Source organism: Mus caroli, unplaced genomic scaffold (assembly GCF_978045245.1).
Source record: "Mus caroli unplaced genomic scaffold, Mus_caroli_1 scaffold_14, whole genome shotgun sequence".
In the NCBI taxonomy this organism is placed as follows: Eukaryota; Metazoa; Chordata; class Mammalia; order Rodentia; family Muridae; genus Mus; species Mus caroli.
Window position 1 is genome coordinate 41702619 of NW_028227269.1, and position 144179 is coordinate 41846797.

Here is a 144179-nt window from a genome sequence, read left to right on the forward strand (position 1 = left end):
TCTCCCACTATTATTGTATGAGGTGCAATGTGTGCTTTGAGATTTACTAAAGTTTCTTTAATGAATGAGGCTGCCTTTGTATTTGGAGCATAGATATTCAGGATTGATAGTTCCTCTTGGAGGATTTTACCTTTGATGAGTATGAAGTGCCCCTCCCTGTCTTTTTTGATGACTTTGGGTTGGAAGTCAATCTTATCTGATATTAGAATGGCTACTCCAGCTTGTTTCTTCAGACCATTTGCTTGGAAAATTGTTTTCCAGCCTTTCATTCTGAGGTAGTGTCTATCTTTTTCTCTGAGATGAGTTTCTTGTAAGCAGCAAAATGTTGGGTCTTGTTTGTGTAGCCAGTTTGTTAGTCTATGTCTTTTTATCGGGGAGTTGAGTCCATTGATATTAAGAGATATTAAGGAAAAGTAATTGTTGTTTCCTGTTATTTTTGTTGTTAAAGTTGGCATTCTGTTCTTGTGGCTGTCTTCTTTTAGGTTTGTTGAGGGATTACCTTCTTGTTGTTTCTAGGGCGTGGTTCCTGTCCTTGTATTGGTTTTTTTCTGTTATTATCCTTTGAAGGGCTGGATTCGTGGAGAGATAATGTGTGAATTTGGCTTTGTCGTGGAATACTTTGGTTTCTCCATCTATGTTAATTGAGAGTTTGGCTGGGTATAGTAGCTTGGGCTGGAATTTGTGTTCTTTTAGTGTCTGTATAACATCTGTCCAGGATCTTCTAGCTTTCATAGTCTCTGGTGAAAAATCTGGTGTAATTCTGATAGGCTTGCCTTTATATGTTACTTGGCCTTTTTCTCTTACTGCTTTTAGTATTCTATCTTTATTTAGTGCATTTGTTGTTCTGATTATTATGTGTCGGGAGGTATTTCTTTTCTGGTCCAGCCTATTTGGAGTTCTGTAGGCTTCTTGTATGTTCATGGGCATCTCTTTCTTTAGATTTGGGAAGTTTTCTTCTATAATTTTGTTGAAGATGTTTGCTGGTCCTTTGAGTTGAAAATCTTCATTCTCATCCACTCCTATTATCCGTAGGTTTGGTCTTCTCATTGTGTCCTGTATTTCCTGGATGTTTTGAGTTAGGATCTTTTTGCATTTTCCATTTTCCTTGATTGTTGTGCCCATGTTCTCTATGGAATCTTCTGCACCTGAGATTCTCTCTTCCATCTCTTGTATTCTGTTGCTGATGCTTGCATCTATGGTTCCAGATTTCTTTCCTAGGTTTTCTATCTCCAGTGTTGCCTCATTTTGGGTTTTCTTTATTGTGTCTACTTCCCTTTTTAGGTCTAGTATGGTTTTGTTCATTTCCATCATCTGATTGGATGTGTTTTCCTGTTTCTCTTTAAGGACTTCTACCAGTTTGGTTGTGTTTTCCTGTTTTTCTTTAAGGACTTGTAACTCTTTAGCCATGTTCTCCTGTAGTTCTTTAAAGTCCTTCTTGATGTCCTCTACCATCATCATGAGATATGCTTTTAAATCCAGGTCTAGTTTTTCAGGTGTGTTGGGGTGCCCTGGACTGGGCGAAGTGGGAGTGCTGGGTCCTGATGATGGTGAGTGGTCTTGGTTTCTGTTAGTAAGATTCTTACCTTTACCTCTCGCCATCTGGTACTCTCTGGAGTTGTTATAGTTGTCTCTGTTCAGAGGTTGTTCTTCTGGGGATTCTGAGTATCCTCTGTCAGCAGACCTGTACAGACTAAGTTCGGCGGAGTCCCAGAGCCAAGATGGCGCTCCCTGCAGGGCAGGTCACTGTTCTCCGGCTGGGAGGGTGTCGGATGTCTGCGGCCCCAAAAGGGTGCTGCCTCAGCGGTTCTGTGGCTCCCGCCTGTCCCAGAAGCTGTCTGCCTCTGTGGTCCTCACTCTGACCTGTACAGACTAAGTTCGGCGGAGTCCCGGAGCCAAGATGGCGCTCCCTGCAGGGCAGGTCACTGTCCTCCGTCTGGGAGGGTGCCGGATGTCTGCGGCCCCTAAAGGGTGCTGCCTCAGCAGCTCTGTGGCTCCCGCCTGTCCCAGAAGCCGTCTGCCCCCGTGGTCCCCACTCTGACCTGTAGAGACTAAGCTCGGCGGAGTCCCGGAGCCAAGATGGCGTTCCCTGCAGGGCAGGTCACTGTCCTCCGACTGGGAGGGTGCCGGATGTCTGCGGCCCCAAAAGGGTGCTGCCTCAGCGGCTCTGTGGCTCCCGCCTGTCCCAGAAGCTGTCTGCCTCTGTGGTCCTCACTCTAACCTGTAGACTAAGTTCGGCGGAGTCCCGGAGCCAAGATGGCGCTCTCTGCAGGGCAGGTCTCTGTCCTCCGGCTGGGAGGGTGCCGGAAGTCTGCGGCCCCAAAAGGGTGCTGCCTCAGCGGCTCTGTGGCTCCTGCCTGTCCCAGAAGCCGTCTGCCCCCGTGGTCCCCACTCTGACCTGTAGAGACTAAGCTTGGCGGAGTCCCGGAGCCAAGATGGCGTTCCCTGCAGGGCAGGTCACTGTCCTCCGACTGGGAGGGTGCCGGATGTCTGCGGCCCCAAAAGGGTGCTGCCTCAGAGGCTCTGTGGCTCCCGCCTGTCCCAGAAGCTGTCTGCCTCTGTGGTCCTCACTCTAACCTGTAGACTAAGTTCGGCGGAGTCCCGGAGCCAAGATGGCACTCTCTGCAGGGCAGGTCTCTGTCCTCCGGCTGGGAGGGTGCCGGAAGTCTCAGCTCTTCATTTTAAAATGGAGATTCTTATACTTGATAACCAACACGTAAAAAATTATTTTAAGTAGGGATATTTTGAGAATTTCTTTCAGATGTTTTTGACATTGCTTATTTGTAGGTGTATGGAGTACCAGTAGACTATTTTGATTATAAATTTTAAATTTAAGAGGCAATTAATCATTTTACTATTCAATTGTTCTAGACTTGGAAGAAATTTGCTCAAATTTGTTCCTTTATCATTAACGTAGGTCAGCAGCATTCTTCAATATGTCCTTATTTTCTGATACCAAAACATGAGGCAGGGTCACTTTGCATTTTTGCACCAGAATCAAATATTTCTGCAAGGGATAATTAATTAGTTTTAGGAGAGAGTGAGGTTGACAAACCAAGAATAGGTTCTTAAAATTTGTGTTTGAGATTCCTGGTAAGTGTGCAAGCAAGAATTGAAATGTCAGTAATAATATTATAAATTCTTTTCATTTTTATATGTTCTCTACAATTATCTTTCAATATGATGTCTAATATTTATATCATTAATCCAACAATGTATGTGTATCACTTTTATTTTGGTTGCTGTGATAAAATATCATATCCCAAACAAGAGACAGAAATTTTATTTTGGCTTACAGTTCTAGAGGGTAACAGTGTGCCATGGCTAGAAAAACAGGATAACAGGCAGCTGAAGCAGGAACTGCTTAATCAAATTGTATCTTTCCTCAAGGAGCCAATAGAGAATAGAAAATAAGGTCAGACATGACTCCTTTCAGCAAGTTTCCACCTCTAAAAATTTCATCTCCTTCCCAAACAGTGCTACCAACTAGGAACCAACTCTCTTGCTAAATGACTTACTAATCATAGTATTAAAGACAACAAAGTTGTATAACACTTCTCTGAAAATAACACATTTTTATTTATAAGAGATTTCAAGATGAGGTCATGCAACAAATTAATACCAATACCTAATTTTCAGCTAGAATTGAAGATTTTTACTGTTTGGTATTATAGCCACAGGTCATTTCTAAATATTGATGTCATGTTGGGAAGGAGATGAAAATCCCATGAGAGGAGAAGAATAAAAATATTCCCCTTTGAACTCTGTGATCAGTAACCACTTGATCTCTGCCTTCTTGTCCTTATAGCAGGCTTAGAAAAACTCACAGGTTCTTATAATTCTCATTATTCTATCATCTAAAATTGAACATACACTCCCACTGCTTGATATTTTACCAAATGTAATTGAGGGCATACATTTGAGGGTCTCTTTCACCTAAACAAAGGTTCAGTAATTGTCTAAAATGATTCCCAGTACTCTTTGGTAATTAAACCCACTCATATGTACAGTTTATTATAGAAATTATCAAGAATAAACAAACAAACAAACAATATCTGAAAGAGGAAAATTACTGAACTCTCCAACTCAGAGCCCTCCTACCCCTCCCATCTGGAGATTGTTCCCGGAACCCACCAGAACTCTCACCCCAGAGTACATTCTGAACTCTCACACCAGAGTCAGACCCCCTCTCAAATGAAAACTGTTCCGGGGACATTTCTGAGATAAGGGTCTCCTGGAACGAACCCAGTCCAACCCCTCCCAACTAAGGACTGTGCCAGGGACATTTTTGAGATAAAGGGTGTGAGTAAAAACCTCAGTTTCAATGAATCAAGTACATGGCCAAAGTGTGGGACGCAGTTGCAAAAGCACTTTGGAAAAACCCTTGTTTGAATCACTTAGTGACGTAAAAACTGTATTTTCCCTGCCCTGCTCCCCCCTTTGCCTCCTACCTATAAAAGCCTGTGAAAATTTGGGCTAGGCGCCGGATCTCCTCTGCACCTGCTGCATGAGGTCCGGCCCCAGATATCTGGTATATATGTGCTTTTTGTTTGTTTTGTCTGCTTTCTTGTCGTTGCTGTATTAAATCTTACTATCTATACATCTTAAGTACCGGTCTCAGTGTCTTCTTGGGTGCGCGGCTGACCCGAGGCTTGAGTAAGTGCCTCCCTTTGGGAGTTTTGGAGTCTTTCATTTGGTGCGTTGGCCGGGAATCAGCGCGACTACCCAGAAGTCCTGGACCCACTCAGAAGTAAGATTTACTGTTCTGCTTTGGTCTAGTGTCTGTGTTCTGTTTACTGTGGGCCTGGGAGAGGCCATCTGAATCTGTATCTGGTGCGATCGCTGTTTTGGGTTTGCGTGACGCTCTGTGCTCAGTACGAGCACCAGAGACCGTGCTCCGGGACTGTGGGCCTGGGAGAGGCCATCTGACTGGAGACCAAGCAGGTCTCAATAGAGAGCACGGGGTGGGTAGAGATAGACGTATCTGGTGCCCACCGTCCGATCGCCCTGGGGGACGCCCCAGGAAGACAAGGGGAGGGCCAAGGACGCTTGGCGGACCCCTCTGAAGGCCGAGAGACCATCACTTAGGTGGAAGGTCTAAGCTGGCCGGCCTTGGAAAGGCCATCTGAATCTGTGAGTTGCCTGTGGGCGACGGGAAGTCGCCGCTGTTTTTGGTTTCTTTTGTCTAAGTCTTGTGTCTGCTTTTGTCGTGTCTGCTATTATTCTAGAAAATGGGACAATCTGCTGGGTGTGTAAGTGTGGAACTGCTGCATTTGTGTATTCTGAGATTGTGGGTTTATTCTGGCAGTGGCTGTGAGAGGACGACTGTCTATGGCCTCACAGTCTGCACCCCAAAGAAGTGTTCCAAGGGAGACCCTGGAAGGAGTGCCCAGGGTACAGAACAGTCAAAAAGACCTGGCTGTTGCCTGGCAGAGTGAAAGAGAGAGAGAGTGTTCTGCCAGAGCGGGAGTGAATGTGGAATCCCACCCCTATCAGAAAAAAGAGTCAATGTGAAATCCGACCCCGTCAGAAAAAAGTGTTTGGCTGGTTGTGTAAGTCCAGGCGTGGACGAGTGTGCTTGTTTGTGGCCACATGACAAGACTGTGTGTGTGTGTGTGTGTGTGTTAACCCTTTGTCGACTGTAGACTTGGACTGACGTCAGGACAGAATTTGTCAGAAATGGTTTTAAAAGGGAAAAAAACTCAGTGCTGGTGAGTCCCAGACTGCTCAAAAGAGCTCTGAGATTGCAGAGCTGGGCTAAGAATTTCTGGCTTTGGCAGCGCGGGTAGGGCTTTGATAGCAGCAGTGGTGCTGAGGTTCTGAGTTCTGCAGACACAGCAGCAACGGAGGCTGTCTGTGCCCTGCGAGTGAGTTGTAAAATGCTGATAGTGAGTGCAGCGGCCTGCCGGCCCCCGCCTGCCAGTCCCGGAGTGGCCGTGAAGCCTGCCACAGCTGGGGAGGGGCCAACTACAGCGTCCCTCTTTTGCCCCCCCCCCAGAGTCTACCCGCACTCCCTTGTGCCGGCCTGGCTGCGTGCTCCCTCCCCAAAGACAGTGCAGAGAGCACCAGGAATCTATCAGGTAGTTAAATGGTTAAATAGCTGACTCTGCCGCCTTCCCCCTCCCTGCCAGCGTTTGTTTGCCACTCCCAGAAGCGGAGACTCGGGCGCTGGGCTCTCCGCATCAAAGGATCTGTTTTCAGCCTTTGCTTGCCTCCTGGGTGGGAGAAAGGCTCATTCTCCTGTCCCCTGTATCCTGTCTCTTGTAAACAGAAAAAATTGTGTTCATTTTGAAATATCAGTGGTCTGATGTGAGAACTACACTCCCTTCTCTGCCCCATGTGTTTTCTCTTCTCAGGCACTGCCCTGAGCTGCTGACAGTGAGTCTGTGAGGGAGACATACAAGGTAAGGAGCACCTATGGGTCTAATTGCCAGGCTCTGATGAGGTCTCGTCTCTGTGGGACAAATGTCCCATCAATCTGACCTAGGTTATGAAAAGTTACAAAAGTTAAGAGAAAGATAGAGGTCTGCAAAGAAGAATTGAGAGCAAAGCTTCAGCAGACTCAAAAGAAATAGGTTAACAGTAAAAAGAGGTAAAAATAGAGATAAAGAAAATTAGGTCTGAAATGAGAAAGATACTCTAAATGAGAAATATTTAAAAGAGGAACCAGTAAAATGAGGCTGGCAAGTACAGAGACCAGAGTCAGAATCAGAAATGTGCTGTAAGACAGAAAAATAAACCAGGGTAGTCGAACTATGAAAAAAGTTAAGTGACAGAATATAGATGTAATAATTAGATAACATTCAAAGTAAGCAAAGACAAAAAAGAGGAACAAGAAAGAGATATATATAGATAGAAAGAGAGACATTATATGAGATCTCCATTGCAGTTAAGAAACAGGAGTAAAGAGAGATAAATGACAAAGACTAGAACCTAGCAAAGTGACACTTGCTAATAATACTAGCACTTAGAGATGATCTGTAAAAAATAAGGAGCCAGAAAATTTTCTAAAAAGATAAGAAAAATGAAATGCTGGTCACAAAAGTCAGGGAGACTAGAAAACTTAGTACCCGGCAACAAAAGCAAGCTTTTGGCTAAAGATCAGAGTGTTTGCTGTTGAAAAAGAAGAACACTGGGCGAGAGACTGTCCTAACAAAAAGAAGAGGAGCCCCCCCTCATGACCAAACCCTTCACCTGTTTGTGGCTGAAAGTAAAGAAAAAGCAGAAGGGGTGCTAACACAGAAGCTGAGTCTTTAAAAGAGACCGGTGGCCTACCTGTTAAAAGCAGCTAAAAAGAGACTGTGTTTCATATTCCTCCACTGACCAATGCAAAGCTAGTTTAAAAGGTTCCTGGACACTGCAGGCCTTTGCAGACTGTGGATTCCAGGTTTTGCTGAATTAAAAAGATAAACAGCCTTTCGTATAAGAAATAAAAAGAACAACCTTGGATGGCCTTAGATGCTATTGAGACTGCCCTAATGTTGTCCCTAACTTTGGGACTCCTAGATGTGACTGAGAACAAAAGTATTGCCAAAGAGGTTCTTACTCAGAGATTGGGACCCTGAAAAAGACCGGTGGCATACTTGTGAAAATTGGACCTGGTGACTGTAAGATGACCTGCTTGTCTGCACATAGTGGTTTCTAGTCAAGGACGCAGATAAACTGACTCTGAGACAAAAACTTGGCACATGCCCTAAAAGTGTGGTTCAGCCCCCTGACCGATGGCTGACTAATGCTCTGGAAAACATGAACTCTTGGCACTAACCCAAGCCCTGCGGTTGGCTGGGGGCAAAGAAAAAATTCTGGCCCTCCTAGAAGCTCCTGAATGAACTGGGTGAGTTGGAACACCGGGTATCAGCCAAGAAAGCTCAGTTATGTCGTACCGAGGTGCCGAGACGACGAAAAGCGGTGGCTCACCGAGGCCAGAAAAAAGACTGTGATGCTGATCCCAACCCCCACCACCCCGCGCTAAGTACGTGAGTTTCTGGGAACGGCGGGCTTTTGCAGAAAGAAAAAGTCCCATTCACCTGGACTGAGGAACACCAAAAAGCCTTTGACAGCATAAAGGCAGCCCTGCTTGTTAAAGACGCTGACAAGCTTACTCTGGGTCAGCATGTGACTATACCCACTACCAGAGTTTACTGCTCCTTGGCGGATGACTCCACTCCTGTACATCAATGTGCTGATGTCCTGGCTGAGGAAACTGGAACAAGGAGAGATCTGACTGATCAGCCTTGGCCAGGTGTGCCTGCCTGGTACACAGATGGCAGCAGCTTTGTCACAGGAGCAGCAGTAGTTGATGAAAAGCAGCTCATATTCATGGGGCCATCTACCAACAGAGGGGGCTACTTACCTCGGCAAGTAAAGATCAGATCAGCCTTGGCCTGAGAGTTTGAGCTGGTACACGGACAGCAGTAGCCTCATGATTGAAGGTAAGAAAATTTTTCCAAGGTTCAGAGTGCCAAAAGCAATAGTGTCAGATAATAGCCCTGCTTTGTTGCCCAGGTAAGTCAGGGTGTGGCCAAGTATTTAGAGGTCAAATAAAAATTACATTGTGTGTATAGACCTCAGAGCTCAGGATAGATAAAATAAATTAGTTTAAAACTCTATGACAGACCTTGACTAAATTAATCGTGGAGACTGGCATGGACTTGGTGTTCCTTCCCTATCTCTTGATTCAGTTTTACTCTGTTTAAAATCCTTTATGAAACTCCTATGCCCATCATAGTCTCAAATGATGTGTTTAAACCTATGTTGTTATAATAATGATCTGTATGCTAAGTTAAAAGGCTTGCAGGTGGTCTGGTCACAACTGGGAAAAATCGGACTGAGTACATGGACGACATTGCTCCAGGGATCCCAACAGCTGAGACAGTGAACGAGCTGGGTATCCCAAGGACATCTCACCAGTTCCAGCCAGAGATCTGATCTACGTGCACCTACATCATGCCCAGACCCTCAAGCCTCGCTAAAAGGGCCCCTGCCTAGTTCTGTTTACTAATGCTTCTTATTCTGTTTTTGTTCCCATGTTAAAATAGAGTCTTTCATTTGGTGCATTATGCAGTATCTGAAATTCTAAGATTAGAATTATTTACTAAAAGAAGGGGGGAATGAAAGAGGAAAATTACTGAACTCTCCAACTCAGAGCCCTCCTACCCCTCCCATCTGGAGATTGTTCCCGGAACCCACCAGAACTCTCACCCCAGAGTACATTCTGAACTCTCACACCAGAGTCAGACCCCCTCTCAAATGAAAACTGTTCCGGGGACATTTCTGAGATAAGGGTCTCCTGGAACGAACCCAGTCCAACCCCTCCCAACTAAGGACTGTGCCAGGGACATTTTTGAGATAAAGGGTGTGAGTAAAAACCTCAGTTTCAATGAATCAAGTACATGGCCAAAGTGTGGGACGCAGTTGCAAAAGCACTTTGGAAAAACCCTTGTTTGAATCACTTAGTGACGTAAAAACTGTATTTTCCCTGCCCTGCTCCCCCCTTTGCCTCCTACCTATAAAAGCCTGTGAAAATTTGGGCTAGGCGCCGGATCTCCTCTGCACCTGCTGCATGAGGTCCGGCCCCAGATATCTGGTATATATGTGCTTTTTGTTTGTTTTGTCTGCTTTCTTGTCGTTGCTGTATTAAATCTTACTATCTATACATCTTAAGTACCGGTCTCAGTGTCTTCTTGGGTGCGCGGCTGACCCGAGGCTTGAGTAAGTGCCTCCCTTTGGGAGTTTTGGAGTCTTTCAATCTACTTTTTATTACTCTTTCTTTTCAAGCAATGGTTGGTGTTTCTGCTTACTTTTATCAAAACTAAGAAACAAAGTGTTTTGTTATTGTTTGACCTCTTACATGTTTGTTGTAGGATTTTTCAACCATGTATATTCTGGCTAGGTTATCAGACACTCATTAAAACTGCTGACTCACAGAATAAAAGTTTTCACCCTTAATTCACTCTTTGTATTCATTCTAAATATATCTGAAAATAGAAGCCACAGACATATAGACTTACTGTGAAAACTTTCAAAAGCCAGACCTACTCCATCTGCAGATAAACTCCTCAAGTATTCAATCTTTCTGTGTTAGTTTTTTTTCCCCATTAAGCAAGTATCCGGTTTTTAGAAAAACAGTTCCCATGAGTATTCTATTCCGTTATTAACAGATCTATAGTTTACCCTATATAAAATGACAGTGGAAGCTTTCATCTTCAAATTATTCATATTTTTATAACATTGAACTTTGAGTTGCTTAAGAAAAATCTTTCAAAATTAAATTTCTTATAAGAGCAAGCAAATCAACCCTCCAAAATGGCTTATCCAGCCAACAAGAATTCAGAGATCTGATATGGCTCATGATAGAGCCAGGCAGTATGATCCATACTCCATGAAAGATACTAGATGACACTGCCTTGATTCTTTTAATTAATTCAATATGTTTTTCACAAACCAAATTTGCAATTACCCGTTGTTCTTTTTCTAGCTTATGTACTATCTTCAAATATGGGGACATGATATACTCTTCATGAATAGCTTTGAAGTTAAAAAAAAAGTTTCATTATGACTATGCTTTTTATCTTTTAAAAGAATATCAAGTAATCTTTATGACCATTACTAACTATATCAATCACAAAAGCAGTTCAAGAATATGAATAAAAGCCCATATATGTATCCTTGCATTGTCTTATTTCTTATCCTTATTTCTTCGAATGAGGATTTATAATAGAAAAGGTTATATACAATATATTTTAAAGCATATGGGAAATGTAATTAACAGAAATCATGATATTTTTTTCAGTGATATACATTCTTTCTAAAATATAATTTATCTTATTTTTAATCATCATTTCTAATTTTCAAAATAATTTCTAGAAATTTAGGTTATAATGGTTTAACTGTGTTCAGAGATTAAAATATAAAAAAAATGAATCTGAAGTTTATAATAATGAGTTAAAATACCTTTCAAGAGAAGACAATAAGGAACTTAAGGGATCTGCTCTGTCTTTAGGGAGTAAATTGTCCTTGAATGAAAGAGAGGCAGCATAAAGAGGAATTCATAATGTATCTCCTGGGTTCAACAATATTAATTTGTCTTAACCATCTTTGAAGTCCTGGGCACAGTGAGACATTCCTAGGTGCATTTTAATTAGGGAGATTCTGTCATAGTAACCTGCCCAGCATCAGCAGGGAGCAAGCCATTATCCAAAAATCATATGTCATGGAATCTATTACAGGAAGAAATTAATAAATTGATACCCATATGAGGATAGAAATTGTAGCATTTGATAAAAACTTAGGAAATTATCTTAATACTGGCTCTCAATGTCCACAATAATTGGTGATGTATACCAGACTTGAGGGAGGGGAATTCATTTGTGGCAAGGTAGAGGAGCATTTCATTACTAATGTTACCAGTGCTAATATATAAGTAGAAATTTTGGAGAAACTGAATGTTGTGTCTTTCATAACCCCCCTCCAAAGTCTCATCTTCTTTTATCACTTTAAGTATTGAATCACTCTCACTGTGGATAAGCCATCTGCTAGAAGCAATAATTTTAGGAACAGGGTCCCAAAACTGCTTCCCATAGATAGCTGTTGGCAGCTCTGGCATTTGGGAGCATAATCTTTTAAAATTGAAATCTGCCCTCATAGGTACAGGTTTCTAGACCTTCAGAGCATTGAGAGTTTTCTATTCTTGTGATGAAGGTCAAATTGAAGTTGAGTACATTTTAAGCTGAAATTAGCTTTATTGTGTCATTACATTTCAAAGTCTAAATAATCAAGGATATGTCAAGGATCTTATGAAAACCTAACATTCATCATTTGAAAACTATTACCATTCATTATTCTGAAGAAACCAATGAACAGATTATCCCTCTATAATAGGTTTCTGATAAATCTTTCCAAACATTTTATTCTCTGCCTGATCTGTACATTTCCACCCTTGCCAAATATATGCAAATCATTTGCTCTGTCCCTACACATAGTATCTTTGTCCAGAAACAACTCAGGTATAACTGTTTTAGTTATGGGTCCTATTGATTCGACAAAATGCTATAACCAAAAAACAAGTTGGGGAGAAAGGGTTTATTCAGCCTACACTTTCACATTTCTGTTCATCACCCAAGTAAATTAGGGCAGAAACTCAAGCAGGGCAGGAACCTAGAAGCAGGAGTTGATGCATGGAGGAGTGCTGCTTACTGGCTTATTCCACATGGCTTGCTCACTCTGCTTTCTTATAGAACCCAGGACTACCAGCCCAGGGACGGCACGACCCACAACAGGCTGGTCCCTCCTCCATTATTCATTAATTTAAAATTGCCTTACAGCTGGATCTCCTGGAAACATTTCATCAAGTGAGGCTCCTTTCTCTTTGATGGCACACAGTACCATCCAGTACCTTAGCAATGGTGAAATCTCACACAAACTGCTTTTAAATACTTATTCTTACAGTAAACATCATAAGTTTCACAAAATCAAAGGGAAAATCTATGGTGTTTTTTTAAAATATGTTAAATATTAAAGATATTATGGCTTAATATCTTTTTGTCTTTATATCAACTGAGATAATACAAATATCTAATTCCAACTATTTCCTATCTATATACAAAGTCAATATTTGACTATTAGAATTCAGTATGTTTTGAGTGGAAAGACAAGAAGAATAGCATACTACATATATGTTCTTTAGGCAGGAATTTGAGAGGAGAATGGGAGCCCAATAGTTTCTGATCCAGAAGCAATTGGAGTTCACTCCAAATGAACAAGTAAGACATTTAACCAAAAAATATCTACTAGCAAAGTATGCCTACGGCCAAAATTCCTTACATTACCCTTAATATTACAGTCTTTTTTTAAAAAATCATTAAAAAAGTCTATCCCAAACAAAAATGCTTAAAGATAAAACAATTCTCAAGTCTTCTGCTTCAATCCTTTAGTAGGTATGCTGATTTTTTCTTTTTTTTTTAATTAGGTATTTTCTTCATTTACATTTCAAATGATATCCCCACACCCCCCCCCATAAACTCCCCCCAAGATGCTCCCCAACCCACCCACTCCCACTTCCTGGCCCTGGTATTCCCCTGTAAAGGGGCATATGATTTTTGCAATACCAAGGGCCTCTCCTCCCATTGATTGCCAACTAGACCATCCTCTGCTACATATGCAACTAGAGACACAAGTTCTAGGGATACTGGTTACTTCATATTGTTGTTCCTTCTATATATTATTTATATTAAATGTCATATCAGGTTGAAAATTTTCCATTGCTACAAAATAGTTTTAGGTTTTGTTAATGTTAAAGTTGTAAAATTCTTCTACTAATATTCCCTTTAAGATTATTTGACACCCATAGGGTATGAACAAATTTTACAGATAAGTAATATGACGGTTAATATACAAAAAAACAAAAAACAAACTAACAAACAAAAAAACTTAGGAATCCCACATGTTGCAACTCCAATTGCTATCACTGGACTGTATTATCTAATTTTGGTTTTTCAATTTATAAGTTGAATTGGTATTCCAGAACATTTATTAATTTATTTATACTATAGAAAGAAATAAAATCATTACAGGTTTTATTATTTGAAGTTTTGTAGAATATTTAGTAATAGAATTCTAAACTTAAAAAGTGTTCTTTTGAAAAGATTTTTTTCATTTTTAAATTTGTCTACTCATATATGTCTGTGTGGAGAATTTTGTCTATTCGTATATGCATGTATGAACAGGTGCTGTCAGAGAACAAAGTGGGTCATGGATCCTCTAAAGTTAAAGTTATAATGTGGTTAAGGGCTTGGCCTGGGTGACCAGAACTGACCAAACTTGGATTCACTGGAAGAGTAGTATATGCTTTTACCGTTGAGTAATCTTTCCAGCTGCGTAAGTGCACTTTTTCATCATATTTAACTCAGTATTCCAGATATACAAAATATAATTTTCATTTTTTGTCTTTTCTCTAAGCCTGAATTAGTTGCTAGTAACTGAATTGCCATTATAGTGGAGATAAGAAAGACCATGAGGAATTAGTTAGACTTCTAACCAAGGTTAAAGGAATTTGTGTGTCTATGGTAAAGAAATCTATTTGTTTCTTTCACAGTATTTCTACTTATATCATGTTGTTACAAATATACTGTAGTTTAATTATGAACAGTGTACCCCAAGGTCCACATGTTAGTGTGGTCCCTGGGATGGTACCCTTGAGAAATGTTGTGGTTTTATAGGGACTTTGTGGAGGGTCTTTTGGTCATTGATGAATGACTTTAAAAGGGTTATTGGAACTGCCTACATCTCTCTTTTCTTTATCCAGAGGTAATCACAGTCTCTTGTTTGATAATTTCAGCCATTTGAAATCTGCCATGTACCTTGAGGTGATAAACCAGTGGTGAGTCCTAACTGACCCTTGGCTATATTATTTAAACTTTGAGATGTCAAGTTTCTACACAAAATAAACCGTTTATTTAATAAAGTGTGTAAACTAAATCATTTCATTATAACGACAGAATAGCGATGATCACATCACAAAGAACTTACCTTAAAGTCTCTAATCTCCCACTCCTATGTCTGTTTTGATTTTAGAAAAATAAAGAGATTATATGTGGTTTGACTTTTTTCTCTTTTGGCAAATATTTACTCGAGAACATAGACTTCTCTGCTTACATACAATAATATAAGGTCAAAGCATACAGGTCTAGAAGAGTAATTTTATTTATGTGTGCAGACTGAAGAAACCATATGTCTAATAAAATGGATGTCTTGCTCCACCTACATTACTCTTGAGCCTCATATCTCAGTTAATTTGGAATATATATATATATATATATATATATATATATATATTCAATATATATATATGTGGGGGGAAGGTGATCAAGTAATAAGGTAACTATGTCTGATAAAAGGCTAAATGGAACTAGCTGAAATATTTTCTCCTTCCCTTCCACTACATGAAAGTATTCACCCATTTATAGGGAACTCAGGAAGAGTGTTCCATACTGGAGCAGAGAGAAAAATTCTGATCAGACACTGGAATTGCTGGTGCTTTGACCTTGAGTATAAAGGCCCTAGAAATATAAAAAAGAAACTAATGGGACTAGAAAGATGGCACAGCACTCAAGAACAATTTCTGCTCTTGCAGTGCACCCAGGTTTGGTTCCTAACACCATTATGCAGCTATAAATCACCTGTATTTCCAGTTCTAGGGAAATCTCTGCACATTTATGATCTCACAAGCAGGAGGCATGTACATAGTACATAAATATAAATGTTGACAAAACTTTCATATATATAAAATAAATATTTTTAAAAGATTCATAAGATCAGCAGAGAATAGATTTCAAGAACAGATGATTTACACTAGATTTGCCAATTGGCATCTCTATCAGGGATAATATTGATTATGCTAACTGAGGGGCTAAGACCTGCCCTCTGTGGGTGCTTCCTAAGTAGGGGAGTCTAAGCTATATAAAACTCGGACCAGTGAGCTTAGCAGTAGTGTGAATTCATTGCTCTCTCCTTCTGATTATGGATGTGACATGACCAACTCTTTCAAGTTCACACTGTCATGGCATCCATGCTGTGGTGGCATATAACATGGAACATTATCATCTACATAAATCCTTATCTCCATAAGTTGCTTCTCCCAAGATATAATCAGTGTAACTGGAAAATAAAACAGTATCTTAAAACGCAGCTTCTACAACACTCTCCAAATTTCAGGTCCTAAGCCCAGTTCAGTGGGTTCAAGCATGTGGCCTGTCAGGACCATTTCCTTCCAATCCTGACTGAGCATCTATGAACCCTGATGTTAGGTTAGTCTCTGCACATATAGATTTTAAGATCACTCTTTTGGATTAAAACTTAAGATCTACTCATGATGAAACCACCAGAATAAATGTACGACAATAGATATAGTTCCAAATAAAACTCTGCAGACTGAGACCCCAAGCTTATACATTTGCAAACTCAAACACAGGACAGACACTTGGCGACTTGTGGAGAAAACCAGAAATATTGCCTGGCATCTCGATGATTGGATGGCAGGCTGTCTATTCGCTTTCAACACCTAGCATTCCAACACTAATTCTGTTAATGACCAAAAAATTCTCTTAAGATTTCTTTATTTACATATTTTCTTTTGTTTTCTATCTAGATCTTAACCCATCTTTGAGTTCATGAAGCATTTGTTTCGCTTACTCATTTTGTGTTTTCATTTCCATTAAGTAAAAAGATGATCTATATTATTTCAATTTAAACATTTTTATTTTTCTGATAATACTGAGTTGCTTCTCTATGTATATTTGAAGTTCAATGAGAACCTCTAGAATCATCAAGCTGTTAATATATCTGCAATTCTCTAGTGTCAATCACTGGTCTTTTGCACTGCTTCTGACTTCTGTATACTATGGTTTGGTAATATTCTGTTATTTTGCTTCCCTCTAACCCTTATATGTATTCATTGGTGTCTGTATCTTTGGAGAAGAGACTCACTGGAGTCTTTATAGATTTTTGCTTGCTTTTTGTTTGTTTAGTTGGTTTTTGTTCGCTTTCTTCCTACCTGGGGGCAAAACAACTTCACCTGCTGCCCCATCCAGAGATGTTGATAGTAAAAAGAACTAATAGGAAAAAAAAAAAAAAACCTTTCAAATCTTTCAAAAATACAAATATGCACATTCAGAAATACCCCACTATTTAATCAAAGACAACTCAGAGGCATAAATAATCTACTGTCAAAATTAAAGACAAAGTGATCCTTTTACAGTGACAGTGAAAAATACAAATCACACATGATAAAGTCATATTAAGCAAAACAGGATATTTCTCTACACAACCCTCAGATGCCAGGAGAGAAAATGATGCTATATTGAAAAAAAATACTGATGGCAAAAAACAAGAAAAAGTTGACAAATGTGAGTGTTATGCCAGAAAAGCTGGGCTTTACAAATGAAAAATTGATAAAAGCTGTTCTTGATTAAAAAGAAGCCAAGAAAATTCATTGCTCATCACCACAACTTTTATCTTACAAGAAAACTAAAATGACTTATTTACTAAAGAAATAGATGCCAGTTAGAAATAAAGTGTGAAAGTTCAAAACATACTGATAAAAATCAAACACAGAATCCAGTTTAGCATATACTACTATTGTGATAGTCTTAGATACATTTTGTAATTTTGATAGGTTATAGTACAAAAGTATTCTAATAACAAAAGATATGACTGCTAAAAATAATTTGTTAGGGTTTTACACTATAGTAGTTTATGAATATATAAATTATAAAAATTTAAAAAGCATACATGTCAGATATAAAATACAATGTAAGTTAAATAAATATAAATACATTAAGCATCCCAGCTGGCAGCTTAGTAGAGGAAGAAAAACCTATTGTGACTCACACAGATGACAGGGCTGATCACTGACAATCAGAGCTAGAATTTGATTACAAGGTGGACAGGGTACAAAGGAAACTAAATGTATAGATCCTTCTAAGATCTGTTTTACCAACTGAACTAGCCAGTCTTCTTTTACGAAAGTCAGAACCTTAAGAAGAAAATATGATCACCCTTCTGCCTGGTCCTTTCTGCTGGGACAAACTCCTAGTTGATCTTCCCTTGAGAAGACACCATATCACTACCCCTCCTAGAGGACTCGCTGCACTCAGAGCAGTTAGTAAGAACCCACCACCAATTCCCAGAGCTATCACTGGGAGCCTGGTGGACTCAGGACCCATCACCCACCAAAACCCCCTGCCCTCCCAAACACCACTCCACTTCCCTCCCTTCCAGCCTTTCTTTCCAGTCCTTTCTGCTGGGAAAGAATCCTAGTTGGTCTGTTCCCTTGAAGACACCATATCCAGACACATCCTAGAGGACCCAGTGGACTGAGAGCAATTGAGCATTTGAGGACCCACTGCTTTCAGAGCAGTTGAGGTTCAGATGCACTCAGAGCAGTTGGACAACAGCTTGACTGCTCCACTGAAGGCCCAACATTCCAAAGACCTCCGAGGAGTTCTACAGCAGACAGGACAACAGACCAGCAGCTTCTCTGCCCCTGTGAAGAGCCCCCAGTGGGAAGGCCCCACAGATGGTCTGCTACAGCCAGGGCCCACAGGCCTACCAGGGGACGTAAAGCAACTCAGGGGAAAAAGAGGTAGGCTCCAGATAGTCAGCCAGACCAACAAACACAAGGGATATCCAGATGGCAAAAGGCAAGTGAAGACCATAAGCAGCAGAAGCAGACATACTTGGGCATCATCAGAACCCAGTTCTCCCACCACAGCAGGCGATGAATACACCAACACACCTGAAAATCATGAATTTGTCCTAAAACCCTATCTCATAAATATAATAGTTTGCTTTAAGAAGGATATCAATAACTCACTGAAAGAAATGGAGGAAAATATGGGTAAACAGGTAAAGGAATTGAATAAAGCAACCCAAGACCTAAAAGCAGAAGGAGAAACAATAAAGAAAACACAAATAGATGCAAACCTGGAAATGGAAAACCTAGGAAAGAGGTCAGAAATTACAGATGTAAGTATCACCAACAGAATACAAGAGATAGAAGAGAGAATCTCAGGTGGAGAAGATATGGTAGAAGAGATTGACACAACTGTCAAAGAAAATTCAAAACATAAAATCTCCTAACCCAAAGCATCCAGGAAATTCAGAACACAATGAAAAGACCAAATCTAAGTATAATCAGAATAGAGGAGAACGAAGACTCCCACCTCAAAGGACCTGAAAATGTCTTCAACAAAATCATAGGAGAAAACTTCCCAACCTAAAGAAAGAGATGACCATAAAAGTGAAAAGAAGCCTAGAGAACACCAAATAAGTGGGACAAGAAAAGAAAACCCTCTCATCACATAATTATCAAAACACTAAATGCACAGAACAACAAAAAAAAAAGAATATTAAAAGCCGCAAGGGAAAACACCCAAGTAACATACAAAGGTAGACATCTCAGAATTATACCAGACTTCTCAACATGAAAGCCAGAAGAGCCTGGTCAGAAGTCATGCAGACTCAAAGAGAAAAGAAATGCTAGCCCAGGCTACTATAATCAGCAAAATTCTCAATTAACCTAGATGGAGAAACCAAAATATTCCAAGACAAAACTAAATTCAAACAGTATCTATCTACCAATCCATCCCTACAGAGGATCTTGGAAGGAAAACTCCAATGCAAGGAAGGTACTTGCACCAAAGAAAGGGCAAGATGTTAAGCATCTTATAATAACACCAAAAGCAGAGAACCATGAGCACATAAAGCCATCTATAAAAATAAACATATCAGGAACCAAGAGTTATCTTTTTTTAATATTTCTCAATATTAATGGTCTCAACTCACCTATAAAAAGACATAAGCTAATAGATTGGATAAGCAAACAAGATTAAGAATTTTGCTGCATACCAGAAACACGCCTCAATAACAAAGACTAGCACTATCTTAGAGTAAAAGGACATAGAAAGGTCTTCCAAGCAAATGGTCCCAGAAAACAAGCAGGAGTTGACATCCTAATATCCAATAAAATAGACTTTCGACCAAAAGTTATCAAGTGTGATGAAGAAGGACACTTCATATTCATCAAGGGGAAAATCTACCAGGAGAAAGTCTCAATTCTGAATATCTATGCCAGAAATGCAAGAGCACCCAAATTAATAAAAGAATGTTTACTAAATCTCAAAACACATATTGAACTCCACACAAAAATAGTGGGAATTTTTAACACCCCACTTTCACCAATGCACAGGTCATTTAAAGAAAAACTAAAGAAAGATACAATGAAGCTAAGAGAGTTTATGAACCAAATGGATTTAACAGATATCTACAGAACATTTCACCCTAAAACAAAAGAATATAACTTCTTCTCAGCACTTCAGGGTACCTTCGCCAAAATCGACTATATAATTGGTCATAAAACAACTCCAAACCAATACAAGAAGATTGAAATAATCTCTTGTATCCTATCAGATCACCATGGCCTAAGGTTGGTCATCAATAATAGCAAAAACTACAGAAAGACCACATACCCATGGAAACTGAACAACTCTTTACTCAATCATAACTTGGTCAGGGAAGTAATAGAGAAAAAAAATTAAAGAATTCCTGGAATTTAATGAAAATGTTGACACATCATACCCAACCTTTTGGGACACAATGAAAGCAGTACTAAAAGGAAAGTTCATAGAACTAAGTGCCCTGGTAAAGAAACTGGTAAAGAATCTTACACTAACAACTTAACAGCAAGCCTGGGAGCTCTAGAACAAAAGAATCAAACTCACCTAAGAGGTGTAGAAGGTAAGAAATAGTCAAATCCAGGGTCGAAATCAACCAAATAGAAACAAAGAAAACAATATAAAGAATCAGCAAAACCAAAAACTGGCTCTTTGAAAGAATCAACAATATAGGTAAACCCCTAGTCAAACAAATTATAAGGCAGAGACACAGCATCCAAATTAACAAAATCAGAAAGGAAAAGGGAGAGATAACAACAGAAATGGAGGAAATTCAAAACATCATCAGATCCTACTATAAAAACCTATACTCAACAAAACTGGAAAATCTAGATGAAATGGATGATTTTCTAGACAGATATCACATACCAAAATTAAATCAAAAGCAGATAAACCAGCAAAATAGGCCCATATCACACAAGGAAATAGAAGAAAAACCTCCCAACCAATAAAAGCCCAGGGCCACATGGATTTATTGCAGAATTCTATCACACATTCAAAGAAGACCTGATACCAATTTTCCTCAAACTATTCCATAAAATAGAACACTACCTAAATCATTCTATGAAGCCAAAGTCACTCTAATACCTAAATCACACAAGGATCCAACCAAAAGAGAGAATTTCAGACCAATCTCCCTTATGAATATTGATGCAAATATACTCAATAAAATTCTTGCAAACTGAATCCAAGAATGCATCAAAACCATCATTTATCATGATCGAGTAGGCTTAATCCCAGGGATGCAAGGTTATTTTAATTTAAAAGGATCTACTAATATAACCCATGATATAAAGAAACTCAAATAAAAAAATCACATGATCATCTCCTTAGATGCAGAAAAAGCACTTGACAAAATACAACACCACTTCATGTTAAAAGTATGGAGAAATCAGGAATTCAAGGCTGATAGCTAAACATAATAAAACCAATTTACTGCAAAGCAACAGCCAATATCAAATTAAATGGACACATACTTGAAGCAATTCCACTGAAATCAGGGACAAAACTAGGATGCCTACTTTCCCTATATCTATTCAATATAGTACTAGAAGTGCTATCTCGGACAATAAGATAACAAAAAGAGACCAAGCGGATACAAATTGGAAAAGAAGAAATAACGGTATCACTATTTGCAGAATATAGAATAGTACACATAAGCAACCCCAAAAATTCTACCAGAAGACTTCAACAGCTGATAAATAACTTCAGCAAAGTGGCCAGATATAAAATTAACTCAAATAAATCCATAGCTGTGGGAAGCCACATGTGCCGTTGCAGGGTGGCGCTGGCTTCTGCTGGCCACCACGCATACATAGGCAGTAAAGTTTTTTGGCCAAGATGAGGTTTTGAGAATTAACCAAAATTGACCAATCAGATGAGAGAGAAGTTGACCAATCAGATGAGAGAGAAGTTAACCAATCAGATGGGAGAGAAATTAACCAATCAGATGTAGGCATGCAAATGAGGTGGTAAGCATCAACCAAGCACAACCAATCTGGGTGTGAGACACGCCTCTCCTAGGCCTATATAAAGCAGCACCAGTTCTGGGCTCGGGGTCTATTCGCCTCTACAATCAAGCTCTCCCAATAAACGTGTGCAGAAGGATCCTGTTGCAGCGTCGTTCTTGCTGGTCGAGTCGGACGCGCGCAAGACATAGCCTTGCTTTAAACAAATGATAAACAGGCTAAGAAAGAAATTAGTGAAACAACTGCCTTCACAGTAGCTACAAATAATATAAAATATCTTGGGATAACTCTAACCAAACAAGTAAAGAACCTGTATGACAATAACTTCAAGTCTCTCAAGAAAGAAATCAAAGATCTCTGAAAATAGAGAGATCTCCTGTTTTTATGGATTGTCAGAATTAACATAGCAAATATGGCCATCCTACTAAAGATATTCTATAGATTCAATGCAATCCCACCCACATTCCCAACACAATTCTTCAAAGATATGGAAAGAGCAAATTCATCTGGAAATGAAATAAAAGCAAAGAAAACAAAACAAACAAACAAACAAAAACCCAGAAGTGTCAAAATAATTCTTAACTATAAAAGAACAGCTGGGATTACCATCTCTGACCTCAGGCTTTGAAACAGAGCAATAGAGATTAAAACTGCATGGTATTAGTACAAAGACAGATAGATTCATCAATGGAATAGAATTTAAGACTGAGATATAAAATAACACACTTGCAATCAGTTACTTTGACAAAGGCACCAAAAATTTACCATGGAAAAAGGAAAACATCTTTAAAAATGCTTTTGGTCTAACTGGCTTTCTGTATGTAGAAGAATGAAAATACACCCATATTTGTCACTTTGCACAAAGCTCAAGTCCAAGTGGATTAATAACCCTAACATAAAACCAGATACACTGAAGCTAATAGAAGAGAAAGTGGGAAAGAGCCTTGAACTCACTGGTACAGGGGGAAATTTCATATAAAGCATTCCTGGCTCATGCTCTAAGATTAAGAATTGATAAATGGGACCTCATCAAACTGGAAAGCTTCTGTAAGGCAAATGACATAGTCAATAAGACAAATTGGCAACCTACAGATTGGGGAAAAGTCTTCACTAACCCCACATCAAATAGAGGGCTAATATCCAAAATATGTATATAAAGAACTCAAGAAGTTAATCACCAAAAATCCAAACAACCCAATCAAAAAAAGAATAGGGGTATAAAACAAAACCAAGAATTCACAACTGAGGAATCTCAAATGATGAGAAGCTCCTAAAGAAGTGTTCAATGTCCTTACTGATCCGAGAAATGCAAATCAAAATGACCCTGAGATTCCACCTTATACCAACCAGAATGGCTAAGATCAAAACCTCAGGTGGCAACACAAGTTGGAGAGGAGGTGGAGAAAAAGGAACACTTCTCCATTGCTGGTGGGATTGCAAACTGGTATAACCACTCTAGAAATCAATCTGGAGTTTGCTCAGAAAATTGGAAATAAATCTACCTGAAGATCCAGCTTACCAGTCTTGGGAATATACCCAAAAGATGCCCCATCATACCAGAGGAGCACATGTTCCACTATGTTCACAGTGGCCTTGTTTGTGATAGCCAGAATCTGGAAACAACCTAGATGTCCCAGAACAGAAGAATGGATACAGAAAATGTGGTTCATTTGCACAATGGAATACTACTCAGCTATTAACAATGATGAAATCCTGAATTTTGCAGGCAAACTAATGGAACTAGAAAATATCATCCTGAGTGAGGTAACTCATACTCAAAAGGACATGCATGATATGTACTCACTAATAAGTGGATATTAATCAAAAAAAAAAAGAAAAAGAAAGAAAAAGAAAAAAGAAAAAAAGAAAAATGAAAGTACAGAATATCCAAGATAGAGTCCACCAAACTAAAAAGGTCAACAAGCTGAAGTGTTCAAGTGAGGATACCTCAGTCCCACTTGTTAAGGAGAAGAAAGCAATCACAAGTGGGAAAGGAAGGAGGGACCTGGGAGGGAGTAGTGGGCTGGAGAGGGGAACCTGATGTGGTATTGGGTGAGGGAAAAGGACTGAAGCCTGTAGTGCCAGCAGAAAGAATATAAACAGACAACTTCAGGAAATAGGAAGTTGGGGGAACCCTCCAGAATGCACCAGGGATCTGGAAGGTGAGAGTCTCAGGACTCAAAGGGAGGGACCTTAGATGAAATGCCTGACAGTAGGGAAAGGGAACTTATAGAGCCCAGCAGGAAGACAGGGCATCAAATGAGGAAGGGGGGGACCCCACAGTCACAACTCTGACCCATAATTGTTCCTATATGAAAGGATTACAGGGATGGAATTAGAGAGGAGCCTGAGGAAAAGAAGGTCCAGTAACGGGCACAAAGTGGGATCCAGCTCAAGGGGATGTTCCAAGGCCTGACACTATTACTGAGGCTATGGAGCACTCACAAAATGGGACCTAGCAAGACTGCTATCCAGAAGACCCAAGAGGCAACTGAAAGAGTCAGGTACAGATAGTAGCAGCCAACCAATGTACAGAAGCAACTGACCCCTGTTGTTGAATTAGGGAAGGCTGAAAGAAGCTGAAGAGGAGGGCGACCCTGTAGGAGGACCAGCAGTCTCAATTAATCTGGACCCCAAGTTCTCTCAAAAACTGGACCACCAAACAGACAGAATACACCAGCTGATTTGAGGCCCCCAACACACATACAGTAGAGGACTTCTGGGTCTGTGTTCATTCAGAGATGATACTACCTAAAAACCCTCAAGAGACTGGGGACCCCAGGAAGTTTAGGTTTCAGGTGGCTTGGGGGTTGGGGACATCCTCATGAAGACAGGGAACTGGGGAGTAGGCATGAGATGTGGAGCAGTAAGAGGGTGGATGGGGTGAGGGGGAATAAAATATGGAGTGTAAAATTAATTAATTAGAAAAAGAAAAAGAAAATAAGATTAAACTCGGGCCAGAGCCACAGGTATTTAATGTGTGAATATCTGAATTATGACTCTCTAAACATTTTTCACTGTATTGTACCAGAAATCCCTGTTTGCCTGATGTGTTTGAAGTTCAGTTCCATTCTCTCTCTTGAGCAATCAAGTTGGGTAATACATCTTGTAGACTTGTTTTGGGTATTTTATGGAGCCTATCCCCTACTCTAGTTCCTACAGAAGACTTCCACATAGACATCTGATGTCCTCCCTGCCCAGTCTGTCCATACTTTTTTCTACTTTTCCTCATTCTGTGGATTGTACTTCTCTAGTTGCATGGGATTGTCACAGTACCTGTTTGACAGTTCAGGCTGGCTCTCACCTGCCTGGAACACAGCCTACTACAACAAGGTCAATATACTACACTAGCATGGTACATTTTTCTCCTTTCTAACAGATCATATTTATATATGTTTTTCAAAATGTAAAAATCATAATCTCAAATATTTCAATCAATTTTGTTTTCTTGTATGGAAGTGGCTAATAGTTTAGCATCATAACAAAAGGCTTTAATACTTCTAAATGAACATTATATCTATTTCATGAATGCAAATTATCTAAGTATTTTGCCTGATTTGGGGAATAATAAAGAACTATAATAGATGCATGTTTAATCAGTTCAATTGAACTATTCTTCAATGGATACATATTTCAAGGTTTCAGATTGCACATGATAAATATTTAATTGTTGTCAATTTAAAATGAATAAAATAAGAACTACTTTTTGCTGAGTGGGGCCACAGACCTCTTCCTCTCTGACCAGCACCTGGGTGGCTGGGGCGCGGGGGTCAGCTGACACCCCCAGCAACCCACCACACCCACCACAGGATCTTGAGACTTCTGGTGAGTGGAACACAGCTTCTGTTCCAATCCAATTGCTCGCGGGACCTGAGACTGCATTAGTTAGGGAAGCAGAAATCCGGCCTGAGTAGAGCCACAAGCCTCTTCCGGTCTGACCAGCACCAGGGTAGAAAGGGCGCAGGGTCGGCTGACACCCACCAGCTACCCACGACACCCGCCACAGGATCTTAAGACTTCTGGTGAGTAGAACACAGCATCTGCTCCAATCTTTAAACAGTGACAACGATAACAAATAACCCAAGAGATTACCAGATGGCAAAAGGTAAACGTAATAATCTTACTAACAGAAACCAAGACCACTCACCATCATCAGAACCCAGCACTCCCACTTCGCCCAGTCCAGGGCACCCCAACACACCTGAGAAGCTAGACCCGGATCTAAAAGCATATCTCATGATGATGTTAGAGGACATCAAGAAGGACTTTAATAACACACTTAAAGAAATACAGGAGAACACTGCTAAACAGGTAGAAGACATTAAAGAGGAAGCACAAAAATCCCTTAAAGAATTGCAGGAAAACCAGACCAAAGAGGTGATGGAATTGAATAAAACCATCCAAGACCTAAAAAGGGAAGTAGAGACAATGAAGAAAACCCAAATTGAGGCAATGCTGGAGATAGAAACCCTAGGAAAGAAATCTGGAAACATAGATGCGAGCATCAGCAACAGAATACAAGAGATGGAAGAGAGAATCTCAGGTGCAGAAGACTCCATAGAAAACATCGGCACGACAATCAAAGAAAATTCAAAATCCAAAAAGATTCTAACTCAAAACATCCAGGAAATCCAGGACAAATTGAGAAGACTAAACCTACGGATAATAGGAGTAGATGAGAATAAAGATTTTCAACTCAAAGGACCAGCAAATATCTTCAACAAAATTATAGAAAAAAACTTCCCAAACATAAAGAAAGAAATGCCCATGAACATACAAGAAGCTTACAGAACTCCAAATAGACTGGATCAGAAAAGAAATTCCTTCCAACACATAATACTCAGAACAACAAATGCACTAAATAAAGATAGAATACTAAAAGCAGTAAGGGAAAAAGGTCAAGTAACATATAAAGGCAAGCCTATCAGAATTACACCGGATTTTTCACCAGAGACTATGAAAGCCAGAAGGGCCTGGACAGATGTTATACAGAAACTAAGAGAACACAATTTCCAGCCCAGGCTACTATACCCAGCCAAACTCTCAATTACCATAGATGGAGAAACCAAAGTATTCCACGACAAAACCAAATTCACACATTATCTTTCAACGAATTCAGCCCCTCAAAAGATAATAACAGAAAAAATCCAATACAAGGAAGGAAACCACGCCCTAGAAAAAGCAAGAAGGTAATCCCTCAACAAACCTAAAAGAAGACAGCCACAGGAACAGAACACCAACTATAACAACAAAAATAAAAGGAAGCAACAAATACTTCTCCCTAATATCTCTTAATATCAATGGACTCAACTCCCCAATAAAAAGACATAGACTAACAGACTAGCTACAGAAACAGAACCCAACATTTTGCTGCTTACAGGAAACTCATCTCAGAGAAAAAGATAGACACTACCTCAGAATGAAAGGCTGGAAAACAATTTTCCAAGCAAATGGTAGGAAAAAACAAGCTGGAGTAGTCATTATAATATCTGATAAGATAGACTTCCAACCCAAAGTCATCAAAAAAGACAAGGAAGGGCACTTCATTCTCATCAAAGGTAAAATCCTCCAAGAGGAATTATCAATTCTGAATATCTATGCCCCAAATACAAGGGTAGCCACATTCATTAAAGATACTTTAGTAAAGCTCAAAGCACACATTGCACCTCACACAATAATAGTGGGAGACTTCAACACACCACTTTCACCAATGGACAGATCATGGAAGCAGAAACTAAACAGGGACACAGTGAAATTAACAGAGGTTATGAAACAAATGGATCTGACAGATATCTACAGAACATTTTATCCTAAAACAAAAGGATATACCTTCTTCTCAGTACCTCACGTACCTTCTCCAAAATTGACCACATAATTGGTCACAAAACAAGCCTCAACATATACAAAAATATTGAAATTGTGCCATGCATCCTATCAGATCACCATGGACTAAGACTGATCTTCAATAACAAATAAATAATAGAAAGCCAACACACACGTGGAAACTAAACAAAACTCTTCTCATTGATACCTTGGTCAAGGAAGGAATGAAGAAAGAAATTAAGGACTTTCTGTAGTTTAATGAAAATGAAGCCACAACATACCCAAAATTATGGGACACATTGAAAGCATTTCTAAGAGGAAAACTCATAGCTCTGAGTGCCTCCAAAAAGAAACTAGAGAGAGCACACATTAGCAAATTGACAACACACCTAAAAGCTCTAGAACAAAAGGAAGCAAATTCACCCAAGAGGAGTAGACGGCAAGAAATAATCAAACTCAGGGGTGAAATCAACCAAGTGGAAACAAGAAGAACAATTCAAAGAATCAACCAATCGAGGAGCTGGTTCTTTGAGAAAATCAACAAGATAGATAAACCCTTAGCCAGACTCACTAGAGGGCATAGGGAAAGTATTCTAATTAACAAAATCAGAAATGAAAAGGGAGACATAAAAACAGACCCTGAAGAAATTCAAAACACCATCAGATCCTTCTACAAAAGGCAATACTCAACAAAACTGGAGAACCTGGATGAAATGGACAAGTTTCTAGACAGATACCAGGTAACAAAGTTAAATCAAGATCAGGTTAATGATCTAAACAGTCCCATTTCCCCTAAAGAAATAGAAGCAGTCATTAATAGTCTCCCAACCAAAAAAAGCCCAGGACCAGATGGGTTTAGTGCAGAGTTCTACCAAACCTTCAAAGAAGATCTAATCCCAGTTCTTCACAAACTATTCCACAAAATAGAATCAGAAGGTACTCTACCCAACTCATTCTAAGAAGCCACAATTACTCTGATACCTAAACCACATAAAGACCCAACAAAGATAGAGAACTTCAGACCAATATCCCTCATGAATATTGTTGCAAAAATCCTCACTAAAGTTCTCGCTAACCGAATTCAAGAACACATCAAAACAATCATCCATCCTGACCAAGTAGGTTTTGTCCCAGGGATGCAAGGATGGTTCAGTAAACGAAAATCCATCAATGTAATCCATTATATAAACAAACTCAAAGACAAAAACCACATGATCATCTCGTTAGATGCTGAAAAAGTATTTGACAAAATCCAACACCCATTCATGATAAAAGTCTTGGAAAGATCAGGAATTCAAGGCCCATACCTAACCATGATAAAAGCAATATACAGCAAACCAGTAGCCAACATCAAAGTAAATGGTGAGAAGCTGGAAGCAATCCCACTAAAATCAGGGACTAGACAAGGCTGCCCACTCTCTCCCTACCTATTCAACATTGTACTTGAAATCCTAGCCAGAGCAATTAGACAACAAAAGGAGATCAAGGGGATACAAATCAGAAAAGAAGAAGTCAAAATATCACTTTTTGCAGATGATATGATAGTATACATAAGTGACCCTAAAAATTCCACCAGAGAACTCCTAAGCCTGATAAATAGCTTCGGTGAAGTAGCTGGATATAAAATTAACTCAAGCAAGTTAATGGCCTTTCTGTACACAAAGGATAAACAGGCAGAGAAGGAAATTAGGGAAACAATATCCTTCTCAATAGTCACAAACAATATAAAATACCTTGGCGTGACTCTAACTAAGGAAGTGAAAGATCTGTATGACAAGAACTTCAAGTCCCTGAAGAAAGAAATTAAAGAAGATCTCAGAAGATGGAAAGACCTCCTATGGTCATGGATTGGCAGGATCAACATTGTAAAAATGGCTATCTTACCAAAAGCAATCTACAGATTCAATGCAATCCCCATCAAAATTCCAACTCAATTCTTCAAGGAATTAGAAATGGCAATCTGCAAATTCATCTGGAACAACAAAAAACCTAGGATAGCAAAAACTCTTCTCAAGGATAAGAGAACCTCTGGTGGAATCACCATGCCTGACCTAAAGCTGTACTACAGAGCAATTGTGATAAAAACTGCATGGTACTGGTATAACGACAGACAGGTAGACCAATGGAACAGAATTGAAGACCCTGAGATCAACCCACATACCTATGGTCACTTGATTTTTGACAAGGGAGCAAAAACCATCCAGTGGAAAAAAGACAGCATTTTCAACAAATGGTGCTGGCACAACTGGCGGTTATCATGTAGAAGAATGTGAATTGATCCATTCCTATCTCTTTGTACTAAGGTCAAATCTAAGTGGATTAAAGAACTCCACATAAAACCAGAGACACTGAAACTTATAGAGGAGAAAGTAGGGAAAAGCCTCGAAGATATGGATACAGGGGAAAAATTCCTGAATAGAACAGCAAAGGCTTGTGCTGTAAGATCAAGAATCGATAAACGGGACCTCATAAAGTTGCAAAGCTTCTGCAAGGCAAAAGACACCGTCAATAAGACAAACATACCACCAACAGATTGGGAAAGGATCTTTACCTATCCTAAATCAGATAGGGGACTAATATCCAATATATATAAAGAACTCAAGAAGGTGGTATCCAGAAAATCAAAAAACCCCGTTAAATAATGGGGCTCAGAACTGAACAAAGAATTCTCACCTGAGGAATACCGAATGGCAGAGAAGCACCTGAAAAAATGTTCAACATCCTTAATCATCAGGGAAATGCAAATCAAAACAACCCTGAGATTCCACCTCACACCAGCCAGAATGGCTAGGATCAAAAATTCAGGTGACAGCAGATGCTGGCGAGGATGTGGAGAAAGAGGAACACTCCTTCATTGTTGGTGGGATTGCAAGCTGGTACAACCACTCTGGAAATCAGCTTGGCAGTTCCTCAGAAAATTGGACATAATACTACCAGAGGATCCAGCAATACCTCTCCTGGGCATATATCCAGAAGATGTTCCAACCAGTAACAAGGACACATGCTCCACTATGTTCATAGCAGCCCTATTTATAATAGCCAGAAGCTGGAAAGAACCCAGATGCCCCTCAACAGAGGAATGGATACAGAAAATGTGGTACATTTACACAATGGAGTACTACTCGGCTATTAAAAAGAATGAATTTATGAAATTCCTAGGCAAATGGATGGATCTGGAGGGCATCATACTGAGTTAGGTAACATATTCACAAAGGAACTCACACAATATGTACTCACTTATAACTGGATATTAGCCCAAATACTTAGGATACCCAAGATATAAGATACAATTTGTTAAACGCATGAAACCCAAGGAAAACGAAGACCAAAGTGTGGACACTGTGCCCCTTCTTGGAATTGGGAACAAAACACCCATGGAAAGAGTTACAGAGATAAAGTTTGGAGCTGTGAAGAAAGGATGGACCATCTAAAGACTGCCATATCCAGGGATCCATCCCATAATCAGCTTCCAAACGCTGACACCATTGCATACAGTAGCAAGATTTTGCTGAAAGGACCCAGATATAGCTGTCTCTTGTGAGACAATGCTGGGGCCTAGCAAACACAGAAGTGGATGCTCACAGTCAGCTATTGGATGGATCACAGGGCCCCCAATGGAGGAGCTAGAGAAAGTACCCAAGGAGCTAAAGGGAACTGCAACCCCATAGGTGGATCATTATTATGAACTAACCAGTACCCCAGAGCTCTTGACTCTAGCTGCATTTGTATCAAAAGATGGCCTAGTCGGCCATCACTGGAAAGAGAGGCCCATTGGACTTGCCAACTTTATATGCCCCAGTACAGGGGAATGCCAGGGCCAAAAAGTGGGAGTGGGTGGGTAGGGGACTGGGGGTGGGAGTGTATTGGGGACTTTTTGGATAGCATTGGAAATGTAATTGAGGAAAATACCTAATTAAAAAAAAAGAACTACTTTTTAACATCTTCTTATGGGTAAAGTAGTCTTCTAATATTTAATAAAAATTAAAGTTACTGCAGAGTATATTTGCTATAAATCAGGCAGTAAGTAATATTTATAATCCTTATAACAAATACCAAATTGTAACTAGAAGCCATGAAGTAGGGCTGTTAAACAATCTCAGATAAATGGTAATCTTGATTTAACAAAAAGTACTGACAAGATATTTATAAAGAAAAAACAGCAATATCTGGCTTAAGGGATAGCGGCTTTAAAAAGACGAAAGCACATTACAAATAAGGAGCACATGGTCTAGAGATTTGGCTCAGTCTTGTTGCTCTTTACAAGATACAGGTTTAATTATCAGCACCCACGTGATTGCTCACATCATTTTTAACTCATTTCAGGTGATCTTGTACCATCTTCTGACATCTGCCAGTATTAGACCCACACAAACATACATGCAGGGAAAATATTTGCATATATAAAATAGTCAAATAAGTAAATTAAAGATAAGGGGACAGAAAACACGATTAATATATTGAGGAATGGAATCCATCTCATTGTTTTTCACTGTATTTTCGAAAGTTCAAAATCAAGAAGGGACTAAAACACAGGAACTAGATGAAACTTGAAATGTAACTAGACATAGCATTTTCTTATTATCATGCATTTATATATTCATGGAATATTATTTCCTAAATAAATGCTGTGAACTTAATTGGTACTTATGTTATTACTGGAAGAAATTAAATGACAAGAAGAAACTTATGGAAGGAAGTTGCTTTTACTCACAGTTTAAGATGTGGTATATCATGGTGGGAATCATGGAGGCAAGTAGTTAAGACAGTTGGTTATGTCAGGAAACTGAACAGGATGAAGGCTGGTTCTCAGCTGACTTTCTTCTTTTCATTCAGCCCAGTGACCCCACCTAAGTAGTGCCCAGAGGTAATACAAGTCTTCCCAACTCAAATAATCTAGATAATCTATCATTATCATAGTGTATACAGAAGTTTGTCATAGGTATTATAGATCTTGACATATTGACAAATCTACATTTACCAACACAGCTCTACGTCATGTCAACCTGACACCCAAACACATCACCTTTAAGCCATAATCTTCCCATTAACCTCATAAGTTATGGACATCTCCTAATATAAAATGGGCTCAATACAACATCAAATGTTCCCATAGTTTGTTACAGTTCCAAATAGAAAAAAAAAATTCCAATTATCTTCAGAGAGTCTATACAAACTCTCAACCATGAACTTCTACAAAATCAAAAGCAAGTTACATACTTCCAGAATGTTGCAATGAACCAGAATAAATGTCCCCATTCTAAAAGGAATGGATGTGGTTATAGCCAAGAAAGATCAAATCAAGGAAAGAACAAAACCCAATTAAAAAAAAATTAAATCCTGCAGGTTCTTCTTTAACATTGGGGAAACATGATGGATTCATATGGTCTCCAAATGGCTTATGTAGTCTCTTCTCTTCCAGCTTTTCTACTTTTAGCACAATGTCCTTGCTCCAATTCTTTTATTTTTATTTCTATTTTTATTACCATTTTTTTTACATTTCAAATGATATCCCCCTTCCCAGATACCCTTCCAGAACTCCCCACTCCAATCCCCTCTCCCTACCTTTGCCTCTCTGAGGGTGCTCCTCCATCCAGTCACCCACTCCCATTTCACTACTCTAGCATCACCCTATGATAGCACATCAAGCGTCCCTCCCCTCCCATTAATGTCAGATAAGGCCATCCTTTGCTACATGTGTATCTGGAGTCCTGACTTCCTCCATGTATACTTCCTCCTCCTGGTTGGTGAATTAGTTCCTGGGAACTCCGGGTGGTCCAGCTAGTTGATATTGTTCTTATGGGGTTGCAATCCTTTTAACTCCTTCAGTCATTCTCCTAGTTCTTCTGTTGGGGTCCGAGGCTCAGGCTGATGGTTGGCTGTGAGTATCTGCATACATTTTGTTCAGGAAGAACCTCTCAGACTCCTGTCAGCAAGCACTTCTTGGCATCAGCAATAGTGATGGTGGGTGGGGGTTCTGCAAATGGGATGGGCCCTTAGGTGGGGAGGTCTCTGGATGGCCTTTCCTTCAGTCTCTATTCCATTTTTTGCCCCTATCTTTCCTTTGGACAAGAACATTTCTGGTTAAAATTTTTAAGATATTTGGGTGGCCCCATCCTTCAAATGGGAGCTGTGCCTATATCCTGGAAGTGGTCTCCACAGGTTATATCTACTTTTTTGTTGGAACTTCTGCTAAATTCATCACAATTTGCTCCTGGAACCCTCTAGCTTCCTTGGAGTGTGGGACTTGCTAGTGGCTAGATCAGTTCTCCATCCCCTACTGCTATAAGTTTCTATTCAATTTTCTGACCCTCTGTTCTTCTCTCCTGTCCCTTCCAATACCTGATTCTGCCCCACCTTTTTCCTCCCCCTCCTCTCTCACTCCCTGTTTTCTCCATCCTTCTACCTCCTTAGATTATTTTGTTTCCCATTCTATGTAAGATTTAAGCATCTACACTTTTGTCTCCTTTTTTCTTCTTTTCTTCTTGTTTTATTTAATACTTCTTTATTTACATTTTAAACATTATATGCTTTCTCAGTCCTCCTCCTCCCCAGAGGGTTCTGATGATTTGCATTTTTCTGATGACTAAGGATGTTGAACAGTTCTTTAGGTGCTTCTCTTTCTTTTGACTTCCCTAAGTTGACAATTCTCTGTTTAGCTCTGTTCCCATTTTTTAATAGGGATATTTGGTTCTTTGGAGTCTAACTTCTTGAGTTATTGGTATATTTTGGATATTAGCCCTCTATAGATGTAGAGTTGGTAATGATATTTTCCCAATCTGTTGGCTGTCGTTTGTCCTATCTACAGTGTCTTTTACCTTACAGAAGCTTTGAAATTTTATGAGGTACCATTTGTTGATTCTTGATCTTAAAGCATAACATACTGAATGAGGCAACTCAGTTACAAAAGAACACACATGGTATGTACTCACTGATAAGTGTATATTAGCCCAAAAGTTTGGAATACCCAATATTTAATTCCCAGACCATATGAAGCCTAAAAATGAGGAAGACCACAATATGGATGGGTGCTTCAGTGCTTCTTACAATGGTGAACAAAATACTCACAAGAAGAAATATGGAGGCAAAGTATGGAGCAGAGACTTAAGGAAAGACCATCCAGAGACTGCCCCACCTGGGCACCCTTCCCATATACAGCCACCAAACCTAGATGTTAATGTGAATTCTGGGAAGTGCCTGTTGATGGAAGCCTAATATGACTGACTGTCTCCTAAGAGGCTCTGCCAGAGCCTGACAAATACAGAAGGGAATGCTTGTAGCCAACCAATACTGAGCACAGGGGGCTGTGATGGAGGAGTTGAAGATCAGACTAAAGGAGCTGAGGGGGTTTGTAGCCCCATGGAGGGAGCAACAGTGGCAACAGTGTTAACAGGCCAGCTCCCCCTCCCCCCCACACACACCACCACCACCCCCCCCCCAACACACACACACACATACACAGAGCTCCTGGGGACTGGACAACCAACCAAAGAATACCCATGGTGCTGGCTGCATATGTGGCAGAAGATGGCCTTGTTGAACCACTGTGGGAGGAGAGGTCCTTGGGCCTGAAGATGTTTGATGCCCCAGTATAGCTGAATGCCAGAGCAGGAAGATGGGAGTGGGTGGATGGGTGACTTTGATTATAGAAGGTAACATTTATCGAGACTGTTATTTTTTTATTACCTACTTGTAAATATTCTAACACATAGGCATATTATTACAATTCTTCTGCTAAACAGATGAAGAAATTGATTCTCATGGCATTAGTAATTGATGAAGATCATCACTAAGTTCGAGATGATGAGATCTTTCCTAATTCCCAGTATATCAATTCTAGCATTTTACATAAAGTTTAAGAAATGGAGAGAAAGTCCTTAAAATAACTGTATGCTCTCAACTATTTTCTGCCCTTCTATTATTTTCTATGTAAATGAAGGACACCACTCTCATCCTCCATGAACCTGGACAAATAGGTTGCACAGGTCTCTGGTCAGGCCTGAGATGGCCAAAGTGTTATAACTCTCAGAAGGGAAGCAAAGAGGTTTGAGACACCCATGCAGTGCAGATAGTCTGGGTCACAGGTCTCATCCACTATCATAGCAGTGCCAATGCCAGCAGTATGAATTGCGGCAACAGCAGGCAATCACAGGTGGCTTCAGTGACATGAGCCTGGCCTGCCAGGAGAGCCCAAGGTCCTGTGACAAAGCTTCTGGAGAGAGAACACTTCTAAAAATTGTGTCACAGCTCAGTAGAACAGCCACTGTCAGATGATTCTCAGTGAAATAACTTGACACTTTATTCATGTGGATAGGGACTTTATAAACAGAGGTAGATGCTTCACATTGGCTCAGTTTGAGATGCTAGTGACACTTTATTTGAATGGGGAAGGACTCCAGACATTTTCCTACATGGCTGTATGGTCATCTCAGTGGGCTACCATGGTTAGTTGTTAACAAGTAGAGTTAGGCAGTGATTTGGTTCCACTCCTACCATTCTCAATTCTGAGATTCAGGGGATTTGAGCTCACTCAACTTACCAGTTTCGCTGCCTGGTGACAGAGTCAACTTGCCCAACACACCATTATGGCTCTTACTCTGTCATTTGAGTAAAATATCAGAATTACACATGGTTATTTATTCACAATCCAGCTCCCTAGTTCCTTATGTAGTTTTAATCTTCAAAACATGACAAGTTGTGTCCTCCTTATCTGAACACAGTTTATTCCACCTTAATCAGGAGGCAAGATCCACTGAGAGTCAATTTTAAGCTGCTATCTTAAGTCTGTTGCTACCAAATAATGTAAATCAAATCACGCCACTCATTTGTTCAAAGCACTCCAATGCCTTCCTAATGCATTCATTCTGAAATACATCTCTTGGACTAACAGCCTTCCATGAGATTGCTTTTTTTTTAAACTCCCCAACTACTAGCAGGGGATTCCGTATAACTGTTCTGACTATGTCTTCGTTAAATTGTTCTGTTTCTATTCCTGAAAAATAATGGTTTTGCACCTGTTCCTTTGCTAAACTGCCTTAATTATAACTGTGACATTGCTACTGTTATTCTGAGTAATTTGCATATTTCCTTTAAAGGTTAATTCCACCACTCCAAAGTGAAGTATGTAATATCCATACAGAGTACACACATATTAGTTTCTTCTTCAGGATGAGTAGCTTCCTCCATGACACAGTGATTTCACATTTGTTTCCAGCCCGGCCTTTGTATAATCTTTGTAATGGTGTGAAAGGAGCAGTAACCAGCTCTGTCTGAAAGCACCGAGCCCGATATACTCCTGTGTCTGACAGAAAAAAATAAAACTTGTTCCCAAGTAAATAAAACCTTCAATTGCTTCCTCAGCCCAATCCTCAGAGGGCGTTAACCATTTCTATATTCTTCCTTAAGAATTTTGTTTGTTTGTTTGAGAGTATGTATTGGTGATAACCTAGGTAAATTAACCAATCCACACACTCATCTATGACAATCAGAAATTCATAATCTTTCTTTTCATGAACTCTTGCCTCAGGTGCTGGTACACTGTCTCCCACAGACCTATGTGGTGCCATAGAAAGCCCAAGTGCCAGGCAGACAGGATAAATAGTAGTCACTGAATCTTCTTTTACTATGGAAATAAAGCTCTTATACCACAGTTATGGTAAGATTCAATTTGAACTTGAACATATTTTTAATTAAAACCTTTGAAAATAATTAAATTATTAAATCATAATGATGGACTTAACTAGGAATTTCTTTTGATTTTAATTAATCATTCCAATTTGAATTTTTTTAAAAGAAGAAATAATGTAGCAGAGGAAGGAAATTGGCATATAAATGTTTAAATATACAGAAAGGGAGATTTTTAACAGGATTTTTTTTGTTCTATAATAGTGATAATGTTTTATTGTTTTATATTTGACTTTAAATGATCCTTGAAGTCTCTTAAGTGGCACATTAAGAACTGTGTGCCTTGAGTGGTTGTGAGAATAAATGTAGAAATAAATTTGTAAGATATCTCAGAAACCCCTCTAGCCTGTTCTCTATTATTGTTACTAATATGCTCCTTAGAATAGTTTTATACTCAGCTGGGAGTATGAGGAAATTGAAAACAATATGCATGCCTTATGTGCTAAGTGAACTGCAATAAACCATGCTACAAATCCTTAACACACCAGTAAATCAGATCTTAATAGGTTTTCCTATTTATTAACATTGTAAAATTGTCACTAAATGGACCTTTCAATTTGTGAAATGAAGATAACTTTTGCTGCTTTTTCTATTGTATAAAAATATTGTAGAAAAATACATAGTTTTAAAGTAGAAATTAAATATTTCCAGAGGAACTGAACAGTATTTTTATTACAATATCACTAAGTCTTTCTATCAAATACAACTATATTAATTCCTTTTATGATAAACATAAAACAGGAAATGGTGTGTTGCCTCAGGCCTAATGTGGACGCCTGCAGTTACTAGCTATTCACATTTATACTAAAGCATAAGACATTTATGTGTTTTATTCTAATTTTTGTTAGTTGGTGCTTTTGAGAAAGACCATTTAAAATCATGTGAAGAAAGGAGGCTATAAATAATACAAACTTAAGCCATACCTTTACCTATATAATAGAATAAGCCTGTTGGATAGGAAGATATATATGTCTATCTCCATCACCATCTACACCTCCATACCCATAGCCATAGCCATGGATAAATATAGATATAGATATAAATGTAGATGTACATATATATATATATATATATATATATATATATATATACATATAGATATAGTGAACAGGGTTTTGGAACAACTCAGTTCTGAAGAAAATTAATTTTACACACTAAGATACTATAATCTAAGACCTGCACCATGCATATTTAGTTAAATTAAGAAAATATTTGCTAAAATTGGCTATTGCTTTTATACAGGGGTCATTTTCACTGTTATTTGTTTGGTTCAGACAAGGTTTTCTGAGACAGGATGTTCTCTTCTGACACATCCAAGCTTCATGCAGAACTGCTGACCCCTATGCTTTCTCAAGTACTAGGATTGCAGATATGTGCCATCACATCTGCTTAGAGATAACGTCTGAATACAATTACAATTTGATTAACCAAGTTGTTGTTGGAAAATTCTGAAATACTTGATTTCTTACATATTTTATCCTTTTCTCTTTAGTAAAATTTTGGGTAACTATTAGCATAAATATAAAACTCCACAGTCTGACAGCAACCTTCTCTTCCCTTAGCTCCTTATAGCCCTTTCCTTGCCCAAATTTCTTCTTAAATTTCTACCATGTCTTGATCTTTGACATTTTCCTTAACAGTTGCTTACTGCTTGTTTTACAAATCTCCAATCTGTCCTCTGTATTAACATTTCACTTTTACCTGTTATCATCCCTTTTTTAAAGATGTCTTAATCCTGGAACCTACGAGATAACAAAATGGGTAAAGGTGCCTTTTATCAGTCCTGACAATCTTGTCAGGAGCCACATAGTGATCTTAGAGAACAAACTTTGGCAAGTTAGCCTCTAACAACCATATATACATGCAACACACACAGACATATACATACAAACACACACACACACACACACACACACACACACACACTCATCCACTCACACATGCAACAATGATCACAAAGAGACAGAAATACATACAGGAAGGTGAAAGAAAGAAAGAAAGAAAGAAAGAAAGAAAGAAAGAAAGAAAGAAAGAAAGAAAGAAAGAAAGAAAGGAGAGAGGGAGGGGGGGGAGGGAGGGAGAGAGGGAGGGAGGGAGGGAGGGAGGGAAGGAAGGAAGGAAGGAAGGAAGGAAGGAAGGAAGGAAGGAAGGAAGGAAGGAAGGAAGGAAGGATTAGATTGGTTAGAGAGTTAAAGGTAAAACCAAATCTCCCCAATTCCGTCTTCTCAGGCTGTTCCAACTCTGAATCATTCCCACAATCATTTTCTCTGGTATTAGTAGAGATCTTTTGAAGAAAATCCCATAGATCGTAGGGTTGGTGGTACCACAGATCTAGAGTCTCCACAGTCAGCTAGATGGTCATATTATAGCTAAAGTTACATTTATGCATCCATTTTTTCATGAATCTTCAATTGCTCCTTTGGTAACTTAAGCTATGGCCATAAACTAGACACTATTTAATGGTAGAGAAAATTAAATTCCTGCTCATATAGGCTATTTTTTCTAAAAATATTAATATTAAAAACTTTAAGTTGACAAATTCTACAAAGAAAAGTTTACGTTGAAAAAAGAGAAAGTATCTGGTTTGAGTTTTAGGGAATGGGTGTCTGCTAAGGAAGTGTATGTCAGAAATGTGGAGCTATTGAAGAAGAGTTTCTCACACAAGAAAAATTGTGAATTAATTTACTTTCCTACTTTCAGAATATCACTAATGAAAATAACTACCAGAAAGTATGAATCTTAAGTCATGTGCTCTAACTATATCACTTAAAAATTAGGAACTCTTTAACTGAAATAACTTAATTAGTAGGTGACTGGGGATTGGCTCCAGCATTTTAGGCTTTTATGTTACATAAAGAATGTCCAATGTGAACAATAAAAGAAAGTTTAAAATTTTCAATCAGCAATTGCTAAAGTACCCTCTAACTATATACCTTATGAATAGAAAATAGCCTTTTGTACTCTAAAATCATTTTTCAACTTTTACGCATCAAATGTGCATTCTTTCTCTTCCCTACTTTGAGTGAAAAAGCTCCCTGTACACAGTTGCCCTGAGGTTCTCTTAATGTCTTGTATTTAGGTCTGCTTCATTCATGAGTATTCTATCATTTGACTAAACTCTCAAATGGTATTGTCTAAAATTTTTCTTTTAGCAACAAGAAAAAAACAAATTTCTGTAAAATTTCACTATCAGTTTCTTTCTATCTCTGGGGAGGGAAAGTAATTAAGAAGAAAAAGTTAGAAAATACATGTAAAATAATTTGACACATGAAATATAACACGTATTAAATATATTTTAGTACTTAAACTTATTGAGTACTCCTCCTCACACCTATCAAATTTGATGTTTCTATGGGCTGTATCTTCTTACTTCACTTCTACAGAATAACACTTCTGTATCTTGACTTTCTGGGTTTCTTCCAGTCTCTTTTTATGTCAGTACATAGTTATATTTCCTGTTATTTTTAAATAAACAATCTGTGACTCAAATACCCTCTTGTCCCCCAAATAACTAGCTTGTTATTATATTTGATACGTGCACACAAAACTTGTATATTCCCAGCCTTCTCTTTTCTCTATCCACACAGGAATAGCCACCTGCATACAATCTTGAATTCATAATTATTCTCAGGTTCTGCTCATATTCAAGATGCTCTAAGTTGTCTCTGTAGAAATTTACTTTAACAACAAACACCCATATTCACCTGTTAATTTGACATCTTCATTTTGACCTACATGTAAAAGGAATCCGTACATTTCTTTTCTTTCTTTTTTTTGTGTTCTTTCATTTGTTTTTATTAGATAATTTCTTTATTTACATTTCAAATGTTATTCCCTTTCCCAGTTTTCTCTCCAAAAATCCCCTATCCCCTCCCTCGTCCACCTACTTCCCAACCCACCCACTCCTACTTCCTGGCCCTGACATTCCTCTATATTGGAGTATAGAACCTTCACAGGATCAAGGATCCCTCCTCTGATTGATGACCTACTAGGCCATCCTCTGCTGCATATGCAAGTAGAGCCATGAGTCCCACCATGTGTTTTCTTTGATTGGTGGTATAGTCCCAGGGAGCACTGGTACTGATTAGTTCATATTGTTGTTCCTCCTATGGGGCTGCAAGCCCCTTCAACTCCTTGGGTACTTTCTCTAGTTCCTTCATTGGAGACCCTGTGCTCCATCCAATGCATGGCTATGAAAATCCCCTTCTATATTTGTCAGACACTGGCAGATACTCTCAGGAGACAGCTATATCATGTTCCTATCAGGAGCAAAATACCAGACAAAGCAACTTAATGGATCAAATGCTTAATTTGGTTCACAGTTTGGTTCACAATTTGAGACATCAGAGCCATCAGTGGAGAATTCATGTTGTCATACACCTGAGTCAGCAGGTCAAATTGCAACCACAGTCAGGAAATAGAAAAAAATATGAAAACTGGGATTCAACTAGCAGTTCAGGGACTTGGCCAATGGACTGGCCTCAGTCACATTTAAACAGTATCCTCAGACTTCAATAGTTCAAACAGGAAATTCCTCATGGACATATCCAAATGCTTTCTTTTCTGTGATTTGAAACTCTGTAATGTTGGGCTGGAGAGTTGACTCAGTGTTTGAGAGCTCACTGTTCTTCCAGAGGTTCTGAATTCCATTTCCAGCAACCACATGATGGCTCAGAACCATCTGTAATGGGATCTGAAGGCCTCTTCTGTTGTGTTGAAAGATATCAACAGTGAACTCACATACATAAATAAAATTATAACAAAAAAGAAAGAAAAAAAGAAAGAAGGAAGGAAAAAAGGAAAGAAAGAAAGAGAAAGAGAGAGAAAGAAAGAGAAAGAAAGATTCTAAAATTTTGAGAAGCAATTTCAACCATCAATCCATTATTATCTCCTTGTATAAAGCTAAAGTCCAAGTGGTTCACGAACCTGCACATAAAACCAGACACACTGAATCTAATAGAAGAGAAAATAGGGAAGAGCCGCAAACACATGGGCACAGGGGAAATTTTCCTGAACAGAACACCAATGGTTTATGTTCTACAATCAACAATAGACAAATGGAACCTCATAAAATTGCAAAGATTTTATAAGGCAAAGGACACTGTCAATAGGACAAAATCGCAAACAACAGTTTGAGAAAAGATCTTTACCAATTCCACATCTGATAGAGGTCAATATCTAATACAAAGAAGTCAAGAAGATAGACTCCAAAGAACCTAATAATCCCATAAATAATAAATAAATAAAAACTGTACAGAATACCCAAGATACAGTCCACAGAACTCAAAAAGCTCAACAAGCTGAAGTGCCCAAGTGAGGATGCCTCAATCCCACTTGGGAGAGAGAAGAAAGCAATCACAAGTGGGGAAGTAGGGAGGGACTTGGGAAAGAAAGTTGATAGGGTCAGGGGAAACTGGGGGGATAAGGGGAACCTGATCTGGTATTGGATGAGGGAAAAGGACTGAAACCCTGAGGGCCAGCAGAAAGAATGTAAACAGGCAACCTCAGGAAAAAGGAGTTTGGGGGACCCCCCCCCCAAAATGCACCAGAGACCTGGGAGATCAGAGTCTCCCAGGACACAAAGGGAGGGACCTTAGATGAAATGTCTGATAATAAGGAAAGGGAACTTATAGAACCCACCACCAGCAGGAAGACAGGATATCAAGTGAAGGATGGGGTTCCCATTCCTCAGTCACATCTCTGACCTGTCTGAAAGAATTACAGTGATGGAAATGGAGAGGAGCCTGAAGAAAAAGAAGGTCCAGTGACAGGCCCAAAGTGGAATCTAGATCAAGGGGAGGTCCTAAAGCCTGACACTATTACTGAAGCTATGGAGCACTCACAAAAAGGGATCTATCATGATTTCCCTCCAAAAGACCCAACAAGCACCTGAAAGAGTCAGATGCAGATATTTGCACCCAAGCAATGGACAGAAGCAGCTGACTCCTGTTGTTTAATTAGGAAAGGATGATAGACATTGAAGAGAAGGGAGATCCTACAGGAGGACCATCAATCTCACTTAATCTGGACCCCTGAGATCTCTCAAACACTGGACCAACAAACAGACAGCATGCACTAGCTGATATGAGCTCCCCCCCCCACCTCAAAACACATACAGTAGAGGACTTATGGATCTGTGTTCATTCAGTGATGATTTACTTAACCCTCAAAAGACTGGAGGCCCCAGGGAGTTTAGATGTCGGGTGGGTGGGGGATGGGAGCATCCACGTGTAGATGGGGTGGGGTGGGAATGAGATGTGGGATATGGGGCAGTTGGAGGGTGGGTGGGGGTAAGGGAATGGAATATGGATTGTAAAATAAATAAATAAATAAATAAATAAATAAATAAATGAATAAAGGTTTTTAACCCAGACACTGTTGCACAATGCCAGAAAGATTTTGCTGAAGGGACCCTGTTATAGCTGTCTCATATGAGGCTATGCCAAGTGCCTGGCATATATAGAAGTAGATGCTCACAGTCATCTATAAGATGAAACACAGTGCCCCCAATGGAGAAGCTAGAGAAAGCACCCAAGGAGCTGAAGGGGTCTGCAACCCTATAGGTGGAACAACAATATGAACTAACCAGTACCCCCAGAGCTCGTATCTCTAGCTGCATATGTAGCAGAAGTTGGCCTAATTGGCCATCACTGGGAAGAGAGGCCCCTTGGTATTACAAACTTTATATGCCCCAATACAGGAGAATGCCAGGGCCAAGAATCAGGAGTGGGTGGGTAGGAAAGCAGGGCTGAGGGAGGGTATAGGGAACATTCAGAATAGCATTTGAAATGTATATAAAGAAAATATCTAATAAATAAATAAATAAATAAATAAATAAGATAACGAAAGGGGAAAAACTGGGGTACCAAGCTAAAAAAAAAAAAAAAGAATTCTCAACCAAGAAATCTCAAATGGCAGAGAAGCACCTAAAGAAATGTTCAAAATCCTTAGCCATTAGGGAAATGCAAATCAAAAAGACCCTGAGATTCTACCTCACATGTGTTAGAATGGCTAAGTTCAAAAATTCAGGTGACAACAGATACTGGTGAGGATGTGGAAGAAGAGGGACACTCGCCATTGCTGGCTGGATTGAAAGCTGGTACAACTACTCTGAAAATCAGTCTGATAGTTCCTCAGAAAATTGGACATAGGTATACCATGTCCTGACTATACAACTACTGGGCATTTACCCAAAAGATGCTCCAACATATAACAAGGACACATCCTCCACTACGTTTGTAAGCAGACAGATTTATAATAGACAGGACCTGATATACATATATATAATAAACAACCCAGATATCCCTCAGCAGAGTAATGGATACAGAAAATGTGGTAATTCACACACTGGAGTACTACTAAACTTAAAAACAATGACTTCCTGAAATTCACAGGATGGTCCAGTGTTTGAGAGATCTCAGGGGTCCAAATGGATGGAATTAGAAAATATGATACTGAGTGAAGTAACCCAGTCACAAAAGAACACACATGCTATTTACTCACTGAGAAGTGGATATTAGGCAAATCATTCACAATAGCCATGATACAATTTACAGACCATATGAAGCTTAAGAAGTAGGAAGACCAAAGTGTGGAAGCTTCAGTCCTTAGAAGGTGAAACAAAATACTCACAGGAGAATATATGGGAACAAACTGTGGGGCAAAGACTGAAGGAAAGGCCATCCAGAGACTGTTCCACCTGGGGATCCATCCTATATACAGACATCAAACCCAGATACTATTGCTAATGCCAAGAAGTGCATGTTGAAAGAAGCCTAATATAGCTGTCCCCTGAGAGGCTCTGACAATGCCTGAAAAATACAGAGGCAGATGCTCTCAGCCAACCATTGGGCTGAGCACAGGGTCCTCAATGGAGGAGGTAGAGAAACGACTGACAGAGCTGGAGGGGTTTGCAACCCTATAGGAAGAACAACAATATCAACCAACCAGAGCTCTCAGGAACTAAACCACCAACCAAAGAATACACATGGAGGGACCCATGGCTCCAGCCTTGTATGTAGCAGAGGATGGCTTTGAATGGAATCAATGGGAGGAGAAGGTCTTATGAAGGGTCAATGACCTCAGTGTAGGAGAATGCCAGGACGGTGAGGTAGGAGTGATTGGATGGGTGGGGGAATCACCCTCATAGAAGCAGGCAGAGGAGGGATGGGATAGAGGTCTGTGTAGGGGAAAATGGAAAAGGGGATAACATTTGAAATGTAAATAAATAAGATATCCAATCAATTAAAGAAAAAGTAAACAAGTGTGATTACCTTTTCATCCCATTCTTAAGTTGGTTCAAGTACTCAGATAACTACTTTTATGTAAAATGAATCTCTTGCAATTATTTAAAATCTTTTATTCACATTTCACGTTCAAAAGTTTAATATTTTTGTCTACGACATCTGATAAAAAGTAAATACAAAAGGAATTACACAAATAAATATATGGGAAATAAACTCAGATGTTTATTATTGTATTAAAGACCCTTTTTACTACATTTGCCATTTATTTGCTATTTTAACTCTAAGATCCTAACAAATCAAAACATCTTTACTTGACAACATATTTTTTTCCAAACTGAAAACCTATATCCTGTCATTAAAACTTCAGTTTGCTTTTGTTCTCACCAGTAACACAAATAGCTACCACAATTTCCAAAAACTAAGATAACTGTGTATGAAAAATGATGCTGTGTAGTCATTTCTAGAGGCCTGATTAATTTTTGGTGTGTGTGTGTGTTTAATAAATCTTTTTGGATGTATATAAGGATGATATTTCTTTTTCTTCAATCTCTTAACATTTTCTCTTTGATAAACATCGTAGTTTAGTCTAGTGCTTATTCAATAAGCAAATGTCTTTTTCTTTACCTTTTATAGTCATGTTTTTGAGTTGGCGATATTGTGTATTAACTATTTCCAGCACTAATTAATTGTGACCAATCAAATTAGTTGACAATGTTCATCATTGACTTTATGAACAATTTAGAGAAATCAAACATTTCAAATTTCTTTGTAGATACTCTCAAATTCAGAAACTTCTTAAAGAATAATTTTTAGGCCATAGAAGGTGTTCAACATTTAAATATTATTATTTTTGCAACAGCATAAAACAACTCCTTTTGAGACCAAACATTAGCTTTATTCACTACAATATTCACAAAATTTTCCTTTGCCATGAAAAATCTTTATTTTTCCCTCTCAATGTTTCAAGTACCTATTCTTAAAACAACAACATTTTATAATTTAATAAACTAAAACTACAAAGCTAAACCTTCAAACTTGGCTCTGCTCCTTGAATGTGGCTAGTCCTCTCTGCTCATTCCCCCTTGACTTTTAGGATGAGCTCACTAAGCTCTTTATCAATCAATCAGTCTGTCTACCTCGCTGCCTACTTACCATCTATCCCATATCTTAGAAAACTTTTTTCAGTTTTAAGAGGAAATTGTAATAGATTTTTTAAACTGTTTTTTTTTAAAGAAATTTCATGTTTAAGGGGATATTTTGTTTATTTAGAAGATTCACTTATCAGTTAAAAATCATTTCAAATTTGGACTGAAAGGGTAGGCTTAAGTGTTTTATTTTCACGTTATATGTCATCTATTGTATATAAGCAAACAGAACATACATCTACCTATGCACACAGGAGAAGATGTTTATGTATAAATGCTTTGAGTTTTGAACTCAAGAAATTTAAATGTGAATATATGAAGCAGAATTGAGTTAAAATTCTATTCACATTTTAGTAACATAATCTTTATAGTTTAATGAAAATGCAAATGAGTTAGCAGTTTAGATGAATAGCAAATGCCACTATACACTGTATATATTAAAAAGCCCTTCAGGTAGTTGGGTTATAAATTCCAGCTTAATTTTAGCATTTGATTATACAATATACATGTGTGACATATAATTGGCTACTGTTTCTTATGAGTTAAAATGATTTATTTATAAATAAAATAAATACTAACATAAAAATTATTTTAGCAGCTATTTGAATATGCTTAACAAATCTTTATGTTACCGATCTGAAAATATTGAAGTAGTTGTCACTTGTAGAATATGAAGGCAAGTACAAATAAAATATATCTCTCTTCTGTTAATCATAATTCACAGATTTGTAATTTTGAATTTTTATTTTACCATACAGAAAAAAAAATGTGGAAAGTAGTTAAATACATTTGAAAACTCAACCGCTTAAACAGTATGATTAACCTTTGCCCTCATCTAAACCTGAGAGGATTTCTGCTAGTGACATATAACTGGCACAGAGATGTAGGAATTGTCATTTGTCACTTTTATTTTCTTAATAAGTTGCTTTAATTTGGGATATATCTACAGGATTTGTAAATTGAGAAAACATTAAATCTCCAAACACTTTTCATAAATTTTCAGCTTTTACTCTTAGTTGCATTACTCTTTCTCTTATTGTAAGTGGCTTATTAGTATTCATGGCAACCTGTTATTTGTAATATTTCACTTAAGTCATTGTGTGTTAGTAACTTTAATGTTATCTAAATAACTTTAATGTTATCTACAAGGGCTGTAGCTACTCCAAATGGAAGTAGGCAACACACACACTTAGCTGAAGGCAGTGCCTTAACATAGAAAACTTTATTCTTCCTGCTCCTCCTTTCTCCTCCTTCATCACTTCTTTTTTGCCCTTCTTTCCGCTCCTCATTCCTTTTCTTTATATCCATTTCTCCCTCTTGCTTTCTAGACCTATCTGTAAGTCCTACCATATTAACTGGGTAAAAGTTAGTTTCTTCTAAAAACTTAGTTTAAAGATATGATCTAGACTTATCAGTTACACTATCAATAACATGCAGTAAGAGAAAACAAATTAGATGCCAGATAATAGATTTTTCAGATAATATAATTTCTTAAAAGTTGATGAAAGCCTTGGTAATAATAATAATAATAAACCTGCATCTAGAATGCACACTCAAACAGGTATAGAAAATATTAGGAGGAGCATTGTACTTGGTCCATACTCAAGTCTTATCTATTTTCAGCTCAAATTCCATGAGTAATATGCTATATGTCTCATTCTGTTGGATGAGAGACAGCAAATTAGACACATGCACAACTCACTTAATGTTTCCCAGGTAAAGATGAAATGCCCACAGTTGCCTCCTGCTCCTGGTATCATATCTCTTTTTCTGTGACTGAAAATTCCCATTGATATATATACCAAAATAAACACTTCTTGCCTTAAGTTTTTGGTCAGTTTTTTTTTTGTCACAACAATGGAACACAAATATAATATACCAATGCTGCATAATGCCAAGTAGCTTTGAGTCATATGTCCTTGAGTCTCAAATCTTAGGTCTAAAAGTGACACTAGATATCCTCTACTTTGTATGTTATACTATAAATGGACAAGCAAAATCCTACATATATTTTTTTGGTTTTTCAAATATCATACTGCATTATATATATTTAGAAGAACAGGATGTTAAAGGTTCTGAGACCAGGTAAAAAATAAGGAGAGAAGGATATACAGAGAGAGAGAGAGAGAGAGAGAGAGAGAGAGAGAGAGAACAATACCAGCAAAGTCATTAAAAAAACAAGAACAAAAATGAAAAATTTTAAATATGTTTGAGAAATTGTCTTAATAAATACCTAGAAGTTTGTAATTTTTTTTTATCTCTACTAGGAACGTATGTCAATAGAAAAGCATTTCATTCTGATACAGACATAACTGGGACTTTGAGATCAGGCATCATATAGCATTAGTACTATTGGGTGCCAGCCAGTACCATCAGTACCATCATGTGCGATTTAGTATCATTGTGTGACATATGTGCTTTTGTGTGCGATTGTGTGCCAACACATACCATTATGTGTCATCAGGCATCGTCGTGTAACATCATGTGTCATCCAGGACCATCCAAGACCATCATGGAAACAATAGCTAGCATCAGGGTGTTTCTAAAGAATAATGGTTTTCTTGGATAACCTTGAGAAAAAAAAAAGGTACTAGAAAATAAATTTTTAAGAGTCTTTTCCAAACTCATAAGAATCACAGGTGAAGTTTGAAATTTTAAAATTAATTATCAGCAGTATTGTTTGCTTATATGGGTAGAATTGTTCTTGTTTGTGTTATTATATTATTATAGTCTCTAACTCATAGAAAGATCTGAGTACACGCAAAATTATTTTAAAACAAATGAAATAAAGACAGACAAACACAAAATATGATGATGTAGAAACGTATACTTCAGTGTAGTATAGCACTAAAATGAATGTCCTGTCCCTGTATAGCTTGTTTTTTATTTGCATTTTTTAACTCCTACCTTTTAAATCAAGGTATTTTTTATGGAAGATTTTGTTCTTAAACAAATTTATAATATTTCATTTCTAATAGTTCTGTTGCATATTGTTTTACAAAAGTTGGCCAGTTTAAAAGTTTTCCCAAAGCACTTTAGTGTACAAAATTAAATTTCTTTTTATTTGAAAAAGGATTATATAGAGTTAATGATAAAAGCACAACTAGACACACTCAACATTGTAATCATGCTAAGCCCCAGAATGTTCCTGGCTCCATACTAGTTGTACACAGAACAGCTTGTGCTTACTTCATTTTTTCTATACAGAGATTATATTTCAGGAGCCAAAGGAGCCATACCTTCTGTTCCTTTTAATTTCTGATTGTCAATAGACTATTTTCTTTGCCCATTCTGACTCCTTTGCCAATCAATCTGTATGTTCAGTCTTTCCCCTCTGGAATAATAGGATACTATTGTCAGCTTTCTAATGTGTTCAAATAAAAATTCCAGGACAAAGGTGGGCTAAAAATCTAATTGTGATGAGTGAGATAATGGAGGACAGGAAATACATTTCTTTAAAAAGGAGCAGACAAGGTTCTCCCAAGTAACCTTTTTTCTTGTGGTATGAGCAACTCCTCATTACTGTTAAATTTGTGGACAACTTTAGATTTAGAGTATAAAACAATTGCATCAAAAACAGATAAGCACTTTTGTGTATAAGGTTTATATAAAACATTAATTCATTGATATGCTGACAAGTTCCAATTTATCAATAGAGTAATACATAACTTGAGTTCTAATTTTGATTTAGCTTGCCTTTGTATAGTTTTTATAAATCAAATGTTATAAATGATTTTAAATATATAAGTGAAAATCAATAACTAAGTCTCTGTGAGCATAAATATTTGCCAATGTAGTCACTAAATAAGAAAGAGTTGTTTCTCAATCATCACACCATTTATCTTTTTTGTACTTAAAACATAACATATTGAAAAATGCTTTGATGCAATTAAAAATAGGGAACAGAAAATATTAATCCAGAATTCCTCTTGTCTAAAGGAAATACACAGACAAAGAGTGGAGCAGAGACCAAAGGAAAGGCCATCCAGAGACTGCCCCACCTGGGGATCCATCCCATCTGCTAACACCAAACACAGACACTATTGCAGATGCCAAGAACTACTTGCTGAGAGAAGCTGTCCACTGAGTGGCTCTGCCAGAGCCTGATCATTACAGATGCAGATGCACACAGACAAACAGGACTGAATGCGTGGACCCAAATGGAAAAGTTAGGGTAAGGACTGAAGGAGCTGAAGGGGTTTGCAATCCCATAGGAAGAACAACAATATCATCCAACCACAGATCCCTGGAAGCTCTCAGGGACTAAACCATCAACCAAAGAGTACACATGGAGGGGGGATGGACCCATGGCTCCAGCTAGATATATAGCAGAGAATTGCCTTATCACTGAGAGGGGAGCCCTTTGGTCCTTTAGAGGCTCCATAACCAAGGGTAGGGGAATTCTAGGGCATTCCCCTGAGGCAGGAGTAAGTGGGTGGCTGGGGGAGCACTCTCATAGAGGCAGGGGAGGTGAATAGAATAAGGGGTTTGTGGAGGGAAAACTAGGAAGAGGAACTAGGAAATGTTCAAAAACACTTGAAATGTCAATAAATAGAATAACCAATAAAAAAAAATGGGAAAAAATTGGGACCAGTGCTAAGAGAAATCTCAAGTCTCTGAGAAGCATTAAACAGATGTTCAACATTCTTAGTCATCAGGGAAACGCAAATCCAAAAGACCTTGAGTTCTACCTTAAGCCAGTCAGAATGGCTAAGATCAAAAACTCAAGCAACAGCACATACTGGGAAAAATATGGAGAAAGAGGAACACCCCTCCATTGCTGGTGGAATAGCAAACTCATACCACCACTCTGGAAATCAATGTGGCTGTTCCTCAGAAAATTGGAAGTAGTCCTACCTAAAGACCCAGCTATACCACTCCTGGACATATACTTAAAAGATGCTCCAGCATATCACGAGGATATTTGCTCCACTGTGTTCATATCAGCCTTATTTTTAATAGACAGATGTTGGAAATCACCTAGATGCCCCTGAACTAAAGAATGGATACAGAAAATGTGGTAGACTTATACAATGGAATACTACTCAGTTATTGAAAATGATGACTTCACAAACTTTGTAGGTAACTGGATGGAACTAGAAAATATTATCCTGAGTGAAGTAACCCAGATTCGAAAGGACATACATGGTATGTACTTACTAATAAGTGGATATTAGCCAAAAAGTTCAGAATACCCATTATACAACTCACAGACCATATGAAACTTAACAATAAGGAAGGCCCAAATATGGTTACTTCATTCCCACTTAGAAGGGTAATAAAACAATCAGGAGAGGCAGAAGGACAGGGAGGGAGGGAATGAGGGAGGGAGGGAGGGAAAAAGGGAAGGAGGGAGGGAGGGAGGGAGGGAGGGAGGGAGGGAGAGAGAGATCTGGATAGGAGAGCAGAAGGGAAGGGAAAAAGGGGGGCAGGTCAGGTATAGGGAGAGACAAGAGAGAAACTCAGAGGTCAGAAGAATGAGTAGAAATGTGCAACAGTGTGGGGTGGGAGGCAGGGGAATCTCTTAAAGTCCCAGACACCAGGGTTGTGAGAGGCTCTCAGGACCCAACCAGGATGACATTAGCTGAAATGCCCAACAGTGCAGAGCTGGAACCTAAAGAGCCCACAGCCAGTAGATACACATGGCCCCCAGTTGAGGGATGGAGCCACTCACCCATCTTTATATATATTTTTTTATTTGGTTTTTTTGAGACAGGGTTTCTCTGTGTAGCCTGAGCTGTCCTGGAACTCACTCTGTAGACCGGGCTGGCCTTGAACTCAGAAATCTACCTGGCTCTGCCTCCCAAGTGCTGGGATTAAAGGCATGTGCCACCATGCCCGGTCATATTTTAAATTTTTGACCCAGAATTGTTCCTATCTAAAGAAAATGGAGGACAGAAACTTGGGGAAAGGCCATCCAGAGACAGACACAATTTGGGATCCATCACATGTGCAGGCACCAAACACCAACACTATAGCTGATGCTACATTGTGCTTTCAGACAGGAGCCTGGCATGGCTATCCTCTGAAAGGCTCTACCAGCACCTGACTGAGACAGATACAGATACAGCAAACTATTAGCCTGATCCCAGGAAGCCCTTATGGAAGAACTAGGGAAAGTACTGAAGGAGATGAAGGGAATTGCAGTACCATAAGAAAAACAGTATCAACTAACCTGGACTCCTCAGAACTCTCAGAGGCTAAGCAGTCATCCAAGGAGAATACATGGGTTTGTCAGTGGTCCCTGCTAGATATTAGCAGAGAACTGCCTTGTCTGACTTCACTGGGAAAGGATGCACATAATCCTGTAGAAACTTGATGCCCCAGGGAAGAGAGAAACTAGTAAGATGAGGTGGGAGTAGGGGGGCACCATTTCAGAAGCAATGGGGAAAGGATGGGGTGAAGAACTAGTGAAGAAGTGACCAACAAGAAGGGGCAACATTTGGAATGTAAATAAATAAAATAATTGATAAAAATAATAAATTCAATTGCCTAAGGAGAGTAATGAATTAAAACCAAAGATAAACTCTGGGTAGGCCCTGAGAAAAATTATCTAAATAGATATTGAGGGATGAAGAATTAGCCCACATGATAACAGTGGTTGTTTTGTTTTGTTTTGTTTTGTTTTGTTTTGTTTTGTTTTGTTTTGTTTTGTTTTGTTTTTTCACAAGCATGAAACCCTGAGTGCCATCATTGGGATCAATTTAATTTTTTGAAGAGAGAATCAACTTCACTGGGTTGTCTTTGACCTCAACATAAGTGCTATGAGACCTAAATTCCATCACCTGAAACACACACACACACACACACACACACTCACACACACACACACTCACACACACACACAACTCACACACACACACATACACACACACACACTCACACACACACACACACTCACACACACACAACTCACACACACACACATACACACACACACACTCACACACACACACACAAATATTAAAAATAACAACAATGATGACAATAAATGATGACTGATGATGACATCATGATGATGATGATGATGATGATGAAGGAGGAGGAGGAGAAGAAGAACAAGAGGAAGAAAATAAAGAGAGTACATGAAAAGGAATGAGTTTCAGGGACAAAAACATTTGAACGATAAATTAATGTCAAGAATTGGATTAAGAATATGCTAATAGAAAAATTATGGAGTCACAAAGAGGCCCTACAATAGTATTAAAATAATGGCAGAAGTCCTTTCTTATGACTCTTGATTTCAAATGTAAATTGACCAAACTCCCCAACTAAAAGGCAAAGATCAGATGAACTGTCAAGGTAACATGCCCAACTGTATGATGTGTAAGACCCACATTACACCTGCAGACATAACTACTTAGAAAGTGAAAGAATGAAATAAGTGTTTTAAGACATTGGTAAGTGAAATTAAATTGGGGTATCTTTATTAACATAAGACAACATGGATTTTGAATTAAAAGAACTTATAAGAGAGAACTAGGAGAGGAGCAGTATAAATAGACAAAAAAGTCAAATCCTCAGGAAGATGAAGTAATTACAAATGTGCAGACTCAATGATAGAGTTCCAAATGTATAATTCAAGAACCAAGGGGATGGTCATCCTTCAGTCTCTGTTCCACACGATATCTCTGTAACTCCTTCCATGTATATTTTGTTACCCCTTCTAAGAAGGATCGAAGTATCCACACTTTGGTCTTCCTTCTTCTTGAGTTTCATGTGGTTTGTGAATTGTATCTTGGATATTCTGAGCTTCTGGGCTAATATCCACTTAGCAGTGAGTGTATAGCATGTGTGCTCTTTTGTGATTGGATTACCTCACTCATGATATTTTCTAGCTCCATCTATTTGCCTAAGAATTTCATAAATTCATTGTTTTTAATAATTGAGTAGTACTCCATTGCATAAATGTACCACATTTTCTGTATCCCCCCATAGGGATCAATCCCATAAATAATCACCAAACCCAGACACGTTTGTGGATGCCAACAAGAGCTTCCTGACAAGAGCCTGATAAAGCTGTCTCCCGAGAGGCTCTGCCAGTGCCTGACAAATACAGAGGTGGATCCTTGCAGCCTATCATTGGACTGAGCACAGGTTCCCCAATGGAGGTGCTTGACAAAGGACCCAAGGAGCTGAAGGGGTTAGCAGCCCCATAGGAGGAATAACAATATGAACTAACCAGTAACCCCAGAGCTCCCAAGTACTAAATCATCAACCGAAGAATACACATGGTGGGACTCATGGCTCTACCTGCATGTTCAGCAAAGGATGGCCTAGTCGGTCATCAATGGGAGGAGAGGCCCTTGGTCCTGTGAAGGCTCTATGCCTAAGTGTAAGGGAGTGCCATGGCCAGGAAGCAGGTGTGTGTGGGTTGGTGAGCAGGGGGAGATGGGAGGACATAGGGGGTTTTCAGAGGGGAAACCAGAAAGGGGACAACATTTGAAATGTAAATAAATTAGGTTCCTAATTAAATAAAAAATAGGAAAAAAAAAGAACCGAGGGGAGAAACTTTTACCATAATAGCTACAGACTTCAATATCCCCCTTTCAATAGTGAAGAAAACATAAAGAAGATGAATAAATTTAGGATTTAAATAACATTATGTAGCTTATGTCTTTAATCTGTAAAAGGCTAGTATACAATTACTTAGAATAAACTATATGCTAAATCATAAAATAATTCTAAAACAATTTATAAGCAAAATCATTTAAATGTATCTTTTTTTTTTTTGCAATAACCCACTTTTTAATAGAGAAAAGAATTGCAGTGAGTGATATCTAAAGGGTAATTTCAAATTAAGAACAGAGTGGAGACAAACTTTTCCAGACATATTTTACAAGCACATTTCTGAATTTTCATTGAGATAGCTCTGAATTACTTTTGGTATCCATATCACATTCAGTTGCTTGTTATACCAGAGTTCGTTGCTATGGAGATTCTTCTTAAACCACTTTGAAATTAAAGTATATGTCCATAATACAAAGATAACATAAATCATAAATATGTGGAAATTAGACAGTGTGTACTTAAAACAACCAGAAACAATCACATACAATACATTTAATTACTTTATAAGGAATGGGAAAAAACCACATAATCTCTCTGAATCAGAAAGCATGGAGCAAACTAAGCACAAAGCTAGCAAAATAAAATTCAATTTAATTTTAAAATGTAAATACAGAAATTAATTGACAGAAAAACAATAAATTTATTATGCCAAAAGTATTCTAGTCAATTTCACTTATGGACTGTGAAGTCCTACAATGAATTGTGAATTGATGCTTATTACTGTGCAATGACAAAAGACATTTTTAAATTGAATACCAATTATGTGAACTTATAAAATGTGGTTATGGTTTATGAATTTTAAAAGAAAATATCACAGTAATGAAGAAAATCAAGGAATTAAACAACCATGTTTTTGTAAAATATAATAGTGTAGTATAAAGCTACAAAATGTCTACCTTGATTAGGAACAAAATTAAAAATATATTAATTGATATGGATATCAATCAAAAACAAAATTTTCAACAAAATACTAAAGGACATCTATTTATTTGTTTATTTTTTTAATCAGGAGCACCTTTGGAAACAAAACCATGGCTTCATATGAGAAGATAAAGTGACATTGTCTAAACAAAATTAATACCAAATTATTAACTCATATGTGCTATATTTCACTTTGCAGGTCAATTTTAGGAATACATCGTGGTATCCTGCTCAGCATAAGTGTAATATGACTTTGTCTTTCCATTATTAATACACAGAAGCATTTCCCAGCATCAAGTTCAGTAGGACAGGACAGGAACCCAGCAAGGTAAAAATTTAGGAGGAAAAAAATGCAACCCTTTATGTCTTGCTATTTATTATGTTATTGTCAGAGGAGAATTTATGTTTTGGGACAATCTAGGCACTTGAGTGAAGAAGGCTTGGGAGCAATAACAAGACATGAGCAGGCTCTGAGTGAAGATGGCCTTCATAAATTAAGGGTTACTCCGGGAAAAAAATTGGATAATCCAACACGTAAATCTAATTGTGAAATCAATTTATCTAGTTTCTTGGTTTGTTCCGATTTGTTATTTATGCTTTTAATTTTGGCTTCGACAGCCGTCATAAGTTTACTAAATATACCGTTCTCTTTGGATTTGCCTTTGGGAATGAAACTGATTACATACATCTTTGCCTGCTTGCTAGAACCGGATTAAACCTTTTGAAGATATAAATATAACTGTGGAAGGGAAAGGAGATTGGTGAGAACATAATGTGATTAGTTTTATCTTCAAAACAGGTGACTTCACTTCAGAGTTAGAAATAACTTACTTTTAGAGTTCAGCAGAAAAGAAAATATTTTTGTGAGTACTGCTAATGGCTAAGAAGTACCAGCATTTAGAGATTTATTCAAAATCCTGAAGTGCAATAATCAGAAATAAAAGAAATCAGAACAATAGCAATTCAAAGAATTTGAATTGGAGTTTAAGCATTAACTCTACAGTTTATTCTCCCAATTTTCAAAGACATATTTTCTGAGACAGCCATAAGAAATGACAACATCAGACAAGGAAAATAAGTCTTATTATTTTGAAGGTCTTAGACATTTTCATGAAAATAAAAACATAATTAATATATTATTGTTATCTAATTTAAAGAAACAGGATATTAAAATGATTTCAAAAAGTTGTCTTTCATAAATCTTTTGCAATCAATTTTAAAACTTTTGGTCACTCAATGTATTTATCCAAATGTATACAAACAATTGTAAGAAAGTAGAAGACTATTGGAATTTATTAGGTATAAAACTTAAGAGCAATATAATGTGAACTAGTGCACACTATTAAACATATGAATATAAAATTAATAATATTTGTTATTTGAATATGTGTTTGAAAATATGTGTTACTTCAAATTTTATAATAAAAGTAGGTCTTCAACTCTCACCTGAAAAATGAACAGGATTTTAATACTTTTGAATAATCCATTTTTCTATATTTATTAAATAAAAGGTTTTTTTTTAACTGCAAAATATTTTTTTATTACATATTTTCCTCAATTACATTTCCAATGCTATCCCAAAAGTCCCCCACACCGCCCCCCACTTCCCTACCCTCCCATTCCCATTCTTTTGGCCCTGGCATTCCCCTATATTGGGGCATATAAAGTTTGCAAGTCCAATGGGCCTCTCTTTCCAGTGATGGCTGACTAGGCCATCTTTCGATACATATGCAGCTAGAGACAAGAGCTCCGGGGTACTGGTTAGTTCATCATGTTGTTCCAACTATAGGGTTGCAGATCCCTTTAGCTCCTTGGGTACTTTCTCTAGCTTCTCCATTGGGAGCCCTGTGATACATCCAATAGCTGACTGTGAGCATCCACTCCTGTGTTTGCTAGGCCCCTGCATAGTCTCACAAGAGACAGCTATCTTTGGGTCCTTTCAGCAAAATCTTGCTAGTGTATGCAATGGTGTCAGCGTTTAGAAGCTGATTATGGGATGGATCCCTGGATACGGCAGTCTCTAGATGGTCCATCCTTTCATCACAGCTTCAAACTTTGTCTCTGTAACTCCTTCCATGGGTGTTTTGTTCCCAATTCTAAGAAGGGGCACAGTGTCCACATTTTGGTCTTCATTCTTCTTGAGTTTCAGGCGTTTAGCAAATTGTATCTTATATCTTGGGTATCCTAAGTTTTGGGCTAATATCCACTTATCAGTGAATACATATTGTGTGAGTTCCTTTGTGATTGTGTTACCTCACTCAAGATGATGCCCTCCAGGTCCATCCATTTGGCTAGGAATTTCATAAATTCATTCTTTTTAATAGCTGAGTAGTACTCCATTGTGTAAATGTACCATAATTTCTGTATCCATTCCTCTGTTGAGGGACATCTGGGTTCTTCCCAGCTTCTGGCTATTATAAATAGGGCTGCTATGAACATAGTGGAGCATGTGTCCTTTTTACCGGTTGGGACATCTTCTGGATCTATGCCCAGAAGAGGTATTGCTGGATCCTCCGGTAGTACTATGTCCAATTTTCTGAGGAACCGCCAGACTGATTTCCACAGTGGTTGTACAAGCTTGCAATCCCGCCAACAATGGAGGAGTGTTCCTCTTTCTCCACATCCCCGCCAGCATCTGCTGTCACCTGAATTTTTGATCTTAGCCTTTCTGACTGGTGTGAGGTGGAATCTCAGGGTTGTTTTGATTTGCATTTCCCTGATGATTAAGGATGTTGAACATTTTTTCAGGTGCTTCTCGGCCATTTGGTAATCTTCAGGTGAGAATTCTTTGTTCAATTCTGAGCCCCATTTTTTAATGGGGTTATTTGACTTTCTGGAGTCCACCTTCTTGAGTTCCTTATATATATTGGATATTAGACCCTTATCTGATTTAGGATAGGTAAAGATCCTTTCCCAATCTGTTGGTGGTTTTTTTGTCTTATTGATGGTGTCTTTTGCCTTGCAGAAGCTTTGCAGTTTCATGAGGTCCCACTTGTCAATTCTCGATCTTACAGCACAAGCCATTGCTGTTCTATTCAAGAATTTTTCCCCGGTGCCCATATCTTCAAGGCTATTCCCCACTTTCTCCTCTATAAGTTTCAGTGTCTCTGGTTTTATGTGAAGTTCCTTGATCCACTTAGACTTGACCTTAGTACAAGGAGATAGGAATGGATCGATTCGCATTCTTCTACATGATAACAACCAGTTGTGCCAGCACCATTTGTTGAAAATGCTGTCTTTCTTCCACTGGATGGTTTTAGCTCCCTTGTGGAAGATCAAGTGACCGTAGGTGTGTGGGTTCATTTCTGGGTTTTCAATTCTATTCCATTGGTCTATTTGTCTGTCACTATACCAGTACCACGCAGTTTTTATCACAATTGCTCTGTAGTAAAGCTTTAGGTCTGGCATGGTGATTCCACCAGAGGTTCTTTTATCCTTGAGAAGAGTTTTTGCTATCCTAGGTTTTTTGTTATTCCAGATGAATTTGCAGATTGCACTTTCTAATTCATTGAAGAATTGAGTTGGAATTTTGATGGGGATTGCATTGAATCTGTAGATTGCTTTTGGCAAGATAGCCATTTTTAAAATGTTGATCCTGCCAATCCATGAGCATGGAAGATCTTTCCATCTTCTGAGATCTTCTAGAATTTCTTTCTTCAGAGACTTGAAGTTCTTATTATACAGATCTTTCACTTCCTTAGTTAGAGTCAAGCCAAGATATTTTATATTATTTGTGACTATTGAGAAGGGTGTTGTTTCCCTAATTTCTTTCTCAGCCTGTTTATTCTTTGTGTAGAGAAAGGCCATTGATTTGTTTGAGTTAATTTTATATCCAATTACTTCACCGAAGCTGTTTATCTGGTTTAGGAGTTCCCTGGTGGAATTTTTAGGGTCACTTATATATACTATCATATCATCTGCAAAAAGTGATATTTTGACTTCATCTTTTCCAATTTGTATCCCTTTGATCTCCTTTTATTGTCGAATTGCTCTGGCTAGGACTTCAAGTACTATGTTGAATAGGTATGGAGAAAGTGGACAGTCTTGTCTAGTCCCTGATTTTAGAGGGATTGCTTCAAGCTTCTCACCATTTACTTTGATGTTGGCTACTGGTTTGCTGTAGATTGCTTTTATCATGTTTAGGTATGGGCCTTGAATTCCTGATCTTTCCAAGACTTTTATCATGAATGGGTGTTGGATTTTGTCAAATGCTTTTTCTGCATCTAACGAGATGACCATGTGGTTTTTGTCTTTGAGTTTGTTTATATACTGGATTACGTTGATGGATTTCCATATATTGAACCATCCCTGCATCCCTGGGATGAAACCTACTTGGTCAGGATGGATGATTGTTTTGATGTGTTCTTGGATTCCGTTAGCAAGAACTTAATTGAGTATTTTTGCATCAATATTCATAAGGGATATTGGTCTGAAGTTTTCTATCTTTGTTGGGTCTTTTTGTGGTTTAGGTATCAGAGTAATTGTGGCTTCATAGAATGAGTTGGGTAGAGTACCTTCTGTTTCTATTTTGTGGAATAGTTTGTGAAGAACTGGGATTAGATCTTCTTTGAAGGTCTGATAGAACTCTGCACTAAACCCATCTGGTCCTGGGCTTTTTTTGGTTGGGAGACTATTAATGACTGCTTCTATTTCTTTGGGGGATATAGGGCTGTTTAGATCATTAACCTGATCTTGATTCAACTTTGGTACCTGGTATCTGTCTAGGAACTTCTCCATTTCATCCAGGTTCTCCAGTTTTGTTGAGTATAGCCTTTGGTAGAAGGATCTGATGGTGTTTTGGATGTCTTCAGGATCTGTTGTTATGTCTCCTTTTTCATTTCTGATTTTGTTAATTTGAATGCTTTCCCTGTGCCCTCTAGTGAGTCTGGCTAAGGGTTTATCTATCTTGTTGATTTTCTCAAAGAACCAGCTCCTTGATTGGTTGATTCTTTGAATAGTTCTTTTTATTTCCACTTGATTGATTTCGCCCCTGAGTTTGATTATTTCCTGCCGTCTACTCCTCTTGGGTGAATTTGCTTCCTTTTGTTCTAGTGCTTTTAGGTGTGTTGTCACGCTGCTAATGTGTGCTCTCTCTAGTTTCCTTTTGGAGGCACTCAGAGCTATGAGTTTTCCTCTTAGAAATGCTTTCATTGCGTCCCATAAGTTTGGGTATGTTGTGGCTTCATTTTCATTGAACTCTAAAAAGTCCTTGATTTCTTTCTTTATTCCTTCCTTGACCAAGGTATCATTGAGAAGAGTGTTGTTCAGTTTCCACGTGAATGTTGGCTTTCTATTATTTATTTTGTTATTGAAGATCAGCCTTAGTCCATGGTGATCTGATAGGATGCATGGGACAATTTCAATATTTTTGTATCTGTTGAGTCCTGTTTTGTGCCCAATTACGTGGTCAATTTTGGAGAAGGTACCATGAGGTGCTGAGAAGAAGGTGTATCCTTTTGTTTTAGGGTAAAATGTTCTGTAGATATCTGCCAGATCCATTTGATCCATAACTTCTGTTAGTTTCATTGTATCCCTGTTTAGTTTCTGTTTCCATGATCTGTCCATTGGTGAAAGTGGTGTGTTGAAGTCTCCCACTATTATTGTATGAGGTGCAATGTGTGCTTTGAGATTTACTAAAGTTTCTTTAATGAATGAGGCTGCCTTTGTATTTGGAGCATAGATATTCAGGATTGATAGTTCCTCTTGGAGGATTTTACCTTTGATGAGTATGAAGTTCCCCTCCCTGTCTTTTTTGATGACTTTGGGTTGGAAGTCAATCTTATCAGATATTAGAATGGCTACTCCAGCTTGTTTCTTCATACCATTTGCTTGGAAAATTGTTTTCCAGCCTTTCATTCTGAGGTAGTGTCTATCTTTTTCACTGAGATGAGTTTCCTGCAAGCAGCAAAATGTTGGGTCTTGTTTGTGTAGCCAGTTTGTTAGTCTATGTCTTTTTATCGGGGAGTTGAGTCCATTGATATTAAGAGATATTAAGGAAAAGTAATTGTCGTTTCCTGTTATTTTTGTTGTTAAAGTTGGCATTCTGTTCTTGTGGCTGTCTTCTTTTAGGTTTGTTGAGGGATTACCTTCTTGTTGTTTCTAGGGCGTGGTTCCCATCCTTGTATTGGTTTTTTTCTGTTATTATCCTTTGAAGGGCTGGATTTGTGGAGAGATAATGTGTGAATTTGGTTTTGTCGTGGAATACTTTGGTTTCTCCATCTATGTTAATTGAGAGTTTGGCTGGGTATAGTAGCCTGGGCTGGAATTTGTGATCTTTTAGTGTCTGTATAACATCTGTCCAGGATCTTCTGGCTTTCATAGTCTCTGGTGAAAAATCTGGTGTAATTCTGATAGGCTTGCCTTTATATGTTACTTGGCCTTTTTCTCTTACTGCTTTTAGTATTCTATCTTTATTTAGTGCATTTGTTGTTCTGATTATTATGTGTCGGGAGGTATTTCTTTTCTGGTCCAGCCTATTTGGAGTTCTGTAGGCTTCTTGTATGTTCATGGGCATCTCTTTCTTTAGATTTGGGAAGTTTTCTTCTATAATTTTGTTGAAGATGTTTGCTGGTCCTTTGAGTTGAAAATCTTCATTCTCATCCACTCCTATTATCCGTAGGTTTGGTCTTCTCATTTTGTCCTGTATTTCCTGGATGTTTTGAGTTAGGATCTTTTTGCATTTTCCATTTTCCTTGATTGTTGTGCCGATGTTCTCTATGGAATCTTTTGCACCTGAGATTCTCTCTTCCATCTATTGTATTCTGTTGCTGATGCTTGCATCTATGGTTCCAGATTTCTTTCTTAGGATTTCTATCTCCAGTGTTGCCTCATTTTGGGTTTTCTTTATTGTGTCTACTTCCCTTTTTAGGTCTAGTATGGTTTTGTTCATTTCCATCATCTGATTGGATGTGTTTTCCTGTTTCTCTTTAAGGACTTCTACCAGTTTGGTTGTGTTTTCCTGTTTTTCTTTAAGGACTTGTAACTCTTTAGCCATGTTCTCCTGTAGTTCTTTAAAGTCCTTCTTGATGTCCTCTACCATCATCATGAGATATGCTTTTAAATCCAGGTCTAGCTTTTCAGGTGTGTTGGGGTGCCCTGGACTGGGGGAAGTGGGAGTGCTGGGTCCTGATGATGGTGAGTGGTCTTGGTTTCTGTTAGTAGGATTCTTACGTTTACCTCTTGCCATCTGGTAATCTCTGGAGTTGTTATAGTTGTCTCTGTTCAGAGGTTGTTCTTCTGGTGATTCTGAGTATCGCCTGTCAGCAGACCTGGGAGACAGGCTCTCTCCTCTGAGTTTCAGTGATTAGAGCACTCCCTGCTGACAAGCTTTCCTCTTAAAGGGAAGGTGTACAGATATCTGGCGTTTGGACCTCCTCCTGGCCGAAGAAGAAGGCGGAAAACAGGAACTTTCCCAGATGCTGTGTTGCTTTGGCAGGTCACAGAAGCTGTAGGCTTCTGTGGTGCACACTCTCAGCTGTGCAGACTAAGTTCCTAAGTTCAGTGGAGTCCTGGATCCAAGATGTGCTCCCTGCTCCTGAGGCAGAGGGCTCCTGTGCAGGGCAGACCACTGTCTTCCAGCTGGGAGGGTGCTGGATGTCTGCGGCCCCAAAAGGGTGCTGCCTCAGCGGCTCTGTGGCTCCCACCTGTCCCAGAAGCTGTCTGCCTCTGTGGTCCTCACTCTCACCTGTACAGACTCTAAATAAAAGGTTTTATTTGTTCATGTGAAACTCCTGAAACTTTATATATTGTAAGTTGGAAATACAAATTGGCAAGGCCCTCTGGGTAAGTGTTTAATGTTTATTATTAAATGTGATATACACATAATCTTAAATGTACCTGAACCACCTGTGTTTACTCAGCAGGTTTGAAAACATATGTGTACCAAAACCTCAAATAGCAATACTCATAAGCTATCTTAGAATATCCAGAAACAAATGATGCCCAAATACTAATAAAACAACAAACTGTGATGTAGAATAACAATAATATAACAGTAACTAAATATTTGACAGTAGAAGCATTGGTATAATTGTTAAAATGTGACATTTAAATAAGGAATCCTTTCAAAAGTAACACCAAGTGCATAATTTTATTAAGGAGACTATTTTTAGTTCCAACAAAACTATACTGTAGTGAGAGAAATTAAAAACTAATTAACTCAAATGAGGATGATATTGAATGGAAACTGTCATAAACTTACTGGTGAGATAGTCATGGTAGCTGCATTGATGTGGATATACTCAATGTTTTGTTAAAACCGTATGAAATATATCAAAAATCTAAAGTATAGCAAAATACTTTATTCCCACTGTAGAATAATATTTCAAATAAATAATAACATTTCCTAAATTGTATTCACTCATTTCTTCACTCAACAGATAGTTACTGTTTCTTCAGCATTGTACAAACTCTCTATTTTAATAAAGAATTTTTCAGTATGAGATTTTGCAGACTTCAGTGGCCACCTTCTAGTCCAGCCTTGACACCCCTTCCAGGGAGGGGTACATCAACTCACCCACAAAATCATTGGCCCAAGATTTTTCCTGCCTACAGGACACACAGCAATAAAGATGGAGCACAGGTTGAGGACATGGACAACCAACAACTGCCCCAACTTGAGACCCATCCTGTGGAAGAAAGCTAATCCAAGAATAGCTGTATATAAGCATAAAGTACAAAAATCCAATAGTTGTTCAGTCAGTGAGGCTGGATATTTTAGCTTGTGTTTAGTATATGCCTACATGAAGAAGTACGCTCTTATGCCATTAGAATGGACTTAAGTGACAACTGAAAGTGTTGCACAGATTAAATGTGGATCTTCCCATAAAAAGAATTCAAGACAATCTATAAGAACTTTTTATTTGAAGAGAACTACATGGTACATGTAGAATAAGGCAATTAATTCAAATTTGCCCCACCAGCATTTAGAACCCCTGTTAGAAAGTGTCTACTTTGATGTATGTGATATAATTTGGAGCATGTTTGTATTATTTTTTATTTTTGTGAATTTAACAATGTTTATAAAATTAAAATAAGATGAAATTAAACACCTTTGACAAAACACACACAATCACACACATACACACACACACACACACAGAGAGAGAGAGAGAGAGAGAGAGAGAGAGAGAGAGAGAGAGAGAGAGAGAGAGAGAGAGAGAGTGGATACAGATTTTAATGGGTGTTCTCAAAGATTTAATTAAGAACTCCACCAGGTATAAGTTTCAGTTAGTTCTAGATGCAGTAGGTTGACAACCAAGACTAGTCAGACAAGACTAGATATGACAAGACCATTACATTTAGGGCGGAGTGCTCCAAAACCTCTCCTTCTATGCACATACTCCAGTTAACTATTAGTTAACTACCATCTACTATAAAAAGCAGGTTCTCTGATCAGAGTTGAGTGATTTTTCTACACTTTGGGTGGGAAAATATGTCATTTGGGGGTTGTTATCACTATGCCCTTTTAGTAGAATAATAGCAAGTTTTCCACCATAACCATGACCTATGTAGTCTCATGATCTTGATCACATTATCATTGTCAGGTACTAGTTTCATCTCATGGAATAAGTTTAAATCCAATCTGAAAGTTGTTGGTTACTAGTATAACATTTGTGCCATCATTGCAATATTGTATTTAGTAGGAATATGTTTGTTGTAGTTTTATAGATGGGTGAATTGGTACTTTCTACCAACACTAGGATGTAAAGTACATTTTAGCACTATAAACTTTAGTCAGTATTGATTAGTCTTCTTGTTGAGCACTAGCTCCATTTCTCCATGTTCAATTACATAGTAAGCTGTGTCTTCAGCAATAAATCCTTCCCATCAGGTAATACAGAGTAGCCAATAACCTTAGCAGTAGCCTCTAACATTTGCAGGGGGTCTATGGGACCATGTGGGACAACAACTGAGGAAAATGTAATCCATTCCTGGAACTGGAAGTTTTACTTAGTGTCATTCGATATCTAGTTGGGCCACTGTCTTTCCCATTAGTGACTGTAATTGATTTTCTATATAAGGGCATCTTGACAGTCAGGAGCCAATGGATAGCACAAAGTCACATCATACAACAAACATTTATCAAGAGATTTATTTTCTGAGGAACCGCCAGACTGATTTCCAGAGTGGTTGTACAAGCTTGCAATCCCACCAACAATGGAGGAGTGTTCCTCTTTCTCCACATCCTCGCCAGCATCTGCTGTCACCTGAATTTTTGATCTTAGCCATTCTGACTGGTGTGAGGTGGAATCTCAGGGTTGTTTTGATTTGCATTTCCCTGATTGGACATAGTACTACCGGAGGATCCAGCAATACCTCTCCTGGGCATATATCCAGAAGATGTCCCAACCGGTAAAAAGGACACATGCTCCACTATGTTCATAGCAGCCCTATTTATAATAGCCAGAAGCTGGAAAGAACCCAGATGTCCCTCAACAGAGGAATGGATACAGAAATTATGGTACATTTACACAATGGAGTACTACTCAGCTATTAAAAAGAATGAATTTATGAAATTCCTAGCCAAATGGATGGACCTGGAGGGCATCATCTTGAGTGAAGTAACACAATCACAAAAGAACTCACACAATATGTATTCATTGATAAGTGGATATTAGCCCAAAACTTGGGATACCCAAGATATAAGATACAATTTGATAAACGCATGAAACTCAAGAAGAATGAAGACCAAAGTGTGGACACTGTGCACCTTCTTAGAATTGGGAACAAAACACCCAGGGAAGGAGTTACAGAGACAAAGTTCGTAGCTGTGATGAAAGGATGGACCATTTAGAGACTGCTGTATCCAGGGATCCGTCCCATAATCAGCTTCTAAACGCTGACACCATTGCATACACTAGCAAGATTTTGCTGAAAGGACCCAAATATAGCTGTCTCTTGTGAGACGATGCCGGGGCCTAGCAAACACAGGAGTGGATGTTCACAGTCAGCTATTGGATGTATCACAGGGCTCCCAATGGAGAAGCTAGAGATAGTACCCAAGGAGCTAAAGGGATCTGCAACCCTATTGTTGGAACAACATGATGTACTAACCAGAACCCTGGAGCTCTTGTCTCTAGCTGCATATGTATCGAAAGATGGCCTAGTCGGCCATCAATGGAAAGAGAGGCCCATTGGACTTGCAAACTTTATATGCCCCAATATAGGGGAATGCCAGGGCCAAAAGAATGGGAATGGGTGGGTAGGGAAGTGGGGGGCGCTATGGGGGACTTTTGGGATAGTATTGGAAATGTAATTGAGGAAAATATGTAATAAAAATAAAAAAAAAATAAAGTAATTAAAAGAACTTTAAAAAGAAAAAAAAAAAAGAGATTTATTGGGAAGAACAGAATGGATGATGCCTCTGAACAGAAAGATACACATCAACAGCTTGGGCAGAGGGACAGGATTTTATAGGGGCTTTAAAGAATGTATGGTGAGTTATTGTAAAAGTACAGCACAGGTCAAATACTGCATTACCATTAGCACTGAATCATGGGGGTGTGGGTTTCCAATTCTCAGAGCTCTGGGTCAAACCAGGGCCAGGCAGTTTTGCATTGTCCCTGTTATTATATATTCCTCTCTTTTTTGTTTAACAATCAGGGGTCAGGATAGAGAGTGATATTATTGCTAGACAATTTGCTGCCTTTTAGGAGCATTGGGGCAGCTTTGATCTTCACCATCAGTGTGTGATTGGGACTTGTAGGCCTCTTGTCCTTTAGGTATGGCTTGATAACATTATAAAAATAACTGACTAAAGATCTGGGTTGAAATATTTTCGATTTGATGTTGAAGAAATCTTGACAAGAAGTTTATAAAACAGGGTACAATCTGTAGAATTAGGGAAAGGAGGGGTGGGATTAAAATCGATCAAGATCCAATTCCATATGATCCACTGGCTAGAGGCATTGAGATGTTCCTTTTGTTTTGGAGATCTGTTTGGGGTTGTCAGATTTTGACTTTTATTATAACTGATTGGTTGACATACAAGCAATATTCCTCCCTAAGGAAGAAGAAGAAAGGCAACCCTTCTCTGTTGTTAGTAGATCTAATTCTTACTGATTTTCTCTAATGTTTATCAAATGGTTCAGATGGAAACAAGAATTTTTCTTAAAGCTAAACAATAACATTCTTACCCTGCAAAAAGAGGGTTGAGTACCCTATACTATTGCAGAAATCTTTTAACTAATGAATATACTCCTGATAGACTTGAGCATATTTGCTTGTAACAGCTACCTTTCCTGGTATGCCAGTAAACAGTATAGATAGTCATTTGTTCCTTGTACAATGGAGTTTCCTTTGTTACAACACTCCAGCCTCTTATAGAGGATAAGGTGCCTCCTCTATCCAACAATTACTTTCTGCTGACATTAGGATATTCTTGTCAGGACCTAGAAATGCTGGTATGCTAGTCAAAGGAAGGGAGGAGACTCAAGATATGGTATTCATCAGAGGCATCTGGTTCACAGACCCAACTGAGTAGATAGGGAACAATCACATCAGTTGGAATAGTTCACTCCAACTTTCATTAAGTCCAGGGTTTGCAGCTACTTTTAACAGTTGATATATGCAAGTGATTCCTAGATGATGTCTGTCAGCTGAGTGGAAATAAACTGATATACATTAGGGACAGAAGTTAAAGTTTAAGAAGATAAAGGAAATTCATATATTTAGAATTTGTGGGCATATATTTGGTAGTTGGGGAAAGAAGATATGTCAAGATGAAAGGGAAGGCAGGACATATCCTTAGAAATAGGCAGGTGGGGAAACTTAGAGTATACTTATTTGGGGTCCACATGACCTGACGGGGAAAGACACAAGTGATATAATTCTCTCAATTACATAAACCTTATAAAAATTGATTACAAGTTTAAATATAAGTCTTAAATATATTAGCATTACTGTTATTTGTAATCTGTACTGAAATCTACATTGTAGAAAAAGCAGCTAACAGGTATCCCATCTTTGTGTTAAAAAAAGCATGGATATTTTCCTCTGATTGGAAATATTGTCCTAGAAAGAGCTGGACATATAGATTGGATATAGATGTTTTAAAAATGATAAGAAGTACTATGATGGTTTGAATAAATTCCACCACACCCCCACCATAGACTTGTATTTAAATGCTTGGCTCATAGAGAGTGACACTGTTAGGAGGTATGGCCTTCTTAGATTAGGTGTGGCATTGTTGGAGGAATGTATGACAGTGGGGGTGAGCATTGAGGTCTCTTAAGTTCAAGCTATTCCTAGTGTGTCAGTCTCCTCTTTGGTGCCTTCAGATCAAGATGTAGAACTCTTGGTTCTTCCAATACTATATCTAACTACATGCTACCATGCTGCCCACCATGATGATAATGGACTCATCCTCTGAAAATGTAAGCCAGCCCCAATTAAATGTTTGTCTGTAAAAGAGTTTTCTTGGTCCATGGTGTCTTTTCACGGAAATGGAAATCTTATGACAGAAGTTGGTAAAACGGAATTGGATATTGCTGGGATAGTACTGACCACACTTTTCCTTGGACACATGCAGATTTTTGGGACTTTGGATAAAGAGAGCAATGGGATGCTTTAATAGGGCTTAATGGGCCATATTAATAGAAGCGTGGGAGACAGTGGTGCTGAGGTGAGGATGATCTGAACTGTGGGGGCTCAAGAGGTTGCAAAGGAGGGAAATTTTAGTATGTTACATAAAGATCATTTGTGTGATATATTTCTAAAGAATGTGATAGCTTTGGACCCTTGTCTGAAAAGCCTGCCTGAGGCTAAAGTGAACAGATTTAGATTAATTATACTGACAAAAGAAATCACCAAACAGCCTAATATAGACTGTTTGTTGTTGTTGTTTTTGGTTGTTTTTTTTTTTTTTTTTTTTTTTTTGGTTCACACTTATGAAGACCATTTTGATCCAAAATAGCAGGCTGAGAAAGGAAAAATACCAAATGTGTCTTTCAAGGATTAAAGGGGCATAAGAAAGTGAAATGGACACAAATCCTGTATGCAAAGAGATAAACATACTAAAGATATTTAATAGAAATAAGGGAATTTTGCCGACCTGACAAGATTGCAACCCATCTAAGCTTCCTTCTTGTGAAAAATTTGGACACTTGTCCCAGTCACACAAAGCTTTCCTAGCCCTTGCAAGTCTCTGAGAGCGAGATGCAGCTACACAAAAAGGAAAAGGAATTTTCCTACTCACTGAAAAGCTAATTCTTGTTAATATAGGTAGAAGACGAGAGACCTTGGAACACTTAGACTTCAATGGGATGTCTTCATTAAATCCCTTCCCTCAGGGCCCATGGGACTCTGGAGAAGGGGAGTGGGAAAGATAGGAAGAGCCAGTGATGATGGAGAATGCCAAGGAAACAAAGCCTGAAGACCTAATGCACACGTGAACTCACAGACAGTGACAACATGCACAAGGCCTGCATAGATCTATGCTAGGTGGGGTCTCAGTGTTAAGAGGAGAAGGGGACACAAGCCCCCATCTCTAATCAGTAGCTCTCTTCAATTAATAGTTGCTGCAAAGGAAACTTTTGTTTTCTTCAGTGGAGACTTAATAGGGTATTGAAACTACATTTAAGGGCAGGCCCCTGGCCACTAGTAGGTAACAAGCACAAAATGAACTCATTTGTATTTTTGAATGATTTTTCTTTGTCTTAGACATATTTTACTTTCAAATTATGGTTTCTGATTTTGTTTTTAGAGGTTTTCTATATGTGATATTGTATGTCTCTTAGAATCTGTATGTACTTTTTGTGGTTTTTTCCTCTCCTTTTTTTCATAATTGTTTGTTTTGTCTTGTTCTGGGTTCTTTGTTGTTGTTTTGCTTTGCTTTTTATTATATAGCTGCAAAGTCCCATGGCAGGGGGTTCCTCTACTTCCAAGAATACCAGTGGGGTGCTGGTCACTCCATGATCATTTTCTTGGACTCAGGGTAGCATTTATACTGACTGAAATGGAAACTTTGCAAACTATCATAAACTATGGCATATCATATTGAGCTGGAATTTGAGTCTGTAGCAGGTGGACAGGAAACAAAGGATGGATTCTCAGTGTAGCTCAGATATGGAGAGAGGGAGAGAGAGAGAGAGAGAGAGAGAGAGAGAGAGAGAGAGAGAGAGAAGAAGGAGGAGGAGGAGGAGGAGGAGGAGGAGGAGGAGGAGGAGGAGGAGGAGGAGGAGAAGGAGGAAAGTCTGTCTGAGTAACAGAACCAATATGAGATTTTTCCAGTCAGCAGCCAAAGAATACCACAGAGTCACATCAGGCAACAAACATCACACAAGAGATTTATTGGGGAGAAGAAAAGAATGCCAGTTGTCTCTGAACAGAAAGACAGATAGCAGTGGGCTGGGCAGAGGGGTTGATTTTTGTAGGATCTTTGAAGCATGTAGAGTCTACTAGTAGAAAAGAACTGTACAGGCCAAGTATTTCTTGGCACTTATATTGACTCTCAGGAATGGGGATTTCCAAGTTGTAGAGTTCTGAGTCAAGCCAGTAACTGGGTGTTTATCTGTGGCCCCTTTACCATACAATAACTCTATTTAAATTCCTTTCACATGTATGTGTGAATATTCTACAGAATTAGGTTTGCACATGATTTCAGAAAGACTTTTACTTTTAATAGTGTCTTCCATGTTTTGTCCTCTTCCTCCCCCTGCCTTCCTGTCCATCTACCCATGTAATTCTCCTATTCTAATATCTCTTTTATTTTTATAACACTATTTCCTCACTTTGGAAGACCCCCTTTTTAACATCTGGTCTCTCAATACCCATCTAAACTATATCTACTTTTAATGTTACTTTCTGTTTTAGATAAGAACTGTCAGAGGTCTACAAGGAGCTGATAGAAACTCCTGAGTCATCCTAATCCATGCTTTAAAGTGTCACAGACTAATATTTATTGGGATAATATTCTTTTTTTGGCTCAGATGTTCTAGGCAACCAATTTTTTTATTTTGTTTTTGAGACTATAATATAATTACATTATTTTACCTTTTTATTCCCTTCTTCCAAACCATTTCATAGCCTCTTCTTTGGTCCTATTCAAGTTCATGGCTTCTTTTTTCATTAATTGTTGTTATATGCATATATATATATATATATATATATATATATATATATATATATATATCATGCTTGGTGTAAATTGATCATTTGTGAATAATGGGTTAACCATTTGGTACTGAACAACAAACTTGTCTGTTCTTCATTGAGTAAGATGACTGTTTTTCCCACTCTCGGAATTCCTTAGTTGCCTGTAGTTCATTGTAGAAGGTTGAAGCCTTGGGATCTTTTCCTCACCCACTTTGGCATGTTTATTGTTGCCATTGTTCACCTCACATTTGGGTAGTCATGCTGGAGAGACTGGATATAGATACTGACATTATTTTTTTTTATAGACATGGACCTCTTTATTTAACAAGATTGAATATATATTATCTTCCACTTTCTACAGCAGAGATACCAATAGTGACAGTATGATTAAAAAAAAAAAAACAGGCTTGGTAACAGAAAATTCTTCAAGAAATTAAAAATACTTAACAATCAAATAGTATAGAATTAATAACATCAAATATAATAAACTTGGAAATCACTTACAGAAATGTAAAGGAGAAATCTTCAAACATTTGGAAAAGAAACAACAGTCTTTGAATAGTTCATGGTTCAAAGAAGAAGTTTCAGTGCAACATAACACCATCAAACTGAGTGAAAATGAAATACAATAATTCAATATTTATAGGATACAGCTAAAACATTGCTGTCAGGAAAATTTATCATAATAAATATATGCAAACAAAAGAAGAGGTTTAAATGAATAATCAAAGCTCTGTCAAGAGGAATGTAGGAAAAACACCAAAATAACACAAATTTTGCAACATTGGTTCCAGAAAATGTCTTCTCCATTCATCCCACTAAGCTAATATTACTCTGATTTTTGATACTGACATTATTAAGAGACACATTCTGACAGCTAAATTCCCATTCCTCTGGCTCTTACAATCTTTCTCCTCACTCTTCTGCTATGATTCCTGAGTGTTAGGTGTAGGAGTTGTTTTATACATGTGTCCCTTGGAACTGGGCTTCACAACTTTACATTTTATTGGTTGTATTTTTTTTAAATAGTCTCCATCTGTTGCAAAGAGAAGTTTCTCTGATGAAAGCTGAAGAACTCAACTTATATCTAAACCTGAGAGGCATGAAGTTTTATGACCACAAAATAACCATTCTCATAAATACTACCACCTTTACAACTAATGGTGAACCTATTTTGTGTGAGCATCTATGGGTTTCTATGATTAAAGGCCCCTTAACTCATTTACTTTGGGGAAAACACTAGTGTACATAATGACTTCAATATTCTCCTTATTTGCACAAGCAACAAGCATATCTTGACTACATTCTCTTCACACACTGTCCTGGTTATGATTACTATTGCTGTGAGGAAACCTGAAAGCAACTTGAGGAGTGTAAAGTTTATTTTACTCTCACTTCCATAAAACAGTTCATCATCAAAAGCAGTGAGAGCAGGAACTCAAGCAAGGCAGGAACATGGAGGCAGGAGGCAATACGAAGGAGGGCAGGTTACTGGTGTGTTCCTTATGGTTTCATCAGCATGCTTTCTTACAGCATCCAGGACCACCAAACAACTGGGCTAGGGCCTCCAACGTCAATTTCTAAGTAAGAAAACGCCCCAGAGTTGTCCCAACAGCTGGATGTTATGGAGATCTTTTCCTCACATAAGACCCCCTTCTTTGTAATGACTCTTGCTTTGGTTAAATTGACAGAAAACTAGCCAGAACACCCATTTTGTCTAACATAATAATTCTGTTAAAGTAAACATCACTCACTGTCTGTTAAATAGAAATAACAGAAACACACACACACACACACACACACTATTGCCATACAATTTTTTTGCACCTCTTTTTCCTTCCCTAAGTTTTCATGTTCTCCTTCATCAGTCTTCCCTGCTTGCTTATAAACTGAATGTAGTCAAGGTGGCCTAGAAATATCTGTGACTTTTGCTACATATCAAGCTGTGCTATGTTCTTCAGGGGACACATGGGGCCAGACAGCTGACATTACTGATGATTTAAATGTGCTATAAATGTTACAAAAGTGGGTACTTTATGACTATTTAAAACTTGTTAATTGGCTTTCCTCCTCTTTTCAAGCAGGACACAAGTGACTTGCACTAGTACATTTACCAGAAATTTTGTTGGGGAAATGTAAGCATGTTACAGAGAAACAAAGCACTTTTTGGTACATTTCTCACATACTCTCTGATAAGATTCTTGAGTTGAGCTGGTAGAAAATAATGGCGTGGTAAGTTAATATATTCTCCAGTTTTTATCATAATAAAAATCATATCTGCATAGACAATAATTTTAACAAATTTTAAAATGCCAAAGCTATGCATTTTTCATGAGTGAATAAAATATTAAAAACCTTAGTAATCTCTGAAGGATTAGGCACTGCAGTATGTTTGAAACTGGAGAGTACAATAAGTTTTATTTTTGTTTGCTTTTTACATAAAGTGATTCCTGATATCAACTTTTGACAAGAAAACCTCTCTTTGCTAGAAGTGTCATAATTTTTGAAAGAACAAAGGGATTATTAATTAGATTGGCATTCTTTTGTAACACTATCAGTGGCCGGTGAACAACAAAAAAGGAGAAGTGTGATCACATGTGGGTTGGATTTTCACTTCAGGGTACTCTAAAGAAGTGTCATCCCAATCTACCATTTTTAATCAAACTTCTACTTTACATAGTATAAAAATAAGCAAACAACAGCAATAAAAGCAACAACAGTAAATGCGTGATTCAGATGGGGGAAGGCAGCAACACACATCAACATTCAGAGAACATGTCTTAGAAAATTTTACCTGGTTTTTAATCAATATAAAGAAATTATAGAAGATAAAGAAAGGTATGGAGAAAAATATCATTTAAAAGGAATTTGGGAAGCCAAAGAGGCATTTCAAATGTAAAACATACATTTTATTATTTTTAAAACTTGTGTCAAATACTTTGAAAGACATAGAGGATGAGGATGTAGACAAAATAAGACTGGAAAAGAGTAGAAAATTTCTGAAACTCAATACACAAGCATATTGTACCTGTGCGTCCACTCCGGTGGATTACTGACAACTGTAGTGGTTTAATGAAGAACAAAATTATAGGATGCTATAGTACTTCATTCTGAATAACTATCAATATGGAATAAAAATAAACATGTTGATGGCTTAGAAAGTAGTAATATACCAATCGTACCATATTAAATGAAGGGAAGTCACATATGGACACCTCAGTATTGTTTTCTTACTGTAGCAGGAGAACACCCTGAAGAACTTATTCAGCTTCAGAATTAAAAAGGCAAATAAACATATTCACCAAAAATAAGAAAAACAAGTGTAAGAGCTAATAAAGGTAAAAGTAGAAACACATTAGATTACAGATGATAATTTGATCAAGGAAAGAACTGAATAACTCAGTCTTTCAAAAGTATACTAAGAACAAAAATAAAATCAATCAGAATTAAGGTGAAATATTAAATTTAGTTGCAATAGATACAAGAACTAAAGTAATGAGAAAGCATTTCAAATTACTTATTTGGGCACTAGCATATATTAACAAGGCTAAATCTTACTGGCATTTCTGAAACAGCCTGTGAACACATCAAGGTTTTACTGAGAATGAAAGTCCAAATCAGTTTTAAGATGTTTATTAATCACATTAGTTGTCAATAAAAGCCCTAAAACAAGAAATGTTTCTTTTTAGAGAGTCAAATAAAATATAAAGAGGACAGCTCCGTATACATGCTTCTGGCTCTGCATCAAATCAACTACTCAATTATGCTGTTTCTACAGCTCCCCTACTCTGGAACACATTATCATATTGATGAATTTGTTTGTTTATTTATTTATTTATTTATTTATTTATTTATTTATTTATTTATTAAAGGTAATGATTTCATGAGGAGGAGACAGTTCAGGGTTTAACCAACTTCTACCTAAGTATGAGAACCTGACTGAAGCATTCGTATCCTAAGCTCTGAGAGCCCAAGTCAGGTGGCAGAGATGGCCAGCCAGGCAGCCTAGCGAAAATGATGAGCTCAAAGTTTAACAGCCTTAACAACCTTGTTTCAAAAAAATGAAAGTGATGTGGAGAGAAAATTGAAGAAGATATCTCCATGTTATATTCTGGTCTTCAATTGGCCCACACAGTGAAGCATACAAATATGACACACGCACATGTGCATGCACATGCGTGCATGCACGCACACACACACACACACACAGACACACACACACACACTAAATAAAAGGAGAAAATCATGAATTCAGTAGCTTTTTGCACTTTCTGTTTCATTCAATAATGCTGTTCAAAAGAAGAATATTCAATTTGATTCTAATTTAATTACAAATAAACTCTAAGTTTCTTGAAATATTATATTCATTTGTTTTAATTTATTAAAAATATTTGTATATTCATTGTATTTTTACATCCATTTTTCTTCAGTTTCACTCATTATTTCTGAAAATCAAAATTTAGCAAGGAAAACTCTTCTCAGTGCCATTCAGTGCTGCACAAGCACACCTCCCCACTCTATGATTCCTTCATACAGTTTATATACTACAATGTTGTTTATTAACTACCTTACTGCACAGAGGAAAATCTCTATAAGATGAAAGTAGGGGTTTTGTGTGTTTGTTTTGTTTTTGATTGTCGTTTCTAGTTTTTGATCTTCATAGCTAAATTTCTAGATGCATATAGATATTCATGTAATACCTGTTGTAGGCTTGCAATGGATCAGTAAGGGCATGTACAGCACAGTGCATTGAATCATTATCAACAACATGGTTTCTTACATGCCAAGATCATGTTTCAGCACTTTAAGAGGAATATCACATGAATCATTCAAGTAATAGTGTAAAAACATGATCATATTATCATAGCATACAAAAGGAAAACTCAGTAAAGACAAGACATAAATCCACCAATGCCAGCACTAGCATTATTTTGTCACTAATGAAACAGTTAAGGATATTACTTTTGCTTTTCCAAGTTTTAGAATTTAAATTATATTTGACTACAAATACCACCTAATATAATTCTTCTTTTCATCCAATATACCAAAAATTAAGCTCAAGGTATTATGAAAATAAGCAAGACTGGATGAAATGAAACAATTTGGCAAATTAGAAACTACATGCAATAATGTTTCAAAGATTAAATACCCAAAACCTGCTTAATGTTCTCAAAAAGCACATGGCTATTATATCTATATGAGTCCATCTACAGCACAATGCTTAGATATATATTGCAATTCAAGCTACAGAATTAAAAGGTAGAGGAAATTTAGCTTTAAATCTTGCATTGACTTCTAGGTATATAATCTTACAGAGATAATTTAATTGATTCTAAGTTTTAGTTTCTTTACCTCAAATATAGAGTTTAAATCATCTTTTTGCTTGTTGCATGGTTCAATTTTAATAATGATTTGAAAAATGCTTCTTCTTACTAATGTTTAAGAAATAAGACTATGCCAGACATGGCAGTAGCCACCTGTAATTTCAGCACCCATGAAGTAGAGGCAGGCAGATCTCTATGAATTCAAAACCAACCTAGCCTACAGAGTTGTTTCAGGCCTTCAAAGACTCTATAATGAGTCCCTATCTATAAATAAATAGATAACTTCTTTTATTCTTTAAAATTAATATTTGATAGAAAACATTGGGTTATAAAAAATAAACTTTAGTTGCAGAACTCACACACACACACACACACACACACACACACACACACACACACACACTAAAGACAGAGCCTCATGTAATTGACCCTAAGCACCTCTCTCCTTTCCTCCCCTCCCATGTGCTGGGAATATAAGCATTCACCAGCTACACCCAACATTGTGTAAATAGTTTTAAATAAAAATTTCAATATTGCCGGGCGTGGTGGCGCACGCCTTTAGTCCCAGCACTCGGGAGGCAGAGGCAGGCGGATTTCTGAGTTCGAGGCCAGCCTGGTCTACAAAGTGAGTTCCAGGACAGCCAGGGCTACACAGAGAAACCCTGTCTCGAAAAACCAAAAAAAAAAAAAAAAAAAAAAAAAGGAAAAAAAAATTTCAATATTATTTCAGCATTGTACTAGGTTTAAAATATCAAAGAAAATGAATTTGTTAGTAATTAAGAGCAGGATACAAGCATTACTAAAGGCTTTATGTCTGGATTTAAGTTTGAAATACAGTATCTGAAAATGTACTAGGTTTCTAATCTCTGGATTAAAAATAGGAGAAAGACAATTTCTGATGTGGCACGGGGATATAAGAAGCCGTGCTTGATCACTAAACTGTCACTTTTTACTTTGAGGAATTGTAACTGTTGACTGCCTCACCCTGTATATGCCTACATTCTTAGGAACCACTTACAACCATTTTGATAAATTGTGTCTTCATCCCAGTATATAGAAAGTCTAGATTTCTGTTCACTAAAATAAGACATGTTAAATGGTTCTTCCTTAAATAATAAAGACAAAAGAAAATTACTTAAAAATGAATGCATGTATTTTTCTCTATAGGAAATCACATCAGATCAAGAATATTCATGTGTTTTTAAAAGTATTTGTCTCAATGATTTAAAATTGAAACAACTAGCCAACATCATCTGTTTGGCTGAAGATTGAGGCCTGCTGAAAGTTAAAACAGGGGAAGTTTTCCACTGTAGCCTAAAGAATGACTTTCCTGGGGCCGAGGATGACATCTCATTGGGTCAAGTTTTACTGTGAAAGCATAAGGAACCCAGATTGGCTGGAACCCACACAAAATTCCAGAGATGGCAGCATGTTCCTGTTGCCCCTACTATGAGGTACACAGGGAGAAACCTTAGAGCCCACAGGCCAGCATATCTAATCAGTCTGAGAACCCTGGATTCTGAAAGCGACATTGTCTCAAGGAATCAAGGAGGAAAGCAAGAGAGACTCTCAGTATTCAACAATTATCTGTGACTTCTTCATGCACTGCTACACTTCCAAGCACAGATGCACAAATACATACAAATTAAATACATGCACGTGCACACCAAATTGCACAAATGCACAAACACATATGCATTCAGTGCATGCACATGCACACTCATTCTCACATATACACAAACACATACACATTTAGTACTCACACAAATACACACACATGCACAGGCACACATACTCTCAATAAATAGGTAATGGATATATATATATATGTGTGTGTGTGTGTGTGTGTGTGTGTATGTGTATATATATATATATATATACGTATATATATGTATATATATATACGTATATATATATATATGAATTTTTAAAAAATGTTTTCAAAATCATTGAGGTTTTGAAGTTTTCAAACAACTTCTTTCATGACAGGAAGAAATTTGCCTATGGATTAAGAGCAAAATAGTTACCTTACCACTGCTGACTAAAATCTATAGGCCTTGCATTATTGAAGATCTTAATGGTAATAATATACAAAATTATCTGTTCTTAATAAAAATAAGTGGAGCATTGAGCCAAAACTGAAATAGGAAAAATAATTCTGTAGACATATTTACATTCTAAGGGTTTCCTTTAGTAAGTTATTAATGGATTAAAATGGGCACTTAAATCATTAATTTCATGCCTATCTTAGCATAGCATTTATATATACCAATAATCTGACATAGCAAAAAGGAGTCTGATAGTAAAATTTAAGAGATGGCAATTTGCACAACCACTTTTTTTTAAAACATTTTTACCCAAACAAACATCAAGTCATTTCTAGGCATCAGTGAATGTTTTCTCCTGAAGCTGACTTCAGCAGGGAAAGTGATTAGGGTCCTGTGGTTCTGCTGCTTCTGGAGAAAGGTAATCACCTATTGATGAAGGTAAATTAACTCCCTGCAGGGAGAAGCTGGCCCTCTGCTCTCTGTTTCAATGCATTAAACCCAAATCTGCAAACTCTCCCACTGAAAAACAGACTCTTGTGATTCAAAGGGACATGGCAAAACTTCTAGTAAATATTCAGAGGAAAAAAAAATGAAGCTATGCAAAACCAATGGCAGTACCAACTCCACTGAAAGCCAGTTTATGTAGAGGGAACATCAGTGCTAAACTGAAAAGGTAAACCAGTCCCTCAGAAAACACCTGGTAGCTTGTTTACTTATCTTTTCCCAAGGCGAAAGAAAGAAAGAAAGAAAGAAAGAAAGAAAGAAAGAAAGAAAGAAAGAAAGAAAGAAAGAAAGAAAGAAAGAAAGAAAGATCTTACAAATTTGGGGAGACACGAGTGTTTTTAACATAAAAGTCAGTGATATTCACAGGTCAAAGTTGGTCATGCTCTTTCCATTAAACAATCTTTCCTTTCTAAATTTACTATAAAAAAGCAAAACTTGGTGGAAAAAGATTAATTAAATTCAGTCCATGGTGGCCCAAATACTCATCCATTTTACCTGCTCATCAGATAAGGAATTTCGAACTTTTCATTTAAAATTACCATCTAGTTTTTCTTTCTTTCTTTTTTTTTAAACTCTTTTTTTTCTATTTTTATTAGGTATTTTCTTCATTTACATTTCCAATGCTATCCCAAAAGTCCCCTATACCCTCCCTCCACTCCCTTCCCCACCCACTCCCACTTCTTGGCCCTGACCATGGGACTAAACCCCATTTACTTTAAGGTACAGACGGATCTGTGCAGATATTTGGCTGTTTTGCTTGCAAATCGTCAATTCCTGCAGTTCAGCAGTGCAATATATGAAAGTAAAGATGTAAATTATGTTACCTAGAAGTTTGAGGATTTGCAGTGCTTAATGCAACTCTTTGTTCTCTAGATTTACTTGTAAACAAATCCATTATACATACATAGAAAAGACATGTGTGTTTTATTTATATGGATGCTGCAAGGGTGTATAGACTTCATAATAGACAATCAAGGGATTTCTTTTTGAAAGTATTGTCACATAGGGCAAACTGTATCATAAATACCTTTAATTTGATTCACTGGAAATTAAACATACCTTTTATTCATTATTTTAACTATAAATGATTTACAGGGCCTAGAGAGATGGCTTAATGATGGAGAGCTTGCACTTGTCTGACAGATGTAAGAAATCAGTTTTATGGCTTATTTTCAATATGAGATATGCGTGGAGTGTATCACAGTTTTACACATATGCAAGAGATGTCAGGCCCCTCTTTCCCTTAGCTGGCAGTCTGCACCTGCTTATGTCCAAACCTTGAGAGCTGGAATGTTATAAAGAGTCTATGTGAGTAAGCCCACATCAGAAAAGGACGGTAGTCACAATTCCAAAATTATTCATTACTCCAGTCATTTAAAAGAAGAGGAGAGAAATTTCTCATGATCTTGGGACTTTAAAAGCATTGACTTGTACTGGCCAGGATATTTGTACTTCTCTGATACCAGCATCCATATTTTGGAATAGTATATTTTAAAGCTACTTCACAGTCCACAAACCCAAAGAACAAGGAAGGACCAAAAGAACCTGGTCATATCTTTCTCAGAAGGGAAAATAAAACAGATAACATAGATATCAGAGGTTGATGGAGGGAGGAATGTGGAAAGGAGAGGGAAAGGGAAAGGGAAAGGGAACAGTTTTAGTTGGGGGATTAGGTGTAGGGAGAGCAGGTGAGATGACAGAAATCAGAGTAGGGACTCCACAGGAAGAACAGAGCCAACGAACCTGGACCACAGGGCTCCTAGAGACTTAAATATCAACCAGGTTGAGTATGGACTGTACCTAGCCACAACACACATGTAGCAGATGTGCACCTTGGTCTTCATGTGGTTCCCCCAAACACTGGGTCTGGTGGCTGACCCCGAATTTGTTTCCTGACTGTGGATCTCCTTCCACTAACTGAGCTGCCTTGAGAGAGTCTGACCTCAGTGAGGGAGGATTAGGTCTAGTCCTCCAGTGACTGATTGTTGGGAGGGGAGGGGAGGAGTGGGGTGTGTAGGTATGTGGGTGTTGGTATGGAGGACTGGGAGCAGGGTGTGGGGGTATGGTTGTAGGGGATAATACTCATGATGTGGTTCACCCTTCTCAGAGGAGAAAGGGAAGGGGAGAACATGGGAGAGGAGCTGCAAGCGAAGGAACTGGGAGGAGAGGAGGGTTGATATTAGAATGTAAAGTAAATAAATTAAAAACAATAATAATAAAAATAAAATCTGCTCCATTTTTACTAGTATTTTGAATTTATTATATTATTTTTCACACAGAGGACACCATAACTTCAGATAAAATTTCGGCTTCTATCCTCCAAAGGCACCTGCACTGATATGCATTAAGACCTTCTATACAAACGTAATTTAAAAATAATAAAAATAAAGTTTGACAGAAAGAAACCAATAGGCAGAACAATTGCAATTAACATACCTATTGAAGTATCAATATGAACTAGTAATATTTCCATTTCATAAATCTATAATAGTAATTGGTAAGTAATGTTCTTTAGAAATCAATGTAACCATGAAGCTTATTATGTTTCTAAATTTTGTATCCATAGACAGCCAAAATTATAGTGCATAATACCTTTGTCTTGAGAAGCCTTTATAAACAATATTTTTAAATAACAAAATTATTCTGAACACATATGCATAAGAAACATAGCTTGACACAACCACAGCCATCATGATCCTAACTTGACTACCATACCTAGTGACGCTGGTACAAAGCCCAACACTACAGTAAATAGTATCATTATTAGAATGAACAGAATTGTCTACGTTAGAAAAGACTGGTTCACTGACATGATACGTTGAAGCCATTTGGGAAAGCCCAGGAATATTCTGGTTGGCCACAAAACTTCTGTGTCCAGCTTAGCATATGAACCATTTCCTCATTTCTTGGTATGCAGGAGTCTCCTGTCCTGCCCTGGATGCACTGTAGTCCCCTCCATCCTTATGAAGACAAAGCTCACACAATCCTGCGTGTCTGTGCCTCTTTGCCCTCTTTCTAAAGTTGCCTTTGACAGCCAGTTTTTCTAGATTTTCCCAAACCGTGTCCTCTGAACAGGGGATACTGAAATCATAATGTCTAAGGCCCTCTGATGTCTTCCAAATATTTTCAAAAAGCAGGAATTCACAGCAGTATCTTTCCTAATGACTGATGGGATTAATGATAGAAATAATGGCAACATAGTAGAGGCATTTCTCAATGAATGGGCCAGGAATGGAGGTGTCTATGCATACAGTGATGAGACACTGCAGAGGTTACAGAAGTTGAAAATTCAGGAGGAAAGATAGCAGTGTAACCAAATCCAGAAACAAGTCAAATAAGAGTAAAACAAGGAAAACGGGTCACATTTAAATAGAACTTGACTTAAAATCAATTGGGATTGTTTTAAAAATATGTAAATTATTTTACTTTATCTTTTCTCTCTCTGACAAAAAAAAAAATAGAGTGAAGTTGTAGAAAAAGTATATTAATTTGAAGAAGAGATGCATTTGAAAGGGAGAATTAGAATAGTGCTAATATTTTTGTTTGATTGACAGTTTGCAGGAAGAACTTTGCAATTTTCTAAACAATATTTCACTGATTACTACCTCACAAATGTTTTAACGATTCTTCTTTAAAGAATTACTCTAAAGTTTGTATTTTAGCATTATAATTTTGAATATGAAAAGGCTGAGGGGAAATTTGGGGTAGTAGTGGATCTTGGAGCTAGAAGGATTACCTTCAGAACAAATATGAAACTATGCAGAAAGACAAAAGTAATATTTCAGGCAAGTTAGAGCTGTAGATTGGGATGGAATTCAACATGGAAAGCCTAGAGTAGAATCACTAAATGACAGCAGAGCTGCAGGAACCAAGAGATGTTCATATACAAGACACCGGGTTCTGCTTTCCACTAATACAGACACCCAAACAGCCTAAAACATAAACACAAGCTCATTCATTCTCTATGTATTTGTTGAGCCATTACCAAAAGTAAAACTCACTTAAATACTAAATTAATGGATAAGCTGAGTTTCAGCCATCAAGGACCCTAGAATCATAGTTTAGAAGGTGTAAATATTCCTCAGTTGGAGGAATGAAATGGAAGTTATACCCGAGTTGTGTGAATAGAGAGCTTGGGATGAGCCCAGAGTTTCTTTCTCTGTTTTAAGTATCCTTAGACCAATGCCTGGAAGCTGCTAGCCTTCATGAAATCTAATGTTCTAAGCTAATACAATCTGGCTTCTCTTGGCTTCTGACTTCATTGTTCTGATTGGCCTCATACTAACTTTGATAATATCTTCTAAATGTCTGACTCCTTCTCATTCTCTGACTTGTTCTCTCTATGTATAGCTCTCTCTCTCTCTCTCTCTCTCTCTCACACACACACACACACACACACACACACACACAGGGGGGGTGTGAGGGAGAGGAGAGGAAGAGGGAGAGGGAGAGAGAGAGAGGGAGAGGGATTTTTCTCTGTACTGCTCTTAAAGAAACCTTTTCTTCCTGTGCTATCTATCTTTGACTTGTTCTGTCAAGTCTTTCTCTGGTTTGTCACTTTGCCCCTCAATTAAACATCACAAACATGCCTACTTCCTTTTACAAACAAACCTTATGTTCATTGTTAGGGATTAAAAGTGTATATAAAGGATGTGTCTGTATTTCAGCCAGATCATACTGCAATCCAGACTGTGTCTGAATCCTAGCCAAATCACCTAGAAAGCCTTTGGGATATGATCCCTTGCCAAAGCAGCCATGTTGCTAGATTCAGATTTCTCTACAGGAATTCAGGTGGCTTACAGGCATGGAAAAGAACTAAGATAATTGGACAATTAAATAAAGGAATAAAGAAATATACGGAGATAAATCAACAATAAAAAAGGTAAAAGACAACATATGATATTCATTTAGAATGGTTCCAACTGTTATATACCAAGCAGAGTACCAGAGGTCTAAGAGCAGAGAATAGAGTCAGGTTTTAAGCAGAAAGTATAATTGCCAGGAATACATGTATCTACCTTCTGACTTTTTCCACTACTAGTCTACCATTCTGATCAAGTAAGAGCCAAGGGATGATAGATGTATCCTGAAGCCACTAGATTGGCTAGATTTTTCATGCAAATATTTAAAAAGTTACTGTGTTCATAAAGAAAAATTGTAAACATATATATTATTTAGAACTTATGACAAGATAAATCAAAGTTTAATATGGAAACTAAATCCCCTAAGCATTTTTAAATAAGTTTATGAAAATCTTATACTATGTATTTTTCAGACCTTAAGAAAAACTTCCTTGCCGGGCAATGGTGGCACACACCTTTAATCCCAGCACTTGGGAGGCAGAGGTAGGCAGATTTCTGAGTTTGAGGCCAGTGTGGTCTACAAAGTGAGTTCCAGGACAGCAAGCGCTACACAGAGAAACCCTGTCTCAAGAAAAAGAAAGAAAGAAGCAAAGGAAGGAAGGAAGGAAGGAAGGAAGGAAGGAAGGAAGGAAGGAAGGAAGGAAGGAAGGAAGGAAGGAAGGAAGGAAATAATCCTTGTGATCAGGATAATTTTGGAAACATCAGAAGTTGTGTTTTTCCCAGTCTTGTGCTGGCCTTTCCTAGACTTGAGCGGACTGAACAGACCTTGAGCATTTGCCACAATAGAACTTATTGACCTTGGTTGAGTCATCTGCCTTGGTTGCAGGTGCGAGTTCCCACAGGAACTTAGAAGACTAGACTACCTTGATGACTTTGCTTTGCAAAACAAAGGATGGGTACTGTGGGCTTTCCCTATGTAAACTCAGTGCTGAATATTAATCTTGAAGCTTGATCAGAACCTTGTCTTGGCTTCATTCTTCTCTTCGCCTCCAACCCCTTTTTCATTTCAAGCCCTCCTTTCGGGTAAAGCCAGTTGGTCATTGCCCCCCGGGCAGCTACCTTGTATCATAATAAATCCTGGCATTGGATAAGAATGGGGGGATTTCTTTATATTATGTGAAATTGTTTAAGTGATTATTTTAGAATATGTAGACATGTATGTTCTTACACATGTATTTCCATACATTCAGGTGCATACATATAGGTATGCATACATGTGCATATATATGTATTCAACTTCAATGTGTCCTTCTGTATCACCTCTTGCAATGAGAAGATAGTTTTCTAATAAAATAGACACACTTTTATAGTTTGCTGACTCACTTCACAAACATAAAATTGGAAGAAAATATTGATATTTAATGTTACTGTTAGATTTCTAATCTCTAGTCTGGACCAGAATAACAGACATTAAGAAAGTTTTTGAGGGGATGGAGAGATGGGTTATTGATTAAGAGCCCTGGCAGGTCTTTCAGAGGATCCAGGTTCAATTCCCAGCAACCACATGCTGCTCACAACTATCTGTTAATCCAGTTCCAGAGGCCCCAACCCCCTCAACAGACATACATACAGGCAAAATACCAATGTCCATTAAATGTAAAAAGAAAGAAAAGAAAAAGAATGAACATTTTGGATATACTTTTTCATTGGTTAAAAAATGAGAGATGATTTTGTCATCATTTGAAACCAAAGCCAAGTTCACAAAGCATTTAATTTCTATGAAAAATAGATACATGTTCACAACTCTAGCTATATACAAAGATATAATAGAAAACAAGTTTTTATCAGGAATAATTATTTCTATGTACTGTTTTCCAGACTGAAAGAAAAATCGACATTACCAGAGGCAACCTGACACAGTACTGGATGTATTAACTCAAGTATACTGTGAAATACTTTTCTATTAATGAATTCAAACCTGTTTTTCAAATCAGATATGGACATTAATTAAAATATAGCAACTAGAGGATCATACCTTGGTTTCAACTTCAATCTTTTTAATACTTCCCCTTTTAAGGAAAAGATTTATTTTGATTGTTTGGCCATAAGAAAGAATTTGGCTGTAAGAAATGTGGTTAGTTGGAGATTTTGGTTTTAGACCAGTTCATAGTTTTGCTATTGCTCAATAAGAGACTTTTCTAACCATGATTCTAGAATTTTTCAACTTTCAATTTTTAAAAGAATAATTGCAATTTTTTAGACTCTTGGATAGATTCCAGAGACAAGAACTCAAATAGGTACAAAATAGTGTACAATTGAACTTGTTCAAATAGAATCTGCCAGAGATGCTGACAAACTATGTCCAAGGGAAAAGACAAGTACACAGCACAATGAGTGCATGAGGCCAAGTATCATTGGTACATAGGACTTGTTCCTCTAAAAGAGAAGAGCTTCAGATCAGTGCCACACAGCATGGGAGAATTATTTGCATCCCTCTCTAGCTATAGGCCAACACCATTGAAGAGGAAAAGGAACAGTTTGCACTATAATAGAATTTGGGTTACCAATAAACAATAGCAACAACAACAACGATGAAAGCACAGAGCATGTTTAAAAGCTATTTTATTGTTTCTTTTTCTACACAACCCCCAAAGAAAATGGCCTATCTGGAAGGGGAAAAAAGATTAGTCCATTTTGCTCATGTTTGGTTTTGTTTTCCTTTCACTAAATTGAAGAAGTAAAATATAATGTTGAACTAGAACCCAGAGACCAAATGATCAACAAATCTGTCTCCAATTCTACCAATTCATGATCCTCTGTTACTTTCTCATAAAAATAAATACAGAATTTTCAATATATGCAAATGGTGAACAATTTAACTGCCAAATACTACTCACAGTAGATAGGAAATATGTTTAAATGTTGAAATATTTTACATTATAATATTAACCATAGCTTTCATGAGAAACAGAGCCAAGCATATTAAAACACACCCTCAGATACATCTCTCTCTCTCACACACACACACACACACACACACACACACACACACACACACACACACGAGGCAGGAGGGCAACTCACAAAACATAAAACTTGAGATATCAGTGAATATCTTTCTTTTTCTCTTTTTTCTTAATCTTTATTTTTCAATGGTAGAAGTAAATAGAAGTCAAAACAGTGGGTGATTTATTGATTCATCTATGGGAACATTAAATATATTTCTTTCAAAGCCCTGAATAAAAAGTAAAATCTTGAAGAAAAGGCCTAAATGCTGACCTTTGGATATCTTTGTGACTATTTCAATGTTTTCATTTTTTTTTCAGTGTTACAAACTAACATTAAGTCTTTTCTTTTTGATATACAAACCAGCTTTTTTTGTGCAGCATTCTGAAGTTCTATCTTTCATTATATATTCCATGACTTTATCTATTCTCTAGAGTTTTCATTTGATATATTCTCTAATATGTATTAGTATAATTCACTATGGTAGATACTCAATATATATAAGTAACATTTTCTTAGTATTACTATTATTTAGGATTTTAAAATATTTGCTTGACTCTAACTTGAATATACACGTATACATATAGATATATATGAGTATCTTTTTATTTACTGGTTTTAGGTATTTGTATATCCTTTAAAAATCATTTCTAATAATTAACCAGCAGTATGAAGGATATGCTTAAGCAATGTAATTTAATTAGCTAACAAGATCAGTGAAGTGGTAAATTGGCCTGCCTTAGATGAAATATTTGACATGTATCCTCAAAAGACCAAAAGTTATTTCTTAAAAGGCACATCAGCTTAGCAGAGCCTTGTGGAGTAGAATGTGAAAGCTTAAAAGTCCTTGCTATGAATAAAGTCAAGGTTGTCATTCACAGGCTACACGTAGCTCTCAGGCTTGAATATATCACCAGAGCAAACGTGCTGTTTCACTGTGCTCCAGATAGATATAAACTGTTACTCAAGGTTTCAAGTTACATCAGAAAAACATCCAGAAGTTTTCTTAATTTTGTTTTTAATTAACATATTTTAATTAAAGTATATAGCATGTTCTCCTTTCCTGTTCTTCCCTCCAACACTCCCCTTTGTGCCTTCCCTTCAATTTTTCCCATTGCCCCATCTCTCAAATCGATAGCCTATTTTCCTTTATTATATCACACACACACACACACACACTTCTCATCTATCTATCATACATTTATATGATATATATATTATATGATATACACGTGTGTATATATGCTGTTGTGTCTATATTTTATCTTCCTGTATGTAGCTAATTTCAGTAAAATCCACTTTGCATTGAACAACGAATGAGGGGTTCTTATTCCTGGAATGGTGAATTCTCCTATCTCAGAAGTCATTAGGTACATGTAGTTCTTTATCTGGGGATAAGACCTTCAGATTTTTACCTCTCTGCATTATCCTGTCTACACATATTTTCTTTGTTCAGATCATGTTTCAGCAACCATTTCTATGATATACCTTCTCAGAGACTCATTGTGGTCCTCTAGATCCTACAATCATTGTGTTGCTTCTTCTTTTTCTTTTTAATTTTTTTTAAATGTCACATGATATTATTTGCAAGAATCTATAAAGTTGATTATAAAAATAGATTGTAGAAGAATATCCATCATTTTCTATGGGTGATGTTGAGTGGTGAGTGATATTGACCAAAAGAGGACATGTTTAAGCTAGACAGAATGAATGCATTTTAAAATCTATTGTACAGTAAACTAAACACTGTTAGTAATAATGTGCTTCAAAATTGAGTGATGCCAATGGAATAAATTTTAAATATCCTCTCTACAAACGTAAGAAAGTAGGGTAATATATATACTATTTATCTTGATATAATCATTTTGTGATCTATACATATGTCAAAACATCACACCCTATCCAATAAATACACATAATTTATATTTGTCAACTAAGAATAAATTTTGAATTAAGACAAATTTATAAAATGTATTTGTACTGATAATATATTAAAATATTTTTAAATTAAATATTCTCTTCATTTACATTTCAAATGCTATCCCAAAGGTCCCCTATACCCTCCCTCCACCCTGCTGCCCCACCCACCTATTCCCACATCTTGCCCCCAGTGCTCCCCTGTAAGGCCATCGTTGGGAAGAGAGGCCCCTTGGTCCATTGCTTCTTTAAGGATGTCCCCTGAGCCTTATTAGGGTCAGGAGCTTTTTTGAAGTTGTATCTGTTGTGGCTGGATTCCCTACAATTTCTTGTTCTCCTAATTCTGTTCAGTGTGGTTTTCTGTATGCTCTTCTTTTGCACTAAATAGACCCTTCTTTGGTGAGGAGTGAGACCTACCATTATTTGTGGATAAAAGAATATGTTTTAGAACATACTTGTAATTACCCAGGCTTTAATAAGAACCAGTAACAAGTTTGATTCTAAGATCCATGATGTTACTAGCCCTGGATATTTGGTTAAAGTTTTAGTAGCAACCTTTCATTCCTGCGAGTGAACCTTTTATTCAGTTAGAGAGCTATTGATTACTGCCATGATGTGAGTACCATTATTTTACCTTTGGAGATGTCTTACCATGGTTGTCAGCATTATCAGCACTATTGATTGCTTATTCCTTGGCAGCTTTCATTCTACCTTCTGCTACTATGGAAACAAGACCACAGGAAGAAGACTTTCAGGTTAAATAAAAAACAAACACTGTCCTACGTGGTGTGATGTTTTCAGCAATAGGGACTTACCTTCAACCTCTGAGAGGGAACCAAGGGCAACATCAATAACATATTATATTGACGTCACTAGCACTAACCTTACCAACACCTATGGATAGACTTCTCATGCCTGTTTCTAATTACCTGTGTGGTTTAATCTGGAACCTGGCTACTAGTAGTGAATTAATGAAGAATGGACAGACACATGTGCAGTAAGACTGGGATAAGGTGGACATCTGATAGTCCAAGTAGGAAGTCTCTACAGAAACATGCTATAAACAAATAGGAGGATGCTGTGGTTGCTAATCTACGCACACAGCAGTTACTCATTCATAAACAGTCATCCTGGTGCCCCCCAAAAAGTATTGCCATCCCTCCTGAGAGTGCTCCTTATGGACAATGGCTTTGTTCTCAATATGGCAATGCCCATGTCAATAGTACTCAAGACTTAATTCCCTTAGGGCTCCTCCTACTCTCTACTGGTATTGGGGAGTTTGTTATTTCATATATGGCTCTTGTAACCTACAGTACAAATTCATTTAAAATATATAATGATATGTATACATACATTATATGTTTTTAGGTAAATATAAAATATTTTAATTATATGAGATCATCTTTTATTCTTTTATTTTTTAATCCAACAGTTAATAAACTCATGAAATGTAAGCAATGAAAGTAAATTTGGTGTGATTTTGTACACATTTATGATCCCTACTTACTGTCCTGAGCAATCTTAAAATTCATTGAAATTCTGTGCATGCTCCCTCGGAGGCCAGAACTCTCTCCCTGTTCTATCCCTCTTCCTCCATCACACCTTCCTTTTCTCTGTTTCTCATTCCCTTTGTCTCAGTCAGTACTCCTTTCTGCCTCTCTAACACATACTATTAAATTTTTTCCCACATGTCACTAAAGCTCTAGCACTCTGAGGTCATTTTTAAAAATGTTTTAATTAGGGCATATATAACATAGTCATCATATTATATATTAGACAAACAAAATAATCTTTGGTCATTTTTAGACACCCTAGAAATACAAGACATTAATGCTGTTGCTGATTCACCCTATAGTGAAAGTTAAAGTATGCTAGGCACCAGAAGATCATGTGGGGGATAGGGAGGATGACACAGTTCAGCTCTGAAACAATGAAGAGGACATAACAAACACAACTGCCTTCAGGAAAAAAACATGCTTACAAGTGCTGTGGAAGCACACTGGGGAATGATCTGAAATTGGGGACATTCAATGCACTGTTGTTTCAGTGAAGCTTCACTCTTTATTTATTACATTTTGTTTTACACTATGTAAAAGAACTTTTTTAAAGTACCTAAAGTGTTTTTAATATTTTTCAAACAGAAAAGTGAAAAAATTAGTAATTATTGGTACAGTATTTTGAGGGTTGAAAAATGAGCATTATTAAGAAACAAAGAGAAGCAGAGAAAATATCTTTAATTACTAATGATACTCTGAAACAGGTTGTGCTATAATTTATAATGTGCTTCATAGGCACATGGGCTAAATATCTTTAGCTTGTGACACAGTAGATCACACCATGACGCACTGCCAGGACAGTCGAAAGGCAAATTGTTTGTTGACCCTGGAGAGAAACCACTGGGACTGTGACCCACAATAAAGCTGGCTATCTTTTAAGACAATTATCTTAGTTTTCTTTTCACATTAACAGAAAGCTTTTTAACAAAAGGCAGACAAGCACATTTAATAAAGTCCAATATGCCTAAATATCAGAATGTAAGGCTTTTTATAGATCTTGCCTTCAACTTAGCCTTTAACTGATTTGCAAAGCTGAAATAATTTCTTCTAAGTTATCCGAACCACATCATTATAAAAGCAATTTGGAATGTTTACTCAGAACTAACCTCAAAATAAAGGAACCAAATGTTTAGGCTAATTCAGCTGAGACAACATAAAAATGAACCAAATTTTCAGTACTCTGCCATCATATCTGCAGAAACACACATTTGAATTAATTTTAAGCTCATTTTAAAGGAAAGCATATTTTCTATGAACTTCAAAGATACTGTCTTGCTAAAGTTTTTCTGGTTAAAAAATATTATGCGAAGTAAATAAATTTTGTGTTACTGATTCAAAATAGTTCTTGCTGACTTTAACAATTGTTTACATTCGAGGGGCTAGAGAGATTGTTCAGCAGTTAAGAATAATGCTGTATTTCAAAGGACCCAAGTTCAGTTCCCCAAACCCACAGAGTAGATTACCACCATCTGCAACTCCAGTTCCAGGAGATCCTACACCCTCCTTTGGCCTCCAGGGGCATTTCACACACATAATGCACAGACATACATGCAGAAAAGGTACTCATATATAAAAACTAAAATATTTTTAAATTTTGCCCTGTTTGTTCATATTGATGAAGAGTTAAAGATAAATATTAAATATTGTGATCTGATTAAAATTTATTACTCAATTCATTTGTATATAGAAGTAGTTTTCAATACAATAAACTGCCATTTGTACATTGTTTTAGATACTGCAATAAATTAATTCTAGACAGCTATCTGCTAAATGTATAAAACAATGAGCTAATAAGATTCAAGCACTTAATTAAGGTAAAGAAAATCTGTTCTATTCTTTAAATATTTCTAGGGATATAAAAGACTGGGTTTTTTTATACTAACATGTTTTTTTTTAAAGTAATATTGTTTATCATTAGTTTTGCAAGATGTTGAATTATTCCTATTAATTACATTTATATTCATGGGGTCATATTATGTAGAAATCAGAACATTTTAAATTCTATATAAAAATAAAAACACTTCCGTGAAGTATAAACCAAAAAATAAGTCAAATAATGTATAGCACCATAAAATTTGCTTCTAAGAAGATGTAAGAACACAATAGACATGAGAGATATTTGACCAGGTAATAAAACATGTCAAAAAGCAAGAACTAATTCAAAATTACAGAAATACATTTTTAAGTGTAACATTACAAAATTTTTAAAGATGTATTTTTATCGTGTGTGTGTGTTCGTATTGGTGCAGGTCTGTAAAAAAAAAAAAAGAAAAGAAAAGAAAAGAAAAGAAAAGAAAAGAAAAGAAAAGAAAAGAAAAGAAAAGAAAAGAAAAGAAAAAACTATCCATGTCCAAAGAGTCCAAAAGAGGATGCCGAATTTTCTTTTTTTTTTTTTTAATTTATTTTTTTTATTAGGTATTTTCCTCATTTACATTTTCAATGCTATCCCAAAAGTCCACCATACCCACCCTCCCAATCCCCTACCCACCCACTCCCCCTTTTTGGCCCTGGGGTTCCCCTGTACTGGGCCATATAAAGTTTGCAAGTCCAATGGGCCCCTCTTTGCAGTGATGGCCGACTAGGCCATCTTTTGATACATATGCAGCTAGAGACAAGAGCTCCGGGGTACTGGTTAGTTCTTATTGTTGTTCCACCTATAGGGTTGCAGTTCCCTTTAGCTCTTTGGGTAATTTCTCTAGCTCCTCCATTGGGGACCGTGTGAAGATGGAGTGACACAGGACTGTTTGCTGCCTGACCTTGATGTTGGATACATTCTAGGGTTCTCTAAAAAAGCAGGAAATGTTCTTAACTGCTGAGTCATCACTCTGCACTCCGTTTCTCATGTATAAAACCCATTGTGCTGGTGATGCTGGCAAGACAGCAGAGTATGAGGACAGAGAACATAAGATAGGAAAAGTTCAGAAAAGTTAAACTATCACTGAGTTCCTTTGACATCCTTAAACATTCATCGTTAACAGCTCAATGAAATGTGTTTGAAACATAATACGCTTAACTTATCTCTTGCTCTGTGTGATATGTAACTGAAAACAATGATTATTATGCAATGAAATTTAAATTGCTAGTTTGCTGTATTACAAAATATATGGTTCAATATTCAAGCAATGCGCTCGATTCGTAATGCAAATCCTTGCATCACCATTTGATTAAAATTAATTCTGAGTCCACTAACACTATAATAACATTTAACGTCAATCATTTAAAAATTGTTCTGTGTCATAAGGGAGAAAAGCTATTATCAAGCCTAAGAATTAGTAAAAGTGTCAGGCAAGTAAATAACCTGTCATATAGCTGTTAATACTGATTAATCTCCAAAGCGCCATTCCTTTCATAAGTGAAAAAGGACTGTAAGGCTCATCGAGCCCGCCAAGCACCCAGAGAGTTTTAGGAGCTTCTGCCTCTTAGCTGGAGCTCACTGACACCACCCTATGAATTAGTTTAAATCACTGTTTTCATTATGAATGTTTATTTCACAGAATTTTACTATCATGGAATGCCAGTTAATCACAGAAAGCAGATAATGGCATAAGTCATCAAGTATAAAATGATAGAAAGAAAACCAGAAAGGTCAAGAAGAGAGGAAGAGAAGGGGAGAAGGGAAGAAAGGGGCATAAGAGGAGGAAGAGAGGACAAAAGAAGGAAGAAAAGAAAATGGAAAGAAAAAACTGGAAACAAGGAAAATGGAAGAAAGGCAGAGCAGGAGAAAGAGGAGAAAGAAAGGAAGAGGGGAGGGATAAAGAAAGGAGGACAATTGAAAGTAAATAAATGCTGCAGGATGTGGAACTTGTGTACACAGAACTCAGGAGGGAGAGGCAGGACTTTGGGGCAAACCAGCACTAGTCAAATCCAGTCTCAGTAATCCAAGGGCTTGTACCCTTGACTCAGCCATAGAGAGGTTTTCTAGCTTTTGCAACGATCTGACATTTAGCCGCAGCCACACAAAAAAGGAAGAGGAATTTTCCTACTCATTGAAAAGTTAGCCTATTATTAGGGATAAAGATGAGACACCTTGGAACATTTACACTTAAATGGAATCTCCATCAAATTCCTTCCCTCTGGGCTCATAGAACTCTGCAGAAGAGAAGTGGGCAAGATTCAAAGAGCCAGTAAAGGGGAATACCAGGGCCAGGAAGCAGGAGTGCGTGGGTTGGGGAGCAGGGCAGTGGGGAGGGTATAGGGGACTTTCGGGATAGCATTTGAAATGTAAATGAAGAAAATATCTAATAACAAAATGGAAAAAAATAAAAAGGAGCCAATGGGGATGGAGAACGCCAAGGAAACAAGGCCTGAAGACCTAATGCACATGTGAATTCACAGACTGTGGCAGCATGCACAAGGCCTGCATAGATCTAAGCCAGGTCCTGTTCCAGTGCTGAGAAAGGAAGGGGACACAAGCCCACATCCCTAACCCAGAAGCTATCTCCAACTAATAATTGCTGCAAAGGAAACATTAGTTTTCTTCAGTGGAGTCTTAACAGAGGAAACATTAGTTTTCTTCAGTGGAGTCTTAACAGAGTATAAAAACTGCATTTAAGGTCAGGCCCCCTGGCCAACATTGGGTAGCCAACACAAAATGAGTTCAGTGGTATTTTTGAAGGATTTTTTAATTTTTGGTTCTTTTCGTCTTACAGATATGGTGGCACTCATACTATATACTATGTTTACTCTATGGTACTTATTTTGTTTTTACAGATTTTCTGTGTGAATGTGTGTGTCTCAGTGCCTATATGTGTTTCTTGCATATATTTTGGCTACTTTTTTATATTATGTCCTATTCTGGCTCTTTGGGTTTACTTTATAGTATTTTATTGCTATTATTTTTTAGATGCCTGTCTACATTTGGATAAAAAGAAATGAAAGAATGTGGATTTGAATGAACAGAGAAGTATGGCAGGATCTAGGAGAAAGTGGAGAAGAGGAAACTATAATCAGAACGAATTTGTGAAACATATCAATTTTCAATAAAAGTAGAGATAAGTAGATAAAAACCCAATGAATAAATAAAATGCAAATAAACTGACAATTAAAAAAAAACCGTAAATGATCAGAAGCTTTGGCTTCAGGATATTATTTATCCCCCAACCCAAATAAAAACCGACACAGACATAAATTTCTGTCTTGCATGGTAGTACCTTGTTAAATGCAGACATTGTTAAATGCAGGGGTGGCATTCTCGACCTCTGTACTTTCAGGATGATGGCAGCGAAATAATGGGCTTTGGTTAGAAGGTTAACTATGTCGATAACCATAAAAAAGTTTTTCCTTAAAGATTATGAAGGCCCTTCATTCATATGTTTTGTGTAAAGTGGGGTGTTGTTCTGATATATGAATATTATTTTATTCCAAACAGAAATGTTTTGGAAAAAAAACATGCATGACAAAATAATTTGCAGAGGGTAAGAATTGTTCTTAATTCACATGTGAGGAAGAAGAAATGATGACAATAAAAGGTATTTTTTGTAATGGCAATCATTCCAGGTATTTTTAAATCTGCCTTATAGACTGGTATTCAATAAACCTTGTTCCATACTTTTTGTCCAGGACTTGATGATGGAATTCAGATTGAGGTCCCAAATCTAAGGGGACCAACTCCACATTACTTTAGGGTGAGGTCCCAAATCTAAGGGAGCAGCTCCACACTCCCTTGGCTTTCCTAAACAGTTCTTTTTCTTTTGTGTAAGCAAAGACTTACAATTTTCATCTGTTTACAACTCTTGAGGCATATTGTAATTTTACTTCTCCATAGTTGTTTGAGGAGAACTTGAAAAACCATTTTGAGAAGGGTTAGGTTTTCACCAATAAGGGATTTCAGAGGAGCCACTAACTACACAGAAACTAAGAGTAAAGAGAGGATAGGCCCCATTCTTAGTTAGAGCATTAAGTAGAAGAGAATGCTCAGGAATGTTTTACAAGTTGTGCATGTATAAATTTTTAGAAGCATGGATCCCATTTCTCTCCAGAAAGAGAAGAATGCCTTGTGTAAAAACCGCACAGGAATAACTAGGAATTTGAAGGATAGCTCTTAATTTACCTCCTCCAAATATTTTCAGCACTGTGAGACATTGAACTGACTTTTTTCATCTTTGGCATTTCCAGACCAATAACTCACTTTTTAAAAGGATGCATTCAGTGTATATTGATCATATACATCCATTTCCTTCCTCCCACCAATTCCTCTATGTATGCCCACCTGTTCTCCTGGATTAATGTCCTGTTTTAATTCTTAGTTTTGAATAAATAATATTTCCCAAAGTTTGATATTCCATCTTAAATGGGTGGATTGCATAAGCTATTTTTAATAATACCAAAGGTATAGCATATTGCCACTGCTTGAGAAGTGGCAATTCCAATAATTAGCTGGACGTGGTAGCTCATGCCTGTAACCCAATACTTATCAAGAGGCAGCCTTTGAATGGACTCAGATCCAAGTCCAGGCTTATTTATGTAATGAGTTGAAATCTATCCTGGACTATGAAGTAAGACTTTGTTCCACCCACACCTCAAGATGTATGATTTCTGTGCTATATATTGTTAATAAAATTGCTAGAAGATTTCCATGCTTAATTTTCATAATTAAAAGAATCAAAATTTTAAAGTAAGTCATTTATAACCATGAACATGACTCCTTAGCAGTCTTTCATTAGGATATTCATTTAGCCATAAATTTTGAATGATTAAAAATTCATTAGCAGATTTACAATACATCATACTCTTCAATTTATAACTTTGAAGAAGTGGGAATTCTAAGTACCAATTTCTTCTTAAATGGCAAAACAAACAAAAGCAAAACTTTTCCATATTTTATAGAAACCAAGGATGAATACTAATTTTTAATATTTTGAACATCCTCCATATTCAATGTATTTTTACATACCTGCACCCCGGGTCTCATCCTATACAACAGGTCCTTTTCTGTTGTACCTATGAATTAGCTTTCACACAAGTTCTGCTAAGTTCCACATTCTTGAATAGGCTATAGCAGCAACAACCATGACACACAGCATATGGACACCAAAAATGGTATTAACCTCAATAGAGAGAAAATCCTCCAAGGCAAAGCAAATCAGTTGAGGCTTTTCATAGCAAGTTTCTGTGCTTAGTCTATATTGCCTGTTCTAGGGCTCTCATGGTCACCTCCATATTGGTTTCCAGCCTGCCTTGACAGTGCATTCCTGTCTATCAGAAGACTGAAATAAGAGTCCTTAAGAAATAACAGATGCCCATGGAAGCTTGTGCTTAGTCTTACTGTAACTTGTTATGCCATACTCAGTTGATATTCCTGGGAGGCTTGCCTTTTCTGGAGGGAAACAGAGTAGAAGTGGATCTGAGTGAGAGGGGAGGGGGGAGTGGGGTTCTGGCAGGAGTGGAGCAATGGGAAACTGCAGATGGAATGGAATGTATGAGACAAGAATAAGTTAAAGAAAGAAACACAGATCCTCTGGAACATGAAGTGACAAAGTGAAATTTGGACACAACTTAATTAAAACATGTTTAAAAGGTGAGTATACATTTCTCAATGTCACATTTTTTACAAGATTTCACCTTCATTATAAGTCCTTAAAATCATGCAAAACTCTGTGTATTCATTGATATTTGCATTCTAAACACGAGGCCATTATAAGTGTGTATACACTTAAGCATAGCTGAACTTTTAGTACCTTCAAATTTAGAGAGCTTGAAAATGACAAATTATGCATTGTATACTTAATGAAAAACTGAAAGGTCAACAACACATTCTAAGCATTTTCTTTTGAATTTCAGTGTTTAGACCAAAGACTTTGAAAATTATATCAACAAAACACAAATGTTAGCAGTTTTAGACATGGGAAGAATACAGAAGCCATTTCATCTTCTTAATATTTTTTCATCAATGTTCTGAGGAAATTCTATACATAAAGAGAAAAAGGGGGAAACATGATTATCTTTGAAGTAAGTTAAAATAAAGCTTTTGTAGGTTCTTTCTGTACTTTTGAAGCTATTTAGGGAAGAGCATGTTCATTACCGAATAATTTCTCTCATTAATGTCATCAATTTACTGACATATTCTAAATGGAGACTCTAAAATTACACTCCCTTTTAGAAACTATTTTATTTTCTCCCTCACCCCATAGTTTCAAGTCATTCATGTTTTCCCCTCCCCCTTCTACATTTGCCTCTTTTTCTGATAATTATTGTCCTTAATTCTCACCTCAATAACTCTCAGACATTCTCCAAGGTTTTATTTTCTTTGTTTTCTCCCTCTCACACTATCCTCCAAATCAATGCCAAAGTGCATTTCTTACATACTGCTTTCTTTAAATAAATACCCCATCACAAAATACCTGATTTTAAACAGACAAACCATCCCCTTTCTCTGATTTTCAAACTTGTGTGATCTACTTTCTCTCCTAAGTAAAACAGTTCCTTCCTTATTGCTCATGTTGTTTCAGAAATCACAAAGGAAGGCTGAGCTTTAAAAAACAACCACACATGGCTGGGGACTGGGGACTGCTTGGGAATTTTTGAGTGAGATCAGAAGCCTAGTATGACAGATCTTTATGAGAATCCCACCTGAACCAAAAATCTAATGCAAGTCTTACTTACATACCAGAACAAAGAGATGAATGATTTTTACAAAATGAAACTAGAAAATAAATAGACTTGCTTTTTTTTAAGTCTACTATAGATTTTAAATATTGCTTAACATTGATTATTTCAATGGGTAAAGTGTGTGTGTTTTCCTGTCTAATTAGGATGAAAACTGAGCTGTTATTTATATTTCAGTTTTATTGCCTATGGTTTGTTTTTCATCAGGATGATAAATTTATTTTTATTGATGAATGTGTAATTGTCTATATTCATTATATGTTACTAATATTTTCTTTAGTGTTCCATTAATCAATTTATATTTATGTATCTATATTTTCTATTTATCTCTATAAATGCCTTTTCTTTTATATTAATTAAATATCCTGATATTAATTAAATTGCTATTAATTAAATATTTTATGATTTTATGTTTTATGATTTTCATTGAATCTCACAAATTTTCTCTGAAGTAAATAGAAGTCTAATGTTGAAAATATAGCTTTGATGGCAAGTTTGTTTACTTGGGTTTTTAATGATTAAAACCAGATAAAACTGTCTCTGAGGAAACCTGAAAAAAATATATATATAGCTTTGTTTTCCCATGTATAATCACAAGAGAGATCTGCTATATGATCAAATGTTTCTAATATCCCTCTCTCCCTTTCTTTCTCCCTCTCACTTAAACCCTCCCACTCTCCCTCCCACCATTCTTCTTCTCTCTTTCTCACCCCCTCTTTCTTCATCATTCCCTTGTTTCCTGGCTATCATTTTTTGTTCTGGTTATTTTTTTAATTACTACTTTCTTTCACACAATAATTTCCTTCTCTGATTTTCCAGTCTATTTTGTGGATTTATTTACTTATTTATTTATTGGTTACTTTGTTGTGTCATCAGGTTTCTCCATGAAGCCCAGTCTATCCTAGAACTCTATGTATAATATTCTGGTATAGTTTACAGAGATCTGCCTCTGCCTCTGCCTCTGCCTCTGCCTCTGCCTCTGCCTCTGCCTCTGCCTCTGCCTCTGCCTCTGCCTCTGCCCCTCTGCCTCTGCCCCTCTGCCTCTGCCCCTCTGCCTCTGCCCCACTGCCTCTACCCCCCTGCCTCTGCCCCCTGCCTCTGCCCCCCTGCCTCTGCCCCTCTGCCTCTGCCTCTGCCTCTGCCTCTGCCACACAAGTACTTGGATTAAATGCATGTGTCACTATGCCTAGATCACCTTTATTCTTTTAAATTAAATAACAATGATTATTAGTTTAAAAATATAACTGTGAATTATATTAAAATTGCTTTTAATTTACACTGGGGAATTTGTTTTGTGTAAAATAATTTTCTTTTCATTTTAATATTGTATTTTCTCCATAATTAAGTGAAGTGACTTCGAACGATAGTAAGGAATTTTCTTGTACACACAGTTAAATTGAAAAAATGTTGTACAATGGAAATGGTTCTAGAATTGATTTGACTATCAATATCTAAGTGGAGAATAATATTTTCATAACTATTATAGATGTGTCACAGTAAAGTGTTTAATGTATATCCTTAGCCTTCTGAATGGGCTAAGTTTTATTTCCTAACTTGATAAAGGATTCAATAAAGGATCATAACAAAGTATTATCTCTGCCCAACTATCACTTGATTTTATTTTTGTTTTAATTTTTGATTTTATTTTCTTAGTATGCTTAGTTTAAACTATGTTGTTCCTTTGAATTTATTCATACACACCATGAGTCCAATTAGGCAAAAACTGACATTTTATGTACCTGTAAGTTTTCATTTCAAATCTGTCATTATTCTTTAGATGAAATATATTGAATGTAAATAACACCATCTGCCAAAATCACCTTTTCTATTTCTCTCAGTTCTGTGTAATATTGTCCAGTGCTATGGGTAAGACTGTCGATAGGTATGCGTAGGAATATTCAGTAGTATACAAAAGGCTGCCTAGGACTGGGTAGAGACAGAACCATGTGAAATTTTTACATATTACACATGGGACAATGTGTAAGGGATTTTTGGAAATTACTGCTAAACAGTGAAGAGGAGAAAAATAGCAATTCTAGAAATTAAGTCACGTAAAATACAAAAAAAAAGTAAAACCTACTGAAATAATCTTAAGATAGACTATAATATGATCTAAGAAACTGTATTTTTCATGATTAAACTCATCTTTCAAATTTCTACCACATACATATTTTGCTTCTAGATTATTAATAAATGTCTCAGAAGAAATATCATTCATCAAAACATTAAAGCTATGAATTATCCCATTGCTCAACAAGTAGAATATATGTGAATTTTGCTTTTAAAACTTGTGTTTGAAAGAGTGTAACAAACGGCATTAATTCTCTCCTCCTATGGTACAAACACTTCTACGACTATATCTATAGGCAGGAGATAATTACTATCAAGTACTACATTTTCTTGACATGGTAAAGGATATTTCTGTTGGAATAATATTCACTCCCTTTGCCACGCACTTGCCTTTAGTATTTCTTTCAGATAAGAGAACTACATCATACACAGAAGCAGTTTTCATTAACTGCTGCCCCCTACTCTGGTTTTACATCCAGGACACATAAAAGTACCAGTTAAAGAGCAGTCCTCAGAAACATAGCCCATCAGGCAAGGCCAGGAGCTGTGTATTCTGTATCACTTCTCAGAGATTTTTAAGTTGTTACCTGCTTTATAAAATGCGTTTTTCACACAGCAGTATGACAATATTAGAAAATGAAGGCGTGGGAGTGGAAAGAGGGAGAGATATCAAATGGGTCTAAAAGCCAGTAATCAACAGACAAATTTATCTTTTTGGTAATACGTTCTCTTCCAGTTGTTTGGAAAATTCAATCCACTGTTTGTTTCTTTGTCTTCAGTATAACTACTCTACCATGTAATCAAGCACCAGAGCTTAGTTCCTAACTTTTCCTGAGTAGCCATTAAATATTCACGATCTCTACCTCCTCTGTCCACATCAACCAAACGCTGGTAGCTGCTGTTCTGTTCTTCGATTCTAGAGATTATTCAGGAGTTAAATTATGTGGAATTTTCTTCTCTTTTCCTGACTTACTGCATTTATCAAATGAATTTATTATTATCAAAATGTGCCAGATTTATAGACTTTGTTAGCAAATGACAGTATAATTGTATTAGATGACTGGGTGATGTTTCATTAGAAATGCATAGTACACTTTATCTACTGATAAAGTAAAACCTACTCTGAGTCCATAAGTAAGCTGTTGTCAATAGTGCTGCATTGTAATATATACTTCTGGCTTTAATGTTGTTGATGGTGGTGGTGGTGGTGTTGTCATCAGCAAAACACTTGTATAGGGGATGGATTCCCAGGTGAGGCAGTCTCTGGATGGCCTTTCCTTCAGTCTCTGCTCTACATTTTGTCTCCTGTGAGTATTTTGCTCCCTCTTCTAAGAGGGGCTGAAGCATCCACACATTGGTTTTCCTTCTTCTTGGCCTTCATGTGGTCTGTGAATTGTATCTTGGGTATTTCTAGCTTTGGGGCTAATATCCACTTATCAGTAAGTGCATACCATGTGGTTTTGTTTGTTTGTTTGTTTGTTTTGTTTTTTTGTTTTTTGTGATTGGGTTACCTCACTCAGGATGATATTTTCTAGCTCTACCCATGTGCCTAAGAATTTTATAAAGTTATTGTTTTTAATAGCTTCAATGTGTAAATGTACCACATTTTCTGTATCCATTCCCCTGTTGAAGAACATCTGGGTTCTTTCCAGATTATGGCTATTATAAATACGAATGCTATGAATATAGTGGAGCATGTGCCCTTATTACATGTTGGAGCATATTTTGGTATATGCCAAGGAGTGCTATAGTTGGGTACTCAAGCAGTACTATTTCCAATTTTCTGAGAAACCTCCAAACTGATTTCCAGAGTGGTTGTACCAGCTTGGAATCCCACCAACAATGGAGGAGTCTTCCTCTTTCTCCACATCCAGCCAGTATCTGCTATTACCTGAGTTTTATATCTTAGCCATTCTGACTGGCGTGAGGTGGAATCTCAGGGTTGTTTTGATTTCCATTTTCCTGATGACTAAAGATGATAAAGAGGTTTAGCTGTATTATAGAGCAATAATGATAAAATTTATGGTCTTGGTACAGATAGAAGAAGGTAGATCATTGGAATAGAATTGAAGACTTAGAAATGAACCCACACACTTACCTGATCTTGTACCATGGAGCTAAAACCATCCAGTGTAAAAGAGGCAGCATTTTCAAAAAATGGTGGTAGTTCAACTGGTAGTCAGCATGTGAAAGAATGTAAATTGACCCATTCTTATCTCCTTGTACAAAGCTCAAGTCCAAGTGGATCAAGAACCCTCACATAAAACCAGATACACTGAATCTAGTAGAAGAGAAAGTGGGGAAGAGACATGAACACATGGGCACAGAAGAAATTTTCCTGAACTGAATACCAATGGCTTATTCTCTAAGATCAAAATTAGACAAATTGGACCTCATAAAACTGCAAAGCTTCTATAAGGCAAAGGGCACTGTCAAAAGGACAAAATGGCAACCAACAGATTGGAAAAAGGTCTTTACCAACCCTACATCTAACACAGGGCTAATATCCAATATATACAAAGAACTCAAGAAGTTAGACTCCAGAGAATCAAATAACCCTATTAAAAATAGGACATAACTAAACAAAGAATTCTCAACTGAAGAATATAGAATGGCCGAGATGCACTTAAAAAAATGTTCAACATCCTTAGTCATCATGGAAATGTAAATCAAAACAACCCTGAGATTCTACCTTTTGACTAGTTTCTATGTTAAGCACCATCTAATGTGCAATGAAACTTCTCTGATGAGGTCTAAGAGATGCTCTAATCTAAGGGTATAGAGTGAAGATTTAAAGGGCAGCTTGGTATAATATCCTTTTAGCAATATAATGATAGTAAGTTTACTTTTGTAGCCTATGTTTCCTCAAACCATATGTTCTTTGTCATATTTGCAATACTAACCATGTGCATCCTCTTGTGAAATGGATCTTAAATCCAATCACAAAGAAGTTGTTAAATTACTATGTGTGTGTGTGTGTGTGTGTGTGTGTGTGTGCCTGTATTTGAACCAATACTACTGCACCTATGACTATGTCATGCCATGCTAATATTATTGCAGATCATAAAGTTCCAAACTGGATAAAAAAATTTAATGATTGCTTGTTTCTCAACATCCTGCATTTTATCTTCAGGTATTTGAAAAAGATCACATTGAGGAAGCTTTTTAGTAAATACCAACTTGATTTATCCATGTCCTGTAGCTAAAGTATGTACTTAGTGTTTTTACCAGTAGATGTTATAGTGAATAATCAAAAACAATGACAATAGCTTGAATTGCTGGGGAATGGCCAAGAAACCCCAGCCAGCTTACATACTGGGCGATTTATTAAGCAAACTATGGCTTCAGACAGGAACATTGTCTCCCATATAATTTAACATATGTATGTGTGTGTGTGTGTATACATATTATTTATGTACTTTTTACAAGATTCCTTACACATATGTGTGTATATATTTGTATACATGCACGTTTCTATGTACACATATATTAAAAGAATTGTATAAACTACTAGATTTCAATATAGCTTTTCCAAACATTTTTAGTGTTAATCTACACTAATCCTATGAATTATTCTCCCATCCTTTTCTCCACTTAGATCTATCTCTACATTATTTTTCTTCATATTACCTGTGTTCTATAGGCTTTCTATTATCTCCCCTCCATTAAGATTTTTCCTCCCCTTCCTTATCTATGGTCCCTCAACTTTGCTCAAAAATGAGAAATAGAGTTATCATGGCATAGCCATGCTACTCCTTGACTTATATAATAAAATGGTTCTAATATCTACTATAGAGTCTTAATCTCACTCATGTTTATTACTTCTCTCTGTATATATATATATATATATATAATATGTAATATGTATATAATAAGTTAGGACATGAAAACAGCCTAGGTGTCCATCTACTGGAGACTAAGTAATGAAAATATGACCGCTATGTGTTATGTAGTTTTATTCAGCTATAATCAAAATGAGTTTATGAATTTTTGTGGTAAATTAGCTGAAATGGCAAATAATGAAGAAAATAACTTCAGCCTAGAAAGAAATACATTGCATGTTTTCATTACATGTAGATCCTAGTTCGAATCTTCACATCTGTGAGTTGAACTTAAAGTACCTGCAAAATTCAGGAATATACTGTCTTTTTGAAGAATTGATTTCCAAAAAATTACTTACTATCAAATATTGTCTCAGGATGTATGTATAGAAAACTTTAAAAACAGATTATCAACCCCAGAAACCCCTGTTTAAACCCTAACATTTAAACCATGATATGTAATGTTTTACTTAACACGTTTATTTGAAAAAGGTATTTGGCTTAAAAGAAATTATTGATTGGCCATAAATACCAGTTCTACAGGGTCTCATTTTGTCTGTTAGTTTTTATTTCACTTTTCATAATTGCCTACTCCATCTTTTCATATTCTGTTTTACAATATCTATGGAATGGAATGGTTAGTTAAATGGTTGGTTTGTATTTGAATAAATATTGAAAGAACAAACTTACCAATTCCATTCAGTAACTCACTATTAGACTTCATACCTGTTATGCTCAAATCTTTGTCTCTCTTCACAATTCTTATGAAATCATTCTTCAAGATGGAGCTATTTAGAGACAGTTTTATTAGAGGTAATTATATCATAAGGACAGAGCTCTGGAAAACAGGACTTGATCATACAATAGAAATTCAGTAATGTTTTTGATCATTTCTTCCACAGGAGGATGATGCCATGGTTTCTCAAAAAAGGGGGGAGGGTGGGCTCTCACAGCACATCTGTCAGCATTTGGCTTTCAACTTGTTTAATCTCTAAAGCTGTGGAAAATAAATCCTTATTTCTTAGCTGCCTAGTTTATGACATTTACTTACAGCAAAGCAAAACAACATTGGACAAGAACAGCCAAAATGTAACTGATTGTAAATCTTTCTGGGGATTATAAATGCCAATGAGTGTATACACCCATTATCTGTGTATTTCCTTATCTCTCATTGGCTGCATGAGATATAGCCCAAACTGTCACTTATTATAGTTATTCTCTCTCTAAGAGCATAACAATTTGAAAGTTTAACCACAACTAAGAGAAGACTACTTTCCAACTGACTAATAAAACTGGATTGGAAAATACCTCAGAATGACTCTGCTCTCAAAATCAGACTTGTACCATTCTAAAATAATTTTATAATGTAGTCTTCCAAAAATAAATCCACCTCAGAGAAACTAGCCTTCTGAGGTTACTATAAAAACAAATCTTTAAGGTATAAAAATTTGGTAACATTCAACATCCTCAATCCATTCCATCTCTGTAATATTGTAATATCAACTTCTCCATTGGATTTCCTCTACTTTATTTCATTTTTGGTTTTTTTCCCTATGTATATTTCCTCTCTGGACAAGAGTGTGGATGTTCTTAGAAAAGATAAGTGGTTATTAATTATCTTCTAGAACTATTAGTTCATACTTTTAATCTGAAAATGTCATGGGCTCCAGGAATTAAATTCTGTTCATCAACAAACTGTAATATTATTTGAGGAGTTTGGGGCGCCCTGTTAAAAGGCTACCCTTTCCTTCTAACACAGAACCTATGTTTAGCTAGCAGAGCTAAATAGAAACTTTATTCCAAAATCATTCAAATGGGTAAATTAAGTTCACAGATTTCTAGTAGCAAACATAATCTAAAATATGGCAGAATTATCAATACAAACTATATACTTTAATGGCAGGAGCTTAAAAAAGGTTACAAGCAAAAGACAGCATTTAGATGAGTTCCCTGAGGAAAAGATTTAGATTTCTGCATCATAGTATGTGATTTTCATAGTAAGCTGAATTTTGTCTCTTCCGAATCAGCCTTCATTTACAAACATCAGCAGCACAATACTTTGGACATGGGAATTAAGCATACATTAACTGATGTGAAGGAATAGATGAGCTAGTGTAACTTCAACTTGCAGAATTTTTTTTCAAGAGATTGGAGGCCCCAGGAAGTGGGGAGGTCTGGTGGAGCAGGGGTGGAGAGGGGTGGGGACATCCTCATGGAGACAGGGTTGGTGGAGGGGAGGAGGTAAGGGATGTGGAACAGTACAGTCAAAGCAAAGACCAGGAGGGGGATAAAGTCTGGACTGGTAAAGAAGATTAAATTTAAAAAATTAAAAATTAAAAAGCAAATGAAAAGGAACCTAGTTTACATTTTTATTAATTTCTATAAGGAAATTAAACCATGGTTGGGTTTCCTGTTTTAAACTGTGGTTATCTATTGTGCAGTATTTTGAATAGGACCGAGTTATAGACAATCAGCAATAGAATTTGCTGAGATGTAAGCTGTCACATTGCAGAGCCATTTTTCAAACTGCTTGGTTTTAATTTCTTGTACACCATAACAATCTAATTATACCTATAACTACCTACAGGTAGACATATTAAAATGTAACTCCATACTATCATATAGCCTTTAGAACTCTTAAATTGTTATGAGATGAGTCAGTATCCTTAGATAATGTGCCCATAGAACCTGCTCAAAGGCAAGGACTAAAGGGCTTCCTAATTTAAGCAGCCACAAATTTTCTTCCCACAATTCAAGAGAAGGTTATGAGTAACTAAACTGAGAACTGATAGCCTTGGCATTCTTGGCTGAACTTACTATTATTTTAGTATTATTTGCATAATTCTAAATAATTTGTTCACTTATATTACCAAATGTTCTACTCATTGCCTTAAATAATTTTGAATGTTAGCAAAAATGTAACTTGCATTGAGTTTACAGAAGTGAATGGAACAGGTGAAATACAATGCTGATGCTCCATGCTCCCTCTATTCTGTACTCTTTCTGGAAGGACAATAACATACAAAAGGACTTTTATGTTGAATCAATTTTCAAGTTAAGAATCAAATTGCTAGCCATTTAAACCGTGATTGTGGAGTTTCCACTATGTGGGAATTGTGAGTATGCTCTCTCTCTCACTCTGCATGTGTGTATATGTGAGTGAGTGAGTGTGTGTGAGTGAGACAGAGAAAGAGAGAGAGAGAGAGAGAGAGAGAGAGAGAGAGAGAGAGAGAGAGAGAGAGAGAGAGAGAGAGAGAGAGAGAGTAATTTAGAAAACACCCATACTCTTGATGATCTGGCCAGGGACTTTAAGAAATATAATCAAAACTTTTAATTATTTTTTAAACAGTGCCTTTACTTAGGTTTACTGAATCACAGAAAGCCTAATTACATCCAATTTAACTGGCTTCGGAACTACCAGGGTGCTTCCACAAAGGAGTAATGCTAGAAAAAAGTCATCTTTAGCTGAGAATTTGATGACTTCATTTCTACTCTTAATTCTGTCATTCTTTGGCAGAATGCCTGGTATTTTTGTCAGTTTGGTCTCTTTTCTTTTTAGGGCCAGTCATTTTAGGGTACTACAGTAACTTTTAACCTCAAAAACTAAAAAATCAAACAACAATCATACGAAGAAACAACAACAAATTATTTTCCTGTTACACATAACACAGTTAAATGACCTGATAACGATACTAAAAAATAATGTACGAGTTGCTAAATACTATGATCTGTCTCTCACATTTCAGCTACTAGGTAAAAGGAGGCTTGGTAATAAAATTTCATTTTTTATTATCTTTTATTATAAAAGCATTATTAACTATTTCTTAACAAGTTGTATTTACTCTTAGAAAATGTAATGTTTAAAACAAAATTAAATTGGTTGGGATTATTTAATACTCCAGCTCTCAGCATGCTCAGCTTCTTTACAGTCTTAAACTTGCTTCGTTCCTGTCCTTCACTGAAACAAATTAACTTTTCATTTTATTTACCTTCTCTGTATATCTTAATTGTCTAGAAATGGGAGTCATCAAATAGTAGTGGACATGTCAGCCCTTGCTGAGGAAAAATATCATTTTTTGACAGAAGAAACCTACTTATATGCTTCCTACACATACATATCTAAAAAAATTAGTCAAAATTATACTCTCATCTGTAAATCCGGTTTTCAATGAGTTTTTTTTTTTTTATGACAAATTTTGTTGCCAACTTAGCAAAGGCAGACATGCATCAGTAACACCATCTTTTGTAATGTTATTTATTAATCCAATTTTAATTCAATTTACCTCCTGTATTAATACATTTGTGAATAAAGAAATTTTATCAGCAATCCACACTTTTAAATCATGAACAGAACACTACACTCTCATCCAAACACTGAGCTCAGAGGAAGAAGATGCAGGAAATGCAAGTTGTAGGTCAATTACTTTCCTCCATAGCACTGTATAAATTTTCAACAAAATACCAATAAGTCAAAAATTAACATTTACTGAGAAAAACAACACTCATCCAGAAAGTCAGCGAAGCGTCTCAACATGAATCACCTTAACCTACAGCTGCGTCACTAGCCTGAAGAGAGGACCGTGTCCTTGAGGCAACTGCCAAACACTATATCAACTTATGATTTTTAAAAAAATGCATATAACTAAGAATACTGAGGAACTTCTCTAATTTGACTTTTTAGATTTGCAAGATGTCTGCTGCTACCAGTTACTTAACAGTAAGGAATTATACCCTGTCTGCTGAACTGTGAACAAGATGAAGATATCCTCTCTCAGCCCCTATTATATATTCTATAAAAGCCATAGTCTTTCAGTAACAGAAGAACAGTTATATTGGTGTAAAAAGAAAACAAGACTTTTCTCACAAGTGCGTATCAAAGACTCATCATCCCAAAAGGCTGTCAAAACTCATAGGGTTAAAATGTTACATGATACAAAATAAACATAAATTGTTTTCCAGTATTGGGATTTTCAATTTATAAACATTAAAAGTGTCACTCAAAAATAAAAATGGCCACAGATTGAATAATCTATGCATGGAAACTTTGAATTTGCTCTGTAAGAAAAAAAAATCAAGAATCTTCATAAACGGAGACATTAGAAGCAATAGTTTTGAAAGGAGAATGATTTTCAACTTCATCTAAGGATGTATCAAAATCCTACAAAGATTTTCAGTAGATAGTATTATGTATAAACAAATGAAAACGTTTTGGGGAACATATAGTAGAGAAGAAAGGGAGAAATACTGGAGTTTGAAGACTGCAATGGTTACTGGAATAGTGAAGACAACAGTGAAAGGACACATCCAAGACACAGACTGCAGGCTCCAGTGCTAATGCTTATGTCCCTCCCAAGCTCATATGTTGAAATGCTTATGTCTTTCCCTAAAATGAGGGTACATAGAGGTGATTAGACAATGGGATGAGTATACTTATAAAGAAGACCCTTTATAAGCCTGAGATGGATGAGCAGCTAAAGTGTTGCAGCAAATCATGAGAACCTGAGTTTGGGTCCCGAGCACCTCTATTAAAATCTAGGCCTGTTTGCATGTCTATTTTATCTTGGTTTTGGGAAGATGGAAATGAAAAAAATGTTTGGCATTTTCTGGACAGTACCCATGCTGATTAGGAAAGTTTCAAGTTGAAAGACCCCTTCTCTAAAATAAAATAAAATAAAATAAAATAAAATAAAATACATGGACAACTTTAGATAAAGATACCTAGCATGGATATCTGTTCTTCACATGAATGTACAAACACACACACACACACACACATACAAGCAATCACTGGGCAAAATGCACACACATATACCAAATAACCTAATAAAATTCAAAATTGTTACTGTTTTTGAAAAAGATATAAAAGAAAATGTATATGACCTTGAGCTTAACAAATTTTAAATTTAAATTACATTAAAATACCAATAGTCTGATCTGTGGAAATATTAATTATATTTCCATTAATTGAAAAGTTCTGCTTTGCCAATGACATTAAGAGACTATAAAGACAACAAAATATAAATATACATGTGTGAAAGATATATCTACTAAAGACCTATAAAAAACATAATTAGAACTCTTAAGATACATAGATTCTTCTCCAATGAAGAAAAATAGAAAACAAACTTATGAAAATATACAAAATAATATTTATTATTAGTGAATTCCAAATAAGTACAATGATAACTTTTAATTCTATACTTCCTAAACTTGCTAATATCCAAAATGTAACACCATCCATTGATAGTGAGCATAAATTTGACAGCAAGACACTTGCTTCATAGCTAGCAGGGGTACAGAAGGATATGGCCAACTCACAAGACAAGTTTCCTAGAAAATTGCATATAGCATCTATTTAAAACTCAGCACTTATATCCCCAGGAATTTACCTAAGCAAATGGAATAATGCCCTAAGTTGAAATGATTATAGGAGTAAGTCAGTTACATTTACGCTGTGATAACTGATTGTAAGAAAGGATGAAAAGCTTATTTGGTTCATAGCTCCATAGTTCATCATAATAGAGAAAGAATCATGGATGAAGCAGCACCATAGGGCATGGATGCAGAAGCATGTAGTGCTTCTTCACAATATTGCACATAGGTAGGCTAGACTCAGCATCCAGTCTATTATCTCCAAAGACAACTCATAGGCTCCAAACTTAGTATGAGTACACCACCCCACAAGTAAAATCACCACTTATGAACAAGTGCTCAAAATACCAATCATAAGAGCATAGGAGTTGTTTATATTCATCACACAAAAAGAGAGTATTTTGGGTCCTTCATGATAAAGCTATTAAAAAGATTCAAATAAAAGCTATAGAAGCTGATACCAGCAAAAAAAAAAAAAAAAAAAAAAAAAAAAGAAAGAAAGAAAGAAAGAAAGAAAGAAAGAAAGAAAGAAAGAAACAACACCTCAGCTGACACCTAGATTTTAGCCAAGTGAGATTGTGTCACATTGGTACCCTACAGAGCTGTTAATAAATTTGTGTTATATTAAGCTACTAATTAATTTTTTTACAGGATCAAGGGGAAAGTAATGCATTCATGGACAATGAGATCATATTGTTGAAATGCAAATGAACAGAGAAAAGGGTGAAATGGTTGTCAAAGACAAGCTCCAACAGTATGTTCAGCAATCCACGAAGAGGATGTGGGGTTTCTGATGAGGTAAGGCAGGCACATACTCACATACATTTAGCAGATGAAACAAGACACGCTCCAACAACTGCATCTGCATACATAAATTACATACATACATACATACACACATGCATGTATGCACACAGAGAGACTGACGGACAGACATATCCATTCACACATTGAGTGGATGGAACAAATCTACAATAACTTCAATTTTTCTTCCAAAGTTTATATATCCTACTAAAATCTTTCATGAATTATAAAAATTACAATGTGATTATATTCTATCTTTCTTTTAGTAAATGATCATGAAAATAGTATGTTCCCTAATATCTTTAAATAAACACATTTTATGTATTACAGGAAAAGAAAACAATCATTCCTAAGAACCCAAATACATTCATATAAGCAACTTGTTATATATTAACAAAGTGAAAACAAGCAACTTAATTTTCTCAGCCAGTTTCTATTTACTGCAAGCTGAAATTTACAGTCACAAGCAGTTATTGCATCTTAAAAAATTATTACATTATTCTAAAAGAATCTTAAGTCAAATTTATAAACTTTTATATAAAACCGGTCAGTAATTTCTACTATAATCCTCTAGGTTTCATGCCTACTTATCAATTTCTTGATTAAATCATATTGGAAGCTGAAGGCAAAAATGGGTACAAAGAAGTAACCAGCACTGTGATCATCAGTTCAGCTTTAGCAAGAAAGGCACATCAGCTAGTGTTGGCCAAGCTGTCATTGTTTCCTAACCTAAAAAGTCCCTAGCTCAACTGTTAAGAGTGTGCCTTTCTGAACTTTAAATTGTTCCCTAAGATCTTCTACATCGGAGCCACTAGGAAAAACTCCTTAACCTTACTTTATTAACAATATGTGTCTCCAAACTCATTCTAAGCATGGTGGTCATTGCAAACAATCTACATCTCTAAGTTCTTTGCAATTAATCTGCTTGAGCAGCAATGCTGGGTAAAGTTCAATCACGATTATTGTAACTGCCAATGGTACTGCCCAGAGAGGGCCTGGAAGCCCCCTTAGCGTTTACATTCATTTCATGGTTATGAGGGATGTGATGTGAGGGCAGCAAGCAGAGCAAAACTTGACAACAGCATGAAGCCCTCAGGGCACATTCTGCTCAGGCCTCTGACTCTTTGGGACAAACTCATGGAGTTTGAGCTTACCAGTGGTGGAGCACTTTGTATGAGTTGTAAAGCTGTTTTATCATTCCTCTCACAGGAGCTCTACAACTGATCAACTTGATAATGGTTATATGCAGAGATCATGACAAACATATGACTATCCAAGTGTAAGTTTGTATATATGCATCATAGCAATCTGAGATAGAGAAAAAACAGTGGCAATCCAGGATCAATGAGGACACCTGTCACAGAATTTTCAGTTAGAGGAGATGGAGCTCCTTGGAGAAATGGCTGATAATAGAACTAGGGAAAGACAGAAGATGAGAATGGAATATTTTCAGAGACAAACAGAAAAATTCCCAATAGCCAAAGCTAGAAAGTTTTAAACCAAAATAAATAAAATCGGAATGTAGTTATATCTTAAGCTGTTAAATAGTACTTGTCAGTGAGATAGGTGATTATTGAAACAAATAAGGAGAGACAAAGCTCTCATGAGTAAGAATTAGTTGCTTAATGTGGATACGCTGAAAGAGGTATAGCACAGCACTCTGTTTCTTCAGTGTGGATTTCACATACTTTATCTTCAGGTGGCACAACACAGATTTGAAAAGAAAGAAATTTTATAGTGTGGAAATCTAATAAATATATTCCAAAGTCAGCTGACAAGTTTAGCATTAACATTAATAAGTCAGAGTGATAACACAGACTCCATGGTGTAATGTGATGATGAAGCGATCTTACAGAATGGTCTTTCTCTTAGATATTCACTGTACCAGTATCTCAGTGAAATGCATTCTGAGAATGCTGTATAGGCATCCCTAAGATAATCAAGGTTTCTCATGGAAAAGCAAAGTTTAATACGCTTTCATAATAAATAAGTGGGTAACTACACATGATTAAAAAAAACAGGAAACGTAATCATCTTTCTTACATACCTATGAATTCTGTGAGTTCAAATAATGACTGGACTGGCAAGATATGCCCATTGGTGCAATAGAGACAATCTATAGAAGTAACCAAATACTTTCTCATTGGATTTAAGGCCCATTTCACAGTAGGAAAAATATAACTGGCACCATTATCTGTGTCAAGATCCTATGACTAAATAAATCATACATCCTATTGTAGTACCTGTTATTCTGTTAAATGATCATAATTGTAAACTGACTCCTAGTGACTCGTTGCTATGTACTAGCCCATAAGTTAGAATATCTCTCAATCCTCAACAGAGAAACATCTTCCCTTGGTAGATCACAACTTACACAGAAACCCAAACTGGTCAACTCACAGAGAACAGGAAACTGAAGGGATTAGCCCTAAATGGAACAACTGTATCACACCGCCTCCTTCTAAAGCTCTGTGAAAATTGCATAAAGGCAGATGGAAAGATTGTAAGAGCCAGACACAGTAGATAATTAGAAAAAAAACCAGGGCAGTTACACAGATGAACTCAGTTATTTGCAACAGAATGCACAGCATCTACATCTATTCAAGTCAGACAAAATTCCTGTAGGTACAGGGGACATGGACAAAAATTCTTCTCTTAGATTAAGAGCTATTGCCAATTGATAGCCATTAGAAGACTTAGTGTTTTTTTTTTCTTTTTTTTTTTTAATTTATTCTTCTCTTATACATCCTGACTGCAGTTTCTCCTCCTTCTATTCCTCTCAATTCCTTCTTATACCTCACCTCTCTCCTAAATTCACTCCTCCTCCTTTGTCTTCAGAGAAGAGCAGGCTTCATAGGGATATCAACAGATCATGTATCACTGCATAAAAAGTTACAGTAAGACTAGATACAAACCCTCACATCAAGGTTTGATGACACAACCCAGTAGGGGGAAAAGGGTCCCAAGAACAGGCAAAGGAGTCAGAAACTCATTGTATTTGCTCCACAATAATCCCTTAGTTCTAAAACTGTTGACTGAAATCGCTTGACTATAGCTGCATATGTATCAAAAGATGGCCTAGTCGGCCATCACTGGAAAGAGAGGCCCATTGGACACACAAACTTTATATGCCCCACTGCAGGGGAACGCCAGGGCCAAAAAATGGGAATGGGTGGGTAGGGAAGTGGGGGGGAGGGTATGGGGGACTTTTGGGAGAGCATTGGAAATGTAATTGAGGAAAATACATAATAAAAAAATATTTTTAAAAATGTCTGTTAGTGGAAACAAACCAATGAAAAGGGAAAGTATATTTTCCATCTTGTTAATGTAAAACAAATGAGTCTGTCCTGTAATCTTAAGAATGCTAGTGCCTCTTCGGGTCTGACCAGCACCTGGGTAGCTAGAGCGCAGGGTCAGCTGACACCTGCCAGCTACCCACAACACCCGCCACAGGATTTGGAGACTTCTGGTGAGTGGAACACAGCTTCTGCTCCAGTCCAATCGCGCGGGACCTGAGACTGCTTTGGTTGGGGAGGCAGAAATCCAGCCTGAGTAGGGCCACAAGCCTCTTCCGGTCAGACCAGTACCGGGGTAGCTAGGGCACAGGGTCTGCTGACACCCGCCAGCTACCCACAACACCCGCCACAGGATCTTAAGACTTCTGGTGAGTGGAACACAGCTTCTGCTCCAATCCAATTGCACACTGGACCTGAGACTGCATTAGTTAGGGAAGCAGAAAACCGGCCTGAGTAGGGCCACAAGCCTCTTCGGGTCTGACCAACACCTGGGTAGCTAGAGCACAGGGTCAGCTGACACCCACCAGCTACCCACAACACCAGCCACAGGATCTTGAGACTTCTGGTGAGTGGAACACAGCTTCTGCTCCAGTCCAATCATGTGGGACCTGAGACTGCTTTGGTTGGGGAGGCAGAAATCCGGCCTGAGTAGGGCCACAAGCCTCTTCCAGTCTGAACAGCACCTGGGTAGCTAGAGCTCAGGGTCTGCTGACACCTGCCAGCCACCCACGACACCTGCCACAGGATTTTGAGACTTCTGGTGAGTGGAACACAGAGTCTGTTCCAATCTTTAAACAGTGACAACAATAACAACTAATCCCAGAGATTACCAGATGGCGAAAGGTAAACGTAAGAATCTTACTAACAGAAACCAAGACCACTCACCATCATCAGAACCCAGTACTCCCACTTCGCCCAGTCCAGGGCACCCCAACACACCGGAAAAGCTAGACCCAGTTCTAAAAGCATATCTCACGATGATGGTAGAGGACATCAAGAAGGACTTTAATAACACACTTAAAGAAATACAAAAGAACACTAGTAAACAGGTAGAAGACATTAAAGAAGAAGCACAAAAATCCCTTAAATAATTGCAGGAGAACACTGCTAAACAGGTAGAAGACATTAAAGAGGAAGCACAAAAATCCCTTAAAGAATTGCAGGAGAACACTGCTAAACAGGTAGAAGACATTAAAGAGGAAGCACAAAAATCCATTAAAGAATTGCAGGAAAACCAGACCAAACAGGTGATGGAATTGAATAAAACCATCCAAGACCTAAAAAGGGAAGTAGAAACAATGAAGAAAATCCAAATTGAGGCAACACTGGAGATAGAAACACTAGGAAAGAAATCTGGAACCATAGATACGAGCATCAGCAACAGAATACAAGAGATGGAAGAGAGAATCTCAGGTGCAGAAGACTCCATAGGGAACATCGGCATGACAATCAAAGAAAATACAAAATCCAAAAAGAACCTAACTCAAAATATCCAGGAAATACAGGACAAAATGAGAAGACCAAACCTATGAATAATAGGAGTAGATGAGAATGAAGATGTTCAACTCAAAGGACCAACAAATATATTCAACAAAATTATCGAAGAAAACTTCCCAAACCTAAAGAATGAGATGCCCATGAACATACAAGAAGCTTACAGAACTCCAAATAGACTGGACCAGAAAAGAAATTCCTTCCAACACATAATAATCAGAACAACAAATGCACTAAATAAAGATAGAATACTAAAAGCAGTAAGGGAAAAAGGTCAAGTAACATATAAAGGCAAGCCTATCAGAATTACACCGGATTTTTCACCAGAGACTATGAAAGCCAGAAGGGCCTGGACAGACGTTATACAGAAACTAAGAGAACACAATTTCCAGCCCAGGCTACTATACCCAGCCAAACTCTCAATTACCATAGATGGAGAAACCAAAGTATTCCACGATAAAACCAAATTCACACATTATCTTTCCATGAATCCAGCACATCAAAGGATAATAACAGAAAAAAAACAATACAAGGACGGAAACCACTTCATAGAAAAAGCAAGAAGGTAATCCCTCAACAAACCTAAAAGAAGACAGCCACAAAAACAGAACACAAACTCTAACAACAAAAATAAAAGGAAGCAACAATTACTTCTCCCTAATATCTCTTAATATCAATGGACTCAACTCCCCAATAAAAAGATATAGACTAACAGGCTGGCTACAGAAACAGGACCCAACATTTTGCTGCTTACAGGAAACTCATCTCAGAGAAAAAGATAGACACTACCTCAGAATTAAAGGCTGGAAAACAATTTTCCAAGCAAATGGTAGGAAGAAACAAGCTGGAGTAGCCATTATAATATCTGATAAGATTGACTTCCAACCCAAAGTCATCAAAAAAGACAAGGAAGGGCACTTCATTCTCATCAAAGGTAAAATCCTCCAAGAGGAACTATCAATTCTGAATATCTATGGGCCAAATACAAGGGCAGCCTCATTCATTAAAAATACTTTAGTAAAGCTCAAAGCACACATTGCACCTCACACAATAATAGTGGGAGACTTCAACACACCACTTTCACCAATGGACAGATCATGGAAACAGAAACTAAAGAGGGACACAGTGAAACTAACAGAGGTTATGAAACAAATGGATCTGACAGATATCTACAGAACATTTTATCCTAAAACGAAAGGATATACCTTCTTCTCAGCACCTCACGGTACTTTCTCCAAAATTGACCACATAATTGGTCACAAAACAAGCCTCAATATATACAAAAATATTGAAATTGTCCCATGCAACCTATCAGATCACCATGGACTAAGACTGATCTTCAATAACAAATAAATAATAGAAAGCCAACACACACGTGGAAACTAAACAACACTCTTTTCAATGATACCTTGGTCAAGGAAAGAATAAAGAAAGAACTTAAGGACTTTCTGTAGTTTAATGAAAATGAAGCCACAACATACCCAAACTTATGGGACACACTGAAAGCATTTCTAAGAGGAAAACTCATAGCTCTGAGTGCCTCCAAAAAGAAACTAGAGAGAGCACACATTAGCAGCTTGACAACACACCTAAAAGCTCTAGAACGAAAGGAAGCAAATTCAACCAAGAGTAGACGGCAAGAAATAATCAAACTCAGGGGTGAAATCAACCAAGTGGAAACAAGAAGAACAATTCAAAGAATCAACCAATTGAGGAGCTGGTTCTTTGAGAAAATCAACAAGATAGATAAACTCTTAGCCAGACTCACTAGAGGGCATAGGGAAAGTATTCTAATTAACAAAATCAGAAATGAAAAGGGAGACATAACAACATACCCTGAAGAAATCCAAAACACCATCAGATCATTCTACAAAAGTCTCAACAAAACTGGAGAACCTGGATGAAATGGACAAGTTTCTAGACAGATACCAGGTACCAAAGTTAAATCAAGATCAGGTTAATGATCTAAACAGTCCCATATCCCCTAAAGAAATAGAAGCAGTCATTAATAGTCTCCCAACCAAGAAAAGCCCAGGACTAGATGGGTTTAGTGCAGAGTTCTATCAAACCTTCAAAGAAGAACTAATCCCAGTTCTTCACAAACTATTCCACAAAATAGAATCAGAAGGTACTCTACCCAACTCATTCTATGAAGCCACAATTACTCTGATACCTAAACCACATAAAGACCCAACAAAAATAGAGAATTTCAGACCAATTTCCCTTATGAATATTGATGCAAAAATCCTCAATAAAGTTCTCGCTAACCGAATTCAAGAACACATCAAAACAATCATCCATCCTGACCAAGTAGGATTCATCCCAGGGTTGCAAGGATGGTTCAATATACGAAAATCCATCAATGTAATCCATTATATAAACAAACTCAAAGACAAAAACCACATGATCATCTCATTAGATGCTGAAAAAGCATTTGACAAAATTCAACACCCATTCATGATAAAAGTCTTAGAAAGATCAGAAATTCAAGGCCCATAACTAACCATGATAAAAGCAATATACAGCAAACCAGTAGCCAACATCAAATTATATGGTGAGAAGCTGGAAGCAATCCCACTAAAATCAGGGACTAGACAAGGCTGCTACCTCTCTCCCTACCTATTCAACATTGTACTTGAAGTTCTATCCAGAGCGTTTAGACAACAAAAGGAGATCAAGGGGATACAAATCGGAAAAGAAGAAGTCAAAATATCGCTTTTTGCAGATGATATGATAGTATACATAAGTGACCCTAAAAATTCCACCAGAGAACTCCTAAGCCTGATAAATAGCTTCGGTGAAGTAGCTGGATATAAAATTAACTCAAGCAAGTCAATGGCCTTTCTGTACACAAAGGATAAACAAGCAGAGAAGGAAATTAGGGAAACAACACCCTTCTCAATAGTCACAAACAATATAAAATACCTTGGCGTGACTCTAACTAAGGAAGTGAAAGATCTGTATGACAAGAACTTCAAGTCCCCGAAGAAAGAAATTAAAGAAGAGCTCAGAAGATGGAAAAACCTCCCATGCTCATGGATTGGCAGGATCAACATTGTAAAAATGGCTATCTTGCCAAAAGCAATCCACAGATTCAATGCAATCCCCTCAAAATTCCAACTCAATTCTTCAACTAATTGGAAAGGGCAATCTGCAAATTCATCTGGAACAACAAAAAACCTAGGATAGCAAAAACTCTTCTCAAGGATAAAAGAACCTCTGGAGGAATCACCATGCCTGACCTAAAGCTGTACTACAGAGCAATTGTGATAAAAACTGCATGGTACTGGTATAATGACAGACAAGTAGACAAATGGAACAGAATTGAAGACCCTGAGATCAACCCACATACCTATGGTCACTTGATCTTTGACAAGTGAGCAAAAACCATCCAGTGGAAAAAAGACATCATTTTCAACAAATGGTGCTGGCACAACTGTTGGTGATCATGTAGAAGAATGCGAATTGATCCATTCCTATCTCCTTGTACCAAGGTCAAATCTAAGTGGATTAAGGAACTCCACATAAATCCAGAGACACTGAAACTTATAGAGGAGAAAGTAGGGAAAAGCCTCGAAGATATGGGCACAGGGGAAAAATTCCTGAATAGAACAGCAAAGGCTTGAGCTGTAAGATTGAGTATCGATAAATGGGACCTCATAAAGTTGCAAAGCTTCTGCAAGGCAAAAGACACCGTCAATAAGACAAAAAGACCACCAACAGATTGGAAAAGGATCTTTACCTATCCTAAATCAGATAGGGGACTAATATCCAATATATATAAGGAACTCAAGAAGGTGGACACCAGAAAATCAAATAACCCCGTTAAAAAATGGGGCTCAGAACTGAACAAAGAATTCTCACCTGAGGAATACCGAATGGCAGAGAAGCACCTGAAAAAATGTTCAACATCCTTAATCATCAGGGAAATGCAAATCAAAACAACCCTGAGATTCCACCTCACACCAGTCAGAATGGCTAAGATCAAAAATTCAGGTGACAGCAGATGCTGGCGAGGATGTGGAGAAAGAGGAACACTCCTTCATTGTTGGTGGGATTGCAAGCTGGTACAACCACTCTGGAAATCAGTCTGGCGGTTCCTCAGAAAATTGTACATAGTACTACCGGAGGATCCCACAATACCTCTCCTGGGCATATATCCAGAAGATGTTCCAACCAGTAACAAGGACACATGCTCCACTATGTTCATAAAAGCCTTATTTATAATAGCCAGAAGCTGGAAAGAACCCAGATGCCCCTCAACAGAGGAATGGATACAGAAAATGTGGTACATTTACACAATGGAGTACTACTCAGCTATTAAAAGGAATGAATTTATGAAATTCCTAGGCAAATGGATGAATCTGGAGGGCATCATTCTGAGTGAGGTAACATATTCACAAAGGAACTCATACAATATGTACTCACTGATAAGTGGATATTAGCCCAAAAACTTAGGATACCCAAGATATAAGATACAATTTGTTAAACGCATGAAACTCAAGAAGAACGAAGACCAAAGTGTGGACACTGTGCCCCTTCTTGGAATTGGGAACAAAACACCCATGGAAAGAGTTACAGAGATAAAGTTTGGTGCTGTGAAGAAAGGATGGACCATCTAAAGACTGCCATAGCCAGGGATCCATCCCATAATCAGCTTCCAAACGCTGACAACATTGCATACACTAGCAAGATTTTGCTGAAAGGACCCAAATATAGCTGTCTCTTGTGAGACAATGCCGGGGCCTAGCAAACACAGGAATGGATGCTCACAGTCAGCTATTGGATGGATCACAGGGCCCCCAATGGAGGAGCTAGAGAAAGTACCCAAGGAGTTAAAGGGAACTGCAACCCCATAGGTGGATCATTATTATGAACTAACCAGTACCCCAGAGCTCTTGACTCTAGCTGCATTTGTATCAAAAGATGGCCTAGTAGGCCATCACTGGAAAGAGAGGCCCATTGGACTTGCCAACTTTATATGCCCCAGTACAGGGGAATGCCAGCGCCAAGGGGTGGGGGTGGGTGGGTGGGGGACTGGGGGGGGGAGTGTATTGGGGACTTTTGGATAGCATTGGAAATGTAATTGAGGAAATTACCTAATAAAAAAATAATAAAAAAAAAGAATGCTAGTGCCTTTGACATATGCTATTTTGTCTAAAAAAGCTGAGCCTAAAATTGTGACACTCTTTTTATAAAAGAATTTATTATGTTTATGACAATGACAAGACCAGTAAATATAATGAAAGGATAGAATTTATTTTTTCTGTAGGTGTTATTATTATTTTATGGAATAGGATTACTGGAGTTTCAAAAATTAATTATCTATATAGCATTTTATGGAAAAGGAGTAAGGTGGATTTTCATTTTCTGAGCACTAAGGCTAAACTTAGTCTTGCTTGATAGGCAAATTTTCAATACAACATTTAATAAAAACTGTTCTCATAAGAGCAAGAATAGTTTCTCTACATTATAAAACCTAAGATTAAAAACAAAGAAAAATTTTCCTGAAAGAATATAATGTTGTCAGCAAACTAAAATTAAACAAATAAAAAAAAATCAAATGAAAATTTCTAACTTCAACAGAACAAACAAAGTCAAGTGTGAGGGTTAGATCATTTTGTACAATACCAGGACAGAAAATAAGACACAGAATATTCCTCTGTAACAATTAAAATTCAAGCTTGGATCATATGTCAATCACTTCTACTATGTCCACAAAGTCTGAAGTGAATTTGTATATATATACTCTGGGTCAGTAAGACTATTAAAATATGAGTCAGAAAGTTATACATTACCACAATTATTACTCAATACTGAGAGTAGTTTACTTTTCCCCTTCCTACAGTGATCTGAAAACAATGTTTTTGGCTCTAGCTGCATATGTAGCAGAGGATGGCCTTATCTCCCATCAATAACCTTATCGATCTCAATGCCCCAGTGTATGGGAATGCTAGGGTAGTGAGACAGGAGTGGGTGGGTAGGTCGGTAGCAACTTTGTAGAAACAGGGGGAAGGTGGGATGGGATATGGGGTTTGCAGGGGGGAAACTGGGAAGTGGGATGACATTTAAAATGTAAATAATAAAATAACCAATAAAAAATTAAAGTCATACATATAATATGTGGATCCTGTTCCTTCAATTCAAGAGTTAGTCTCTATGTAGTTAAAGACCAACTTGTAAGGGTTAAATCCTTATAGTATGTCTCTCAGTTCTTCCTGTTTCAAGTAGTGTTGCTTTAAGTTGAAAGCCAAAGCAGCAAACATAAATTTCATTTGCTCATTGGTGATGTACTAATGGATACAAATACATTCCTTATGTCTATAGTCTATATTTCCAAAGGAGATTTAAATATGTGTATTTGTTAGACCATATTATTACAAAATATTAAAGAAACCAATGCTTCTTTTAAAACACAGTCTTCATAATTTATCCAAGAATCCCAAAATAAATAATTCCTAGAGTCATGTGACCAAGTTTACCAATAACAATGATATTTTGTGTTTCAAATTGTACATACACACTTATTAAAATCCATTTTGTGTGGGGGAAAATATTAGATAATAAATATTGAGACTTTTTTCTTGATTTTATTTCTAATTAGATTCCTTTATTCTACTCTCAGTCTATGAGACCATTTTGGACATATTGATTGAATGGTTTAAAGTCTTTGTTTTCTGATATCATCACTGTTTGTTCCTTGTGTCTCATTTTCTTCCTAATTATGTATTATATTTTTCTGATTTGTTAATCTAGTAAGTCTTGTTATATGAAGTGAGTAACCTTTTGAATACTTTTGTTTATATTTTGTTTTTTCCTATATTTTCAGTCTAAGATTGGATCTTATAGATAATGCAATCACTGTTAAATCCTATACTCTGACAATACAATGAATAGATTCATCCATTGCAATTATGGAATTGTCATCATGTGATCATGGAAATACTTTTTTGTTTTTTGTTTTTTATTTTTATTTATTTATTTTTTTTTTTCGAGACAGGATTTCTCTGTATAGTCCTGGCTGTCCTGGAACTCACTCTGTAAACCAGGCAAACCTCGAACTCAGAAATTTGCCTGCCTCTGCCTCCCAAGTGCTGGGATTAAAGGCGTGTGCCACCACGCCCAGCCCGATCATGGAAATACTAAGAAGAGCACAAATTTCTGAAGATGTAATTCTTTGACTCTTGGACATTATGTTTCCCACCCACCCCACATTTCTCCTTCCCTCAGCTCCCACCATATTATGTACAAGCAGATGTTACCTAATTTCATCATCTGCAAAGGATACAGGATATTTAGCACATATTGCTCTGGAGTACAACATTTGTACCCTGCAGGGTTTGAATGAATAAAGAAAGCTAAAGAAAAAAAAAAAGTTCTAAAGAGCTTTCTTTCTAAGCTCTCAACAACACTTTCTTTCCATTTATGTGGAAATTGTTTCAAGTACCAATGCAAACACATCTATAGCTACAGGGATGCCTTCAATTTTACACAAATGATGGAGAGGCAATTCCCAATTGAGCTGGATTATTTAAATTAACCCATAATTCAAAATCCTTCTCAATGAGCTCAGGAATTTATTCTATGATTTATTTTGTATCCAGTGCATCATATTTCTAATTAAATTTGTCTTAGATTAATGCTAAATGACTTCACCCTTCTTGAAAATTCTCTCACCAGTCAGTAATTTAAACTGAGTGCAACAGCAAAGGTGATGGAAACCTTTAAATGTCTTTTTGATAAACAACCAAATAGAATGTTTATAAAAATTAAGATGGAACTATTTTTTCAGATTTTTTTAAAAGTTCAACTTAGTCAGAGAAGATGCACCTAACTCTTGAGAGACTTGAAGCCCCAGGGAGTGGGAGGTCTGGTGGGTTGGAGGGGGTGAAGATATCTTGGAGACAGAGGGAGGAGTTGTGGGATATGGAAAAATCAGAGGGTAGACCAGGAGGGGGATAAAATCTGGATTGTAAAAATAAAAAGATTAAAGAATAAATATATACATAAATGAAACTATTGTTCTAATATTTTTATACAGTTGAAATCTGTATCCTCTTTCAGGAAGGGATGAACAACCCTTCCCATTGGCTCTCAAAGTTCTAAGAGAAATATTTAAAGAGAAGGACAACATATTTTGGTTTATAATGAGAGGGGTATTTTATAGAATAACTCTATATTTCATTTGTACATGCCACACTCAGATCTTATTTCCTTGTCAATAGACTCCTTACCCAGTTGCAGGAAGAGCAGGCCAAGGAAGTACAGACCAAGTTTAGCCCCTGGAGCTCTATTGGGGGAGGAGTTCTGGTTGGTTGATATTCTTGTTCTTCCTATAGGGGTAAAAATCCCTTCAGCTCCTTGGGTCCTTTCTCTAGCCCCTTCATTAGGGACCCTGTGCTCAGTCCAATGGTTGGCTGTGAGCATCCACCTCTGTATTTGTCAAGCACTGATGGAGCCTCTCAGGAGACAGCTATAACAGGTTTCTATCAGCAAACAATTGTTGGTGTCCACAACAATATCTGGGTTTAGTGATTGTATATGGAATAGAGCCCCAGGTGGGGCAGTCTGTGGATGGTCATTCCTTCAGTTTCTGCTCCATACTTTGCCTCTGTAACTCCTTCCATGGGTACTTTATTCCTCCTTCTAAAAAGGATCGACATATCCACACTCTGGTCTTCCTTCTTCTTGAGTTTCATGTGGTTTGTGAAATTGTATCTTGGTTATTCGAGCTTCTGAGCTAATATTCACTTATCAGTGAGTGCATAACATGTGTTTCTAATTAATTGTTTCCACTCCTGATTTTGATTATCTTCTGCCTTCTACTCCTCTTTGGTATGCTTCCTTCTTTTTTTTCTAGAGCTTTCAGGTGTACTTTTAAATTGCTGACATGAAAACTTTGTAATTTCTTTATTGAGGTATTTAGTGCTATGAACTTTGCACTTAGCACTGCTTTCATTGTGTCCCATAAATTTGAGTATGATTTGCTTTCATTTTCATTGTATTTCCCAAAGTCTTTAATTTCTTTCTTTATTTCTTCTCTGACCCAGGAATCATTGAGAGTTGTTCAATTTCCATGAGTGTGTAGACTTTCCCGGTGTTTTTGTTGTTGTCAAAGTCCAGCTTTAATCCATGGTGGTCTGATAAGATACAAAGCATTATTTCACTTCTCTTCTATCTGTTGAGGCTTGTTTTGTGACAGAATATTTGGTCAAATTTGGACAATGATTCATGATGAGCTGAGAAGAACATATTTTTGTTTGTGTTTGGGTAAAATATTCTATAGATATTTCATGGTATTGTGGCATGTTCTATGTAAGGGAGACAGATTGTGCACTCAGAATAAAGTTTATAGCCAGGTTGTGCATTTGCTGCCTGAAACATTTTGGGGTTCATTAAACATTTGATTCCGAGCTGAGGTTTCATCATTGAACATTCAGAAGCACTAACTATCACCATTGGTTTGACCTTCCACTTTAAATTACAAGCCCACTTTTAAGAAACTTGGATTTACATAATGATGTTTGGGACAATGAAGTAGATTGTGCTCAAATGAGATTCTCTGTATAGCATGAAGAAGGTTTCAGATTTATAGGGTGAGTATGTTTTCCACATCAGAAGAAACTGGATTGGGTGATACACTGTGATATCACTCTAAAGTTGACTGAACTGTGGCTAAAGAGAGTACATGTCTTCTTCTGGAACCAATGCCTATTAAGTTACTTGAGAAACAGATCATTGCAACTTTAGTCAAGAACACCTAGGTAAGATGGTTATCTCTATGGATCTAATATTTCACAAGTGGAAAAGAGGTGTACTGAAGATACAAGTTTTAAAAAGGTGCTAACTACCAGAAACTGGAAGAGACAAAAAAATGGGTCATGCCATAGCCTCCAAAGTAGTCATGGCCATTCTATTCAGATACATTGATTTCAGACTTCTGATGAAAATATTTGTATTGATATGGGTCATCAGGCTTATAGCAGTTTACTGCAGCAACCATTCATACATAATACAGATATTGGTACAGGAAGATTGCATGCTCCTGAAACACTAACTGAGCATGTGGAGGTTCCTTTGGAATGGAGTGATGGGAAGAGAATGGAGGACAACAGGGGATACTGAGAAATAACCTAATTGTCTAAAAGGAACTCTTTAGAGTAATAAACTACATAATCTAACAATAGGAATCATGAAAATAAATGAGGAAGGCATCTTTAGAAGCTAGAATAAAGGTCTTGGCTTGAGTTCACTGTTCAGAGCTAGAATTTATTATGTTTAATAGTTGTGTGGTATGACAATAATTCTTGATTTTCAACATTACTACATCTATAATTAACTAAAAACCTAGTAACTGGATATAACTGAAAGGGATTTTTTTTTAGATAAGAATTTTTTTCTTTTCTTTTTATATTTTTATTAAGTATTTTCTTCATTTACATTTCCAATGCTATCCCAAAAATCCCCCATACCCTCCTCCCCCACCCCCAACTCCCTAACACACCTACTCCCACTTCTTGGCCCTGGTGTTTGTCTCTACCTAGGTATATAAAGTTTGCAAGACAAAGGGGCCTCTCTTCCCAATAATGGCCAACTAGGACATCTTCTGATACATATACAGCTAGAGACATGAGGTCTGGGAGTACTGGTTAGTTCATATTATTGTTCCACCTATAGGGTTGCAGACAACCTTTAGCTCCTTGGGTACTTTCTCTTGCTTCTCCATTGGGGGCCCTGTGTTCCATCCAATAGCTGACTGTGAGCATCCACTTCTGTGTTTACCAGGTCCTGGCATATGCTCACAAGAAACAGATATATCAGGGTCCTTTCAGCAAAATCTTGCTGGTGTATGTGATGGTGTCTGCATTTGGAGGCTGATTATGGGATGGATCTCCGGGTGCAGCAGTCTCTAGTAGGTCCATCCTTTCATCTCAGCTCCAAAATTTGTCTCTGTAACTCCTTCCATGGGTGTTTTGTTCCCAATTCTAAGAAGGGGCAAAGTGCCCACACTTTGGACTTCATTCTTCTTGGGTTTCATGTGTTTTGCAACTTGGGTATTCAAAGTTTCTGGGCTAATATCCACTTATCAGTGAGTAAATATCATGTGAGTTCTTTTGTGATTGGGTTACCTCACTCAGGATGATACCCTCCAGGTCCATCCATTTGCCAAGGTATTTCAGAAATTCATTTTTTTAACAAAGAATTCTCACCTGAGGAATACCGAATGGCTGAGAAGCACCTCAAAAAATGTTCAGCATCCTCAATCATCAGGGAAATGCCAATCAAAACAATGCTGAGATTCTACCTCTCACTACTCAGAATGGCTAAAATCAAAAATTCAGGTGACAGCAGATGCTGGCGAGGATGTGGAGAAAGAGGAACACTCCTCCATTGTTGGTGGGATTGCAAGCTTGTACAACCACTCTGGAAATCAGTCTGCCAGTTCCTCAGAAAATTGTACATAGTACTACCAGAGGATCCCGCAATACCTCTCCTGGGCATATATCCAGAAGATATTCCAACCGGTAAGAAGGACACATGCACCACTATGTTCATATCAGCCTTATGTATCATAGCCAGAAGCTGTGAAGAACCCAGATGTTCCTCAATGAATACAGAAAATGTGGTACATTTTCACAATGGAGTACTACTCAGCTATTAGTTAAGTAATTTTTAATGAAAAGACCCACTTTTAATCCAAGTATTTGAAGTAGGAAGATACAACTTTAATCCAAGTCTTTTGAGATGGAAAGATTCAGCTTTAATCTGGGCCATACCTTTAGCAGACATCCTTTATAAAGGAACTGGGAGAAAAAAAGCTTGCTGTTATTTTCTGCTTGCCTTTCTTGCTTGCCCTTACTGTTGAAGGCAAGTTCATTCCTTCTCTGGAATTAGAGTCTATTTCTTCAGGATTTTGGTATATATTGAAGGTCAGATGAGACATCCAGCCTCGTGGACTGAAGAACTGCTGAATTCTTGGACTTTCTTTTGTTAAACAGTCATTGTCAGACTAGCTGGACTATAGCATATAAGCCAATCTAGAAAATCACCTTTATATATGTACATTCATTCTATAAGGTATGTTATTCTACAGAACCCTGACTAACACAAGTGGTAACGAAAGATTTTATTTCAAACTCTGAATAATTGGGTAGTTTGTTTTCAAGCAATTTGCTAGAAGAATGGGTTGTTTTTTTTTTTATTGCTACTCTTACATAATACTTTTATATAAGATGAGGTTCAAACTAAGAAAGGAATTGTTCTAATAAAAACCCCAACACATGGTCATTGTGGGAAAAAGTAATTGTAGGTAAAAATCCTCAAGGTGTTAATATCATAAAATCAACTAATATGGGGGAAGTCACTAGTAAAAATACTGTGAAAAGAAAAAGGCCAAAGCTTTGACTGAATAATCTTTGTCTAAAGAGATTTAGGCATATAATTTACAGATCTGTGCCATTATTTCAGTGAATAGATATGAGGAAACTGTGAAAAACCTTCCTGTTTAATGACACAGATTCCTCAGGTACCAGGAAACAATGGAAAATTTGTGACTACAGTGTAAATAGAAATAAATTAAAGCCTACAAAATATCTAAAGTACTTAATGTAGGGTACAAAGTTCCAACCCACATGTGAAGGAAAAAGAATTCCCAGGACACTAGAAAAAGCAGATCCCAAAACAACATTATGCAAAGATTTTGTTCAGGAAACATAAAATTCATCTACTATATTTTTGTCCTGAAAAATGATGTATGCCAGGATCACTTAACAGCTTTATAAAATTAAACCAGCAAGGCTCAAGAAAACAAAACATTTAGTACACAGGTTGGTTCAAATAGAAACTGTTTTTACAAAGTTAAAATACTTTAATAGTGAAATTGATTTCTACAAAATTGTACTAGATAATGTTGAAAAATGCTGGCCAGTTAATGGTGGGTTCTGTGTGTTATACACTTGGCATGAAGTCAGATAGAACTCCATGTTCTAGAGAGTAAGGTCAAACGATAATTTCTGAAAATGAAGAAGCTGACACCTAAAGATAAAACTGGAAAAGCAAACAAGGGCACCAGCATCATAATTATAAGAGGCTTATCTCAAGAGAGAGCTAAACACTACAAGATGGCTGATAAGCATGGTTGCCCTGTCTCTATGAAAACTGAAATTGAAACTGAGAGCAAAATTTACCTCCATTTGCTCTTTAGTTTTCCATTTGGTTTCTTATAACTTTTGCATAAGAATAGAACGTTTCCAACTATATGCATGCATGACTTTCATAGAAAGTAAGAATTAGTATTTTTCTGTTTGTTCTATGGAAAACAGACTTAAATAGTAAGAAGCCAATAAATACATATATGCATGATATAACAATATCAGGGAATCTATGTTGAGGATGGCAGAAAGGAAGTAGGATACAGACTGTTCTTGAGAAAGGAAGAACAACAGGATGTCATAGTTGAAAGGCACTTCCTGAATTTGGGTCTTAAGTAACAGGAAAACTATGTGACAACTACAGGCCTTGAGGAAAATAAATTTTATTTTGGAAGTCTGATGAAAAATTTCTGACATTTTGGGGAAGGTATTTTATATTCATGTTTGTATATGTGCATCGATTCAGAAGAGAATTCTGGACTGAAGAAAACACCAAGGGTCTTAAGTACATGAGCAATAATTAAACATGTACAGTTAGTTGGTAGTAGTTTTGTGTTATAGTAGAGAAAAACTATAGAAGAGAGGAGCATCTGAAGTAAAACATGAGACACAGCATGGACTGATAAGTAAGGTGCAGAACACTGAGGGAAATAGTAGCAGAGCATAATAGAAACCAACATAAGCTTGTGCTAAAAATATGGAAGGTTCAATAATATCAAACCCCAGTTAAATGCTGGTTAGATATTCAAATTGTCTACTATATTAAGCTACAAATCATTGAATATTTGCCAAGAACTATTTTAGTGGAATGATATATGAAAATGAAAATAAAAACGGACCTCTGACACCTACAGGAATATATTTAAAGGATTTGTCTCTAAACTGTGTACATGTGTATTAGGCAATGTCTAATGGAGTTATGTAGTTTAGGAACCAATTATCTTAAAATAGAAATGCCAGAGTTGTCTTCATATTCATAAGAGAGGTGGAGGAGTAGGAAGTTCTTAGTGGTGTTGAAAAGTGAGTGAGAGTAAATTGGACTTAAGAGGAAAGAATTTTCTACCCTTTTTAACACAAAGTAAGAATTGAAGATCTTATATAGATGCTGGCATGTTTATGCATTTTCATTATGATAGAATTCTTTTAAACAATGGATAAGAAACAACTAACACTGTGAGAATAGAGTGTACATGGATGTACAGAAAAAGCTTAGGAACATGTAAACTGTGGTTTCTGATACATAGGAAGCACACCCAAAGACTTATGGTCATAAACACATAAGGGTAATAGGCAAAGGACTGATGATTAAAAACAATGGAAAACGGTTTAGATAAAATTTGGAGGTTTTTCCTTTAATATGTGACATATTTTTCTTGAAATAGAAAAATAAGGCAAATTTCAGGATATCATACTACATATCATGATACAATTCTTCTAGGCATCCTTGATTTAACTAGATTCATATGTCAAACTAGATTTGACTCAAAGTCAGTAATCCACTTTTCTCCTTTAAACTTTTTTCCTTCTCTCTAATGTATAGTTCTAAAGTGGGAGCCAGGCTGGTAGCTGTGGCTGCCTCAAAACAGATATGGTGAATTGGTGCAGTGACAGTGCAGCAAATGGGCAGGTGAGAGTAGACTGGAAGCATACAGAATAAGATAAGTCTTGATTTCAGAAAGGCTAAGCAGTTTTATGAAGCATTTCAAATTCTTATATACTTCTATGTATGTGTTAATATTTTAATGTAATTTGCTTAAAGGATGGTAGATGGCTCAATATAAAAATAGATACAATGCAAACATGAGGACCTGTATTCAAATCTTCAGAACCAAATAAAGCCATGCTCAATATTACATGTCTATAATACAAGTGTTCCTATAGTAAGATGGCAGATAGATATGAGCATCCAGAAGTTCACAAGCCACCAAATTCAGCATAAGTGGAGAAAGAGGAACACGCCTCCATTGTTGGTGGAATGCAAGCTTGTACATCCACTCTGGAAATCAGTTTAGTGGTTCCTCAGAAAACTGGACATAGTACTACCATAGGATCCCGCAATACCTCTCCTGGGCATATATCCAGAAGATGTTCCAACCAGTAACAAGGACACATGCTCCACTATGTTCATAGCAGCCTTATTTATAATAGCCAGAAGCTGGAAAGAACCCAGATGCCCCTCAACAGAGGAATGGATACAGAAAATGTGGTACATTTACACAATGGAGTACTACTCAGCTATTAAAAAGAATGAATTTATGAAATTCCTAGGCAAATGGATGGATCTGGAGAGCATCATCCTGAGTGAGGTAACACAATTACAAAAGAACTCACACAATATGTACTCACTGATAAGTGGATATTAGCCCAGAAACTTAGGATACCCAAGATCTAAGATACAATTTGCTAAACACATGAAACTCAAGAAAAACGAAGACCAAAGTGTGGACACTTTGCCCCTTCTTACATTTGGGAACAAAACACCCATGGAAGGATTTACAGAGACAAAGTTTGGAGCTGCGATGAAAGGATGGACAATCTAGAGACTGCCATATCCGTGGATCCATCCCATAATCAGCTTCCAAACGCTGACACCATTGCATACACTAGCAAGATTTTGCTGAAAGGACACAGATATAGCTGTCTCTTGTGAGACTATGCAGGGGCCTAGCAAACACAGAAGTGGATGTTAACAGTCAGCTATTGGATGGATCACAGGACCCCCAATGGAGGAGCTAGAGAAAGTACCCAAGGAGCTAAAGGGATCTGTAACTCTATAGGTGGAACAACATTATGAACTAACCAGTACCCCGGAGCTCTTGACTCTAGCTGCATATGTATCAAAAGATGGCCTAGTCGGCCATCACTGGAAAGAGAGGCCCGTTGGACTTGCAAACTTTATATGCCCCAGTACAGGGGAACGCCAGGGCCAAAAAGTGTCTCTTGGTGGGTAGGGGAGGGATGGGGAGGGTATGGGGGACTTTCGGGATAGCATTGGAAATGTAAATGAGGAAAATACCTAATAAAAAATATTTTAAAAAAATAAAATAAAATGGTATTACATCCCCCCCAAAAAAAGAATGGCTAATAATGTAAGGACTATGTTTCAAGTTCAAAGGTGAGTTCAGACCCAAGGCTGTTCTCTGATCTCCACAGGAGTGTCATTGAACATGTGTGCCCACACTCACATGTATAAATGTACATGTGCATACACATATATGGATACACACACACACATATACACATACACATATATGGATACACACACACATATACACATATGATAATCCATGCTGTATTATATGCCATGTGACAAAACATCCCTGATAAGAAAAGTACAATGCATGTTATTCTGATTCTTACATCAATGGCAAGAACTGACATAATATTATCTGAACACATAATATATGTGATCTAAATAAAGGTCGTTCCCCAGACCAAAGAAAATGAGGATCACTCATTTGTAGTAGATTAAATTACAGGAAGGTATGTGAAAAAATCATATATATAATTTTTATAAGACTTTTTATGTCATTATTTCAAGAAGCATACAGATAATCTTGCTCAGTCATCTCCACTGCTGACAGCTGTGCATTAAAGCATTCCTTAGATATGTGCTCTATTTATCTAAAAGACAGGGTTTCACTTGTCATTTGACATTTAAAATAACTGAGAGTCAGCCAGGAGTTTTAATTACAATTGTCACCTGAACCCTTGTTATCCTCTGCTCAGCTGTGAACAGTAATTTCTTTGTGTAACTAAATGATAAATTGAAAAGAAAATTGCAAAGCAATCCAAAAATCACATGTGTGTTGCATGTCTCATTCAAGGCATAATTATTGAGATTACATATACTGAGAGTTGTAAGAGGCTGATAATGGACATATAAATATTAATGAAAAAGGGAAAACACTATTCTTCATAAAATGATACTATAAATGATATAGGACTCCAGGGAAAAATGAGACATTGGGGTATTTTAAAAGGTTTTTTGAGGACTGAAATTCAAACGGGGACCTGAGAGACATTACTGCTGAAATAGAGCAGCCTTTTGGCAAGACATTGCTGCATCAATCATGAATTATCTAATTTGCTCACCAAAAGAATTTTTATTGTTACTTATTTTTCTAATATATGAAATAATAGCAAAGTTCATAAATTAATAATATTGTCAAGTTAATATTTTGTACAACTAAACATGAGTTTTTATTAAAATATTATTTCAGGTTTTAATTACAAAGATTTGTCTACTCAACCAAAACTGAAGCACCCTCTATAATATCTCTTTATATATTAAAGCTTTGACTTTCAGTAATTTACATGTTTTTATAGTCATCCCTCTGTTGCTATGACAAATTATCCAAGGAAAATAACTTGTAATATGAAAGTTTATCTGTGCCTACAGTGTAAGAGGTCATTCTATGATGACTTGGTTCTTTTGCTTCTGGGCCCAAGATGAGGCAGAGCATGTGGTCCTGCAGAACTATTCACCTACCCATGAACAGGAGGTTAAGTATAGAGTTAGAGAGAATATGTAAAGAGAAATAGAGAAGAACAAATACAAAGACAGAGACAGAGATCTGCTGTTAGGCAGGGACAGAGATAAAATGTATCCTTCAAATTCACATGTCTAAAAACTGAGTCTAGATAGATAATGTGCTTAGGGGAAATTCCATTCTGCTAAATGAATATAGTAATGAAATGACTGCTAATGACATTCTGCTATACTCATAGGTCAGGTGTCAACCCCCAGTAGAGAAGCTTCTTCAGGTAGATTGAAATTAACATGAGACTTACAACTGGACAATGTGAAGAGAGTAGGAGACTACTCGGTCTTAGATGGGATGACTCCATCAAACCCCTCCCCTCAAAGTGCATGGTTTTGTGTGGAAGAAGAAACAGAAAGATTGTAAGAACTGGAGATAGAGGATGAATCCAAGGAAATGGTGTCTTCCAGATACAATGACTGTGATACCTATAACTCATAGTCTGGAACAACACACACTAAACCTGCACAAGATCAAGCCAAATAAAATATAAACACTAAAAAGAGGAAGTGGAACAAAGTCTACACCTATCCAAAAAGCTATTTCAATAATCTGTCTGGGAAAGCAAAAATTGGTTTTCTTCAGTGGAGTGCCATAGTCCAGAGCATACTCATACTCCATACAACCCATACTCCAGAGCAGACCACACATAGGAGGAGTCGGAAAACACACAGTGAACTCCTTGTTTTCTGCAAGAGGCTATTTTTCCTTTTGTTATTATATTGTTCCTTATTTGTATTTTTGTTTTCTTTTGTTTTTGTTATTTTATAGAGAGAGAGGGAGAAAAGCTGGTTGAATGACTAAGAGAAGAGAAGAGTCTAAAGTGAAGTGGGGGAGAGAAAACAAAGGAAAAAAGATCAGTCAATTTTTTTTTTCTCCTGGGAATTAAATAACTATGTGCTTTACAAAAATGAAAAACAAAAAAGATGATGCCCAGGAGCCAAAGGTATTTTATTGTCCAGGTGCCCAGGTGAATGATTACCATAATATATTAACCTTAATGATATAAAGACTGTAGAGAAATATGATTTATGTGAACATAGCAATTAAATTATTAAGTATGCCTAATACTTTAAAATAAAGTACTTGTTCTCTGAGTGCTATCTAAAATTGCCATTACTATATATATCAGTCACTAGCTAAGTTTCTTTACATCTATCATTTTGTCATCATGACAGCACTATGAAGTGTTTTGTAGATGATAAAACTCGGGCAACTTAAAAGGGAAAGTTATATGCCATGCACAACAGATTACTCAATGAGCCAAACAGAACCTGGAAGTTTGACAATGTCTCCGCTCTAAGAAGTAAAGTTTCTCGAGGTGAACTCTATGATTGGCACAAAGCACTTCAAAAATAATAAGACATTTTTTGTAATATCATTATTCTTGTTTTGTATACTGATAAGAAGTTAGCATTTATTGTTCTAATTATTTAAATTGGTTTGCAATTTAAAAATTTGTGTACTTCCTTACCTAAACCCATGAGAGAGCTTGATCATCTCTTGAAGTACAACAATGGAAATTAGGATCTATTACTCTACCTTTTAACTAAAAAAAAAAAAAAAAAAAATGTACATATAGCAGACCAACGGCTGATGATCATTTGGTCTTATAAAATAAAAGCATATGCTGTAGGAAATGTATATTAAATACTCTATTATAAAAGAATTTCAGCCATCTCTACCCAAACTGGAACTTTATCATTCCCTAGATATTCAGAGATGAATAACCTGCAAGTCAAAGACAATTTGCACAGATAGGAGAGGTGAAATGAGTAACTTACCAGTTCCAGTATGAAATTACACAAAATTGTTATAGGAGAATATTCTTGCTACACAATTGACTTGAAAGAAACCTAGAAAATAAGAACCTTTTAATCTTTTTCTTGAGCCCCTAGTATGAAATCTATAAAGATATTACAAATTTATATGTAAAGATATAAAGAGTTGAAAGCATAAATTGTTTGGTGCATAATGTTATTCCAAAGCAATTTTGCTTCTCAAAACAGCATTTTCTCATATTACACCAAAGATCTGATGCAATTCAAAGATAGTTTTTAGAAGGCATTGACAAAATGATTTTTAAAAAGTCAACAAGTAACAGTATCAAAGAAAGTTCAGAAAAAAAGAATAATGTGAACAATTTAGTTTTATAAAACATTTTAGCACATTATAAAGATCTATCAGATACTATAGTGTAATGCTGTCCTCAAGTAACTAATAATTGTAATAGATTGAAAAGACTAGATTAGGTAGGGGTCCGCTTGTGTATTAGAAGTGATTTTATGATAATACAAAAATCACAACTCAGATGAGAAATATTGGGTAAATTGATTTGGAACAACTACATTACAATTTTGCAAAAATCAATTGATATTTTATTTCATACATCAAATTCAATTTTAGATGAATTACTCATCTGATGTCTGAAAAATTATTCTGCTACAGCTGTGAAAAAATGAACAGGATGAAGTCAGGGAGAAAAACCACTATTTGGGAGACTAATAAGAAGGCCAAATGAGATACAGCAAATGAGACAAGAGGGACAAAAACATGAACTCTAGAGACATGGAACTACAGTGAAAGGCAAATCTGGAATAAGTATGTTTCAGGCTTCAGGTGATAAATGAAAAGAGGTGTTGCTCTTTGACATAGGTTAGACAAGGTGAGGAAGGTTAGCATGAGACATACACAGGATGCCAGGACTAAATTTAGAGTAGTAATCCAAAATCCCGGTAAGGTATATAGAGTAAAAATTGAGCATCTGTAAAAGTCTGTTTCTAGCAAATTTGAAGTTATAGGTGTCAAAACTAATTACATAGGAGATGCCATAAATGACAAAGAAGCCAAGCTCAGAGTCTCAGAGTAGCAAGATTATGAAGAACTGTGTGCTAGGAAACAAATTAAAGTTGCAAAGTATGATTGGTGTTTACTATCAATTTGGCAAAATCTAGAATAACCTGAGAGATGTGTCTCCTATGCCTATGGGGATAAACTAGATTGCATTAACATAGCCTAACATGGACCATCTTAACTGTGGGCATGGAATTCTAGTGTGTATAAAATGACGAGAGCAAGCTGGGCACTGGAGTGCATTCATTGCTCTCTCTCTGCTTTGCTGTTGTGAATGTAATATAACTAGACGCTTAAAGCTCTTGGCACACTAGTTTCGCAGTCACAAAGGACTGTTCTATTGAACCAGAACAAATTCTTTATCCTTGAGGTTGTTTTTTGGCAAAATTTTATTATACCAGATTAAGAAAAACTTAGATATGTAATCAAAAAAACAATGCTGAAATCATGAAATGAAGATGATCAATCATGGAAGACATTAAGTGAATTGACATTTATTTTTTAAATTTCTATTAGGTATTTTCCTCATTTACATTTCCAATGCTATCCCAAAAGTCCCCCATACCACCCCCCCACTCTCCTACACACCCACTCCCACTTCTTGGCCTTGGCATTCCCCTATACTGAAGCATCTAAAGTTTGCAAGACCAATGGGCCTCTCTTTCCAATGATGGCCTACTAGGCCATCTTCTGATACATATGCAGCTAGAGACATGAGCTGTGGGGGGTACTGGTTAGTTCACATTGTTGTTCCACCTATAGGGTTGCAGACCCCTTTAGCTCCTTGGGTACTTTCTCTAGCTCATCCATTGGGGGCCCTGTGATCCATCCAATAGCTGACTGTGAGCATCCACTTCTGTGTTTGCTAGGCTCAAGGACAGCCTCATAAGAGACAGCTATACCTGTGTCCTTTCAGCAAAATCTTGCTAATGTATGCAATGGTATCAGCATTTAGAAGCTGATTATGGGATGGATCCCTGGGTATGGCAGTCTCTAGATGGTCCATCCTTTCGTCTCAGCTCTAAATTTTGTCTCTGTAACTCCTTCCATGGGTGTCTTGTTCCCAATTCTAAGAAGGGGCAAAGTTTCCACACTTTGGTCTTCGTTCTTCTTGAGTTTCATATGTTTTGCACATTGTATCTTGTATCTTGGGTATTCTAAGTTTCTGGGCTAATATTCACTTATCAGTGAATACATATCATGTGAGTTCTTTTGTGATTGGGTTACCTCACTCAGGATGATGCCCTTCAGGTCCATCCATTTGCCTAAGAATTTCATAAATTCATTCTTTTTAATGACTGAGTAGTACTCTATTGTGTAAATGTACCACATTTTCTGTATCCATTCCTCTGTTGAGGGGCATCTGGGTTTTTTCCAGCTTCTGGTTATTATAAATAAGGCTGCTATAAACATAGTGGAGCATGTGTCTTTCTTACCGGTTGGAACATCTTCTGGATATATGCCCAGGAGAAGTATTGCGGGATCCTATGGTAGTACTATATCCAGTTTTCTGAGGAACCACTAAACTGATTTCCAGAGTGGATGTACAAGCTTGCAATCCCACCAACAATGGAGGAGTGTTCCTCTTTCTCCATATCCTCTCCAGCATCTGCTGTCACCTGAATTTTTGATCTTAGCCATTCTGACTGGTGTGAGGTGGAATTTCAGGGTTGTTTTGATTTGCATTTCCCCGATGATTAAGGATGCTGAACATTTTTTCAGGTGCTTCTCAGCCATTCGGTATTCCTCAGGTGAGAATTCTTTGTTTAGCTCTGAACCCCATTTTTTTAATATTTTTTTATTACGTATTTTCCTCAATTACATTTCCAATGCTATCCCAAAAGTCCCCCAACCCCCCCCCCCCACTTCCCTACCCACCCATTCCCATTCTTTTGGCCCTGGCATTCCCCTATATTTGGGCATATAAAGTTTGCAAGTCCAATGGGCCTCTCTTTCCAGTGATGGCCTACTAGGCCATCTTTCGATACATATGCAGCTAGAGAAAAGAGCTCCGGGGTACTGGTTAGTTCATCATGTTGTTCCAACTATAGGGTTGCAGATCCCTTTAGCTCCTTGGGTACTTTCTCTTGCTTCTCCATTGGGAGCCCTGTGATACATCCAATAGCTGACTGCGAGCATCCACTTCTGTGTTTGCTAGGCCCCGGCATTGTGGGGTTATTTGATTTTCTGGAGTCCACCTTTTGAGTTCTTTATATATATTGGATATTAGTCCCCTATCTGATTTAGGATAGGTAAAGATCCTTTCCCAATCTGTTGGTGTTTTTTTTTTTTTCTCTTTTTGACAGTGTCTTTTGTCTCATAGAATAGACATTTCTAAAGAGGATGATTGAAAGATATTAGACAGGCCAGATTAGAGAACTTCCAAAAAGAATAGAAGAGAGTCATGCTACAATCATTCAGACATATGAGAGGAGAAGAAATTAGGGAAAATGAATGAAAATGAAAAAGAGAGGAAAATATAGATTGAATTAAATCATACTCCGCTAAGAAAAACAATAAAAATCAACTTGAAATGTTTATTTGAATCTCTAGGCATTAGTTATTATGTGAATATTTTTATATTTGTATATATATTTATATTTTTATATTTGTATATATATTTTTATATATTTTATATTTGTATATAATATTTTTATATTTGTATATATATTTGTATATATATATATTTATATTTGTATATATACAAAGAAAGGTCTTTATAAATAGAAAAACAAAATAGTTTTTACAAATTAGTAATGTATTTCAATATTATATATTTACAAAATACTTGTTCAAATGTGCAAGCCAAATGTTAACTGTAGTTAACTTATAGTCAGTTTTTGAGACTTTAGCATGTAATATTCTGTGTGCTTTTGAGTATTGTCTTAGGGTTTTACTGCTGTGAACAGACACCATGACCAAGGCAAGTCTTAGAAAAAAAAATATTTAATTGGGGCTGGCTTACAGGTTCAGAGGTTCAGTCCATTATCATCAAGGTGGGAGCATGGCAGTATCCAGGCAGGCATGGCACAGGAGGAGCTGAGAGTTCTATGTCTTCATCCAAAGGCTGCTAGTGGAAGACTGACTTCCAGGCAACTAGGGTGAGGATCTTATACCCACACCCACAGTGACACACCCATTCCAACCAGGTCACACCCATTCCAACAAGGCCACACCTTCAGATGGTGCCATTCCCTGGTCCAAGGACATACAAACCATCACATTCCACTCCCTGGTCCCCATAGACTTATTCAAAAACATGAATCTATGAGGGCCATACTTAAACATAGCATAATGCAAAATTCATTTAGTCCAACTTTCAAAGTCCTCATAGTCTATAGCGGCCACAACAATGTTAAAAGTCCAAAGTTCAAGGTCTCTTCTGAGATTCATTCAACTTAATTAGCTGTAATCCCCAAAGCAAGGCAGGAAACCAGCTGGGCAAACTCCAAACTCTGCATCTCCATGGCTGATGTCAAAGTGGTCTTCAGATCTCCACTCCTTTTTCATCTTTGTTGACTGCAACAAACTGCTTTCTCCTGGGCTGGTTCCACTCCCTGTTAGCAGCTTTCCTCAGCATGTATCCCAAGGCTCTGGCATCTTTAACATCTTTGAGTCTCCAAGGCAATTTCAATGTTACAGCTTCTTGTTTCAGTGTCTGGGGTTCCACTTGATCTTTTGGTCTTCTCCTAAGGGCTGGCATCACTTTTCCAGCTCTGCCCTCTCTAGCACTCTAAGCTCAGGTTGATCCACTCCAGTACGGCTGCAGTTCTTGGTGATCACTCCATGGTACTGACATTTCCAATACACTGGGGTGTTCCACTCCAACTAGGCTTCACCAATAGCCTCTCATAGGCTCTCTTCAGGGTGCCAAGCCTCAAATCCTTTGCACGACCCCTTCAGTCCTGGGCCATCAACTACAGCTGAGGCTTCACCTTCTCAAATGGCCTTCCTTGGCCTCTCCCAGTGCTAAGAAAACAAAAATGCTTTGGTATTGTGTAGCTTTTTTCAGAAAGAAATCAATTGACATAGAGGAAGAGTAATCAATAACAGGCAAAGTAACATTTCACCAATGTCAAACTTGATGAACTGATGAATGTATTGGGTTACATAGAGGAGAGCGGATCAAAGGCTCACAGACAGTCTACCCTAGAGAACAGACCATTTACCTATGATAATTCTCCTGCAGCAGCCAGCCCATTCAGTCTCTTCTAGCATTGTTAAAAACAGCTAGGAAGGGGTCAGCTTTCAGTTCAGTTCCAGCTTCATTTTTCCATGTCATAAAAATCAAAGCATTCACTGTCTTCAGCAGTAGAGTCTTCTCATCTAATTCTGGTATACAAGTAACAGCAGTGGCAACAGTCTTTCATTAGGACCCTCCATTATTAGCAACTCATAGGATGACAAAACTTCATTCCAGTACTGTGGTTCCTTGCTAAATCCACATCTTGTTTCATTAGTAGGTAATCCCAGTCCTACCTGGCCCAACAAACTTATCATCAGCTTCACTTATTCTTAGTTCCATCAGTACCACCAGTGCTTTTTCTATTGTTTTTGAGGCCATAATATTCATAGTGTATTTTTGCTATTGATAGCCAAGTATCATTAATGGGTTTTTAAGTTCCGTCTATCTGAAACTGATTTGCTTCCTTTTTCCCCCAGGCTATAAATACACACGTGCACACACACACACACACACACACACACATACACACACACTGTATATATATACATATATATACACACAAATATATATACCCAAATAACATATATACATATATATATATACACAAACACGCACACATATATAAATATATGTACAAATACAAACAAATATATATATATAAATACATACATATATACATATATGTATACAAATACACACACATATAAATATATGTACAAATACAGACATATATATATCCTTTTTAAAGGAAGAATGAGAAGTTGTTCTCATTCTCTTTGCTTCCATAAACTCAGGTTGTTCCCATCTATCCCTGCACCATGGTCATATAAGCCAGAGCATGAGCTGTTACTTATTTCTTAAAATTCTTTCCAGTCCAAGCAATTCAGAGTTAGGCCATTTAGTGTCTATTGTGGTCTCTTGCTCTGGACCTCCATCTACATGCTGAACCACTGATTTTTTTCTATATTACAGGTTGTCCCTAATGGGTATCTTCTATTATGTTTACCTCTTTATTCTAATTCATATCTAATTGTTTCCATGGGTTCCATGTTTTCTCAATGGGAGAAGGACTCTTTAGCACTCGTGTCACTTATAGGCTCTCTCCCTTGCATTTTGGCAACTGTAAGAAATAGAAAGCCAGCACTTCCCTTCCTTCCTTTCTTTTCTTTCTTCTTTCTTTCTTTCTTTCTTTCTTTCTTTCTTTCTTTCTTTCTTTCTTTCTTTCTTTCTTTCTTGTTATACTTAACATTCTAAATCAGAAACTAATGCTAAATCTGGTAATCTCTTGGTGCAATTTTTTCCTTACATGGGAAAATTCCCCTGAAAAGACACTGATCCTCAATTGTATATCATCACCCAAAAATGAACATGAAATTGATCCTACAGTCTGCTTACAACCCAATCCCATAGGTGTTGTTCTAGATCCTAGTACATTAATATCCTTCTGATGTTTAGAGAGCATCTCTTATATAGAAGATTGACACCATTTATTAAGGATAGGCATGCCATCATATACTAAGTAGGGGAAGATGGCCACCATAGAATCCCCCTCTATCCAGCTCCTACTATCTCACAGACATTCCACTCACAGATTCTTGGCTTGGTTTCTAAGTTCTATCACCTATCTCAGGGATTATAGAACCACACTGAA